Consider the following 112,435-nt stretch of genomic DNA (forward strand, 5'->3'; position numbering starts at 1 on the left):
ACAAAAGTTTTTAAATTCTGAGGTAGTCCAATTTATTTATTCTGTCACTTGTGCTTTTGGTGTTTTATCTAAGAAACCATTGCCCAACTCAAGGTCACGATTTACTCCTTTACCAAGATTTAGTCCTATGTTGTCTTCTGAGAGTTCTAGTTTCAGCTCTTACATTTAGGTCTTCTAAAAGTCTTACCTCTTTGGTAGTGCTTTCCCAGGGAAATATTTACAGCACCACCAAAAAACAAACAATTAAACTATTGTGTTTGAAACAAAATGTGCAATGTGTGCTCTTTAGCATTCTGATCTAGGCTGAGAACAATATTTGAAATGAGCCAGTGCTCTCTCTGTAGGACAAATAAATGCTTTCCTAAGTACGTCACTTTTGAATGGAGTGCAGTTTATGACCTATTTACTTATGAACCAGCCCAAACAGCTTGCCTCCATAGCGTGAGGGAAGGAAGAAAGACTCTATTGTGAGAATCAGAAAAAAAATCCAATCACTAATTTGGTCTAAACAAGGGAGCTTAGAGTTTTCTGTGGCTTTCAAAAACTACTTTCTCTTTGCTTGAGGAAGATGAATAAAAACTGTTTTTTAATGTCTTGTGACCTGGAAATATTTAATGTAAATATAATAGTCCTTTTATTTATGTTTTTACTCTAAAGCTGAGAAGGTGGCATGGCATAATAAAAACAACTACCATCTCAATATACTGTTTCAGGGGGTCCCCAATATTGCCCATTCATTTGGCGATTCACTAAAATGACTTACAGGACTCAGCATATAGTTGTATTCATGGCTTAGGTTTATCACAGCAAAGGGTACATGATAAAACCAGGAAGGAAAAAAGACAGGCGGATTCTGGCAAAATCCATGCATAGGCTTCATAGGCTTTCTCCCTCCCAGCCTGGAGGAGACACATGGAGTATGTTCCTTTCCCCAGCAGAAAAAATGCAGCCACATGTGTGCAATGCTTCTGCCTAGGGAAGGTCATGAGAGACTCAGCACCCAAGGTTTTGCCTTGGGGCTGGTCACACAGGCAGCTTCTGCCTAGTAACGACCAAAATCCCCAATTCCCAGGAGGAAATCAGGTGTTCGCCATAAACTACATTATTTGCACAAACAATCTATGTGACTTGATAGAGCAGCGTCTAGTGCTCAGTCTTTATCAGCTTGGGGAACTTCTGAGAAGCTGAGTTTCCTAAGGGCCAACCTTGCAAGAAGGCCTTTCTAAAGACAGCAGTCTTGGGCCTGCTATGTTAATTCTCTTCTACGCAGAGGCCATGGCACTCACTCATGCTCTAAATTTGAAGTGTACATAAGGAAACACTCAAATTTGGTGTCTAGTAATATTCTGAATTTGTCAACATTTCAGTGAGTTGAAATTTATCATATCTATGAATAAAAAAATAAGTGATATATATATACAACAGTAAATATTATATGGTGGTATGTTTAAGCTCCTAAAAGATTTTTTTTTTTTTTGAGGAAGATTAGCCCTGAGCTAACATCTGGTGCAAATCCTCCTTTTTTTGCTGAGGAAGACTGGCCCTGAGCTAACATCCATGCACATCTTCCTCTACTTTCTATGTGGGATGCCTACCACAGCATGGCTTGCCAAGCGGTGCCATGTCTGCACCCAGGATCCGAACCGGCAAACCCCGGGCCGCCAAAGCGGAATGTGTGAACTTAACTGCTGTGCCACCGGGCTGGCCAAACTCCTAAAAGATTTTTAAAGGACCTTATTATGCAAATAGATATTAACTGTAAATTAAACATATCTATTCATTGAAGCAGGACCTGCAGGATCTCAACTTGTACTACTCTTAGCCAGACATTTAAATTCCTATTCATACTTGAAAGTAGTAAGACATTAAATCTTGTCTACATGCAATAACATTAAGGAATAAGAGGAATACATTGAGTGTGCCCCAAAAGCCCAACCCTGGGCTAACTCTTGCTGGATTTGCTGGGGACAGAAGGTGTTCGAAGGGGAAAACAGTGACCAAACAGAGAGAGCATGAGTTTGGTCCCAACACAGTAAAAGTAAAATCACTCACCCAAAGCCAACGTCCCCTGTTTTACCAGGCTTGTTTTCTCTGATTACTCTCCTTCCTTCTCTAAAAAAGTTAATGTACACAAAAAATGTAAAACCACTACCAAGGTACATTATGTTCATGTTTTAGACAAATATCCTTGGGTGCTTCTTTGCATGAGACCAATGTACAGAATCACTATCTATCAGATAGTTAATCTGTATGTTATGATGAGGCTACCGTGTAATTACTCTGTTTTGTTTACTTGCTTTGTTTTCACATCTGATTGTAAACTGTATTTTTCCTCCCTGCCCACCATAACAGAATATCTAGACCATGCATTCAATGGGGGCTTAATAAATCTAAGGGGGAAAAGTCATAGAGATGGAGGCCTTTAGAGAGTACTAGCTCATCCTCCTCTGTTTTTAGATTTGGAAGTCAGAAACATGAGAACACACGCTCTCAGGGTGGTGGCAATCGAACAAATCTAATGCCTATGGGTACCCTCAAAGGCTCAATTGAAACCAATGATAACGTAATTTTGAACTTTAAAGAATTCACTCAGCACACACTTTACAATGTATATGTCAGTGCATTAGGTCAGCACTGTGAGAATACTAAGAAAGAAAATACTTGTCCTGCCTTCAGGGAGATTACAGTCTACTAAAGATCAGGTGTGAACTAAGAAGGGTACAACATGCTTGAGGCCATAAGAAATCTAGAAAGTGATCTAGGAGTTCAGAGAGAAAAGGTTTTCATATCTGGACACTCAGTTCTTCAGAAATGTAAAAGTAATGGTGAATTCAATAGGTGTGCAAACAAGTTAAAAAGGTTTTACAATGGTGCAAGCTTTTCCCTAAATTTCACATTCTGCCTGGAAATGAGTAACAAGAACAGAAGGTGTCCCAAGAGGAAAACAGTAATTACATAAAGAAGTCTTTCAGTAATAAGTTAAGCGTCTTTAGGTCAGCAGGACCACAAAGAGCCAGTAATACAAAGTGAAGAGTAGAAAACAATGCCATGTTTGCTTAATAGGATAGAGAAGAGGTGTGGAAAGCAGACACATTTGCCTCTCCACCCTCACCAACAGGAGGTAAGTAGGGTACATGAAGCAGGGAAGGCCCTGGGAGCGCTATGGCCACTTCCGGTTCTGAAGAGCCTTAGCAAAGCTAACAATACACTAAGTAGTATCTATTTTTCTTCGCAGAAGCAACATGACTTCCAATCCTGGGGGACATGCCCCCAATGGATCGCAGCCTCCCTCTTGAGCAATGTTGTAACTGAGGGTGGCATTCCTGATTAAGGATTCAGAAAATGCATCAGAGATGACCCACAAAATGCCATAGATACACCATAACCTTCTAAAACTTTAAAAAATGGGACGAAATGTATCATATTGCATTCATTACAGGAAGGGCCCCATTGGACACATGGAACCAAAGTTTACAAAGTAAATATGGGACTTTTAATATTAACTTCCTTTCTTTTCTCAGAATTCATTTTTAAATGTTTATTTTTATTTGTGTCAATGTTATAGGGCACAGGGTTTCAAGAGTCAAACATTTCCACTAACTCTGTTGCGAAAAACAGGAGTCCCACTGTCTCCCTCTCCCCATCCTTTCCTTGTGTGCTAATGTCAACTTAAAAACCCCTTTCCTCCCGTCTTCCTGGGGTTTCAGGAGAAAGTAATGTATCTGTTCAGACACAATCATTACTTGAAGGCCATTTTCTCATAATTTAGAAGAGATATGGAAGATAAATTAGATGGTTGATATTTAAAAGCTGATATTTTCCCTGTAGTGAACAAGGCATTTAAAATCATTCCTCCAACTACACTCAAATTTGGGGTCACTACCAAATCCCAGTATTGTGTCATCTAAGCATTTGAAGGACTCACTATGACTTCACTTTTGAGTGAGGGGAACAGTCTTTGGATCCTGTATTTTTCTCCACCTTTGCCTTTGACTCTTCCGTCCACCTGTCCTCTACACTCCCAAGACAGGCCAATGCTGAAGGGAGAGTCTTCCAAGGTGTGCCCGAGAGGACAGAGTTTATGGACTGACTGTGTGAACACTGAAAGCCTGAAGTCTGCTTCACGAGTTGGAGGTGGGCAGGGAGAAGAGTCACTTTCTTAGCTATTCTTCTGCCTTCCAGAGTCACAGCTAAAGTCCAGCAACAAAGCTCCAGAGTTGATTAAGATGATAAAGACCCCTAAATGTGAAATACAGGTGACTCACCCAGCACTGCTAACTCAACAAAATGTAGAATTGTGAAATTATGAAAACGAACTTTTTCTCCATCCAGAAATTTCTTTGGTTGTCATTTCATAAACATAAATAAGCCTGAACTTTGGTCATGTCTGGAGTTTGACCTAATGGTACCTGCAGAACTATGTGCTGGCTAATTATTGACTTGAAATGTGAACCTACCAGAAGGGAAACAAAACATCAGACAGGAGGTGTACTGGGTGAAAACCAAAACCTCAAGCAAGCTTCTTTCAACTGGTGGTAAACAAAACCATTATTTTAAATATTTACCTTTAATTGAAATTAAGCCTCGGATGAGTTTAGTCCCATAAATATCCTGCTGGTCCCTTTGACAGTGGTTTTTGCATTAGACTGCGTGGGTGCATTGAATTAAAAAGTGAAAACTTTTACACTCAGAGTAAATCACTGAGCTTATTTAATAAGCATGAAAACTGCTGGTCACAAAGAGAAGTGTTTTTCTAATAAGGCTTTCTCAAAGGATAAGTGCAAACTGCATTCATTAAGACAGAACAATGAGGAGAACATAATCTCTGTCTTTTTGCTAAATTCAAGGATTCTGAATTTTATCTTTAAACTAACAAAAGTCAGTAATACTTACTACATGGCCTAATTTTAACTGCCATTGTTTTGCTGTTTAACCATAAGCAAGTCACATTTTTCCATCTGTATATGTGAACACAGGTATTTTGCCTGTACTTTGAGTTTTCATTAGGTCCTTTGGGTATAATGTCATTGATGCAGCAGGGAAGTGCTTTGCATGACATGGGCCACTCCCGGGCTGGGAGCCAGCACTGCACTTAGAACAAAAGCTGCCAACGCAGTGGCCCAGGTACCTGCTACTCCACTGCCCAGGTGGGCGGTCCCTTAGCTAGGCCCAGTTCTTCTGTCTACTACTATTGTTTGGATTGACACAGGTGATAAGGTCGATGAAGGCATTCTTTAGTGCCCCTAGTCCCTTTTTCTTCCACTGAAGCAAAACTGCTTTTAAATCTTGATTTTTGACAAAGCAGCCTTTCTTAGAACTCCAACTACCACATTACCACAGAACAGACCACACCACATTTGTGTCTTCTGAGGAGCTTAAAGCATTCTGAATGGTAGAGAACATTCCCTCCAAAGTCCCTACAGTTATTCAAATAGAACTATGCTAATTAAGGTACAGATAAACTGGATTAAGATTCACAGCTTTATTATAAGGAGAAATGGTCATAAGAAACAGAATAAAAAGTGTAAAAGTAAGTAGAGTATTACCTCAGGACAGAGAAAAACAGAGGACAAACCTACTGATGTCAAGAATAAGCCAAGGTGGGCCGGCCCGGTGGCGCAGCAGTCAAGTTTGCACGTTCCACTTCTTGGCGGCCCGGGGTTCGCCGGTTCGGATCCCAGGTACGGACACAGCACTGCTTGGCAAAAGCCATGCTGTGGTATGCGTCCCATGTATCAAGTAGAGGAAGATGTGCATGGATGTTAGCTCAGGGCCAGTCTTCCTCAGCAAAAAGAGAAGGATTGGCAGTAGTTAGCTTGGGGTTAATCTTCCTCAAGAAAAAAAAAAGAATAAGCCAAGGAAGGAAAGATATAAAATAGCACTTTCAAAAGCATGAAGAGCTAGAAAAATGCAAGATATTATAATATGCACATTTTATATTCCCTACAGTTCAGAGTTCATGGAAGGCATGCAAAAAGTGTTAAATATAAAAAGAAAGCAGCACTGGATACAAAATGAAAAGATCATAGTATACTCATGTGCCACATAATGACATTTCATTCACCAACGGACTGCATATACAACGGTGGTCCCATAAGATTACTACGATACAGCCTCAGTGTGTAGTGGACTATACCATCTAGGTTTGTGTAAGTGCACTCTATGTTTGCACAACTACGAAATCACCTAAGGACGCATTTCTCAGAACATATCCCTGTCGTTAAGCCATGCATGATTGTACAAAGGGCAACTGAGTTACCCTGGTTAGGAGGTGATTCCTCTGCTGTCCTAAATATGAGCTAGATACTACTAGGAGCTGGCTCTGTGGCACTCACCTCCCCGTCGGAGGTGTTAAGAGGTTTTAAGGCAACATTTCAAAACTGACTAAAGGGTTAAAAATGAGAATACCTTACAGTTAGGAGGCACTCAAATACCTTTTGATTAATGATCTCCAGAGCATGCTGTGGTGTGGGCCATTTCTTCATCTTCTCTAGATCAAGCAAGCTCAAGAATGAGGAAACTTGTGGAATCTCTACTTTCTGGAGGTGATACAGGAAGCCAAGCCAATGGGAAAAGCCTGAAATAATAATAGAATATTTATAAGGAGATTATTATAATTTTGGCACAGCTTTAATATATTTGGATGATTGGTACAGTAACACAAAAGTATTCCAGCACAAAAGGAAATAAAAGACTTCTGGGTCACTAGGGATAAATTCGCTTCAGCTCATTTATGTGGTAACAATGCTGGCACCATTCCTACCATTTTGGCTCTACCAAGTGTATTTACCATGTGCATGTTCCATGTGTGTACTGCTTTCTTACCAACTGCCATCAATTCTTGAAGGTCAACAATTAGGAACTAAATTGACACTCCAAGAATACAAAGACAACTTTTAATTTCCAAATCTGATTGAAATTTGGAAATTCTCAATTCTCTTTCACATACTGTTCCCCTGCCATCCTTCCTGGCTGGCAGACAAGTCAAAACAGGCTCCTGCTGGTTCCACCAGCACGGAATACGGAGTTCAATGAGCTATGCATTCAGGAGCCACAAAGGTGAACATAAGGCCTATATACAGAGAACCAACACACACAACCGCATGCCACTCCTCCACTGGCAGAGGACAGAGACTACTTCATTATGCACCTCCCAGCGGCATTCAAGAACCGGATGATCTGTACAAGCTGGGAGACAACGGCATACAACAAGGGGTCATGGTCACTGTTTCTTTTGTATGTCTTCTAACCATGGTCAGGCAAACTATTACTTACAAGTTTTGCTCCTTGTGCTGGCTACTGAAGGAGCATCTCTCAGCTCCAGAGCCATTCTTTTTGACTCGACTCTGCTGTGGGACTTGGACTCTGCAGACTGCCAGCTGATACTGCCCTAAGAAGAGTTATAATGGTTTTCTTTACACCACACACACACACACACACATATACACCCAGAGACACATACCACACATACCCACACATGAGCACTAGCTACACTTAAACCATCACTCAATAATATCAGGAAAAAAGCACGACAACTTTTTTTTTAACTTGGAATTTTAATTATGTACATAAATAGCAACATGAGAACGAGGAGTTCTAAGGCTTGTACATGATCTCTAGGTGAAAGGATTTCAGATTAGTCCATTTGTAGTATGGCATCGCCCAAGATAACAAAGAGGCCTAGTATAGTTCTTCCCGGAGAAGAAAGCTGATTTACTACATTCAGCACTGACTCTCTGCCATTTTTCTGTAGAAATACTGGTTTACTGTATGGAGTTTCCAATGTTTACCTATAACTAAAAGAAAAAAAAAATAAGTAAACTGTGCCAGAAAAAAATCAAAACAACTCTACATTTTGGCATTTTGAAAAGTCTTTAGGTTTAAATAGAGGAACCACATCAAATATTTACATTACCATTATATGACCATGAGGATCATAATGAGCCAGAGAAAACTGTAATTATTCCCATTTTATAGATGGGTAAACTGAAAACCAGAAGTTCTGTGTTTCATCAATACTACATTCAGATTCTCAACTGGCTGTGTATCTGAGCATAATTAAACGGATGGATGAACACACAAAAAATAAATGCCTAAATGGCACAGCACACACCACATCTTTCCCCTTCTGAAAACCAAACAGCCACGTTTCCATCCATCTGCTGGAGGAGAACATGATTATATCATTGTCAGTCTGACGCATACCTTTCCTCACATCATCCCATTATTCTTTTCTGGAATGAAACACACGTCAATCCAAAGACACATCAAAGACACACCAAAGACAAACCGACTCTTCTCCAGATTGTTTTTTACCTAATATTTAATGAATCTACTTAGCAATTAGAGGTTGATAAATATTTTAAAGGCCAGTGACTACTTGCTTGATTTTTTTAATATAAAACCAAAAATTCTTAAATTAAACATATAAACCACTAGCTCACCTTTTCTATCTCAGTTTATTAATCAGTTATGGACTTCTCTAAGAAGTCAATAGATTTACTGCATCGTTAAAAACTATAAACTGGAAACAACCCATATTAATAAAGATTCAACAGATCATGGTAGTCTATGCTAGGAAATTATTAAGCAACTAGAGGAGGAATGAGACAGATGTATAAGTACCGACAGGGACAGATGTACACAATATATTAAGTGAAAAAAAGCAAGTTCACTCATTCATTCAACACAGGTAAACCTAGCACTCTCTATGAAGTATTCTTACCAAAAAACGGAACCTAAATCTAACTAAGACGTCAGATGCAACTATCAGTTTATGGGAAAAGCAGAGAAGAGAGGAACCAAGAGACAAACAGAACGACACTAAACGTGGGACTCAGCCACAGCCAGAACACGGGAAATTCTAAAGGACAAATAAGCCCAGTTTTTCAACAAATAAACGGCAAGGGAAAAATGAGGGAGAAGGAAGTATTACAGTTTAAATGGGACTTAAGAGACGTATCAGTCAAACACAACGGGCAGATCTTGTTTGGATCCTGATTCAAACAAACCAACTGTAAAAAGTTATTAATGAGACAATCAGGGAAATCTGCATACTGTCTGGATATAAGATGATATGAAGGAATTAGTGTTAATTTCTTTAGGTGTGATAATAAAATCACGAGATGTACCCTCATGGAGCTTTCAGTGTACTTGCAAAACAATACGAGGAATATGATCTCATTCTGTCAGAAAACCAAAAGCATGTACAGACACATATGTGTGTGGGGGAGTGTACCCCCCCCCAACACCACCCACATTTACATATAGAGAAAAAGTTTGGAATGATATACCAAACTATTAACAGAAATTACCTCTGGGGAAGTAACAGAGCACAAAACAAGCTTTAAAAATATTCATCTAAAAAAATTTCTTCACAACAAATATACATCAGTTTTGTAATAAAAAACTACATCTCCAATAAAGATCTAAAAGAAAGAAAGGATGAAATCAAGGTTGTATATACAGTAAGCTGAACTCTGGCCAAGAATATTTTTGAAAAATCAAATGCGTATTTATATAGTTTCCCTTTATTCCATGTCTCATTGTCCCTGTAGAGGAATATAACCATATTCAATGTAAAGTCTCTGGAAAACACGTGTGGCTTCCTGGCTGCTCATCCTCTTGTCCCTCTTCTAATAATACTTCCAGTGCACATCTGGCTCCACTCTCCAGAGATGCTGATTCTGGGTAGGGCCTAAGCCTCTGCCTTTTAACAAGCTCCCCAGGTAATTTTTTTGTACAATAAAATTTGAGAACTACTGACTTGGAGTTTCCACATGAAGGGCTGTAATGTGAAAGAGGATCTGGATTTGTTTTCTGTGACCCTTAAGGCAGGATTCGGACCATAACATAGGAGTTCTAAGGAAACATATTTTTGCTTAGTATAAGAAACAGCTTCCTAAAAAGGAGAACTCCCCAAAGATGGCTGCCCTGTGGGGTGAATTTCCTATTAGTGGAGTGAAAAGTGGGAACACACAGGGCTACAGGGGATTTATGCTTGAGGCTGGGGGTTGGGCCAGATGACCCCTCTCAAATTCTAAGACTTTCTGGGTCTCTAAAAATATGGAGACAGCTTGAGAAAGAAAAACCTCAAATCCACAGCTTTCAGGAATTTTAAATAGCAGCCATGATTCACAATAAATGTAACACTAATTTTTAAAAAAATTTTTATTATAAAAGAAAATTCATATTTATTGCAGAAAAATTTAAAATATAGAAAGTTATACATAAGAAAAAATATAAAAACCATCCTAAATCCTACTATCCCAAGATATACACTTAAATTTTTTGTTGTATTTCCTGGTCTTTATTCCCTCTAAAAATCTATCATACTACCCTTTGTTTTTCCACTTAACAATAACTGTGTACATGTTTCCAAGCAATTAAATATTACTGAAACATAATAAAACATTCCTCTTTATGGCTATACCATAATTAAGCTATTTTCCTGTAATTGAATATTTAGATTATTTCCAAATTCAATATAATTACAAGGAAATCACAAGTGCTATTATACAATTTTTAATATCTACATAAACTAATATTAATACAATGGTGTTTTGTACTTAGCAGGTACTCAATGAGTAAATATTGAACACATGAATGAAAATAAATGCTGAATTGAATTTAAGACCAGAAGAAATCACACTGATTTCCTGACTTCATCCATCATCCTAACTTTTTCTAGCCTCAGGTTATTCAATCTTTAAAGAACGAATAATTACATCTATGAATTCTCTGTGTCACTTATGATAATATCTCTATATACTCTTGAGCTTCTCTACAACAGTCATGCATTCAAAAATGTTTATAGAATGACAATTAGATGAATACAAGTGTGCTTACTATCATGAAGTGTTGTTTGAAAAAAAAATAAACCTAAGGAATAATGGCATTTTTCAACTGTTTGAAATAGTTTTGTAGACAAATACCAAGTGTCGAGTTCTAGGTTATGTAAAAAACCCAGGTACTTCTCAGGAACAAACACAACTGAATAAGTCATGGCCTTTAAGCCCAGAAATTAAAGATGGAAAGAAATATCATCCACACAGAGTTGAAACTGCTATAATTAATTTAATTAATTAAAGACAAGTCATTTCAGCTGGTGCTAACAAGGCTAAAAAAAAAAAAATAAATAACCACAGAGTTTTCTGGTTCTTTACCTGATTAAAACGGGCAGAGCATGAAGTATTCTACTTATTTCCGGGTGAATTCTTCACGTTTCCTGGCTTGTAAAACAAAAAGTAAGAATATTAATATAGTTTGAAAAGAAATAGTGAAACTTCTAAAGAAACAGTGGAACAGCTCAAAGTCCTCGTCTTTAGTATGTGGCTGAATACAAACATTAAATATTATTATAATGCAAAATGACCCATTTCTCAGTAAACTGAAGGAATTACTAGGGCTCCCTGAGGGCTCTGCTGTACAGTGATTTAGGCACAGAGAAGACCAGGAAATAAGGCCCCATTGATCTTTACTACACGGATTTGGCCAAACAGTTGATCCCATAAAAAATCAAATCAATAGTGAAAATATTTCATTATTACTTTATGCCGCTGTCATTGTTAAAGAAGAAAAATTACACCTTCCCGTAGGTGCTCCGCTCTGTGTACCATCCACCATAGGGGCCAAATCACAAAACATGTTTACTCTGAAAGAGGTTGTAATGGAACCACACTCATTCTGCCTGGCTGCCATCTGGGAACATATAATTAGGTCATGTCATCCATGAGAAGTGATGTAGGAAAGTTTCTAGTGGGAAAAGTTCATGTGTTAAATGTTTAAGGTCTTTCTTTCTTTCCTATATCTTTTTAAGACTTTAATTCTGAAAACACATTAGTAAGACCTGATGTATGTCAAGGATCTGAGTTCTCATGTGATGGCAATCTGAAAAACACCAGGCTGCAGTTGAGTGGGCAGTGGGGCTGTGATTCTGTGGTCTAGACTTGGTGAGGGCTCTCCTGGTGGCCTTCTCTCAGAGTTATCCATGGGTGAAGGAGGGGAGAGTGAGAAAGCAGAGCACGTGATTAACTCTGTAATTTCAGAGCATGCTTTCTAGGCAACTTCAGGCTTACCAGAGTGGTTGAGAACTGGTCTCTAAGCATGCTGATCATACATCCTGACTTGCCCAAGTTATACTAGTTTATACCCATTTTCCCAACATAAATAATAGTGCCTCCTTTCACTCTCAAAGAGTCCAAAGATAAACCAATTTACCCTGGTTTGGATGATAAATTATATGGTCCCCTATCTATAGATCACATCCACTTGATGATGTTCTGGGGAACAAGGCCATATGTATTACTGTGGATCATTATACAACACCCAGGTCTACTTGTTGCTCTGAACAGAGCCCTACAGGGATCAGCGCCTATGTGCCTTACTCTCTTCTTCCAGAGCCACTTTCACACACACACACAGCTCCAGAGGCCTTCCTGCTATTGATCTTCCAACTTGCCAAGTTCTTTCCTGGGAAGAGACCTTTGCAAAATGTATCCCTTGACCTAGAGCGGTCAATCCCAATTTTTGCCTGGCTAAATGCTATTCATCCTTTAGATGAAGGCTTTCCCAGGTCCCCTGCCCTTCGATTTCGATGAGAACATTTTATTCACATTCATAGCATCCATGCACTTCCTGATTTGCGTAATTCTTTCATTCATGTTTGAAACCTTCACTGATATATAAGCTTCAGGAGGGCACAATATCCCTAGGATCTTCTAGCATACAGTATTCAAACACTTGTTGAATAAACAAATGGAATGGGGTAGAACCGAGAGATCTGATGAGCATAAAAAAAAAAAAAGTTTGGGTATGTAATTAATGAAGAACAAGAAGAGATAAAAAGAGGCTTATGAAGGTAAGTGAAATAACCATGTCCAAGAACCAGGTCTGTCATAAAGACCATGTGGTTCTCTACCTAGTTAAATCTATTTTAGCTCTGAATTACCTTAACATAATGGTTGCCATGTACTTCTAGTGATATTCTTATATATTCTGCTATCTATACTTGCCAGCATCTCAATCTCAAAAATATAAGACGCTAAATTCATAAGCTTTTTTATCTTTTGGACATTAAGAAAATGAGCATATAAAAACATTCTTGTGGTTGAGGAAAACAACTCTGTTGCTAGGAAATTGTTGTTTGGTTACATATCACTCATAGTATAACAAAACATGACAGTCAAATATCTCACTAAAGAAATATTGAGCCCATCCACCCTATGACATATCAGATCTCTCTTGGCAGAGACCACCATGATCTCAGAAAAAACAACATTCTTCGAAAGGCAGTTTGTGATTTAGCACAAGACAGAAATTAATTTTTTTGCATTTTCAGACAGTTTTATTTAAAATATTTTATAACTCAACCATTCTCCTTATAATGTGATTTTAATACTGATTTTTGTTAGTTCTTTTAGTAATTAATAAGTTTTATTTAACTCAACATATCTAAGATAATATTATTTCAACATATAATTAATATAAAAATCAATCAATATAAAAATAAGATCGTTTACATTCTACCTATTTGTATCATGTCTTCTAAATTTGGCATGAACTTATACTTAGAGTACACCTCAATTCAGACTAACTACATTTCAAGTACTCCATAGCTAGTGGCTGCCATATTGGACTGCACAGAGCTAGAGGAATAAGCTAAAGAGGAATACAATGGTTGGTTTTACGTGTCAACTTGGCTAGGCTATAGTAGAAAATGTATTTTCTTACCATGTCCATGAACATGAATGACAATTTCTATTGGCAAAATTGAAACAGTTGTTTTAATCAAAACATTTATTTCTAATTATAATACACTGTCATGTGAAGGGGATTTCCAGCCAAACCTGTGAGGTATAGCAGCCACTGAAATGTCTGAGCCCCTTACCAGTGGAATTATTTTTATTGATTACTTAACTTCTTCAAAATGCAGTTTCCTCATTTGTAAAACAGGGCTAATAGTAGAACCTGTCTAAAAGACTCTTCATGAGCAGAGTTTAGCACCCAGGGCCAAGCTCACAGCAAGTGCTTAATAAACATTACTGACCTATCCTATGTGGTAGGCCACTTAACTTTGTTGATGAGGAAATAAAAGGTAAGGATAAATGACCTGTTAAAGACCCCAATGAAACACCCATTCACTGGATGTGGTAGGCAGAATAATGGCTCCCAAAAATGTCTGCATCCTAATCTTGGAACCTGTGACTGTGTTACCTTATAGGGCAAACGCGAACTAAGCTGACATTGGAATTAAGGTTGTTATTCAGCAGATCTTACAATAGGGAGATTATTTTGGATTATCTGGGTGAGCCCAATCAAATCACATGGGTTCCTATAGTCTACGAGGCAGGCAGAAGACAGGGTCACAGAAATGGGATGTGAAAAGGACTTGACCTGCCGTGGCTGGCTTAGAAGATGGAGGAAGAAGCGTGTGAGTGAAGGAACGCTGCAACATCTAGAAGCTGGGAACAGCCCTCAGCTAACAGCCAGCAAAACAGGCATTGGGCCTACAACTGTAAGGAACTGAATTCTGTCAGCAACCTGAATGAGCAGGGAACCGATTCTCCCCTGGAGCCTCCAGAAAGGAATGCTGCCCTGCTGATACCTTGATTTAGCAGCAGACTTCTGACCTATGGAGTCTAAGATAATAACTGTGCATTACTTTCAGCCAGTAAATTTATGGCCATTTCTTACAGCAGCAATAGGAAACTAAAACACTGATAGGAAGACTCATAACTAATGGTTATAAGACCAATGGCTCCATTTTCCACCAGAAAATGTTATCTTCTCAGGCAGAAACGAAAATGCACAGTGTCACATGACATCTCTCACGGCTATCATGTGCTAGAGTCTGTCCATTTTATGTGTTTCTCACACGTATAAACTCATTTAATCCTCAAGACAGCCCCATGAGGTACTATCCCCATTTCCCAGAGCAATTTCCCAAGGTTTCAAGGCTTATAATGAGGTGGGGGAGAGTCTGGTCCGCCCACTGTGGAGTCCACTCTCTTGGCCCCCAGGCCACACTGCATCCTGCCTGGTTCACCTTTTCTGATACAACAAGCGTATGCCTTTCGAAAAAGGAGATGATCCTTTGTTTTGGGTTTTTTTTTTTTTTCAGGATTTCTAACTTTTTATTTTGCTAAGTAATGATGCTTAAAAAAAAATCATTGCATAGTACCTTTATTTCTTAGAATTTTAAACAGCGAAAACTAGAAAGGGCACAAATTCAGAACAAATTTAGCTTTATGGAAAATACCACATTGTTCTTATTTTTATTTTATTGTGGTAAGAACACTTAACACGAGGTCTACCCTCCTGACCAACTTTTAAGTGCATGATACAGTATTGTTGACTACAGGGACGATGTTGCACAGCAGATCTCTAGAACTTATTCCTCTTATATAACTGACACTTTATACTCATTGAGTAACAACTCCCCATTGCCCCCGGCAACCACCATTCTACTCTCTGCTTTGGTGAGTTTGATTATTTTAGATACTTCCTATAAGTAGAATCATGCAGTGTTTCTCCTTCTGTGACTGGCTTATTTCAAAGATGATCATTTTTAAATCAAATAACTTACGGCTAAACCTGAGCGTGTTTAGAAAGCTGAGGAATTTAGAATGGGGAAGAGAAAGCAGGGCATATTTACTCAGGGTGGCGGCTGCTGCTTCCCTTTCATTTTCCTGCTGAGCCAGCAAGGGCCTGAACATAACTATTAAAAGCTCAGCTTCAGAAGTTCTGCTCAGTTTTCATGTTAGTAACAGGGTTATATTTCTTTATGCATTTTCCTGCCCTTTAAAGTATTATTAAGATTTCTCTTTTTAGTTATTGTTGGCCTTTAGCAGTCATTCTACAACTCTTTGATAGTAACTTGTTACATTTTTTAAAAACCTAGTAAAAACTATACATGACATTTACTGAGACACACTGCTGTGTTTGGCTAATTACAGGACAACTCCAAAAGAGCCATCTGTGACTCTGGGGCCTGACACCCACACTGATCTCCATCTGTGATACTCAGACCTTGGGCTGGGACTATTCTGAAAGGGTTTCAGATTAGCAATGGATAATCAATAAATAGTTTCATGCTTTTATTAAGCGCCTAGAATCAAAGAATGAAAGCCATATGGAGAAGATCGATAAATCTACTACATTAAGAACTTCTGACCTACCTCAACAAAGAAGAAATATCCTAAATAAACAATCTAACAGCGCATCTAAAGGAACTGGAAAAAGAAGAACAAACAAAGCCCAAAATCAGCAGAAGGAAGGAAATAATAAAAATCAGAGCAGAAATAAACAAAATAGAAACTAAAAAAACAACAGAAAAAATTAATGAAACCAACAGCTGGCTCTTTGAAAAGATAAACAAAATTGACAAACCTTTAGCTAGACTCACAAAGAAAAAAAGAGAGAAGGCTCAAATAAATAAAATCAGAAATGAAAGAGGAGAAATTACAATGGACACCTCAGAAATACAAAAGATAATAAGAAGACTATGAAAAGCTATACGCCAACAAATTGGATAATCTAGAAGAAATGGATAAATTCTTAAATCATAGAACCTTCCAAAACTTAATCAAGAAGTAGAGAATTTTGATAGACCAATCACCAGTAAGGAGATCGAAACAGTAATCAAAAACCTCCCAAAAAATAAAAGTCCAGGACCAGATGGCTTCCCTGGTGAATTCTACCAAACATTCAAAGAAGACTTACTACCTATACTTCTCAACCTGCTCCAAAAAATTGAAGAAGAGGGGAGGCTTCCTAACTCATTCTACGAAGCCAACATTATCCTGATACCAAAACCAGACAAGGACAACACACAAAAAAGAAAATTACAGGCCAATATCACTGATGAACATCAATGCAAAAATCCTCAACAAAATACTAGCAAATTGAATACAACAATACATTAGAAAGATCATACATCATGATCAAGTGGGTTTCATTCCAGGGATGCAGGGATGGTTCAACATCCACAAATCTATCAAAGTGATACACCACATTAACAAAATGAAGAATAAAAATCACAGGATCATCTCCATAGATGCAGAGAAAGCATCTGATAAGATACAGCATCCATTTATGATAAAAACTCTAAATAACATGGGTATAGAAGGAAAATACCTCAACATAATAAAGGCCATATATGACAAACCCACAGCAAATATCATTCTCAATGGAGAAAAACTGGAAGCTATCCCTCTAAGAACAGGAACCAGACAAGGATGCCCACTGTCACCACTCTTATTTAACATAGTATTGGAAGTCCTAGCCAGAGCAATCAGGCAAGAAAAAGAAATAAAAGGGATCCACATTGGAAAAGAAGAAGTGAAACTGTTACTCTTTGCAGATGACATGATTTTATATATAGAAAACCCTAAAGAATCCACTAAAAAACTTTTAGAAATAATAAAGGAATACAGTCAAGTTGTGGGATACAAAATCAACATACAAAAATCGGTTGCATTTCTATACACTAACAACGAAGCAGCAGAAAGAGAAATCAAGAATACAATCCCATTTACAATTACAACAAAAAGAATAAAATATCTAGGAGTAAATTTAACCAAAGAGGTAAAAGATCTGTACATCGAAAACTACAAAACATTGCTGAAAGAAATCAAAGATGACACAAAGAAATGGAAAAATATGCCATGCTCTTGGATTGGAAGAATTAACATCGTTAAAATGTCCATACTTCCTAAAGCAATCTATAGATTCAATGCAATCCCTATCAAGGGTCCAACAACATTTTTCACAGAAATAGAACAAAGAATCCTAAAATTTATATGGAACAACAAAAGACCCCGAATAGCCAAAGGATTCCTGAGAAAAAAGAACAAAGCTGGAGGTATCATACTCCCTGATTTCAAAATATACTGCAAAGCCACAGTAACCAAAACTGCATGGTACTGGCACAAAAACAGACACACACAGAGATGGAACAGAATCGAGAGCCCAGAAATAAACCCACACATTTATGGACAGCTAATATTTGACAAGAGAGCCAAGAGCATACAGTGGAGAAAGGAGAGTCTCTTCAATAATGGTGTTGGGAAAACTGGACAGCCACATGCAAAAGAATGAAAGTAGACCATTCCCTTACACCATGCACAAAAATCAACTCAAAATGGACTAAAGACTTGAATGTAAGACCTGAAACCATGAAACTTCTAGAAGAAAACACAGGCAGTACGCTCTTTGACATCGGTCTTAGCAGCATATTTTCAAGTACCATGTCTGACCGGGCAAAGGAAACAAAAGAAAAAATGAGCAAATGGGACTACATCAAACTAAAAAGCTTCTGCACAGCAAAGGAAACCATCAACAAAAAGAAAAGACAACCTAACAATTGGGAGAAGATATTTGCCAACCATATATCAGTTAAGGGGTTAATATCCAAAATGTACAAAGAACTCATATATCTCAACAACAGAAAAACCAACCCAATAAAAAAATGGTCAAAAGGGGCCGGCCCGGTGGTGCAGCGGTTAAGTGCACATGTTCCGCTTTGGCAGCCTGGGGTTCGCTGGTTCCGATCCTGGGTGTGGACATGGCACCACTTGTCAAGCCATGCCGTGGTAGGCGTCCCACATATAAAGTAGAGGAAGATGGGCACGGATGTTAGCTCAGGGCCATTCTTTCTCAGCGAAAGGAGAAAGATTGGCAGCAGTTAGCTCAGGGCTAATCTTCCTCAAAAAAAAAAAAGTCAGTAGTTTTGGATGGAGAGAGAGGACTGTGATTGGGGTGGGCTACATGGAGGGGTTTCTGGAGCGGCTCGTAAAGTTCTATTTTTTAGCCCTAGATGATGGTTACAAGGGTGATTCCCTTATAATACTTCACTCACCTATAAAAAAATTAATTAATTAAAAAAGTTGAAGGAAAGCACATTATTGGGGCAACCGGGGAAATCTGAATATGAACTGTATATTAGGTAATGTTTATGTAAATAATAAAATGTTAACTTTCTTGAGCATAACGGTACTGTGATTATATCAGCACATGTCCATGTTCTTTGGAAATATATGCTGAATTAGATATGGGTAGAAAGCCCAATAACACCTACAACTAATTCTCAAATGGTTCAGAAAAATAAAATACATGTGTGTGTGAGCACCTGTACATGTGTAAAAAGATGAACAAGGCAAACGCAGCAAAATGTTAATTGGTGAATCTAAGTGAAGGGTATATTCATTCTACTATTCCTGCAGCTGTTCTGTAGTTTTGAAATTTTTTCAAAATGAAAATTGGGGAATAACATAAAACCACATACACATACACACACACACCCCCACACACAATGAAAAACTGTTTTAAAGCCAACAGACTGGCAAAAAAATGGAAACAACCACTCTGGAAAACTAACTGGCATCATCTAGTAAAAGTGATATGCAGACCCTATGAACCAGGAATCTCAGACTAGAAAAACTCTTAATAAACCATGACACATGTACAAAAATGCTCACAGCTGGGTGTGAGCTAATCTACCATAACAACCATATATATATATCACTAATATACAGTAACAACAATATACTGAAAACCACCCAACCCACCATCAACATGAGTATTTTCCCACAAAGAAATATTCTATGGTAATGAAAATGAATAAACTGCAGCCATACATACCCCATAAATACAATGTTAAGGGAACAAAACAAGTTACAAAATAATACATATAGTAAGACTCCATATAGATAAACTCTATATATTTATTTATACATATTGATATATTTATATTATAAAGGCAAAAAACAGGCAAGCTCAACTACAATGGTCTAGAATATATTCATATGTGGTTAAACTAAAAGAAAAACAAGGGAATGAAAACACAAAATTCTGGATAGTGATTCCCTTTGGGTCTCAAGACAAAGGGGCTTACGGAGACCTCGGAAGGTATTGGTAATTTCCTATTTTTTTTTAAAGATTTTTTATTTTTCCTTTTTCTCCCCAAAGCCCCCTGGTACATAGTTGTATATTTCATTGTGGGTCCTTCTACTTGTGGTACGTGGGACGCTACCTCAGCGTGGTTTGATGAGCAGTGCCATGTCCACACCCAGGATTCGAACCAACGAAACACCGGGCCGCCTGCAGCGGAGCACGCGAACTTAACCAGTCGGCCACGGGGCCGGCCCCGGTAATTTCCTATTTTTAAAGGTGGACGGTTGATTGGTATATATGTGGTCATTATATTGTTGGATTTTAAACTGTGTGTGTGTATGAAATATGTTCTTTTATCTCAAAAAAAAACCCCAAACGCTAGACCACACTATGATGACAATATTTCTGGACACATCCATCTTTGCTTCACAGTTCTGACAGAGTTCATTTTTTTTTTGAGGAAGACCAGCCCTAAGCTAACATCTGCTGCCAATCCTCCTCTTTTTTGCTGAGGAAGACTGGCCCTGAGCTAAGATCCATGCCCATCTCCCTCTACTTTCTATGTGGGACACCTACCACAGCACGTCTTGCCAAGTGGTGCCATGTCCGCACCCGGGATCTGAACTGGTGAACCCCAGGGCGCCGAAGTGGAACGTGCACACTTAACCACCGCACCACCGGGCCAGCCCCAACAGAGTTTATTTTAGCTGAAGCACATAAATTCCTCTTAACTGACCAATGACAATGACAGAACTGAAAGACTACCTCATCCAAATTTTACTGGTAGAAGGCTCAGTGCAAACATTTAGAATTAATTCCTAAAAGGGAAAAGGGATGTGGCAGAGCAGAAAAATGCCACAGGCTTATTTAGGGTCTTTGAGAGTAATATAGCTCCATGGGAAATAACATGATTGAGAACTGAGCCATCATTCACACCACTTAAAATTTCAGGGCCCAGGGGCTGGCCCCATTGCTGAGTGGTTAAGTTTGTGCGCTCCGCTTCGGCGGCCCAGGGTTTCGCCGGTTCGGATCCTGGGTGCAGACATGGCACCGCTCATCAGGCCATGCTGAGGCGGCATCCCACATGCCACAACTAGAGGGACCCACAGCTAAAAATATACAACTATGTACCAGGGGGCTTTGGGGAGAAAAAGGTAAAATAAAATCTTTTTAAAAAAAAAATTCAGGGCCCAGTTGTAAACACAATGTCCACAAATTTCTGACTATTTACAACCAACCAAAACCATGTACATCTGTTACATCATTATAGTACAAACAATTTATGAATTAGATTGCACCTAACTGAGACTGGTAATTGAAGCCTGACTTGAAAATCAACTTCCAAACAAGCTAAGAAACAAACAAAAATCTCCTTCATGAAGTGTCCCCCAATTCCCTTTAAAGAGACAGCTCCTGGGCCCAAAAAGATTTCTGTTCCAGGGCAGCTTAAGTCTTTGTTCTCACTAACAAAACAAAAGCAAAAAAAAAATGCTGAAACCCAAAAAATCCAACAAGAAGGGGGTAGGAGAATCCATAAAAAAACAATGGCATTTCACTATCAAATAATTCCTGAAATCTAAGCATATCAGATCCTGAATTAATAGAGACTTCTGCTATTTTTCATTTAAAGTTTGTGCTAAATGTTTAAGTAGTCAACGTCGATTTTATTACCCTCTATTGAGAACAGACAGCTGTCAGGAAAATTATGCTTTGAGAGTAAACAAATGAAAGAACACTAAGTTCTCGATGACTGTGAAGAGGGCAAGGGCATAGAAGACCAGAGAAAGAAATACAGACCAACCATGAGCTAATTAGACATCTTTACTACTTCACTCCCCAAAGACTCACATATAAATTTGAGTAGCTTTAATATCTAATGTTTTCAAATTACCATAAAATGCTGGCCTGTTTAACTTGCATTCCAACCACAGTCCCGTTGCTTCTGCACTGAGCTGAACTCTCACAGGAGAGAAAGCTATTTCCGAGTGAGAGGCTCCGGGCGACCTCCCCACTGGCTTGGTGTGCAGGCGTCTGCCTGACACCACCGTGAGCACTCAGGGGCTCCCAGGGGACGCCCCCCGCCCCCGGCTTTCATGTGCATTGGTCTGCACTGACACCACAGTGAGCACTCAGCTGAGGCTGAGTTTCACTTTCCACATTTCTTTCTAGAGTTGTGTATAGTTTTCCTGACATTCTATTTCCTTTCCCATATAAAATTCAGTGTGGACTTAAGGAATTTTTTAAACAGGAAAGAAAGCTTCCAAAGAAAATGTCAGAGAAATGAAAATAAAACTATGAATGTTTATTCTTTAAAAGGGACTGCCAAAGGGCACTTGATATTAATATAGAATTTCCCACTCAAGAGCTAGTTTAAATAGGCTCGAGAGAAATTAATTCCTTTAGAAACCACCAGTAAAAAATTAAAGATTTCACTGAGAGATTATTTATGTAAATAATGAAGAGGGCTTATAATTTACTCTACACTGCTGCTTCCAAATTCTAGTTCAAAATTCTGGACTTTAATTTTGAAATAGTTATTTATATTTTTTAAAAGAGTATTCCGATTTGAGATGACAGGAGTCAAAATGAACTTCCTTCAATCTATGACGTAGAAGGTGTTACTATAAGAACGCTAATTCTTCCTCAGAGAGCTGTGCCTCTGAGTGCTTGGAGGCCTGATGTCCTGTTCTGTACTTACTCCTCCTTATCAGAGGAAAGAGAGAATGTTCCAGCAAACAGGGGCAGCATCTGGTCAGCTGAGTGGCTGTGAGAGGAGATGAAAGATGATACCACCTTACAATTACACAACCTCCTCCCTCTGTTGCTCATCCACTAATCAGCACGTGGCCTGTAGCTGGTGGCTGCTCCCTAACATGCCATGGCTCACGTCTTTAACTAGGCCAAGAAGGCTAGGGGATGAACAGGTACAGTACTGCTAAAGGAAAGATTGGAGCTTATGATAAGTGAACTAGCAAGAGAAGGAATCTTGGTTATTTGTCTTTTGCCTGGGAGCACAGTATGTTCCCTTTGAAGCCAGTTTTGAGAAAACTTTCAGATAATATGGTACCCTTTGAGCAAATTATAAATATAATACAGTGGAAATTATGGTCTAAGACTGCGGTGGAAGGCATTTTACGGTCACCACTTATTCAGCTCTGCTGATAACAACCAAATGCACAGAAGTTCTATTGCTCCTCCAACAAAGGCCACTAGAGAATCTGAGCTAAAGGTGAAACAAAAAACAGAAAAAGCAAGATCAAGCAACAGTTTTATCAAGAATTTTACAAAACCCTAGAGAAACTACATATTTAAACCAAAAGGAAGATAATGAAAAAGATCTTTCTTACCTTTTGAAAGTTCTCCTTCCACAAATCTTCTACGACTATGTATCCTCGTAAACCCCAGTCATATAATTTCTCCCCACTGACCTTGAAACAAAATATAAAAGATCCATTGCTATTCCATACATGACTGGTAAGGAAGAGAATTTTCCTTTTTCTTGTTTCCAAAAGAACTGTATTAAAGCATATGACAACTACAGACATCTTGGGACACACACATTAAAACTGTGCAACATGAGCAAATAAAAAGATAGTAAGAATGATAGAATAAGAAAAAACAGTTTGGTTGTGTATACTTATTGTTTAAAATAATTTGCCATAAATTACAGGTGCATATTTCAAACTTTCACAATTTCAGGGGAAAAAAATGTAGGAGATCATTGCTGATATGGGAAATTCCTGAAAATCAGACACAGAAAGAAGGCTTCCATCTAGCACATAACAGCCAAGCTGAAAACCAGTCATTCATTTTAGGGGCTTAGGTAAAAAATAGGTGAACCAATGAAGATGCTCTCAGTTTTCCCAGGTCCCCCAAAACATAAAGTCTTCGAGTTTCTACAGCGATTTTGTCTCCTGATCCAAAGTCCTTCCTACAACATCCCGAGAGGGAGGCCCCAGGGTGAGAGAATATTTTGGGGTCAGGGAGCTCACTAACTTAAACTACACTCGTCCACTTTTAGCTAGCTGGCTTTAATTGTTGGAAACATTTTTTTAAAGTATTGAGCTTTCTTTAAAGAATGCTTCCAGTAATTTGCATTTACTGGTTCTACTTACAACAAAGAATGTTGATTACTCTTCCACATGACAGTACTTCAAATTTCTGAAGGCAGTTATTATTCTTTTTAATTTTTTAATAATTTACTATGTAGAGCATTTTAGTTTATAAAGCACTTTCACATGAATTACCTGTATTTTATATAACAACCCAATATAAAGGAATATTCAGAAGCCAAGTGACTTATCTAAGGTCACAGTGCTAGTAAATCCAGTGGTCATTGCAACATGTTGGTTTCTTACAAGTTATATTCTTCCAGTTGTTCCAACTGCTCTTAAAATATGATATGATTCCTTGGACCCATCAGGAGACATATCAACCATTTACCATGTATATGGCACTATTCTCAGTGTTTTAAATTTCTGAGAGGAAAATAACATTCACCATCACTTTAAGGGTTTTCTTACAGTGCTGTTATCCAAACACTACTGAACAAAAACCAGAACGTAAGTGATTAAACGGCTTGTCCAAGGTCAGGGTATTCATTAAAAAAAAAATAGAAACTGTGAAATAGGAACTAAACGACACAAACAATATCAGAAAATCTCTTTCAATCACTAATGTTTTCTTTGTTTTACTGTGGAAAAATTACCATTTTAACCATTTTTAGGTGGCAGTAAGTACATTCACAATCTTCTGCAATCATGACCACTATCCATTTCCAGAACTTTTTCATCATCCCAAACAGATCACTAATGGTTTATATTTAGTGAAAATAAAGTTAGTTTTTTGCTCTGGGTTACTCTAGGTACAAAATAAGAGACAAACTCCTTCCTATTGACTTTAAAAATAAATTAGAATACAACTCAGGTTTGCATCCTATTATCTTGGTTGTGAAAACAAAAGATCTTTTGCAACACATGCTGCGACATATAAGATAAAAAAGACCTCTACTCAGGGGGTGGCCACATATGCTTCTCAATCAGCAGCCAAGCCCACCCTCCCCACCCTATCCATTTACTATTTAAACCATAACAGACTGAGATGATGTTTATTTTTAGCATCTTAGGACAGGCAGACGTGATTCACTATTCCTGAGCTGGGGCTGAAGCAGGCAGAGGAACATTAGCTGTCTGCCTCCAGGACTGCTATAAACAATGTCAAGCCCATGCTAGGAAGATCTTACTGGCATTTGCCACCAAATCCATTAATTTCCCACGGCTGGAGCCACCGGACTCCCACCTACCAATGCAGCACAATCCAGGAATCTAGACTCAATCCTGTCACGAGGACTCAAGGGAGCTCAGTGTCACTCAGTCTGGCTCAGAGCCCACAGAGCCCAATTCTGGTGATAGCATTACTGCTCCTTCTAGAACTGAGTCTCTATGTGATACGGCAGTTCTGGCAACTAGGTCCCTGTCTTCAAAAGCTTTCCAGGACCTCAAAAACAAGAGTCTGGCCAGTTTTAAAGGGACTCTATGTCTACTGTCCCACTAAGTCCAGACACCACTGCCCCGAGGGAATCTAGTCTCCATCAGCGGTTCTCAAACATCATGAGCACTAAAATCCCCTGGAGGGCTTGGTAAAACACAGACTGCTGGCCCTTAATCCTCAGAGTGTCTGAGTCAGTAGGTCTTGTGTTAAGGCCTGAGAATTTGCATTTCTAACAAGATCCCAGGTGATCCTGAGGCTGCTGGTCCAGGGACCACACTTTGAGAACTGCTGATCCAGATGTTAGGGATTGAATTGTGTCCCGCCCCCCAAATTCATATGCTGAAGCCCTAACCCACAATGTGACTGTATTTGGAGACAGGGCCTTTAAAGAGGTAATTAAGATTAAATGAGTTCATAAGGGTGGGGCTCTAATCCAAAACGACTGGTGTCATTATGAGGATGTGCTTGCACAGTGAAAAGGCCATGTGAGGACAGAGCGAGAAGGTAGCCATCTGCAAGCCAATGAGAGAGGCCTCAGGAGAAACCAAACCTGACACCTTCATCTTGGACTTCCAGCCTCCAGAACTGTGAAGAATAAATTTCTGTTGTGTAATAGAAACAGTCCATGTACACAGTCTGTGGTACTTTGTTATACAGCAGCTCAAGGAGACTAATACCTTAGCTTTACCCGTGTTGCCTGCAACTATGTTCTCCAACTTGCCAGGACGCCATCAAGCTGAGGCCTGAGGAGTAAGAAAGCAGCAGCCAACTGAGAGCCCCGAGAAGGGTGCTCCCAAGAGAGGTGACTGCACTTCTCAAAGTTCCCAGCAGGGAAAGCAAGGCTGGTGCCAGGACCAGGGAGAAGGCGTGAGGGCCACAGCACAACCTATGCCTGCAACTCCAAGGAGGAGAGACTGTGACCAGATCCGCCCAAACTGAGAATGATCCACAACTATCAGCTTTGGAATTTGAGTCTCTAGACTTCCACGTAAACATGCAAAAAAAGGCATTTTAAATTTTCTTTGACTAATATTCAAATGAGCATGAATTCTCTGAATACTGACATGATTGGAAGGAGGGCCAGAACTGAGGTCCATAGTGGAGAAAAATACTTACGTTTGTTGTAGTTCATCTATACACGCAAACAAATTTTAGTCTGGTGTTATAAAAACTGCAAGAAAAAATTAAGCAGTAAACTCATACATACATAAGCAAGAACAAGGGACATTCTAGTTTATTGGGTCTAACTTACCTGGACAAATACAATGGCTTGTTGTGGATAATAAAGAGAGGCAGCTAATCCCATGAAACCAGGTGGGTACACCAGCTTCTTTATTTTTGAACCTATTAAACAAAAGGTTGTGGACACCATCAGATGATTCATTATCTTCACCATCACAATTTCCCTTGTACATCTAACACTGAGTAAGACTTCTTTGCTCCTACATCGACAGAGAATGGGCTTAATAATATCATATGCACCAAAAAGGACCACCATATTTTCATAGCTTTAGTGAGATATAATTCACACAACTCATCCATTTAAAGTGTACAATTCAATGGCTTTTAGTATATTCATAGAGGTGTGCAACCATCACCACAATCAATTTTAGAACATTTTCATCACCCCAAAAAGAAACCCCACATCCATTAGCAGTTGCCCCTCAATTCCCCCATTATCCCCAGCCCTAGGAAACCCACCACTAATCTGCTTTCTATCTCTCTGGATTTGCCTACTCAGGACACTTCATATAAATGGAATTATATAATATGTGGTCCTTTGTGATTGGCTTCTTTCCTTAGCAAAATGCTTTCAAGAGAACCACCATTTCTAAGGGAGCTGAAAAAAAGATTGTTTTGAAAATAAAACCACACATTACCACACATTATTTTGGTTTCTAAGGTTTATGTTTTTAAGGTTATGTTTAGTAAACTTGCTTCCTATTTAAATACTGAACACAAGTATTCTTCTCTTCTCCTTTCTAATACTCCATAAAAATAACAGTAAAAGAATAAAATACAGAAAATAAACCCACAATGAAGAGAAAATGTGTAGAGGAGCTACTAGCAGGTAAGAATGTCAACCAATTTTCAGAAAATGGAGAGCGGCTGGAAGCAAGAGGACACACAACCTTTAAATCCTGGGGAGGGGCTGCAGCAGAGCAGGGAGCAGAATGTCCCCAGCAACCCAGAGATGGCAGGGACTGTGGAGGAGGATTAGGCCACCAGGGATAAGGACAGGGACAAATGCAAGTCCTGTGCATGGACTAGGTGATCCTCTCCTTCCTCCAAGCCATCTCCGGGCAAAACTGCCTGTGGCCAAGCAGTCTCTCCCGGCCAAATTTTAAAAAGGGGGGCAGGGTATCTCCAAAGAAATGCCAGGGATTTCTTGCTGAGAATCAACAGAGCTTGCGTGTGAGCGCGCACAGGTCAGTGCTCAAGAATACAGCCTTCCTCACGTAGGCACTGGGTGTAGGCACCTCCCATATAACGTCAGTTCCTGTCCAGCTCACCCTGAGGTAGAAGTTGCCTGCCAGCAAGCCCAGTCTGGGCACAAAAATTTCTTATTAGCATTTCAATCGCTTTGTTCTTAAACATGATTGGACAGCCAAGGATCACTAGTCGTTTAAAGAAAGCCTGAAACATAAAAGAGAAAGATCAAGACAAGCAAGAAGTAAAAAATGACCCCATAGGAAACAGAAGAACTTAAAAAGACAACTAAACCTGTTATTAAGTATCATTGAATCAATTCAAGACGCTACTACATTAAAAGAAAAAAAGAGTTCCATGAAGAAGGAATGTTCAGAGAACAAAAGAAAGAGTTCTTGGAAATGATCGAAGTAAAAAAATTCAAGAATTCAATAAAATAATCAAGAAAATATAAGAGACATATAGGGTCATCTTAAATGACTCAATCATTAATTAATATGAGTTCAGGAAGGAAAAAGTATGAGTAAATTTTCAAAGAAACACAAGATAGATTATCTTCCTCCAGCTGGAGGCTACAAGCCACCAAAATGCCCAACCAAGGAATGAAAGCATCCATATGTAGTTAGAGATTAAGATTAAGAGACAATCCTCAAAGCTTCTAGGGACAAAAAAATGAATCACTTCAGAAGGAACAAGCATTCAGCCTGGCTATTGACTCTCATATCTTTAACGCCAGATGTTAGAAGACATGACCTTCAAAGTTTTGATGGAAACAAATTCTACACCCAACCAAACTATCACTTGGTATGAAGGCAGAAAGCAATTTTCTGATTTGCAAGGACTTGGAAAGTTTACCTCCAACACAGACTTTTTTTGAAAGTGACTTAAGCATGTAGTTCAACAACAAGGCAGAGCAAACCTAGGAGAAGACTACATGGAACCCAGGAAAAGGGGGTCAAACCCAAGAGAGCATGGAACCACATCCCAAGACAACAGCAGTGCTGAGGCTCAGTTCAGACTGAGAGAGGATGTGGAGCCCCGGAAAAAGGGGCATCAATAGAAAAGAGAGCAGGATGCAGAACTGGGAGAAACCTGAGAACGAGGTTAAGAGAATTGGAAGAGGGTAAAACATGAGAATGCACGTGGACTTGACACGAGAAATAGTCTCCCCTGAGAGAGGCACAGGGTTTTTGACATGGGATGTGTATAGATGCTAGTGCAATGTACGTTACTAATACTTACACAGTCAGAATAATCTAAGTGCCGTTTATGATTTTAAACTTTAAACAGATAAATCCCCAAAGATGGAACCGGGGTTACAGAAGAGAATACAAATGTTACCAACCTAGACTATTAATAAATTAGGGTTTCTCTCCCTGTCTTATTGCCTTGACTGAAAGGATATAACTACTCTAGAAGAGAAAACCCTGTTACACTCCTGGGATCCCACCTGCACACCTGAAGCTCTAAGCAACTGGGCAGCTGACACACATGAGGACCAGGTGAAGAGCAGCAGAACTGCCAGCCAGGCATTTTTCACTCCTCTAGGGAAAGCTGATAAACAGCAGCTCTTGGGCCTCCAGGTTCCAGTGGTTCACACAATGAGCTGGGGGCCCCAGAACTTCAGGAAGGAAACACAACCCCCTGCCTCTGTCCCCATTTTCATGCCCACACCTCCGAAGAAGCCAGTGGTGTCGGCTGTAAGTTATCAGCACTGCCAGAGAGAAACACTGGCTGCCAGTGGTGGGGGAGCCACCAGAAGGCAATAATAGTGGGCAACAATCCCCCGCCACTCTGGAGTGGCCAGGCTGGGCCCACTTCCTCTGAATATCTATTCATTTCTCTTCCAAGAGAGGCGTCTCCTGTCACCACCAAAGTCATGGCCATCCTCATCAACTGAGGCAGCCTACCTTAGCAGATACACTCAAGAAACCCTACCATATGATTCAGCAATCCCTCTTTTGGGTATACACCCAAAGGAAGTGAAATCAGTATCTCAAAGAGCTATCTGCACTCCCACGTTCATTGCAGCATTAATCACAATAGCACAAATTAATCACAAAACACAGAAACAATCTAAGTGTCTGTCAATGGATGAAAGGATAAAGAAATTGTGCTATCTCTATACAATGGAATATTATCCGGCCCTAAAAAAGGAGACCCTTCCATTGCAACAACATGGATGAATCTGGAAGACATTTTGCTAAGTGAAATAAGCCAAACACAGAAAGAAAAAAAAACTGCACAATCTCACTGACACGTGGAATCTAAAAAAGTCAAACACCTAGAAGCAGAAAGTAGAATGGTGATTACCAGGGCTGGGGGAGATGGAGAAATGTTGGTCAAAGGGTGCAAACCTGCAGTTACGTAGGATGAATAAGTCTAGAGATCTAATGGATAGCATGGTGACTATAGTTAATGACATTGTACTGAATACTGGAAATTTACTAAGGGAGTAGACTTCAGGTACTCTCATCACACACCCAAAAAGGTTACTATATGAGAAGATAGGTTAATTAGCTTGACTGTAGTAACCATTTCACTATGTACATGTATATCAAAACATCATGTTGTACACTTTAAATATATACAATTTTTATTAAAAAAATAAAATTAAAAACGTTAGACTGAAAAGAAAGAAAAAAAAAGAAACCCTACCAGAAGGGACCTTCTGAGCCCATCCTGCTGCTGCCAGCATAGAGGACCACCTATCTGGAGGGGCCTGCGACCCATTCCAGCCACTCATAAACCTAGCTACCATCCCACTCATCTTGCTTAGTGACCCCTGTGACGCTGTTCACCTCAGGCCCTTCTACCCCATTACCTATGGGAAAAGACCTGTCGTTGAGCACGTGTACTTTTTTGAAACAGAATTAAGCTTTCAAATTAATACTACCAAGTCCTCCCAGGAAAAGGAAAAAGAGAGAGGAACAAATAAACAAGCAAACAAAAAGAAAGGAATAGGACCCGCAGCAGTGGGTGTCCTCATGCTGCTCTTCTGCTCAGGAGAGCACAGTCCCCAAACCTCCTCAGGATGGTCACCCCAGTGAATGTCCGGGGGATAAACACTCGACAGTGTAGGAACATACACAGGCACACGGGCACACGCAGGGAGTTTTCTGTAGGGCTGCAAGACTCCCTCATGTGCTGCAACCATGGAGGCCGGGGGAGGGGGGAGCTCATCTCACTCGATTCTACATTCCCAGCTCCCTAACAGTAGCCAAGATTCCAACCCCCTGGCCGTGGGATCTTCATAAATTCCAAACTATCTAAATAAGACAGGAATGCTTTTCTGGACAGCTTTGCAGAAACAAGGGTGGAAAAGTTGGTTCAACTATTTCGCAAGTTGATTGGTAAAAATGAACTCTAAATTTAATTTTCATTATTCTGTACAAGATGGGAGGAGGGCACAGGAACTAGGACAGGAGTTCATTCCACAGGCTGGGGGACTGGCACCAGTGCAGCATTTTGCCAGATTCTAAAATAATGGTTAAGGCACGCATAGAAAACATTTTTTAAATTGGAGGAATGGGACCAAATTAGTTTCTATAGTTATCTTTTATGGGGGTCTCATTACAGGGTTCATAAACTTTCTATTTTAGGAATTTTTGTAAAGTCTGAATTTTATAACAAACATTTATTTTACAATCAGTGAAACTTCAAGTAGTTCATAAAAAATTAATCTCATTATAGTGATATATTTTATCATCCTTTATTTCCTATAAATGTTTTGTAATCCAGTAGTGTAATGTAGCAATATTTTTAAGTTGACATTTGTTAGCTTTTAAGTGTTTTAAAAGTTTTGATATCATCACTGACTGAAGCTATGACACATCAAGAAATTAATAAAATCTTTATGAAATCACTGTTCTATTTACTGTGATTAATAGCCCGATCTTAATAGTAAAACATTAAGAAACAGTTTCTCAGGTGTGATAGACTTTGGTTAACAAAAGTTCACTCTGCACCAAAGAGCGACAGTAACTTGATCAAGTAAATGTGCCTATGAAGGATTATTTTATTGTTTTTGTTTTTGCTAAAGAAGATTCACCCTGAGCTAATATCTGTTGCCAATCTTTCTCTTTTTGTATGTGAGCTGCCATGACAGCATGGCCACTGACAGACAAGTGGTGTAGGTCCACGCCCAGGAACCGAACCTGAGCCACTGAAGCAGAGCACACCAAACTTAAACACTAGGTCACTGGGGCTGGCCACTAATTTCTTTTTTTAACCAAGAGTATACAATTTCGGGGCAGGCCTGGTGGTGTAGTGGTTAAGTTTGCGCACTCTGCTTCGGCAGCCTGGGGTCCGCAGGTTCGGATCCCAGGCGTGGACCTAGCGCCGCTCATCAAGTCACGCTGCGGCAGCATCTCACACAAAATAGAGGAAGATTGGCCCAGATGTTAGCTCAGGGCCAATCTTCCTCACCAAAACAAACAAACAAACAAAAAGAGTATACAATTTCTTTCATTTTATTTTTTTAAAATTTCTATATATGCTTAAAATCAAATATACTGGAGAAAACAAGCATATCAATTATATACTAAGAAGGGCATATTCAGGAACCAAGTCATTATTTGGAAAACATAAATGAAAAAAAAGAACCAAATATGTATCTTCTCTCTCCCTTATGAGCTGTTTAAGAAAAAAAACCCACAAAATTTCACCTACCTCTAGCCAAAAGGAGTCCAACAATGCCAGCAAAACCAATAACACCAAGTCTTGGAAAAAATCCAGGAGGTGCATTTTGGAGATATTCATAGCTGTCTACAATAGAATCAGATCGGGAAACAATTCCATAAATTGCTCATTGAAAAACAAAACAAAACAAATCTTACATATAACTCGTGTATATATAGTATCAAATGCTTTTCAAATAATGTATTTTTTGCTTTCTGCTAATACACTTCCTTTCAACACGTTCTTTTTATGTGATGTATAAACATGATTTACTATTCACATAGCAAGTATCCAATTTTCAAACACTTTTGGTCTGACAACCTACTGACAATAATGTTAGCTTACTTTCATATTCCTGAAGACAACAGGTCTAAATCAACTATTTGCAAGGGGAGAAATACAAATACAGGGATCTCTTTCTATCCAAATTTGTTATCCAAACACAGAAATAGAATCGATTTGCATAAACTTTTGGACAGATCTGTTGCTATCTGAAGCTTTGCTGCTTGCTCTGTGAAATTCAGGAACCAGACACATTAAACTCAGGGAAAATAGTCTCCTTTGCCATCTGAACTCATTATTCGAACTCAAGAACAGAATAATTTTGGCTAATAAAGGAAACTCGTAGTACAAGTATATATGGGAAATAATCATTGTTGATAGTGATAAGATAAACCAAAACAAATGCAACACGTGAGCCAGCTGCCATGCCTGAATACGCCTTACGACCTAATTGACACAATGCCTCCTCTCCACGGAGCCAATCCCATCAAATAAGAGCCAGTTGAAGTCTTACCTCCTCAAATAAGCCTTTCCTATGCTCACCAGCCCACACTTCTCTTCCTCCTCTAAAGTACCATCATATTCATTCTCTGTACCATCATTTGGCACCTAATCCTATAGCACCCTGTGTTTAATTATTCAGAGGTGTATTTTATGTCTCCTCAAGGAGAACATACACTCCTTGTATGGTGGAATGCTTAGACTTCTATGTTATTTTCCCTCAGTGGTAACAGTGGATGCTCATTCAACAGATAATTTATTAAAAACATTGCTAGGAGTTGATGGATACTGAACAAATTAACAAATGGATTTCAGTTAGATCATGACTTAAAAAGCCTTCATGCCTCTCTCTCAAGCCTATCTTCAGCACTCCCTATCTGCTTCCAGTTCCTGGCACATGCAACACTGAGTCACCCCTCCCAGCCTTGATCATGCTGCCCTCTCTGTGTGGAATGCCACCCAAGTCCCACTCCCACATTTTGGTGTGGCTAACTCTGTTCCTTCAAGATTCATTTCAGAATTCCTTCCCCAACTGCTCCCATCTCCCCAGTCCCTATTAAACTAGGCTCCTTCCGATATACTTTTGATAGTGGTCTGTGACTGTCTCTGTATTTGTGCTAGTATGAGTAATTTATTATATGCACTTCAGTGGTCATGACCACTGTCTTAATCAGCCTCGACTGTCAATGCCTGCCACATTGGTGACTTAACAAATGTACGCTGAACTGAACTAATTGAAATACTGAATAATTCTCTCTCCCAGATAACACCAGACACATGCCAGTTTTCTTTTTCCTGGGTTATTTGACAAATGTGGCAATCATTTTAAATACTATTATAGGGCTTGTGTTGTTAGCACTAATTCCTGTCTGGTCTTTTACTTATTTTGCCTTTAACCTAGTTTTTACTTTCCATCTTCTTGCCTGAGTCATTGAGGCAATTTTCTACTTCCCTTTATTTTTGCCTACAGCACAGTGTTCTCAATTCTAGAAATGCACACAGAGCAGTTGATAGAAGGACACTCAAATGGCCTTGGTGAGCTGAGCTGAAGTGGGTAATTCACAAAGAAATGGGAAAGAAATTATGCTATAAGATTGCCTGAAGCCGAAGCCCAGCTTCTGCTAATGTGTCTTGGCTGTGATCAATGGGAAATGGGACTGACTGTGTTGACAGACAACACCACAATTCATAAGGGAACGTTTCTTCTTAAGAGTGTTTGCAGTAACCACAAGTCCAAGAGAAGAAAAAAGCCTTATATTGTAAATAAGGCCTACTGCTATGAATCAATGGGACATGATAGGTGACAATGAAGAGACCTCCTCAGTCACACATGTACAGATAAAAGATGAGGAGTTCTTTAGTTTCCTCAGGTAAAAAATGAAGGCAATAAAGTACCTGTCAGAGTTGTTATGAGGAATACATAAATTAATATTTCTAAAGCACTTAGACTAGTACCTGGCACATAATAAGCACTAAATGTGTTTATTAAATTAATAAAATTAAGATATTACTTATTAACATACATGAATAATTTAACGAACTGGTAGGTTATTAATATGTCTGTCTTCAAATGAAAAATTTATTTATTTATCTCGTACTCTCAAGGGTATTAGCACATCAACATACTATGATGATTTTCGAAAAGAAATAAATTGTATTCACGTTTATTTTACTCCATCGTTGAAACAAACACTTGTAAAACTAAGACTGTGATTTGCCCAGATGGCCAATAAGGGGAATGAAATATGATCAATGTCTATTAATTTACCAGTTCCTGACTGAGATTAGTCAGAGTAGAGACTGTGAACCCAGTTTATGAGTGCATGTGATAAGTGGATGTGAAAAAACACACCCAGGACAATAAAAACCAAATGAAAAAAAATGTAAGAGGCTGGCCCAGTGGCGCAGCAGTTAAGTTCGCACGTTCTGCTTCTCGGCGGCCCAGGGTTTGCCGGTTCGCATCCCAGGTGTAGACATGGCACTGCTTGGCAAAAGCCATGCCGTGGTAGGCGTCCCACATAGAAAGCAGAGGAAGACGGTCACGGATGTTAGCTCAGGGCCAGTCTTCCTCAGCAAAAAGAGGAGGATTGGCAGCAGTTAGCTCAGGGCTAATCTTCCTCAAAAAAAAAACAAAAAACTAAGAACACTACTAATTATGCAATGAGGGCTTTCGTAGTCATATCAGCCCAGTTCCTTCCTGCCTCTAAACTTCTATAACATGTATTAATAGCTGTGCAAATGAGCTATCCTGATTCTGAACACCTACCAATGAGCTAGTGTGGGTTAGTGCGAGTTACAGATGGACAGTGCACTGGGAAATAGATTTAAAGAAAAAAAATCCACAGTGTATCTACACTTGCCAGGCCAACAAACCTAACGATCTTGAAGAGACTTACCTGAGTGTTTGGGGACACTAGTCCTCCAAAATCTGATGAAAACAATAAATTTTCTTTCCAGAAAAATCCACATAGCTCTAAAATTCTGCATATAATTTTAAGAATTCACATATCCCCTGGAGCCCATCCATGGAATTCCAGTTGAAGAGTCCAATGTTAATGAAGAAACTGATTATGCCTAATTAAAAATCAACTTACCTAACCCCCATTGAACCAAACTTTGCATCTTGGGCTTAGTTTGGGAATACGTTTCCTAAAAAGGTGAAAGAAAAATAATAAGTAAGATTTGCTGATAAGTAAAAATATATATTTGTGAGTAATTATCTGTCGTTACTGAATAATTATCATGTTATTAACACTTTTTGAACAAAGGGATATACTGTCTGTCTGGGGGGTTTTGTGTTCTTTTTTCTTTTGTAATTTCCCCTTCACCACAAATTGCTCAGCAGAATGGCCCATTATTGCCACAGGAAGCAAAGATTTCAAGTAGAATGGTTTCAACAACCCAGCCTTTTCATTCTTCCATTAAAATTGAAGAGAATGGACAAAAATCAATCCCCTTGATAATTAAAGTGGCCATCCCTTTCCTGTGAGATTAAATCTACCCTTCATATTAACTCTACTTCCTGATTTGCCAGGATCTGAAAACTGCCCATTTGAAGCAGGAATGACTAGCTTTAAGGGGACAAAGGAGTCTATATCCAAGTTTGGAGAGACCCTTACCCAATCCTGAAGCAGATGAAGTGTTAACGTTCTCTTAACAACAACAACAACAATAAAAGGTTTTGTACATGAATATCAGATGATCCTAAAGAAAACAAGGGGCCAACTAGAAGGTACCCACCTTTAAGAAGTCTATGGTGAAGATGGGAAAGGAGATATGTGGGAATCAGAAGGTATCAGAACCAGTTGCCACTTGGAAAAGGATTTGTTTTATTTAATTCAGTTCAAATCAGAACAACTTATCCTAATACTGTTAAATGGCCTTAAATAATAAATGCTGAATTTGGGGGAGGACATAAAAAACATAAAAAAACTGAGTATCACTTCATTAAAATCCATTATTGGTTTTTTCTGCCCATAAAAAAAAAACAAAAACTACAGATCAATGTCTAGAGTGACTGCTCACTTCTTTTGCTAGCACAATCTTTTTACTATGAAGAAAAATTAAATCAGTTCTTGAAGAAAGGGGCTAGAAACTGTTGGCCTGAAAAAGGAGCCAGCAATCAGAAATCATTCTATAGGAAAATAAAACCATCATAATCACGAAAAAGCTTTTTTATTTAGAAGTAGTGCAAATAAACATGTTGATAACTATTTTATTATCTAGAGAGGTATTTTGCTGCACTGAGTATCATGTACAAACAAAAAAGTTAAAAATAAAGAGCAACCTTAGGTTGAAAGGTAAAGAGATAAAGCACTTTTATGATTAAAAAAAAAAAAGAGAGAGCGAGCCAGCCCTGATGGCCTAATGGTTAACGTTTGGCGCGTTGTGCTTTGGCGGCCCAGGTTCAGTTCCCAGGCATGGAACCACCCCACTCATCTGTCAGTAGCCCCGCTGTGGCAGCAGCTCACATAGGAGAACTAGAAGAACTTACAACTAGAATATACAACTATGTACTGGGGCTTTGGGGAGGGGGAAAAAAAAAGAGGAAGATTGGCAACAGATGTTAGCTCAAGGCAAATCTTCCCAGGCAAAAAAAAAAGCGAGAACTAACAGTAGTCATGCCTACGTGACACAAAAATATTTGCACAAATTTGCTGCCCTTATCTTCACCATTAGCAGATGGTTTGAAAATCTTCTAGAACAAGAGAATACTGTCTAAGCATTTTACAACACATTATATATAAAGTCTTTAGTTATTTCATAACTCAATAATATGACTATGATATTTAAGTGTAATGACAATTTATACTGTTGATACAGTCTATGTTTCCTATATTCTTTCTAAATGATGAACAAAAGTTCAGCACTGCCATAGACAGTGGAAAAATTTTAAAACAAGTTCTGGATGAAAATTGAGTTTGTAAGTCTCAAGCAAAGTAAACCTAGACCATGTCACACATACCTACATACTTTTTACTAATTTGTACAAAATCAAGATCAGGCACAGCAAACAGATGTATGTAAATGAAAGCAGGTTGTAAACTTCAGTTTCAGATGTTAAAAATCGCAGAAATGTTTTCACAAACATAATGACAAACGCCTGATCTAAAACCTGAGCAGTGGCAGAAGCCAATCTGTATATGTAGTTCTTTAATCTTTGGGGCAAACAGTTCAGTACTCAAATATGCAATTTCACCCTTTTTTAGTTATCTACCCTCCTGTTAATAGCATTCAAAATGCTCTGTAACCATTCCCGTTTAAAGTAATATTGATTTGTAGATTCTCTGGGAGGAGAAAAACTTCGCAATTTTGATATAAATGTTTACATTGTATCCTTTTTCTTCTACTACAGTTCCAGCCCCATATCCTCCTCTCGTAGAAGATAATATTTTCATAGCTGTGACCAACAAGATAGATACCACCAGCCCTCCGCTCTCCAGTCAATGTGCCACACGCTGCCCAGTGGGAGGGACATTTTCTCTGCAGCTTTGACAACAGCTGCCACCAGGAAGCTAGGGCTCACTGCTCCCCCTCAGAGATGGCACTGATGAACACTTGTAAGTGGGGTACTCTTAAGTTGGGGTCCTTTATCGTGCCCTTTTCTAAGAAGATGCAGCCAGGGGCCAGCCCAGTGGCGCAGCAGTTAGGTGCGCACATTCCACTTCAGCGGCCCAGTGTTTGCCAGTCTGGATCCCAGGTGCAGACATGGCACCGCTTGGCACGCCATGCCGTGGTAGGCATCACACATATAAAGTAGAGGAAGATGGGCACAGATGTTAGCTCAAGGCCAGTCTTCCTCAGCAAAAAGAGGAGGATTGGCAGATGTTAGCTCAGGGCTAGTCTTCCTCAAAAAAAATAAATAAATAAAAATGAATAAATAAAAACATGCAGCCAATATAGACTTTTCACTATTGACTCTAAAAAGAAATGTGTTCACTCCATTTTCAGAACAGCTGTACCTGACACCAACTTGTATATGGCTTGCAATAATGTCGGAGATGTGAGATGCTTTCTTCAAGTTGGGTCCTTGGCTCCTCCACATATTTAGATTGACCTTCAGGAACAGAGTAGAGTGAAAGCTGCATACATTAAACAACAAAACAAAAAGAAATTGAAAAGTGTATACAGTAATGAGATAACCTAATCAATTATTAAATTTGTAAGCATCATATTTCTAATAATTCATGAACTGCAGTGACTCTAAGGGTTACGTGCACCCTGAACCTTGCTTCAGAGGATCTTTGCACCTTACTTATTTCCTGAATCAATAAGAACAAGGCCAAGAAGGCGGGGCTAAAGTGTCTGATCCTCCTCCCCTACTGGTAGCAGACAAAGCAGCACCTTCTCTCCATGTTATATACTGGTATTTGGTATTCCACCTTGGATTGACTTTGGAAAAAGGATCCTATTACTTTAAAGAGTGGGTGGGAGTCGGGGTGAAAGAAATATTTGAGAGTAATTGAAGAGCATTTTACTTAGTTCAAATGATCAGTCTGGTGCTAATCAAAGCAAGATAGCAAGTTTGTTCCCCACCCAGAGAAGAAAGTTTTCACAGCCACTACTGGCTCCTTCTTCATGCTCAAAAATGCCACTGTTCCCAGGCCTGAGAAGAAGAGAGTAAAGGGCAAGAGATAAGCTAATTAGCTTTATGCAAACACCATTCAAGTAACCCCACTCATTACTGAAGGTAGATCTTTATGTTACACTTTACTCAAAGTCAAAAGAAACCAAATATCCAAAATAATCAGTGGGGAGTACAGACAAAAAAGACTGTTAACAATGGAGAGATTTCTTGTTTTATTTATTTAGTATTTATTAAGCATCTACTTATGAGACTCTAATCTAGCCAAGAAGCCGAATGAGCTCAGGTCTTTAACTTCTGAAACAAGGAAAAATATGAATATTTTCTTGGCTTGCTAAGCAGCCTAGAATCAGGCAGATCACTCAGAAGCAAGTTGTGCTTACAATCTACTGGGCCATAGCAGATTCCTCACTGAAAATCTAGACAACATTCCTTAATTATGCCCTTAGCTAAGGACCATTAATTAAAGTTTATACGTTGAAAAAGCCATTGTCTAGTAGCTTCCCACAAAGAAAAACAAACCATAAGGAAATATATTTCCCTTTAAATATCTTCTAAATTGTCATATCTTTCCAATATACGATCTGTATACTTCCTCTAGTAACTAAATCAGAAGTTCAAAATATATCACAACATGAACAGCATGTTACCTCATTAACCTTCACCGAAGTTTTGTGAGGTGAGTCCTTTTTCGGTGAGGCGTAGACTTTGAAGGTGAGCAGACTCAGGCTGGCCGGCCCCAGGGACCGCTGAATTACCTGAAACACAGAAGCAATCTTAAACCCAAAGCTACAAACTGAATGTGCATAACGTGAGCACGTTTATAACCTCAGCCACTCTTGCCCTGAAAAGCTGATTGTGCTTTATGAGAAATAAATGTACTCCTGAAGTTTCATGGAAGTCAGAACCTAAAAAACATGTTCTCACAGACTTACAATTTCAGGTCATCTTTATCTTAATTTCCAAAAGACAGTAGTTCCTAAGTTTTCCTACTTAGCCTTTCACGTAAAATAAAAGATAACAGACACAGACACACATATACACGTGCTTTTAGAAATGAGAGAAAATGCTATGGAATGAATTTAAAATTATCAAATAGTCTCAGTCTTTTTCTCTCTCTCTCTTTCTCTCTCTCTCTCTCTCTCTCTCTCACACACACACACACACACACACACCCACCCCCAACAAGGGAAGGAGTTTTTAATGATCTCACCTAGTGATTCACCGAACAGAGTAAAAATTATTTCTGTTATTCTAATAATCAAACCCTCAGAAGCTCTCCCTTTCCATTCCCATCCAGAGCTGGTCTCCCCTGATCTCAGATCCCAAACTCAGTCTCTTTCTGAGCCTTGCTCTCCTTGACTGGGTCACTCATGCCCATGGCTTCAACACAAAGCCAGTGACTCTCAGATATGTAGCTCCAGCCCAGAGCTCTCTCCTGAGCTCCCGACTCACTTGTCTTGTTACTTCTGGACATTTCCACTTAGATGGGACACAAGCTCCCCAGACCAAGAATGTCCAAAACAAACTCATGAGGATTTTGTCTGTGCCTCCAAGTCCACACTAGGCCTGATGGGTGAATGTGTGCTATGGAATCAAGTCAGAAAGCTTTTTTGCAATAATAATCCCCTACATTTACACAGCACTTCACCATCTAGCATCTCTCCCCCAGACCTGCCCCTCTTCCCATGCTTCCTCTCTCAGGAACAGTGCCACCACCCAACAGACAACCCGATCAGAAACTCTGAGGTCATCTTCACCACTATCCCCCATGCTATTGCTCACTAAGTCCTTCTAATTCAGTCTATGAAATGATCTCAGTTCCCTTTCTCCTCCTTATCCCCTCCTGTATAATCTTCTCTTGGGCCCTCATTTCTTCCCTGGATTGTTTTAGCAGCATTCTTTGTTTTTCCTCTCCCCAAAGCCCCAGTATATAGCTGGACCCACTAGTTGTAGGTCATTCTAGTTCTTCTATGTGGGATGCCACCACAGCATGGCTTCATGAGCAGTGTATAGGTCCATGCCCAGGATCCGAATCGACAAACTCCAGGCCACCAAAGTGGAGCATGCCAACTTAACCACTCAGCCACGGGGCCAGCCCCATTTTAACAGCATTCTAACTGCCCACTTGGCCCTCTGATGACTCAACCATACTACAAAAGAATGATCTTTCTAAACTGCAAACCTGATTATCTTCTATCCTTGTTTGAGATCTTTTGGTATTCATTACCTAGGATTTTTATGTGGGCCAAACAAGGTCCATTAAGATCCGATCCCAATCACCTTCTCTAACCCCATCTCTCTGTCACTCCGCCTTCTCCCACAAAGCTGGAACTCCACATATTTCTCCCATGCTGTTTCCCAGCTTCAGGGGTTCATAAATGCTGATTCTTCTGCCTAGAATGCCCTATACTTGCTTTGTCTTTCTGTACAACTGCCTAAGAGCAGGGAGATTCATTGCTTTTCTTTTTTTTCTTATTTATCCATTTATGTCTAACAAGTTCTCCCTAACAGACTAGAAGCCCTCTCAGGATGGGGCTGTGTCTTACTCTGTATTCCTTCCTAGTGCCTGTGACTATGCCTAGCATATAAGAAATGCTCAATAAGTGTTTACTACCTGCATGAATGGACGGAAGAGAGGGGAAAAATAAATGAGTGATTGACTTGCTCTAACTACTTAGGATGATTTAGCATCACGGAAATCATATTACTGAGATTTGCAATGCCTGTAATGTGAAACACTAGGCTATTCTGTACTATTCACAAAACATATAATGCTAGATAAAACTTAACAAAAATGTCTGTTGGAATGGATGCCTGGAGTCACACACAAAAAGGAAATTCTCATATTTCAGGAGCAAACAAAGAGCTAGAAGCTATTTTTAAAAAGCGTGGTTATTACTTTAGTTTAAAAATAATTAATACACCCTGAAGTACTAAGTGTTCATCCTGGAAGGGCTTAATTTCAAGGCAACATTACTAAAATTTCTTTTGCTTCCAAGGTAAAAGCCAGCTACCGCTGACATCAGTTAATGTGGTTTGTGCCCACCATAATTATTAGGCAGCATCAGCAGCACTCTGATACAACCTAGAGAAATACAACCTCCCAGAAAACTACTACAACCTACATAAAAGGACTTTAATTTTTTGAAATTCACTATTTAAATTAATAAATCCATAGTTCTCCCCCATAGCTCTTTGAAGGAGGCCAGGCAATCTGAGGCTTGTGTCACCCAAGAATTCCGGCAGTTCCCAGGAGGAAGTCCCCTCCCTGCACCCCAGGAAAGGGCCTATTGGGCTGCTGGTATCTGGAGGTGTGAACTCAGTGCTTTCTGTCCGTCCATGACCTACAGACAACACAGCTTGAACTGGGAACTTTTCACTGACCCAGCTGGCCCACCGGACGCCCTTCCTCATTGGCAACAGCTGATGCCCCACCTCTTCCTCATGCCTCCATCCAGCACTGGAGCCTCAAGGCTCTGTGGGCTTCATATTGTCCCCTATTTTCATCCTTGTTTGATATATTGCCTTATGTTGACCTTTTAAATTCTTGATTCCTGCTTTCAATCCTTAATCCTATCTGCGTTTCACATATTTCATTTTTCATCTTATGGCCTTCTATCACTTTAATTCAGATTTCTACTTTTATGTTCTTGATCATTCTCACTCACTTTCATCTTTTATTTTCCATCTCAACTCATTTACTTTTTAAATTACCATTTTATTGGATTCTTGATTATCAATTTCTACTTTATTTTTCCCTCTTAGCTGTTTTTCCAGTTTTCATATTAGGCTCAGTCTGCCCCTTTATTGCCCAAGTTGTTTTCTTCTTCCTCTTCTGTTAGTTTCCCCCAAAGCCCACCCTCACTCCCATTCCACAGCAAGAACTGTGACCACAAGGGTGGCAGCACCCAAGAAAGCCTGCTCCTGCAGTTCCCCTTTCAGCTTCCTGCAGGCTCTCAACAAACTAAACAGAAAAAACAAACCTCCACCCAGGAGACTTGGAAGAGCCAGAGATTAACACCCGCCATGGCCACAATTCTCTCTGTAGAGAGCATGTGATTTACTTTAGGGTTTCTCAACCTCCACATTATTGACATTTGGGCTGGGTCAGTCTTTGATGGGAGGCGTCCTGTGCACTGCAGGAGGCTCAGCAGCATCCCTGGCCTCTACCCACTAGAAGCCAGTAGCACCCCCTCCCAGTTATGAGTTAAAAATGTCTCTAGACACTGCCAAAAGTCTCCCAGGGGGCATTTCCCCCCCATTGAGAAGTACTGATTTACTCGAATAAATATTATTTTCTGACATCTCTCACATCAAAACTTTAATAAAATCTGTATGTTTTAAAATCCATGGCCTCAGGACCGGCTCTGAGGCCGAGTGGTTAAGTTTGAGTGCTCTGCTTCAGCAGCCCAGGGTTTGCCGGTTCGGATCCTGGGCATGGACCTACACACCACTCATCAAGCCATGCTGTGGAGGCATCCCACACAGAATAACTAGAATGACTTACAACTAGGATATACAGCTATGTATTGGGGCTTTGGGGAGAAAAATAAGAGGAAGATTGGCAACAGATGTTAGCTCAGGATCAATCTTCCTCACTAAAAACACACCTTTAAAAAAAAATCCATGACCTCAAACCTAATACACAGTGATAGAAATCAGAACAGTTGAGGCCTAGGGGTGAAATGTGTGTGTGTGTGGGGGGGGGGGGGTGGACTTACTGAGAAGGGGCACAAGGGAACTTTCTTGGGTGATAGAAATGATCTGTACCTTGATTGAGGTGTGTGGGCTACAGAAGGTATGTACATTTGTCAAAACTCAAATTGTTTTAAGATCTGTGCAACCTAAAATTTGTACATCTCACTGTATGTAAACTATATCTCAAAAAGAAATTCATGCACACCTAAACTGTGCCAAGTTCATGCCAAAATATGGGTGGGAACTACAGACCAAAGGTCATTCCTAGGAAGGAGTCAGTCACACACCTGACCATGGTCAGGAACTAGGTGGTATTGACCTGTGCAATGGAAACCTTCAGGAGCAGGCTAGTAAAAAGGATTCACAGGCAGACAAGCCTGATGCTGATGCACTGCCCAACACCTTGGGTGGGTCACCTTCCTTTCTGGCATCAAAGGGGGCTCCTCTTGGCATTATGCTAAGTAAAATAAGTCAGACAGAGAAAGACAAATACCGTATGATCTCACTTATATGTGGAATCTTAAAAAAAAAAAAAAAAACCCCAAGCTCATAGATACAGAGAACAGGCTGGCTGTTGCCAGAGGCTGGGGGTGGGTGAAATGGGTGAAGAGGGTTAAAAGGTACAAATTTCCAGTTATAAAAGAAATAAGTCATAGGGATGTAGTGTGCAGCATGGTGACTATAATTAATAATACTGTATCGCATATTTGAAAGTTGCTAAGAGAATAAATCTTAAAAGCTCTCACCACAAGAAAAAAATTTTGTAACTAGGTATGGTGATGGATATTAACTAGACTTATTGTGGTCATTTTACAATATATACAAATATCAAATCATTATGTTGTACACCTGAAACTAATACAATGTCATATGTCAATTATACCTCAATTAAAAAGGGAGGGCTCCTCTTGGTGAGGGACTACCCCATTCCACTTTGGCCAGACCAGATGTTACCACAAATGGGGATTCTGGATGCTGGGCCTCTGCTGAGTGGCTATCATAATTTGTTAGGGTTCATACTGAGTATTCAGGCCAACCCACTCAATATCAGAATTTAAGAAGGGAAAGGCTGTTAAAATGGGCAGAGATCACCCCAGGTAAGTGTGAGGGTAAAAGAAGGGGCGAAGAAGAACCTTCCCGAATCTTTTGTCTCTGCAAGGAAGAAAATGAACACTAAAATGCAAGTTAGATGCCTCGAAGAAAGAATTAACCAACTTCCAGGGTCTGACATAATCTCTAAAGCTCTGGCTTTATCACCTTTTCTCCCATGGGCATTCCTGTTGGGTCGCCTGTGACACACAAACACAAAGGCATTCTCTCTCCAAAATGGATACTAACCCATTATGGTACAACCAGACTAAAAATACCTCCTGGGAAGTTAGATCTCCCCTGGACCTTTTCTGATGAGGGGCTACAACCTCTAGACTGCACATACCCATGACCTGAACATTCGCTGTCCCAAGTGATAGTCCTTGAGAATCCTTGTTTGCCAGGCTCACTTCCCACCCAGGGCAGACGGCTTGGCTCAGAAAGTAGGTACATATGCACCTTCCAAGAACAGGTTAGACATGAGTTTGGCTTGCTAGATCAAAGTCAAGCTCACTGCTTTAAGAGCTGCATCCTCAATGAGTGCTAAGCTACGGCTACTGACTAACTAGATCCAAAGGCTCTGTTGCTTTAGATGCAGCCTATCCTCTGGAGAGGACCCTCCAGTTACTAGATGCCTTTCCTGGAATTCAGCTAGCTGAAGGTCTCAAAGTAAGGACCCCAATGTGTTGGCTTGTCTGAGGTTTTCAAAATAGCTCTGAGGCCGGCCCCGTGGCCGAGAGGTTAAGTGAGTGCATTCCGCTTCGGTGGCCCAGGGTTTCACTGGTTCGGATCCTGGGCGTGGACATGGCACCACTCATCAGGCCATGCTGAGGTGGCATCCCACACGCCACAACTAGAAAGACTCACAACTAGAAAAAATATATACAACTATGTACTGGGGGAATTTGGGGAGAAAAAGCAGGAAAAAATAAAAGATTGTACTATGAAGTAGCATGTTTCTAGAAATTATTTTTAAAAAGTATTAGAAAAAAGAAAATAGCTCTAAGAGGGTTTTGAAAATAGTTTTAAGAGACCCATAGTCATAGGGAAAACTAAAATCTGGCTCAAAGGTGAGTTGGTGACTCTTAGCTTTGCAAACCTCAGGGAGAGTGTCATTGAGTTCTCTGGCTCATGTGGCTAATCCTTCTTTCTTTCTGTCTGATTTTATTCCCCAGCAAGATAGCTTATACTCTCCCTATCAAGGTATATTCTCCACCTTGGACCTTTGGACTCTCTCTGTCTTTCAACTTTTGTTTTACACAGTCCACAGGGGGCTTAATCATCAATGGAAACTGAGCATCAGGAGTGGCATTTGGTTGGATGGAGCCCTAACAAGAAGTGTTGTAAAGGGGTAGGCCACCACTGTCTTCAAGACTTTCACTTCTAATGCTCTCCACTGAAGCTCACCAAGGACTGATGAGAGCAAAACAAATCTGGCTAGGTAAGCAGGATTACACACGATATAACAATTAGAAAAGGTCAAATAGAATTTTATTTCAAAAACAAGTATTTATTGCATACCTACTCCATGTCAGGCACAGTGCTAAACAGGACACAGCGCTTAAGCAGACATGGTCCCTGCCCTTACAGAGTTCCCAGGAAGCTTATGAGTTTACTCAAAAAAGACTCAGGTCACAACTTGAAAAATTAATTTTTTTTAAAAGACTCAGGCATAAGATTGAGTTTAGCCCTCAGCTGCAGCAGTAAGGACAGATTCTTGCATCCAGTTAACCAAGATATGAATCTGGTGAGGTCACAAACACTCAGACTATAAATGGGTACCCAGGAGGCTAAACTGTCCCTGTTCTGCAAATAAAAGTACACTGTCCAGAACTCTGTAGCTCCAGGACCACTTTCTGACTGTGTCCTAGTAAAACTGCTCTAAAGACAAATAACCTCAAGCTAAATAAGCCACCCTTACAATTAGTCAAGGACACTGGTGAATGGTGGGACTCAAAACCCTGGCAACTTGCTTTCTTTTTCAACTCTAGGGAGAATCCAGTACACAGTCTCTCCCATTTTTAAGAGCGTGACCCTTTATCTCCCACAACTACAAACCTATTATCTTATTAGACCTTCCATTTAAAATATACACCAGTTTTCTTTTGGATAAAATGTAAGCCTTGCTTTGCAGGCCTGTGTACACAGGAGGTTTCAGAGTTACCTGGGGAGTTTTTTAGCAGTATAGATTCCAACGCCTTCACCAACGTTTAACTTAGTAAACGTTAACAGGGGCCCAAGAATCTATTCCCACAATCAGCCGACTTTAGAAAACCACTATTCCACAAGCAGATGCTTGGGGAACAGTTATTCAACTTAAGTTTGTATAAACACTCAAACGTACTGTCTACTTAGAGAAAGGAGGCAACTGCAAAACAAAAGGGGAGCGTTTATTTGGGGTCTTAGAATTGCAATTTTGGGAACACAGGTTCTGGCAGCAGTCAGAAAAGTGACCCCTGATGAGCAAAAATTAGGAGTTTTTCTTAGCAACAAGGAGAACCCAGAACATTCACCTCAGTTGTTTGTTAGGAAGGGTCAATTTATGTTAGAGTTCATTACCTTACTCAAGGACATCTTGTTGTTACCAGAAAAAGTATACTCTTGCACAGTCCTTCAGAAAGTCCTTTCTCAGCAAATAACTCCCTTTTGGCAAGTCAGCAAGGTCAGCATAGTTTCATAGTTTTAACAAGATGGAGTCCAGGGTACAAAATGGAGTCACTGTTGTCAACTCATTTCACAGTACTTACTTTTAAAAACATTTGAAAGAATGAAATGAAAATTGTCCTAAACATAAAAAGAAACAGTGACTGGCCACCCACGAGAGAAGTTACGGGATTTATTTACATTCAAATAAATCTTAAACAAAATACAACCAATACCCTCGACCCCTAATTCCATTTCTAACTACCACCCTATCCTTTCTATCTCCCTCTACTGACAAATTTATTTTAAAATAGACTATGGTTAGCAGGCAGAATAGTGGACACCCTTAGCAAGCTAGGGAGTGACTAGAAAGGCCATGAGGGCTTCTAGAGCACTAAATACCCTAGTATGCTCAGTTTACAAAAATTCACTTATGATCCATGCACTTTTCAGTATGTATATTTCAACACAAAGTTACAAAGATAGACTCTGCTTTCTCTACTTTAGTCTCTCCTCCCTTCACTACTTAAGGTTCCTAAAACCGTTCTTCCCAAGGCCACCAATGGCCTCCCAGTTACTAAACTTCAATGGACACCTGGTATCTTGGTTGCACCCTGAAACTGGTGACCACTCCACTGTCTCTTCCTTTGGTTTCCAAGATTCCAGGCCAGCTCCATTCTACGAGCTTTGGAGGGTGCTCTTTCACTCTCCTTCTGGGCCTCTTTTGTTCTACCCCTCTCTTCAAGGTTGACGAGTCAGAGAAGTCCTTAACCCTCTCCTCTTCTCACTCCAGAGCAATTTCATTTAAGTCTAAGTCTTTAACTCCCATCCTATATTATTGATTCCCCAATCAGTATTCCCCACCCTGGCCTTCTTAAGCCTCAGGGCTTATAGATCTAATTCTCCATGGACATCTCCATCAGGTTTTTCAATTGCTACCTCTTAATGAATTATCTTTCTCCAAAAATCTGTTTTCCTGAGTTTCCCTACCTCAATTAATGGCCCTATAAGCCACCCAGTCAAAGGACAACATCAAAGCAACTCTTTAATGAAACAATGAAAATAGACTTCAAAGACAATAAGATGTGGTCGCTGCCTCCGTAATCTAATAAGGTGGATGAACAATTACACTACCTGTGATAAGTATGCCAACAGACAAGGGACAGGAGTACCACAGAAAAAGGAAGAATGTGGTAACTGGAAAATTCTGGGAAACTGCAGAGAGAAGGCAGAATTAACCAGAAAGTTTATGCTTTTTTTTCTAGCAGTCACCTAACAGATTGATGTTAAGACTCAGTGTCACTAGGGACAGCCTCTGTAAAGAGCAGTAACAAAAGAAACCAAAGGTTTGGAACATGAGGATGATCTCTGACACAGTACAATCTCTTCAGCTACACCCATGAGTAGATAGGATCTCAATACAGAGCAAATACAGGCAGCCATAAACCATGGCAGCTACTTTAATAATATCAAAAACTTTCTCAATCAAGAAGTTCCCTTTTAGTGTCTACTCAAAATAACTTAGTATCAAAAACTGCATAAATAGGGGGCCGGCCTGGCAGTGAAGTGGTTAATTTTGCACACTCAGCTCCAGTGGCCTGGGGTTCACCAGTTTGGATCCTGGGCTCAGACCGCTTATCAAGCCATGCTGTGGCAGGTGTCCCACATATAAAATAGCAGAAGATGGGCACAGATGTTAGCTCAGGGCTAATCTTCCTCAAAAAAAACCTGTATAAATAAATCTAATGCTTTAATTATTGCATTTTAGCTATTACATAACTTAGCTGTCATATAATCTATACATTAAAATGTACAGCTGTTTCCAAAGTTATTGCATAATATCATTTTATATCTATCACTATGGAAAATAAATGCATTTGGAGACATTTTAAAAGTAAATGTCATTTAAAATTAGATATTCCCCTATACAGGAAATGAAGCACAATGATGTATTTTTTCTCCCAAATGTTACACTGGTTCTTTGGTCTTCAACCAATCTTTTCTGGAATAATTTCCATCTGAAAACATTTTTAAAACAAATTTTAACAACAAAATGCTTTTAATCTGATTTTTTTCAGTTGTATAAAAGGTAAAAATCTGAAATGGATTTTTTTAAAAAGGTCTATGAAAACTGACAATGCTTTTGAGGTTATTCTTGTTCTAAGAAACTAACACAAAACAAAAAATATAAGTGAAAGAATTTAGGGTAAAACAAAATGATGAAAAAAATCAACAATTTTGCCCACATCAGGCTACATTGCTGTCCCTCATAAAGTGTCATAAATTGAATTAAAAATAAAGAGAAACTAAATGAGTCCATATTCTTGAAACATCAAAAGAACATACCCAGAGCCGGCCCTGTGGCTGAGTGGTTAAGTTCGCACACTCCGCTGAGGCAGCCCAGGGTTCAGATCCTGGGCGCAGACATGGCACCACTCGTCAGGCCACGTTGAGGCGGCATCCCATATGCCACAACTAGAAGGACCTGCAACTAAGATATACAACTATGTACCAGGGGGAATTTGGGGAGATAAAGCAGAAAAAAAAAAAAAAAGATTGGCCACAGTTGTTAGCTCAGGTGCCAATCTTTAAAAAAAAAAAAAAAGAATATGCCCTCCCCCATAATGAGTATTGAGTACAGTACCTCTATTTTATACAGCAATCCTTTCTCATCTGGAGGGCCACATACCAAACTGGTAACACAGGATTTCTCTGAGAAAGGGGTAGAGGGAAGCAGACAATGGGAACCTGATAATTACTTTAACTGTACTGTTTTGACTTTTTACAAGGAAAAGGTATTTCAGTATTATCTATACAATTTTTTTAAATAGGTATTTTCTCATTTCACATCCCTTAGGATGGCCACTATCAAAAAAAACAGAAAATAAGGGGCTTGCCTGGTGGCATAGTGGTCAAGTTCGCACACTCCATTTCAGTTGCCCAGGGTTCGTGGGTTCAGAGCCCAGGCACAGACCTACACACCACTCATCAAGCCAAGCTGTGGCAGCACCCCACATACAAAATAGAGGAAGATTGGCACAGACGTTAGCTCAGGGCCAATCTTCCTCACAGAAAAAAAAACCCAGAAAATAACAAGTGTTGGCAAGGATATAAAGAAACTGGAACCCTCATGCACTGTTGGTGGGATTGTAAAATGGTATAACCACTAAGGAAAACAGTATGGAGGGTCCTCACAAAATTAAACTAGAACTACCATATGATCCAGCAATTCCACTTCTGGGTATATATCCAAAAGAATTGAAAGCAGGGTCTTGAGGATATATCTGCAAACCCATGTTCACAGCAGCATTATTCACAATAGCTAAAAGCTGGAAGCAACCTAAGTGTCCATGGACAGATGAATGGATAAACAAAATGTGGTATATACATACAATGTAATATTAGAACCTCAGGACATTATGCTAAGTGAAATAAGCCAATCACAAAAGACAAATACTGTATGATTTCATTTATATGAGGTATCTAAAGTACTCAAATTCATAGAAACAGAAAGTAGAATGGTGGTTACCAGAGGCTACGGGGAGGGGAAAAGGGGAGTTGTTATTTAATGAGTATAGAGTTTCAGTTTTGCAAGATGAAAAAGTTCTGGAGACCTTTTCCACATCAATGTGAATATATTTAACTCTACTGAACTGTACATTTAAAAATGGTTTGGATGGTAAATTTTGAGTTTTTCTACCACAATAAAAAAATATGGAACTACAAAAAAATGGTTAAGATGGTAAAAAAAAAATCAATGCCTCCACAAAAAAAGTATTTTCTCTTCAAAGTAGTAATGTTGATAGATCATACACTCAGTCAGAATTTATTGCAACTATTTATATAATAAAAAAATGGGACTTCATCAGACTAAAGAGCTTCTTCAAGGCAAGGGAAAACAGGATTGAAACAAAAAAACAACCCACTAATTGGGAAAAAATATTACAAGTTATTTATCCGACAAAGGGTTAATCTCCATAATATATAAAGAACTCACACAGCTCAACAACAAAAAATCAAACAACCCGATCAAAAAATGGGCAGGGGACATGAACAAACATTTCTCCAAAGAAGATATACAGATGGCCAATAGACACATGAAAAGATGCCCATCATCACTAATCATCAGGGAAATGCAAATCAAAACTACACTAAGATATCACCTTACACCTGTCAGAATGGTAAAACTATCCAAAACAAAAAGTGACAAATGTTGGAGAGTTTGTGGAGAAAAAGGAACCCTTACACACTGTTGGTGGGAATGCAAACTGGTGTGGCCACTGTGGAAAACAGTATGGAGATTTCTCAAAAAATTAAAAATAGAAATACCTTATGACCCAGCCATCCCACTACTGGGTATCTATCCAAAGAACTTGAAATCAGCAATTCCAAAAGTCCCATGCACCCCTATGTTCATCACAGCATTATTTACAATAGCCAAGACGTGGAAGTAACCTAAGTGCCCATCAGCTGATGATTGGATAAAGAAGATATGGTATATACATACATACAATAGAATACTATTCAGCCATAAAAAAGGATAAAATCATCCCATTCACAACAACATGGATGGACCTTGAGGGTATTATGTTAAGTGAAATAAGCCAGATAGAGAAAGACGAACTCTGTATGACTCCACTCACAGGTGGAAGTTAACATATAGACAAAGAGAACTGATTGGTGGTTACCAGGGGGAAGGGAGGGGTGGGGGGAGGGCACAAAGGGTGAAGTGGTACACCTACAACATGACTAACAATAACATACAACTGAAATTTCACAAGGTTGTAAACTAGCATAATCTTAATAAACAAACAAACAAACAAAAAACCAAACCAGCCATGGGGTGATGGTTTTTATAGCAGGATCATGAGAATAAAAAAAAAAAAGATTGGCACCTGAGCTAACAACTGTTGCCAATCTTTTTTTTTTTCTGCTTTCTCTCCCCAAATCCGCGCCCCGCGCCCCCCCCCCCCCCCCGCACATAGTTGTATATCTTAGTTGCAGGTCCTCCTGGTTGTGGCATGTGGGACGCTGCCTCAATGTGGCCTGAGAAGCAGTGCCATATCCGCGCCCAGGATCCGAACCAGTGAAACCCTGGCCGCCGCAGTGGAACATGTGAACTTAACCACTCGGCCACGGGGCCAGCCCCTATATAATAAATTAATAAAGGAAATTTACTTTCAATATATAATCATATGGCTTTCATTTGTAAATGCCTTCAGATCAAATTGTAAACCTATAAGAAAATCAGTCTCTTGGGCCAGCCTGGTGGTGCAGCAGTTAAGTGCGCATGTTCCGCTTCAGCGGCCCGGGGTTTGCTGGTTCAGATCCCGGGTGAAGACATGGCACCGCTTGACACGCCACGCTGTGGTAGGTGTCCCACATATAAAGTAGAGGAAGATGGGTACAGATGTTAGCTCAGGGCTAATAGTCCTCAAAATAATTAAGTAATTAATTAAATTAAATTTTAAAAAAAGAAAGAAAATCGGTCTCAATACATTTGAAATAAAAGTGAGAAAAGCAGATTAGAAAACAGTATTTCTTTAAAAAAGCGGGGGAGAGATTTGTGAGTTTTTTGAAAATGTCAAACTGAGGGTATATACAAGTATGCCCAGAAACGAGTCCGAAAAGACATTAACAGTGGTTATTCACAGGTGGTGGGATTAAGGGTGATTCTTTAGTATTATCTGTATTTCCTACAGATTTTACCATGAATACAGATTTGTTCTGTAATATACAAAGAACGAAAATGGCTGGCTCCTGAGTATATTCTAAACAATTTGCCACAAAGTATGAAGATAACCCCAAATGAAGAGGGGAAAAAAACGTTTTGATCAGTGACAATATTTTTCGAATAAATATATTGATCAGTGACAGCGAGTTTGGAAGAAATTTGAGAGGATAATTAAATCTACCCTCTCAAAACGACTGTTTTCCAGGAACTCATTTGGATGTATAAATTTAGGAGCACTTACACTTTAACAACAACAATAGAAACCACAATCATTTCAATCTGTTTCATAGTGAAGAGATTATGAAGTCAATATTTTAAGAGTTCAGATTTTAACCAACAAGAAAAACTGTCTTCCAACTACGACAAACAGAACTATTTTATGAGAAACTTTCAGTTCTGTAATTCTGTAATTCAATTACTGAAGTAATTGATCTCTCCTAGTTCTTTCTCATCCACTATAAACTGACTGTGATCTAAAAATGAGGCTGTTTTGAAGATAACATTATATTTTTCTCACAGAAAACCAAGTTCTATTTTATCTTTGGAGGGCACAATTCAGCACAAAATTAGGTGAGCAAAGCACAGAAAATATGTTTCATCTGCAATTGTCTCATTTCCTACTCTTGAAAAACAGTTACTGGATTTTGTTAAATTCATACAAAAAATTAATAAAGTTGCCTGATAAACAGGAAGGAAACCTCAGAGCCAACAAGTGAGATAATTGTCCCTCCAGGCAGGTTTTTGAGTCATCTGGTTGGGCTGTACCGGTTTCACAGACTTGGAACACAAATGACATATAATTTACCATATTTCAAATTTCTTTTTAACTTCCTCATTCAAACAGAAATTTACCACTGCTTGCCTGAAACTGCAAAATCTATACATATTTTTCTCTCTTGGAACAGGATCCTAAGAGCCATTCACTCTTTTCTGAGTTAAGGGAATGTAAGTAGGAAAAAAAATCACAGGGGAGCATTTACCTCAAGCCTAGATTTTCAGATGCTTCGCTATTTTCAAGCCACCAAAAAAAATCTACACTTTCTAAGAGAAAGAACTATTCTGTCAAAGTAACCTCTATCTAGAACCAGTTCCGTTTCCTAATAGACCCGTGTGTGCAGAGAGAAAGATGAGCTCACTGCTGACAGCTGCCTTCAGCCTCACCTCAGCTATTCACATCCTTTTTCTTCTTTAAGGAAAAGAAAACCACAAAACTCTTTTGAAAAAAAAATCATGTGCAAAGCTCAATTCAGCTGATGATAATCTGGATTCATACCAAAAATCTCTGTGAAAATAAGAACGAAAAACAAGAAAAGTCACTATTTGGCCGATACACAGCCACTTTTAACAGTGATCCCCAACGATGTGACTCCACAAACAGGTTCAGAGTCAATATTTGCCAAGTGAAGTAAGTCACCAACAGATGACTTCGGAAACTTATTGGAGTCCTCGTATCACTTTGTGCTTAGTCAGTCATTCATCAGTGTAACCCATGTCATAAGAGGGCACGTGAATCAGCACCTCTAATGGGAGGGGAGATTCATTTCAGCACGTACAAAAAAAACCAGGCTATTTCACAAGGACTGACGTTTGTGGGAGGAGGGAAAAAAGAAAAATGAGTCTGTATTATTTTCATACATCCTATTTGAAAAGAACGTTCACAGGAATGACTAGACATATCTGAAAAAAGAAACCAACCACACAAAGACGTCCTTAAGTTGAAGCCAGTGTGGGCTTTGAATAAAACACGCTGCATTACTTCAAAGAGTCAGAAAGAAGTAGGACGATAAAGGGTGACTGTATTTAAAGTGCCTTTAGAACAATATTCATTCAAAATATGACTGTACTATCTACCATGTATAAAGCTATTAGGAAAATGCAGCTTAATCTTCAAAGTTGTAGGTTCTCAGCATATTGAAAACTTTACAATCCTCATTCTCAATTCTTGCTTCTACAACTTTTAGTATAAAATAAACACAAGTTTAAAAACCCATTACATTAAGGAAGTGGCACTGTAGAAGTTTTCTAATAAGACTGGCATGAGGCCATGCAAAAATGAGGGAAAACTGAGCAAAAGTAAAAACTAAATAACTGGCAAATTCGAAAATATATCTTTAGACTGAGACTTTTTTCCCTGAAAATATCTACATGAAGTTTCATGTTGTATGAACTAACTGCAAAATTCCACTTAAGCATTATTGGGGAAAATCAACTGATACAAACTTTTAATTCCTTTATTTTAAAAATCTTTTGGAACTTTCTTGTCATATTATAAATAAGCCAAGTCTCAAGTTTTTGAAACAGATAGGTATCTTTGCTATAGCAATTTCTCATGCATCTAATTACTTCCAGTAATTTTAAATGTACCATACAAACGAATATCAAAGTTCATTACTTAGTCTCTAAGAAATTCCTGTCTAGCCTGGAAAGAACATGGGTGTGGGGCACATACACATATTGATTATAAATTAAACCTTTATATCATAAAATTCTACAAATATGCACAGGCCCCACGGGATAATAAACTCATTTATCATAAATGTCTAATGCATTATCTACTTTTCTCTTCCATTTTGTCTCTGTTCCCCATTCTGATTGTTTTTTTTTTTGCTGGGAAAGATTTGCCCTGAGCTAACATCTGTTGCCCATCTTCCTCTTTTTCTTTCCCCTCCCCAAAGCCCCAGTGCATAGTTGTATATTCTAGTTTTAAGTCCTTCTAGTTCTTCTATGTGAGCTGCCACCACAGCATGGCAACTGGCAGAGGAGTGGTGTGGTTCTGAGACCGGGGACTGAACCTGGGTTGCCAAAGCAGCGAGAGCACCGAACTTTAACCATTAGGCCATCAGGGCTGGCTCTGCTCCTCGTTCTTTTAAGATGTAATTCATCTACTTCTTCCCTCTCTTCTTGCAGTGTTAGCTGCACAGGAGAGGTCATTTGCATGTTAGAAGTAGATGGAAGAGCGTTACACGGTCCTGAGCAGAATTCAGTTCCAAATGAGAAGTGAATTTCTCCAAGTTTGATCTACGTTTTACAGTCCTAAGTCCACGGTGCTAACCTGCAACTCGAGATCACTTCGGTGGACAGATTGGTGGACAGAAGGGACTGAAAATACCTGACTCTGATACGGCGCTTTTGACATTTATCACATTTGAACCTCCTAACAATTCCGTGCGATATGGAGGGGCATATTAGGTGTCGCCACAGTACGGTGAGGAAGGGACTGCAAGAGATTAGGAAACCTCATTAAGATCACTCAGCCAGACACCAGAAACACTACAACGAGAACCCAAGCTTGTGCTTTCTGACTGCGTCCAGCAGTGCAGGGCAGTTTTTTCTTCTTCTTTGTGATCTACCACCCAACCTCTTTGAAGGGTAAGAAAGGAAAAAAATCCAATTAATTCTGCACGTAAATATGTATTTACGCGAGCAAAAATGTATTCACTATAATTCCTCAAGCAGAATTCTCTTGCAAATGCTTAAATTGTAAGGGGAAAAAAACTTTTCTTATCTTTCAAAATATGTGGCATTTAAAATAATATTCAAGTAAAATAAAGTTACAGTATTTCTTTTCCAATTTACAGATGATTTTCTTTTCCCATTTAGCATTTTAATTCTCCCCTCAGTTTGTCCTAGTAACATAATATTCATGGTAAGAAAATGAATTTCAGAAAGCAAGAAAGGCAATGAAGGCATTACATCAAGACCAAACACTCACAAAACTACGTGAGGTAGTAATAATGCCTTATAGCCAAGGATGTGGTCACCTCAGGCTCCTGTGAGCGGTGAGTACAGGTCATATCTCCACTCTTCAGGAAGGAACTGACGCAGACCAGCTTTCACTAGGCCACCTTCTCTCCCTCGAGGCATCTGATGATTTCCCCAAATCCAGCCCACAACTCTCTCATGAAAACTCCATGTTCTTGGCTTTCATGTCAACTGATTACCACCTCTTAATGTCCACAGATCTTTCAACAAGCCCAACTTGTTCAAAATCAAATTATCACTTCCCCCCAAACTAAACTTGGCCTTCCTTCACTTTTCCATCTCAACAAATAGTTCTAAGAGCTACTCAATTTTCAAAGCCAAAAGCCTGGGCAGCATGCTTCAAGGCTCCTTCTCCGTCCTCTGCCAAATGCAATCAGCTCTCAAGTTTGGAATGTAGAAATACTTTTGGAAAGCCCCCAGACTGTGCACCACTATAACACTACCACAGCAGCCTCCTACAGGACGCCAACTAAAAGTTGCTAACAGCTCACATTTATCAAACATTTACCTTGTACCAAACACTGTGCTAAGCTTTGAGCCTGAGTAACTTAACGCACACAACAATTTGAGGTTGGTGCTAGTCTTATCCTCCTTTTACAGATAACGACACAGCTACAGAGGACTTTAGTGCATATCTTGCCCACAGTAATACGGTGAAGCCCAAGGTCTTAACGTTGTATTTAACATTGTGCTAAACTCTCTTACTTCTGTGTCCTTACACTCACTTTTCTCCTCTCCTGGGAAGGTCCTTTCAACCTTGTCTGCCCACCTTCACAGGGCAGCGCAAGCATGTTCTCCTCTACAAAGTCTCCTGATGCCCCCTGCTGGTGCCCATTCCTCCAGGAATTCCTCTCAAGGTTGGCTATCTGCCGGACAGGCTAGATGCCTGGATTCCAACCCTAGAGATTCTGACGGCACTGGTCTGGGTGCAGCCTGGGCATTGAGACTTACAAAAGCTCCCCAGGTGATTCTAACGTGCAGTTAAGGTTGCGACCCACTGCTCTATATTTCCCCAATCCTTTTACATCAAAGTGCTTATCCCACTGCATCGGAACGGACTGTATGTCTGTGCCGCTAACTGCATTGTGAGCTCCTGAAACAGAAGTTTCATAGTCACCTGGGGGGCTTTTTCAAAACTACAGGTTCCTGTACCTCACTTAAAAACTAAATCAGAACCATGGGCAGGGCCCTGGAAATAGTTTCTTGAATAATTCTGATGTGCGGCCAAATTTAGGAACTCTCTCCTAGGTAAGAACTGGGGCTTTTCATTTGTACCTACCAGGGTACAGCACAGTGCCCAGGTCCATAGCTGAACTGTGCTAAACATTTGTGTAATGGATGAAATCTAGTAACAGGAATCTGGGGACTGGGTGTATATATTCAATATTCAAGCTTCCTGTGGCAGCACTGGGAAAAGCTGCTTCCTACAATAGAATGCAAATACTGGGCAGCTTTTCGAATGTGTTTTTTAATCCACCAGTGCCCCCTAGTGACGTGAAGATAGCCAGCTAAATTTAAACAATGGTTACAGGATAAATATTTTAACTGTATATGCACATAACTGGTCACACACACTGTACTTTTTCCACCACCAACTATACTATCAACAACTTCGCCCTCCAGTCCTAGCTGACCCAAGCTGACAAATCTCAAACCCAGATCAATCCTACCATCTGCTCTTCCCTACTCCCAGGCTGCGACCATGATAGACCTCCCGTCGCTGCTCTCAGCAGAGCCCTCAAAGCCTCTCACTTATCTTTTTGGTTCCTTGGTCAGCACCTCTTCCAACCTCACCATGTCATAAAATCACTCATCTCGAAAACACAAGAAACCATTCATCTACCAATTTGCCCCAGTTCTTGCTATTCGAAGTATGATGGAGGACTAGCAGCATCTCTATCACCCAGGAGAATGTTAAAAAAATGGAGAATCTGAGGCTCCATCTCAGACTTACTGAATCAGAATCTGCATTTTAACAAGAATCACACGCACATTTAAGTTGGAGAAGCACTGATTCTCAGTTACTAGACCTAACACTGCCATTTTAGGACAAATATTTTTCTAAGTAACTCTTTTGCTATCTTGAAATAAAATTCATCACCCACCTACACACATAAGTCCAAAAGAGAGACAAGTACACTGATTTGACGCTAACACAGTGGAAAACAAAAAGGAAAGATTTACAATAAGAACTATACTTCAGCATATAAATGTTCAACAAAACTAAATTAAAAATGTGAAGAACAACCCACTTTCCAAAACGCACCACAAGCGGGTGGTACCATCCAGTTGAGAACCACTGGTCTACAAACACTCCCACCCTTCTTTTGCTTCCATCTCACAAGAGGAAGGAAATCTCTCTCCTACTTTTTAAAGCTGAGATATTCTCTCTTATAAAAGCTCCCCCCTGGTCACAAACATTGCCAAATCTTGAATACTGGAACAACCACAAAACAACTCTAGAATCTTGACCCAACATGTCCCTCTAGTTACCATATTCTCTCTCTTCCCTTGACAGTTAAGCTTATCAATCCCACCGTTGTGTTCATTTACTCATCTCGCAGTCACCAACCCATATTAATTTAGCTCTCACTTCCATCAGTAAACCCACATGTATAAAGACCATGAAAGCTGTCTAAATTGCCCAAATAAACAAACACATCTCCAAAGTCATGTAATTCATCTTTCTGTAACGGACATTGTTGGTTGCACATCCAGTCTCCATTCCCCCATTATGTTCATGAATTCACTTCTCTCCCATGTGATTAAGATAAAGTGACCCCATCCCCAGCTGATCCTGTTTAGTCTAAGCCAATCAGAGCACGGTATTCCCCTGGCACAGGCTACTGGATCAGGGGCAGACATCTGACCTAAGTTGGTCCAATCAGACTGAAGGAAGAACATAATCCAAGCCTGGGAGTTTTGTCCTCTCTCTTGCTCTAGTGAATGGGAAACTGCATGTTACTGACAGTCATCTTGCAACCATAAGGGAAACAATCTTACTATGGAAAGCCAAGAAAAGAGACCAGCTCCATTGTTGCCCCACTGGAGTCCAACATTCCTCTGGACTTTGTGAGATAACTTTCCTTACTATTCAAGCAATTGGGTTTTCCCAGCTGAAAGCATCTTAACATAGCCTGTCCTCCATGCAGTTTCCCTCTCTTGATTTTCTAAACATCACTCTTTTATGCTCCTACTTCTACTTAGCAAAATTTACTTCTCAAACATCTCTGGTCTTCCCTCTTACCCCTGCCTATTCCTTACATTTTGTTGTCCACCAAGGTTTGTTGTGATCTTTTCTACTCAAACTACAAGTTTGAATAACTCCAGTTCACTGTATCTCCCCTTGACACAGGAGAACTGAGCTACTGGCCCTTCCTCCAACGGAGTACCATTGCTAATGTCTCCCGGCTCATCCACCTGAGGAACTGTGACTTGTCTTTCAGAACTAAATTTAAATGTCTCCTCTGTGAAGCCTCCACTAAGTCCCCAAGAGTTCCTTGCCTTTTTTGTGCCATAGACCTCTTTGGTGGCCTGGTGAGCCCTGTGGACCCCTTCTCAAAATAATACTTCTAATTGCATAAAATACCAATTACATTACAACAGTTGTAAAAATATTTTTAAAACTCGAAGTCTGATACAGTAATATGTGCTTATTAGCTCATTAAATAAAAAGATCTAACCGTGTCTTAGAACTACTGTAATTTTGAAGTAGTGATGAGCATAAATGGTATTCTGAGATCTGCAACAAGCATAATGTGATATGAAAATGTCCGTGACATGCATTGGTGCTCTGACTTCTACTGATGACAGGTACTGCTAATACTATTGTAGTTTGCTGCTGTAGTAGCTTATTAAATTAATCACTCCCAACGAACCACACCTCCTCATATCCATGCTTTTATGTAGTCCCCCACCATACTGACTCTGGGCTTGGCTATGTGATTTGTTTTGACATCAGCAAATGTGATGCAAGCAGATAAGCAGGCATTGGGACTGGTCCTCTTGGAACCCAGTAACCATGCGAGGAAACCCAAGTTAGGCACAATGAGGGGCACCAAGCTCCCAGACATGGGAGTTACGCCACCTTGTAGTCTAGCCACCAGTTAAATGCAGCCCTGGGGGGATGCCAACAGAACTGCCCAGCCAACTCATAGATGGTGAGAAATAATAAATCATTGTTGTTTTAAAGCACTGAGTTGCAATGGTTCATTATCCAGCAAGATAACTGAAATAGTTACTTACATTTATAACTGAAGGAAATGCTAAATTTCAGTTGCAGACTGGTGAAAACAAAGATTTTTTTTTTCTCCATCAGAGCTCAGGAACCCCCTGAATTCTATCTAGACACTCTGAGGGACTGAGAACCACAGGTTAAGAACCCCTAGTTAGGCAGAGGAGAGCCTGCTCTCTTTTTTACTAACACCATACATTGTTGATACCCATGTAAGCTGATCATAGCATATCCGTTGTTGTTTCAACCCTAAAACCGAGCTGAGCTCAGGTGTTCAACACAAATTTATCAAATGAATGCAAGTTGCTTATGGGATCTGTCATCCTGACTAAACTGTGAGCTGCCTGGAAACAAAATAAAATACTTAGACGGCACTTCTATGTGCCAGGGCCTCTTCCAAGTGCTTTACACATACTAACTTATTTATTCCTTATAACAACCCTAAAAGAAAGATGCTAGTCCCCCAATATCATCTATAGAAAAACAGGCACAGAGAGGTTAAGTGACTTGCCCAAGGTCACACAGCTAAAAAGTGGCGATGCCAAGATTGGAAGACAATCCATGTTCTGATTTTACAGACTGTATTAATGTGCCCAAAGCACATTGCAGGAGCTCAATAAAACTTTTAAATGAGTAGACCAATTTTGAAATTCCATTAGCATTATTTTATGGGTGCTATGCTTCTTGAAGACTCAATTTTGTAGACTAATTTCTGGTAGCTTGTGATTTGTTTTTCATAATAGAAAATTTTTTTTAAGTAGTAGAATAATGGCTTCGTGTTTAAACACAGATTTTCGTACAAAGTCTTCACTGTAAAAGTCGATTTCTTTCAAAGGACATGAGTTCATAAAAGTAAACAGGGTCGACTTGTCCATACTAAATAATGCTCACTGGTGGGGGGGCAAAGCTTCAGCTTCCCCCCTCACCCAGCCATTCCCAGGCCAGCCTCCCCCACATCCTGCAGCAGCTTCTCCAAAGCTGACCCTCCCCCATTCACACACCAGGTTCTGAAACCTGACCCTGCCAGGCAACGAAAGCCGAACCCTGCGGCCTCACCCTACCCACGAACCCAAGAGGGCACCAGCCGGGGTGGGGGGCGGGGTGGAGACTTTGGGGGGTACTTTAACTTTTCAAAGTGTTTTATTCACAAGAGCACGATCCAAAGAGCTCCCCCACCCATCCCGGGGCTTCACGCCTCCGCCCGGCAACTGCTTGCTCCCAGCGGACAAGTGAATGAACAGTGGGACTGGGACGCAGCCGGCTCGAAGGCGTGAAAAGCCTCGGGGTGAACCGGGCCTGACCCCCAGAGAGGCCCACGAGGGCTCTAGGAGGGCTCCGGGAGGCCGAGAGGGGGCGGTGACAGCGGTGACCCGGTTCCACGCTCTCACCTTGAACATGCTGCTGACAGCGGCGGTTCCGGCTGGGTCACCCCTGTCCCGGCCCCGCCCACTACAGAGAGGCGGATACGGCGGCCGGGTAGGGCCCTGATTCCTGCACCGCAGGCGGGCCGCGGTGCCGGTGACGGCTGGTCGTACAGCCAATTCGATCCTGCGAAAGCTTAGTTCGGAAGCCTGGGCTGGAAGCGGCGTCGCTGAGCGGCACAGCGCCGCGCCCCTGGCGAGAAAACGCAAGCCCCGCCCTACAGGAGGCTCCGCCCCTGCGCCGGCGGTTGCTAGGCGGCGGGAAAGCGGCAGCTCCGTGTGGGCGGCACGCGGGGGCGCGAGGAGGGAGGCGCCGGACGCTGCGCAGCGCTGGGAATCGGCTTTCGACGCGGCGATTGGGCGCCGGGCGGCGTTGGGCTGGGAATTCTGTGCGCTGGCGCCGCCGGGCGGGGGCGCTCGGTGGGCCTCGGGCGGCCTCGAAAGCCTCGCTACCGGAAGCCGCTGACCTCGGGGCCTGGATTTACCTCACGAAAGGTTTTCATATATATATATTTTTTTTTTTCTTTACTGTCGGCTGGACGTTTCTAAGGTTTTAAATTTAAACTAGTTTGTCACGTCCTTTAGCCTCGGAAGGCCCTGATTTTTTTCTCTTTAAAATAATTAGGCGTATGCCCCTCACTGAGAATTAAATGTTTGTCCCTTAATACTAGTAGAAATAAGTAATAATGACAATAATTAGCTTGTGAACAAGAATAGCGAGCACTAACCCAGCGTTTACTATGTGCCCAGCTCTTATCTAAGCTCCTTAAACATATTCATCTAATCTTTCCGACAACCCGAGTAGGTGGGTACGATTATTATTCCCAATCTAATAGAAGAGGAAACTGAGACACAGAGAAGTAATTTACAAGGCCACACAGAAGGAAAGTGGGAAGCCAGGATCCAAAACCAGCTAGTTTGCCTTTAAAGCCTGCGATCTTGCCTAAACAATGATGATAGTCTCTCATAATGGGAGTGTTTCATATTTCATTCTTTGTTTCACGTCCTAACCCCATAAAAAGTGTAAACCCATCCAGGCAGGCATCGGAAGATTTCGGGGGTTTGTGTGATGGCGTGTCACTGACCTCCAGCCAAGGACCACTAGGAACACATCTATAGTTGAACAAGTTGTGTTTATTTCTCATTGCTGCGAGGAGAACTCACACCTTGGGAAACAGTGGGGCATCTCAGTAAGAGGGTGTTACAAAGATTTATTATAGGATTTGGGCTTTTGTTGGGTGATTTGGGGGCGCATTCAAGGAAAGGGGGCTTTGCTCTGGATTGGGTGTTGTTAGGAAGCTGGGTAACGCCAAAGCCCAGCTGTGAGTGCCAGGCCAGCTCCCAGGTGTTAAGGGCTGCTTTTCTTTTTCTCATGAGAATTGTATATTCCAAGCCATCCCCATCCCTAAGGAGAAATATCGAGTAGACTCTGAAGGCTCTGCATTGGTAATGGAATGTCATATGTATATAAAAGTGTGAAGTATAGTGATAAATTAAGGCAGGAGTTCTTAATTCAAGGGGTGTGTGAGCTTGGATGGGGGAAAAAATTGCAGCTTTATTTTCATTAACCTCTAACTGAACTTTAGCATTTCTTTCAACTGTAGTGTAGGCAGAAACCACAGTAGTATCAGCAGTACCTGCGACTTTGTCGTCAATAGAAAGCACGGATATTTCCCTGTCACATTACAGTTATGGCAGATTTCTTGAAATTTCCTTTCTGCTCACTACCACTTCACAAGTACCGTAGTTATTAGAGCTCTCGTTTTACTTAGTGCATAAAGAAGACACGTTTCTGTGATTTTGTTTGTGAAAATATTTTGACAATGATTTCAATATAATTGGAGTCCTTCGTAATCCTATGTATTTTGTGTTAAGTATTTAAAAAAGTATAGTTCTTAGAAAGAGTCTGTCTGTAGGGGTCCATGGCACCAAAAGAAAAGATAAGGAGCCTCTGGTTTAGTAGAGGAGACTAAGCAGAGACTAAGAATTTGGGAGCCGCATCCAAATTGGAGTAACATGTCAAAGGATTGAAAGTCAGAGGTAGAATCAGATTAAGGACATACCCTCTCACTTTGCCAAGGAGGTTATTGAGCTACTGAGAGGTTAAGGGGCTTACCCAAAGTCTCACAGCTATTCCATGATAAAACCAAATGGAAAGTTTTTAGGCAAGCATGTAAAAACCCTCCACTCTGCTAGGCATTGGGGATTCCATACTTAGCAAGATGTCTCCTGTCCTCAGCAAGCTTGTTGCAGTGACAGCCAAGAAAACAAATATGATACAATAGGACAAGTACTGTAAAAGAAAAATGTATACAGTATTATGGGACCTTGGAGACAGGAGTGAGCAGGTCTGTAAAAAAGAGAAGGTGGAAAACTTCAGAGATGAGGCATCAGATAACTGGGGTCTTGAAGGATGAATTGATTTTTGCTAGTGGTAGAGAAGTCATTCCAGGTTGAGGAAATGGCATGATCAGCGGCACAGAGTTGTAAAACATTGAATGATTTTGGCAAGAAGTTCTTGTTCTCACAGAGCATGGAGAGGAATGCTGATGAAAGTTGGTATTTTGAGATTTGAAAGAGAGAATGGAGCTAGATTGTGAAAAGACTTGAATGCCATTCTAAGGAGTCTGGACCTCTTTTTGGAGGAAATGAGGTGTCCTTGAAAGATTTTAAGTTGGGGAGTGATAAGGTTGGATTATTGCTCTAAAAAGTTAATTTCGGCTGCAATGTGGAGAATGTAAACTGTAAGCAACATTAAGAGATCCACAATGCCTTCCTTTTTAAGGGATTCTGGAATTAACGCAACAATCAAATGGCACTTGAGTCTCGTCCGGTGTAATAATACAGGTTATGACCTCAAATGCTTAATTTATGTACTTTCAGAGTACTTCATTGTACGGAAAATGAATCGTTCCTCAAAGATGTCAGTTACTGGTGTTTCAAAATCAGGTAATCCACGTTCCGGAAAAGGCCGCAAAGTACATATGCCAAATGTTATAAAGACAAAGACAACACAACAGTAAGTAGCCATCTATCGTCTTGTATCATTATCCACAACCTGACAGCTTCCCAACGGTATCTACCTAGCAAACATCAAACACTTCTTGTTCTGTAAATTAGAGGTTTTTGTGTTTTAAAATTACTTTTGAATTGAATAATAATTATTATAATTATAGTATTTCATAATTTACAAAGCATGTTAACACACATCCCTTTGATCCTGACACAACCTGGTGAAGCAATCTTATTATTACATTTTATAAATGAGGAAGCAGCAACTGGAAGAAGGTAAGTGATTTGCAGAAGGTGAAACAGCTAATAAATGGCATCAGCTAGGATTCCAAGATTTGCTTCCATACTTCAGACCTTTTCTACTCAAACATCTTGTAGTCTGCATTTTACCAACCAACGAACGGTGACATTATACAGGAGTACCTACCTCTCTTTGCATATAGCCCTGTGAGGGGTAGTGACCAGGTGGGGTGATCTCAGAGAGGGAGAGCCCTACAGTCTGCCAGTGCTGGGACGTGATTTAAAGTTGAATAATTCTCTAACGCGACTGGGATAAACCTGGTTCAAGCAAAGATCAGAGAAAGGAGTTTCTTTTTCTAGGACGTGGTCATCTGCTCCTAGAAGAGAATTGGACCTACTGTAACTTTGACTATTCCACATTCTATTTTCATAGCACTTGAACTAGTTGGACAGTGTTTTTAAGAACTAACCATAATGGAATCATTTTAGGTCGTGGATGTTTTTAGAAAACAAGTTTGTCGCCTCACACTTTTTACTTATAATATATATGCCTTTTGATGATAAAGTTTCAGCCAGGACTGTTTTTTGATCTCAAGGGAAATATTATCAAATATTTCATATCCTCATTCTGACTAGATTCTGCAAATGACCAGTTCCAATTACCACATCCAAATGTTCCTCATTAGGTCAGTCTTAGGGTGGGGGATGGGGAGGTGCAGGAAGAGGAAGCATATTCAGAGTTCCCCAAGATTTTAGGAAAACAAAAAATATTTCATAAATCTCAGCCTCTTTTTTTTCCTCTCAGAATTAAAAAAAATATTTCAGCTCAAAAGATACAGAGAGCTTGGTTATCTCACATGGACAAAACAATATTTCAACTCCTAAAGCACACAATATGTGCAGCGGTATGTATTTTCCTTTTTGTTTTCTCTGACATTCAATTACTTGTTAAGCTAAAAGGTCTGTTAAGTAGAAATGGAATATATAACCTTTTTATCTCTCCTATTTGAATCTAATAATATCGCATGGGGTTCTGGGATTGCTTCTTTGGTTAGCCTTAAATGAATATTTCTGGATTTATGCTTAACATGGGTGACTAATTTCTTTTTCTGAAACCAATATGATATTTTTAAAAATTTGATTTCTTATTTGAAGATGTGAGAGAGTGATCTTCCAACAATAAAAATCTCTGAATTAAAAGTACCCTTACCTTCTACCCAGCAATTTCACTTCTAGAAATCCATTCTACAATATATGTACAATTTCATTGCAGTATTGTTTGTAACAACAAAGAGAGTAAACTACATAATGTCTATTGATAGGATGCTGGTTAAATAAGTGTTAGTGCTTTCATAGTGTTAAACCTTGCAGCCCTGCATGGGATTCTGCAGTATAAAGATAGCTAAGATAATTCGTTAGTGAAAAAGGCAAGTGCAGAATGGTATGAATAATATGGTCCTATCTGAGTAAAAAAAACACACAAAAAAGATGCATATGGCCCCACTCTCCAAAAAAACAACTCTGGCAACCTTGGCAGAGTATTAAGCCTTCCTTCATATAGTACCAATATTCTCCTAGTAAAATCACCCATGATTACAGTAGTCTATAATTAGCAATAATCATATTAAGGGAGTTTTAGCAGGTCTGAAAAAAATCACAAAGTTCGAGCAATGTGTACACTTCTTCACCATCTGACCAGCAGACCCATTTCTGATGTCGGTAAAGCTGAGTACCTCAGAGAAATCCCACCCAGGTAAACTCATGACATTTCGGATCCATTGTCTTCACTTATGGAATTTGTATTTAATTATCATAATACTGGTTTTGTCATAATTTTAGACTCTTTTAGTAACAGAAAAAAGGAAATTGATTCTTTTTTTCATGTGTTATCCTAACACTTCAAGTTACTACCTTACATTAATAATGCTGTGTCATTTCGAAAGCCCTTTGGCATATATTTTTATTTGATTGTCATAGGCATAAAGATTGGGCAGGGTCATCCTATGGGGGTGGGGAGTAGGGGCTTTAGAGTCAAACAGATTTAAGTTTGAATCCTCGCTTCCCCATTTACTACCTGTATGCCTTTGGATAAGTGTCAAACACTCCCAGAGCCTCAGCCTGCTCAGTAAAATGGGAATGATAATATTTGGGTAACATTGCTGAGTCGTAAGGATTAAATGAGGTTATGTTTATAAGGCACCTAACGTAGTATGTGTTATGTAAAAGGTGCTTAAAAGCTAGTAATATTATCATCCTCATTTTACATGATTCATTCAACATCAAACACTTGTTAAGCACCTACTGTGTTCCAGGCACTGTACTAGATGCTAGGAATACAGTGGTAAAGAAGAAAGACTTGCGCCTACCTTCATGTAGCTTATAGTCAAATAAGAGACACAGACGAGTTTATAGTTAATTACAATACATTGTGAAAAGTGTTATCATAGGGAAAGAACAGTGCCTGGGATCTCAAGGAGGGGCACATCCTCAAATTTGGAGGCTAAAAGGGTGAAGTAACTGACTCAAGGCTGCACAGATGATAAGTGGAGGAGCCAAGACTAGAACCCAGGTCTTCAGAACTCTAGGTCTGGTGTACTTTTCACATTACCATGCCATCTCTGTTATTTTCAGTAAATTGTGTCTGGGCAGGGTACCACTTTCCATTTATAGTATCATCGTCTGTTTCAGGAGCATTTTGTGTCATATGAAATACTGAAGAAAGTGAGCCCCTTAGAGGCTGAGCTTGTTAAAGATCCTAGCATGAAGTGTAAAGTTAGATTCAGGTAATGTTTCTATGATGATTTATTTCAAGCAGTACTTAGTTAATATGAAGAAATCTTAGAAATTTATTTTCTTAAGTCCTCATAACTTCTCAGGATATAATTACAAAGTAAATGTATTGTTCTTATTTACGTTTATTATGTGAAGAAACTGAGGCATGACTCTTGGGCCAAAATTTACTTGAAAGTGGCTCTCTTCTTCCATGATGTGTCTGGTCTGACATATGCTTGAGAATAGTTGTGAGCACACACACCACAATGTGCCTCTTTCATCCTGTGTAATCCGTTTCATTACCAGTTCATTCTATGCTCTGGCATAGCCTTTACCCTGAGTGCAAGAAACTATGTGAACCACCTTAAGTACAAGGGGAAGAAGTAACTGAGTCCCAAATCTGATGCCAAATGACTAATTTTTGGTCTTTATTTCAGATTTAGTGGTGAAACCTTTCCACCTTTCATTGTGTTTAAAATTTTTCTTCAAACTGAAGGCCATGGTTACAAGTATTTCAGTGGAAAAAATTTATTAAAGCCGTCAAGTGAGGTGATATTTCATGATGTACATTTTTTGTTAATTTAGCTTCTTAACATCTATGTAGTATCTGAATTGCATTCAAAGTATACAGACTAAGTTATTTCACCATTAAACAGCCCAGAAGGTGGCTAGTACTATTTTTAAGCACCATGTTTTAAAGTGTCTCCATGTATTAGCTAAAAAATATTTGGAATGAGTTACTTGTATAAGACCCTAGAAAATACCCATCAGTTTTCTTTGTATTAAAATTTTGATTTGTTAATAATGGACTAAAGTGGCTGATTGGTCAGGGCTTTTAAATTATGCAGAACATTTGATACAATTTTATTTATTTTAATGGCATTTTATCATTGTTTCTTTGATTCTGGTAGCATATTTAGAACAAGAGCGCTGGATTATTGGAAATGAACTTTTAAAATATTTATCCTTTTTTACATGAGTTCTCATACTTTTAAATATCATGAATATTTACCATAATTGTGTCTACAGCATAGGAATCACATGAGGATCTTGTGAAAATGCGTTTCTGATTCAGTAGATCTGGGGTGGGGCCTGAGATTCTGCATTTCTGACCAGCTCCCGGGTGCCACTGCTGCTGGTTCATGGACCACACTTTTATTAGCAAGGATCTACAGCATAGATTTTACTCTTTTGACCCTTATACAAATGACTATAATTGAGTAAAAAAAAAGTGCACATTCTCATATTTAGCTTTTTATAAACCATACATCAAAGATGATTTTCCTGTAGCCTTCTGGAAGTATTTTACATGAAAAGTATGGCCCATCTAAAATCAAAAGTAATGGCATGTATTCAGGATAGAAGACCACACAGACTGGCAGTTTCCGATCAGATCCAGCATGTGCAGCGTTTATTCTCTGAAGAATATTAGAAAAGGAAAAAAGATGGCTTTTCTCTGTGTTCTCAGGCAATATCAGAGAGAATTTAACTCCGTTTCAGAAATGTATCAAACGAACTGTGTGTTGTCATATGGAATATAGTGTTTCAGAAACATTATTTGTTCATTTATACAGAATGACTTCAAATGCAAAAGTAGATATTTATCCTACATTCAAGGGATAAATTCATGCCACATTTATCTACAGAACAGGCTTGTAGTTGTCCCTATAAAGTATCATCAATTGTTGCTTTTCTGAGCTTATGTAATGGGGCTTTTCCAGGAACTGAAATTCTCCCGGGTTCACTCCTGGAGGCCCCTGCAGTCCCCAAGCTGGCGCAAATGAGAACCTTAGAGGCTGTGACTGGAAAGCACTGTGTGTATATTAAAACTCATTAGAATGCTGTATAACAACTTAAATTTTTACTTAAATTGCAAAGTAACTATTGAGAAAAAAGGAAATAGCACGGAAATTTTTTTAAAAGTGAAAATATGCCTTTATGCCTTTCTTCTCTGTGCTGTAACTTTCACTCTCATGGGGTGATAACCGTGAATGGTTTGCTGTATATCTTTCATTTTTTCCCCATGAAAATACACACACAAATATATTTTTAAATTTTTTTGTTCTTATTATAAAAATGTGATCATACTATTCAGCTTGAGTTTTTTCACTAAACATTATAAGGGGTTTGAAATGATCAGAATGTACCCAGCTTGGAGAGAGCAGTTTAGGGTTCTTTTTTCCCTTTAGTTCAGCTTCAAAACGAACTCTGGTAACACTTGGATTCGTGGTTGATAGAAAACCTGTAGAAGTGGAATCTTTCTCACTATAAGTTTACCCAACTCCTTTGCTCTTTGAATGTAGAAATTGTGTCTTTAGCAAACTGATCCAACTTTTCTAAGTTTACTTATTTCTTAATATGAAAGAAAGAAGTCAGTTTTAGTCCATGCAGATGTTTAATCTGAGTTCACTTATGAAGGAGGGGAGTTTCACAGATTTTGTTGTTGTTGTTCCACCTTTCCCCTCATTCTTATTTCCATTTCTAGTTTCATTTCCTTATCATTTTCCAATGGCATCCCTCATATATTCACAAAAAAACAAAAAGCAAAAACACGTGAAAGAATGCAGAATAGCCTAAACAACTTTGGAGAAGAAGAACAAAGTTAGAAGATTTACATTATCTGACTTTAAGACTTAAAAAACTACAGTAATCCGAACAGTATAGTGATGGCATAAAGATAGACATGCAGATTAAGGAGATAGATTAGAGAATTCAGAAATAGACCCACACGTAGATGATCAATTGATTTCTATCAAAGGTGCCAAGGCAGTTCAAATGGTGCTAGAACAATTGGATAGCCATGTGTACAAAAAAGAGATACTGTTTCAGTTACCTACTTCGATGATCTATTTTCAGAGCAATGCTTATTTACAGAGGGTTGTCACTATAGTTAGTTCACCGACTATATTTAGAATATTCTAAAGCCTTGCTACTCAAAGTATGGTCTGCAGACTTGCAGCACTGGCATTGCCTGGAGCTTTGAGAAATGCAGACTCTCAGGCCCCATCCCAGACCCACGGAATCAGCATCTGTATTTTAACAAGATCCCCAGGCAATCCTACATACAATATAATTTGACAAGGACTGTCCTAAAGGTGCCCCCCCCCACCATGGCCTGGAATAGCTCTGGGTAACTGGCAATTCTTAAACATTAACTTCCAGCAACTGTTATTTTAAATTGGAGATCTCTGTTCTTTTCGAGGTTTGGGCATTTATGTAAAAAGGAAAAACATTATTATTAGTAATAGGGGCCCTTACTGAGCACTATCAAGTACAACGTTAAACATTTTATGTGCATTATCATTTAATTCTCATAAACTCTAGAATGTAAATTCTGTTATTATCTTCATTTTAAAAAGACTAAGTAATTTGCCTAAGGTCTCACAACTAGAAAGTGAAGGAACTGACATCAAGACCTGGTGAGCCTGCCTCCAGAGCCCATGCTCTTAACCACTCCTGAGTCAGGAAGCCCGCTAATGCATTCTCTTGTACAGCCCCCTGATAACTCGGGTGAGATACATGTTATTCTTCCTCTGTCTATGAGGAAGCTGGAACTTGGAGAGGCTTGTCAGGGACAGAACTGAGACTTAAACACTTCTCCATGTTTCTGCCATACTGTGCACATTTCGAAGTTGAAACCACACCAGCAGTTATGGTGGTTTTGTTAATTCTGAGCCCGTGTATAATTGTACTGTTCCAAACTAAGAAACTGTTCCATGCAGAGATACCAGTTATTACTACCTTTGTGAGTGAGAATTTCCAGCTGAGCACGGAAGTGACTTGAGATATTAGAGTAACTTGACAAGCCCAAGTATGGATGCAGGCCAGCAAGTAGCTGCAGGGCTGTGGGGTCTTCTGGGCCACAGTGATGCTGGGTATCAGGGGAAGTGTCAAATTTAGAGATGCCTCCCTCTTAACCTTTGAGTCACCCACTAAGAATGGAACCTGCCTCTTGAATTCTAGTCTGATTGGCTGCTCTCCTGGAATCCTTGCCTGGTTTTTGCCCTTCCCTTCCTCCTGGGGCTGGGCTGTTCTTTCCCATCCTGTTCTTCCCATTCCTATCCAGAAGAACTTTCCTGAATCTGACCATACACGGCAGATGTCTGAGAAAGAACATCTTGGACATTGGAGGGCAAACTTTTTTCAAACCCCTGTCACAAGTGGACAGCAAGCCTGCTGTGTGCTGCCAGGCGTGAGGTTTTCTTGGCTGGGAGACTGGGCGGGGCCTGACACAGCTGAGCCACACAGCTGAGGCACTGTACAAATAAGGAAACTGGGGCTTGGAGAGATTGTTGGTGGTGCTTAGTGGAGTAGAGTAGGAGAGGAACTGACCAGAAATACCTTTTCTAAGTAACTTGAGCTAAAGTAAAATATAGTTATATCTAAAGAAATTCTCAAAGCAGAAGTTCCATGGTTTCAGACCTGTTCAGTGTACAACTATTTGCTTTTACCTTTGGTGTCGCTGTGGGGATGGTTAATTAGAACCCACAGGAAATTAATTACAAGGCAGCATAATGGAGATACATGCCAATACTGCCTTTTCTTTAGATGCATAGTGTATAGAAAAATAAATGAAACGTAAAACAAAAATGATCTGCCTAAGGGAAGTTTCCATCACATTTTTAGTAAACTGTTTCTGTCCCGTCCATTTAGTGCATTAGAAATAAAACTACAGCCATCTAAATATTTTCTTTCATTTTCCGTATGTGTCTGTGTTCTAAGCTTTGAGTGAAAAATAAATAAATAAAAAGGAATATTGTGGATAACAAAAGTGAGAATTGGAATAGAGAATACATTAAGGCTCGCTGTTATATTGTGTGTTAAGTAAAAAGAACAGAGATTCCGAGTTTCGATCCTATCTCAACCACTTTATCTCTATGGCCTTATATCAGCATTATAACACAGAGTTCCCAGACTTTCACAGATATCACATTCTGAGATACAAAGCAAAAGAGAAATCCAAAAATATTTGAATTTTCATCTATGCCAGTCTCCCTTCATATAAGCATACCCTTTGTGGCCAGAAGCACAGATATGTAATATAAATACGTGTTAGAAGAGTCAGCACATACTTATGGGGGGTGGGAAGGAGGGTGGGGAGTACTTAAGTCTCTACTCACAGTCTATGTATAGCTCTTAGTACAAGGATAGGTATATGTGGAAGGGTATGGTGCAAATAGGGCCAGACAGGATTTGAGCCTCCTTGTTTTCTGTGATTCTTCTATCTCTGCCCTCTCAAGTGCTGTCCTTGAGTACAAAATGTTGACATTTGGGAGAGAGAAAAACCCCTTTGTTTGCTGCTCTTTGGCTCCTTAGAATGAAGTCTGAAGGAGAGGGAGGTCAAAGCAATCTGAAACATACATGTTTCCATTTGGGATGATGTATTAACTAACACATAAAAGAGAGCTGGCCCCAGGAATGCCTTTCATTGCAGTTCCTAGGGCAACCTATTTAATAACCAGCTAAGTTTTCTCTGCATTGACAGCACCAATGACGTTGTAGGTTTGTTTTGTTTTTTAAGGGAAAAGAATGTTTTTTAAGGGGGAAAAACAGATTTTTAAAAAAACTATAGTCCTCTGAGGATTGTAGACCCAGCTATTCCTCTAGCTACATTTTAAAACTATGTAGATATGGTTATGAAAAACAAATTTTAAGTGTTTTAAACATCCATATATAATTTTCTCTTTGTAAATATAGTCTTTTTATTGAATAGCAAGCCACTAGAAGGAACAATATTTGATATATTTTTCAGAAAAAATATATAAAGGGTGTGCTGATAATTATTGCTATTCTACAACTATTTTAAAAGTCTATTTTCTGTTCTCTTTATAGGCAGTGGTTGATGCTTGCAAAATAATGGGGAAAAAGAAATTTTATCATCAAATTATGGAAGATGAACATCTTTTCCAGAAGTTCAAAGTAACTGATGAAATAGATGTTGTTACTCTGAAAGATTACATGCAAGTAAGGAACTTAGATTTAGATGCTGAAAATAAACAAACAACAACAACAAAAGCCTTCTGACCTTATCCTCCAAGAAGAAAGAATCATATATTTTTTTATTATGTAAAATACAGTATACAATTTACCATTTTAAAGTGTACAATTCAGTGGCATTAAGTACATTCACAGTGCTATGCAAACATCACCACCATCTAGTTCCAGAACCTTTTTGTCACCTTTAAAAGGAAACCTCACATCCATTAAGCAGTCATTCCCCCTTCCTTCATCACTTCACCCACTTTCAACCACTAATCTGCTTTCTGTCTCTCTAAATTTGCCTATTCTAGATATTTCATATTAATGGAATCATATAATATGTGGCTTTTTGTGTCTGGAAAGTGATAGCTAAGGAATGTGAGGTTTCTTTTTGGGGTGATAGAAATGTTTTGGTATTAGATAGTGGTAATATATAGTATGAATTTACTAAGAACCACTGAATTGTACACTTTAAAATGGTTAAAATGGTGAATTTTATATTATGTGAATTTTATCTCAACAAAAAATCAAAACTAAATGCATGGTGCTAGGAGAATGCATGACGGGAATTTGATTTAATAAGGAAGGGTTCTGTTTTTGGTTGGATACTTTCTGCTATAAGTAACAGAATATTCCCAACCACAAGAGGCTTAAACAATAAATGACATTTATTGTCCCATGTAAGAAGTCCCCGGATAGATGGGTCCTGGGTTAGCTAATGCAGCAGCTCAAGGACATCAGAAGAAGGACATCTCTACATACAGTTCTCTTGGCTTCCTTTACATGGTAACAAGATGACTATCACATTCTCAACTACTTTCAAAGGCAGGAATAAGGGGACTCCTAGCATCTTTCTCTCTTTATTTCAAGAAGAAAAATCTTTCCCAGAAGCCCCAACAGACTTCCCCTTAGATCCCATTGGTCAGACCTGAATCACATGCACCCCTAAACCAATCACTGGTAAAGGGAAATGAGATCATTTCCCATGATTGACTTAGAACAATTATGGTTCATGTGCTGGGGCCCTCCTTCCTGGAGCATATTGCTGTTTCATACCTAACAAAAAAAATCTGGGCTCCATGAGCAAGGGAGAAGTGGGAAATGGTTGATGGGCAGGCAATCAACAATGTGTCACAGCCTCAGTCTGGGGCTGAGCAGGTGGTGCACCCCAGGCAAAGGCTCTGTGGCAGGAGGAGCTGCAGAGCCTGAAAGCAGATCTGTGGGGCTAGAGAAGAGAGAGCACAGAGGGTGTGGTATGCAGTCAGGCTGCAAGGCTGGTAAGAGGTCATCATTCAGGGCTTTCAACCATAGTAAAGTATCTTTTTTTTTTTCTTGATTCTGTGTGCAACGAAAAGCTGGTGCAGTGTTTCAAGAAAAGAGGTGATCCAATCTAAAAAAGATACATCTGGCTGCAATGTAGAGAATGAATTAGAGGACAGTAAGAGCCTTCTCCCAGTTTGGAGGTTCCTGCAGTATTTTAGGAGAGATGCTGGTATCTTGATTTAGGGCTGTGAGGCTGGAGATGCAAGAGATAATTAGAGAATAAAAGCAGTGGGCCTTGATGACAGGGAGGTAGGCTAAAGGAAGGTGTCCAACATGGCTTCTTGGTTTCTGGTTTGCATACCTGGTGAGACAGCAGTGCTAAATCAAGGAACTTAAAATAGATACCTGAATAATAATAATAGCAAATGCTGATGTAATACCAACTCCTTTTATTTTCATAACAGCCTTAAGAGGTAGGTACTATTTTTACCCCCATTTTACAAGTTCTAAAGAAACAAGGGATCCCAAAATTCTAGCTCATAATAATAATGTATGGCCTTAACTGCTCCTTCAGTTGCTTGAATGTGAAACATGAAATTAATGCAGTGCCTTAGAGACTCCCAATTGTGTTTTCTTTCTTTTAACCTTAACTTAGAAGATTAGGAAATTGATCTAGGAAATAAGTAGAGCTTGGGGATGCCAGCTATCTTTGCTGAGGACATGGGTCGCATACTTGCAGATTGTGACTATGCCAAGGATTGGTGTTATAGAAAGAAGTCCCCAGATAGACATTTTAGAAGAGAGAGAGAGATGAAGATTGCTGACATTTATTGAGCCCTTTGTGGACACAGCACTGTTTTTAGCTCTTTTGTATGCATATTATCTTCTTTTAATCTTCAAGTTTGTAAATTATGTGACTGTTTTAAAAAATGAGAAAAATGGAGTTTAATGAGATTTTTTAAAATTTGCCCAAGGTCACATAGCTATAAGTGCAGAGCAGATCATTGAAAGTTCTGAGATGTTTATCCATTTTACTACTCCACTCTTGGGAAATAAAATATACAGGCAGTCCTTACTTTGCACAGTAGTGCAGGGTCATAAAAATGACCATGCAAACTGAAATCATGCAAAGCAACCTTAATAATCAATGGAGAAAATTGTGATTGTTCCATGACCTTTAAAAAATCTTGTCAAGGGCCCGGCCCAGTGGCACAGTGGTTAAGTTCGCACGTTCCGCTTCGGCGGCCCAGGGTTCGCTGGTTCGGATCCCAGGTGTGGACACAGCACCGCTTGACAAGCCATGCTGTGGTAGGCGTCCCACATAGAAAGTAGAGGAAGATGGGTACAGATGTTAGCTCAGGGCCAGTCTTCCTCGGCAAAAAGAGGAGGGTTGGCAGCAGATGTTAGCTCAGGGCTAATCTTCCAAAAAAATCTTATCAAAACGTTAAAAACTCTCTTATTGCCCGTTATAAATATATAGGAAAATGGAAAAAAGCAAAACATTTATTTAGTACACTATAATTTAAAATATTAGAAACATTGAGAATTGAAGTATTTTATTTTTTTGTAAAAAATTTATCAACTGTGAATATACTAAAAACCATTGGATTGTACACTTTATATGGGTGAACTGTATGGAATGTGAATCTCAATAAAGCTGTTAAAAAAGCCAGTTCATCAAGAATAGTTTAAATAGTACTTGCCTTCTTCTCATATAACTTATAATATGGAGTGAGCATCTTCTCTATGCCTTGGCAAATTGTCATACTCCTTTCTAACTTTGGATCATCCACCAACATTTGATCTTTTGCATTTTAAATGTTGTGAAATATCTCAGAGTTCCTTTAATGTGAAGTGGGTTTTTTTTTTTGCCAGCGTCACTTCCCCTGGGACAGCTTCATCCTTTTCGTCACAGCCGCTTTCCTCATTTCTGTTGATAAGTTCGCCTTCACCAAGTTCCTCTAACTGCCTATCTGCAATCTCTTGAATGATGGCAGTGTCAACATCCCCACGGTCACCTTATTTCTTCTAAAACTCCATTTAGATTCTATTTGAATTTCACTTCCAGAATTACTACTTTTTGTTTCTTTGTTGGCCTATTCCCTCTCTTGATTATCCATTTTTGTAAAATGCCACATGGGTTTATCACTGGGAGACAAAGAGGCAACATAACTACGTACTCTGCTGTCCGTATGTGAATAGAGATCCACAGTGACCAATCACCAACACACTTTGAAAGAAGTGACAAGATTTGTCACTAATCACCATGCACATCTGTTATTTATGTAGTGGTCCATGGACTGAAGAGCTGGCAGCAGAGTTTGTACCTATGCAATTATTGAGGTATACTGTGGTAGCTGAAATTTGAAATGTGTTGTTGGAGGACTGGCTTATTTGATTAAATGGTGTTAATGGAAATTTCTGCATGCCTAAATGATACAAAGGGAGGACTGCCTGTATGTGTGGGTGAAGGTGTGGAGGTGGGTGTGGGTGTAAGTGTGGTATACCCTAAATGCCTAGCTGCTATTCCATTTCCTAGTATCGTAGCTCCTCCTGCCATATTCCTATCATAAATGAACATTTATAAGGTTGAATTGATTATATATTTCATTTTTAAATTCCTAATTTGATTTTTTGGGGGAAGATTTTATTTTCCCTTTTTCTCTCAAAGCCCCCTGGTACATAGTTGTGTATTTTTAGTTGTGGGTCCTTCTAGTTGTGGCATGTGGGATGCCACCTCAGCATGGCTTGATGAGCAGTGCCATGTCCACACCCAGGATTTGAACTGGTGAAACTCTGGGCCGCCGAGAAGCGGGGGGGGATTTGGGGAGATAAAGCAGAAAAAAAAAAGAAAAGTGGGATTTCTACAAATACTCCAAATGAAAATAGTGGAATTCACCATTTAGTACCGGAGATGAACTCATTATTTCTAAAAAGGTTTGTGCAAATGTCCTCTCAGCCCAAGCATGTCATGAGCAAGCACTAGCAGGTATGCAGATCACATAACTATTTTCGATTTTTAGGCTTATCCTGAGTTTAATTTATCTGAGTTATATCTGCCATTAAAATGTTTGTGCATTAAATAAATATTTAGTGATTGTGGTACTATGTGCATGATACTGTGTGACAAGGATCTTGCCTTCCAGATAGCTTAAACACTGAGTAGTCAGTAATAAGAGTCATAGAAGAGAGATGCTGATAAAGTTCAGAGATGGGATCAAGGAGTGCTTTTTGAATGAAGTGACATTTAAGTAGAACCTTGGGAAATGTGTCTCAAAACATTCTAGAGCACCCACAATCAGTCATTCTTAATTATGTTTTCCATATAGTATTCCAGTCTTCTGGATGAGACCCCTGCATCTTTTGGTGGCAGAAATAACTACTGGCGGAGATTAAACCTCAAAAACATTCCCAAGACAATGATAATATATGACATAGTTGATTATGCAGAGTCTGGAATAATCTCAAACCGTCTACGAAAAGAAATGAAGCATCTGTTAGAGAGACCACAAACAGAAGAGATGCGTCAGCACCAGCTACAGATTGTTTCTGAAATTAGGTAAAAGTGATCTTTCACCAGGGTTACAATACTAGAGGCATTTCTGAAAATATTCACATTCTGCCAAATAGCTCACTAAAGATAATAATAGGGCATATGGGGAAAATAGGGTTGGGGCAGATTACTCAAAACTTAGGCAACTTTGTAAACAGAGCACTAACAGAAAGGACAGTTGGTACCTGGGGAGATAACTTGTATCGCCAGACAGGCAGCTCAGGATGGCTGGAGGCCACCACAACAAATGTAAAAAATGTGCAACAATAGAGTGGAAATGCTAGCAACTCTTTAATTAGAGCAGGTAGTGGGCACCGAGACAGTGCAGATGGAAGTGGAGCCCTGGGCCAGTGTGTTTGCCTTTTAAGTGGACATGAGAGGCAATACGACCTGCCAAGAACCAAGAACCACCTAAGGCGAGGAGTAAGGTGGAGGACAGTATGGGTGGATTGTTGGACGGGGTGCCTCTCTGGAGAGAGAGCCCTGGGTGCAGGTGCTAATTTTTGTTTTCATAAGTACAAGCAAAAGGGTTCCTGTTGCCCATGCCGCACAGAGCTGAGGACTTTTTCTTGCTGAAGGTTATAATTCTACTCTTGCTATTCTGGCTTCCCTTGCCGAGGATAAATTGCGTGTAAATTACAGTGACATTATTCCCTTCTTTACCAATAGCATGTGAGCCAATTCACATTATAGAAACACATGTTGTAGCAAAATAGACTGTATTATGATCTGAAACAACATGGACAGAATGTGACTGCTTCAATTATTTTCCTTTTTTCTTTCTATTATCAAGTCTCACCTAGCCTATCTTATTTACAAATTAAGCTTTTTTTTCTCAAGAAAAAAAGATAATAAGACTGAAGAGGACCTATCGGTAGTCACTTTTCACATGGTCATATTTTGAAATGAAAAATACTCCTTTAGTACATGAGGAAGACACTGATGATCCACCGTCAAGCAAACATACTGGGTATTTTTTGAGAGTAAAGATGAGTGGTGCTGACCCACTGACATAATTTAGTCCATTTATTTTATGATCGAGGCTATACATTTGCCAGACAGATGGCCTGGTGTAGGGTGCAATCTGTCACCATGAAATAGATTTTCTCTAACTCATCTGTATAAGCACTGAATATAGAACTTAAACTGTTACCACCAAGGTCAAACGAATGATGTAATTTTCTCTGCCATCATGTATAACCCTAGGCTCCCTGCTATTTGGACTCATGCTACTATTTATCCAAGAATGAGTCACTTAAAAGCCAAATAAGTAGCCAAATTCTAAATCTATTGAAGAGGGAAAAGTACTTTTTTAAAGGCTTCTTTGAATTCAGCTTAGTTTGGGATCTCCCAGAAGCAAACCCTGAGGCAAGGATTTGAGTACGAGTAGTTTGTTTGGGAGGTGATTCCTGGAACCACTGATGAAAGGGGATGGAGAAGTGAAACAGGGAAAGGTAGGCAGCCATAACAGTGTGTGTTAATGGACAGGTTACTACTGTGGGTAACTGGAGCTTATTTCCTCCTGGAAATGTCTGAGCCAGTGTAGAACATGCAGCTCAAGTTATCCCGCAGGGGCAAGGGAGTTGGGATATTTATACATCAACACCCATCAGTCATTGGTTAAGTGTTGCTTAGGAGGGGAGATATTAATTCTTGAGACCTTCCCCACACATGGGCTCTTGTTTTCACAAGAACACTCTCAGGCTGAGTGAGGGCAATGCTGGCAGTTGTGATCCCAACATGGATAAAAACAGCTTGTTTTTTTCAGCCATTATGAAATTTAATACTTCTTTGGGTTAGTATATGGTATTAAAAAAAAAGATTTGGGGCTGGCCCAGTGGCATAGTAGTTAAGTTCTCATGCTCCACTTCAGTGGCCTGGGGTTCACAAGTTTGGATCCTGGGTGGAGATCTAGCACTGCTTGTCAAGCCGTGCTGTGGCAGCATCCCACACAAAATAGAGGAAGATAGCACAGATGTTAGCTCAGCGACAATCTTCCTTAAGCAGAAAGAGGAGGATTAGCAATGGATGTTAGCTCAGGGCCAGTCTTCCTCACACACACAAAAAAAGATTCAGGGGGCCGGCCCCATGGCCAAGTGGTTAAGTTTGTGCACTCCACTTTGGCAGCTCAGGGTTCACCAGTTCAGATCCTGGGCACAGACCTACACACTGCTCATCAAGCCATGCTGTGGCAGCATGGCACATAGAAGAACGAGAAGGACTTATAATTAGGATATACAACCATGTACTGGGGCTTTGGGGAGACAAAAAAAGAGGAAGATTGGCAACAGATGTTAGCTCAGGGCCAATCTTCCTCACCAAAAAGCACACCTTAAAAAAGAAAAGATTCTGGGGCCGGCCTAGTGGCCCAGCGGTTAAGTTCGCACGTTCTGCTTCGACGGCCCGGGTTTTGCCGGTTCGGATCCTGGTGCAGACATGGCACCGCTTGGCAAGCCATGCTGTGGTAGGCGTCCCACATAGAAAGTAGAGGAAGATGGGTACAGATGTTAGCTCAGGGCCAGTCTTCCTCAACAAAAAGAGGAGGATTGGCAGCAGTTAGCTCAGGGCTAATCTTCCTCAAAATAAATAAATAAATTAATTAAAAAAAAAAAACGATTCAAATGGCTACTACACAGTATTTTCCAAGAAAACTGATTTTAAATTGATGCCACATCTTATCATTTTTATCATCATTGCCATTAATGTCATCATCTCTACACCTTCTTAAGTGGCAGTAAAGAACTCTGCTATGTAACCCAAGCAGAAATGATAACTTTGGCCTAAAAACTTACGTGTAATATTGCTCCAAGTACTGAGGTCTTTGATTGATAGAGGATGCTTTAGTAAAATTTGGAACTTTCTTTACATTCAAATTTTACTTTGTGCAGTTTTTCTGTCTATAATACAAATATTTTCTAGGTGCCCTTCATCCTTCTCAAGTATTCAACCTTTGTATCGGCCCTACCAACAGCAAAGTCAAATTAGACATCTAGGTCGTCGATCCAAGCAAGCTAAAATGAAAGTTGAAAAAATGAGAAAAGCTTCTAAGATGGCTAAAGAAAAAAGTGCTTCTACGGGGACTGTAAGTTAACTTGTACTGAATTCATCATTTTGGCCAATATTCAAACTGTAAGGAATTCTACTTCTGTAAGTGGAATTTTCCTAATCTACAATAGTTCAATCAAGGCTGAAACACCTTTGGTATATACATTGAATAGTATAAAACTACATTCCTTTTGGTAACACATATTTAAAAAATTCTTAAGCAATGTGAGTAGCTATTCTGATAAATACCAGCTGTTTTGGCTCCGCGTTAGCATGAATTGGCAAAAAACCCTGTTGTCTGTATGTTGACACTGTTGATTCAGCACATCTCTAATGGTGCTTTTCTCAAAATGGAAGTCATTTCTTCCCCCCCCCCCCAAATATTGGCACCTGAGCTAACAACTGTTGCCAATCTTTTTTTTTTCTGCTTTTTCTCCCCAAATCCCACCAGTATATACTTTTATATGTTTTTAGTTGTGGGTCCTTCTAGTTGTTTCATGTAGGACACTGCTGCAACACGGCCTGATGAGTGGTGCCATGTCCGCGCCCTGGATCCCAACCGGCGAAACCCTGGGCTGCCGAAGTGGAGTGCATGAACTCAACCACTCGGCCACGGGGCCGGCCCCTGGAAGTCATTTCTATCTAAGCTTATTAAAAGCTGTATGCTGTGTAAAGTCTGCCTCAGTATACTCTTACATTGTAGGAATGTTTACAATGAACATGTATTACTTTGTAATTTTTAAAAGATCTGCTATAAATTTTTTTGAGATGAAGCTAAGTATAAACAGTCAAATGTAAAAACATAAAGTAATAAAAAGCAAATATAAAGCACTTTCCACTTTTATTTATAATTCTACCTAGGAACTGCAAATGGACACACCAGGTACAAAGCAACAAAAGACGATCATCTTCTCTACCCCATCTTTTGACATTGTGAAAATTAATGAAGTCATATCAGATGACAAATTGGAAAAAGAAGAAAAGGAATTATTTGCCTGGTGTCAAGACTTGTGTATTAATAATTCTCTATCATATTAATGCACAGCTAATTGACAGGAAACCAACTTATTTAACACTCTGCTTGTCTGTCTATAAATGATGAGTATGAGTATTAAAGGCAAACAAAATATAAACAAGCCCTCAGTATGCTCTCTTAACTAAATGTGTGACAGATTTTTAAGCCCTTTATGTGTTACTGTAGGTACAAATATTTTTACTGACAGAATTTTAGTCTGAATAAATTATTTCAACTAGTTGCCCTCGAACTAACCATATACAGTTTTCTTCAAGAAATGATGAGTAAATTAGTCCCTGGAACGTTTATTCAGTTTTGATTTTCCTTCATTTTAAAAATATCTGAACAGGCTGTGCTTAGCATAAATATTAGAATTCACAGAATAAAAGGCTGCTCTTGAGTCAGCCTCCAGTGTCTTGTTTTTAGTAGCATGTTGTTCTTACAGGACAGCTTGTGATTGACCTATTCTGAATTATAATAGAAACAATAATGAATTTGCTGCTACAGTAGGCATGACATAGCATAGCTAATCATTATTAAGCATTGTGAGCACCTGGGCAGAATGTTGCATCTGCTTTAATGTTGCACTTTGGATATTTGTCAAGTATAAAGACTGTTTTGAGTAATATTTATCAATTTCCTTTTGAATTGATAAATTCCCATTCCTGATATGGTGGAAATTATTGATATTTTTGTGATCCAGGCTATTAGAGTATATCAAACCTTCCCAGAGGCTGTGATAATTAAACAAAGTACATTATTATTGAACTTTAAAAATATGATTTTTTATTTTGTATAACGTTTAAAATGTGGAGGTTGATTGCTCATTTAACTCAGGCAAGGCGGCCTATAAATGGATCTCATCCTCTGCTAAAAGACTCTTTTAAGTGATAAAGAATATTGGAGTAAATGTGTATGATTCCCACTAGAATATGTTTAACATAAATGTGTACTCTTCAATATTAATATATCCTCACTTGATATCCAAAAACAGGCTGGATAGTCTCCTTGTTTTCAGAGCTTGTACTGGACACTGGTTGAATAGAAAACACATATTTGTCCTCATGAATCACGCATATTCTCATCCATTAAATTGGAAAGCAGTCCTTCATCCAATCAAATGCATATCAGATTCAGTTCATCCATATATGTGCAATAATAAAGGTAAGGAAGATTTCAGGTAACAAGATGAAGGAAAAGGACAAAGGAAGGACAGACTCTTTATGTTTAAGGGCACCCACGTCTCATATTTCATTAGCTATGACTTAATCCCATCGTAATGCCTAGCTACAAGGGAGGCTGGGAAATATGCTCTTGTTTTGGGCAGTTAGGTACCCAAGTAAACCTCTGTTATAAAAGAAAGAGATAATGGATATTAAAGCATAACTAGCATCAGCTGCCAGGCAGAGATCATGTCTTCTATTGATTCTTTTAATTTATATTAAACAATGTAACCACATCACAGAAAATCCTTTTAAAAGTAGAATTGGGGCTGGCCCGGTGGCACAGTGGTTAAGTTTGCATGTTCCACTTTGGTGGCCCAGGGTTCACCGGTTCGGATCCCAGGTGCAGACATGGCACTGCTTGGCAAGCCATGCTGTGGTAGGCATCCCACATAGAAAGTAGAGGAAGATGGGCACAGATGTTAGCTCATGGCCGGTCTTCCTCAGCAAAAAGAGGAGGGTTGGCAGCAGATGTTAGCTCAGGGCTAATCTTCCTTAAAAAAAAAAGTAGAATTACACATAATCTCATCATTATAATATAACAACTTTTCATTTGCTTCTATCTTTATAATCTGTCTAAATGCACACATATTTTCACATGGCTTTAATCATAAGTGACATATAGATTTAAAATTTTCACTTTAATGTTATATCTTAAACACAGTCCATTTAAAAAAATAATTTTTAATGGCCACATGATAGCCCAGTGGGTTAATGAGGCATAATTTACTTAACCATACCCGTATCATTGGATATTTCAGTGATTCTAATTTTTCACTATTGTAAGTAATTAACACTAGAGTGGACATCTTCATACACGGTCTTCTTTCTTTTGGTTATCTTTCTGTCATTTATTTTTTAACCTGATTGGCCTGCAATCAGAGAACATGATTTGTGTGGTGCTGATTCTGGGAAACTTGTTGAGACTGGCTTTATATAGCCAAATATATGGTCAGTTTTCATGTATGTTTCTTGTACTCTTAAGAAAAATGTGCATTCTCTGTAGTTGGATTCAAGATTCTATACATGTCCTTTTGATCAAGCTTGTTAATTGTATTGTTCGTATTTTCTGTATTCTACTAATTTTTGGTCATGTGACATCAATTACTGAGAAAGGTATATGTTATATCCTACTATGGTGGTGGACTTGTTAGTTTCTCTTGATAATTCTGTCAGTTTTTGCTGTATGTTATTTGAAGATATCATTGGGTACATATATAACTTCAGAATTAGTGTCTCTTCCTGGTGAATTGAATTTGTTATCATTATGTCATTACTATATTTATTCCTAATAGTGCATTTTTGCCTTGAAGGCTATTTGGTCCAGTAGGAACAGAGCCACTCTAACTTTTTTCTGGTTAGTGTCTGCCTGGCATATCCTTTCCCATCTTTTCTTCTTTTCAACCTTTTTATGTGTCAGAGACTGGGTAAATGCTCAGTCCTACATTTCCCTACTCTTTTTGCGGTTATGTTGAGACCACCAGAGGAATGTGGGCAGAAGTGATGTATGCCACTTCTAGGTTTGGCCCCTAAAATGTCATACATGGTCTTTGATGTGCTCTCTCCCCTGTTCACATGGCTCAAGGCAAACAACTCCAAGATGGTAGAACTAGGATTGAAGGATCCCGGATTCTTTTGTCATTGATTGAAGGAGCAACAGCCAGAGCAGCAGCCCGACCTGATGAACTGTGATGTGAGCAAGAAATAAAGTTTGTTGTGTTAAGCCCCAACAGTCATAGGGGTTGTTTGTTACAGCAGCTAACATTAATTATTCTGATATACCATGTCTTTGTGTTTTAGGTTTTCTCTAGGACACAGCAAATATCTGGAATGTTTAGTTTTGTTTTAATCCAATCTGAGGATATCTTTCTTTTGACTGGTGAGTTTAGACCATTTATACTTTGTTGTGATTTTAATTAATTGTTGATATATGGAATTATCTTTACCATTTTATTTTGTGCTGTCTGTCCTGCTTTTTCTATGTCTTTCCCCCCCTTTCCTGTTTTCTTTTAGATTTTTCTTTTGATTCCACATTTCCCCCTCTATTGTTTTGCAAGTTATACACTCTATTTCTATTCTTAGTGATTACTCTTAAATTTTAGCATGTGTACTTAAAGTCTAAATCAATATCTCCATCCCCCTCTCAAACTATCCAAGGGCCTTAAAATGCTAATCACCATCCTCTTGTCTTAAAAATTATTGTTATCCAATATTTTAGCACCATCTTGTTTTTAACCTCCAAATTAGACATTATTGTTGTTTTATGAATCTCAGACTTTCCTTCTGGGATTGTTTTTCTTTATCCTGATGTATACTCCTAAAAGCTCCTTTAATGAGCATCTTTTGGTGATAACTCTTTCAGTTTTTGGTTTTCTGAAAATGTCCTCATTTCACCCATATTCTTAAATACAAACTTTAAGTAGGTGTTAAATTCTGCCTTGCCAGTGGTTTTCTCTCAGCAATCTGAAGTCATTGTCCCACCGTTGCTGCTAGTCTAGTTGTTGTTCCTTTTAGCTTCTCTCTTTTCTCTCTGGCAGCTTTTAAGATTTTCTCTTTGTATTTTGTGCTCTTCAGGTATACTGAAGATGATTGACCTTCCCACATTGTCTCTCTTCTATCTCCATTTCGTTTCACCTTACTGTCCTTTGAGAGTCTGGCTTTATGCAGAGGTCTCAGTTCCAATTCCCTACCTTCCCTGAGCCCAAGATCCTGTCTCCACACATATGAGATCATTAAAACCCAAGACTTTAGGTTCCTGGGAGTCATGAATGTGCTTGTGGTCATCAGCCATTTCCCAGGCTGGTTTGTAGCTCCTTCTTTATTTTCACCCCTGAGGATTTTCCTTCTTACAAACTCAACTCTACCTTTTAAAAGATGGGTTTTTTTGTATTTTATCTAGGGTTTCTATGGTTTTTGCAGTGGGATGGTTTTTCAGAATACTTAGTCTACCATTTTCTCATAAATGAAAGTCCACATTGTCACTTCATTCTGTTGAATTATATCCTTAAATCTTCAGAGTGAGTGGTACTACTTACTGCACCAGAGATTTTAAACATTTTTATAGCTATTCATATGCATTATCACATTGCTTTCTGGCCGTTCTCCTTTTGAGTGGTGAGTACTGTACTGACATTTGCTTGTCCACTTCATGGAGGCAGAGTGGTATCATAGAGTAGGAATCAGCCACATCTGTTTCTCTCTCTCCCTACCCCATCTCTTTCTATCCCTCCACTATTCAGATGTACAGTCATGCACCACATAATAATGTTTCAGTCAAAGACAGACTGCATAAATGACAGTGGTCCCATAAGATCAGTGTCATATACCCTAGGTGTGTAGTAGGTTATACCATCTAGGTTTGTGTAAGTGCACTCTATGATGTTCACACAGCGATGAAATCGCCTAACAACACATTTCTCAGAACATATCCCCGTTGTTAAGCAAGGCATGACTGTATAGAGATTAGAGAAATTCTTTCCCTTAAAGGTTTTGTTGTGGTTTGAGATGCGACAGAATTAAGAAAGAAGGCACCAATGGAAGAGGAGATAATGAAGATACATGTAGAAGACCTTCTGGCTAAAAATGCTGACTTGAATATCTATCTTAATCTCTGCCCCCATCAAGCCCTTCTAAAATAACAGTAAAGAGATTTTTTTTAAGGCATGAACCTTCAATGATAAAGAGAGATCAGGGAAAACAGTAGCAAAATTTTGTCAGTTGGAAAACTTATGAGTGGTAGTTGATGTACCAGATCTGAGAAAACACTATCTTAAACTGGCCTTGCGGAAAGCTAAGAAGCAAACCAGCTTACACAGTGGGACCCCCGGAAGACTGAAGAATTGGCAACAGCAAACAGGTTATGTTTGGACGTGAGAGGCGAAGGGGAAGGAATTCACTTAAAATCTGTTTAAGAAGTAATTAGAACACCAAATCCCTTCCCACTGTTGTGGGTTGAATTGTGTCTCGTCCTGTCCTCCGGAAAAGATAGGTTGAAGTCCTAACCCCCAGTACTTCAGAAAGTGACTTTATTTGGAAATAGAGTTGTTACAGATGTAATCAGTTAAGATGAGATCATACTAGTGTAGGGTGGGCCCCTAATCCAATAGGACTGGTGTCTTTATAAAAAGACAGCCATGTAAAGACAGAATCAGTTCAAAGAATTGAAACAGTTGCCTCTAAGGATCAAAAACTGGGGGAAAGAGGAACAGGAGTCTAGTGGACTTTATAACGATCATTGTAGGGGCCAGCCCCATGGCGCAGTGGTTAAGTTCGCATATTCCGCTTCTCGGCGGCCTGGGGTTCGCCAGTTCGGATCCCGGGTGCGGACATGGTACCACTTGGCAAAAAGCCATGCTGTGGTAGGCGTCCCACGTATAAAGTAGAGGAAGATGGGCATGGATGTTAGCTCAGGGCCAGTCTTCCTCGGCAAAAAAAAAAAAGAGGAGGATTGGCAGTGGTTAGCTCAGGGCTAACCTTCCTCAAAAAAAAAAGCAATCATTGTAGAACTATTTGACTTTTAAAACTATGCAAGTATGTGTTTGATTTTAAAAACTAAATTTTTAAAAAATATAAGAAAGCAGGAGAATTGTTGGGATGCAGATAGGAGTGTGCTGGAGCAGCTCATACTTAGCTTGCTCAAGCTGGTTGTTAAATTTCCAGGAATTTTATGAGCCAGTTGTTAAATACAGACATTGTTAGAAATTAAATTGTATAAATTTACGATTAAGTAAACTATTATATTAAAAGCACAGTTAGTTACTCAAAATTCATCACTTCCTAATTATTTTACTACATTTTACTATTATCTATAATATTGATGTTATTTATATCTATTGTATCTGTCTGTAGAGATGCTATATTATGGTGTGCTACTGGACACTTCTCAACTCGGTCGTGATATCAAATTCGTAACTTGAAAATATATGTATTTCTTGTTGTTTATTTCTTAAACTTTTTATTTTTAAGTATAACACATCTATAGGAAACCATATAAAACAAATATACAATGGGCCGGTCCTGTAGTGGAATGGTTGGGTTCAGTGTGCTCTGTTTCAGTGGCCCAGGTTCGTGGGTTCAGATCCCGAGCATGGAACTACACCACTCATCAGCCATGCTGTGGTGGCAACCTACATGCAAAATAGAGGAAGATTGGCACAGATGTTAGCTCAGGGCGAATCTTCCTCAGCAAAACAAAAACAAAAACACAACATATACAGTTTAATGAATTATTATAAGGCAAGACACCTTTGTAACTACCATCCATGTCAGAAAAAGAACCATGGCTGACCACTCCAGAAGCCCTCCACCTGCTCCCCTTCTCCTAAGGATAACCATACTTTCTGACTTTTACGATAATCACTTCATTACTTTATAGTTTCATCACGTGAACATGTATCCATAAACACTATGGTTTAATTTCACCTATTACTTTTATATGGCTTTTACCTCTTTTTAGTCTGTAGGTTCCCCATTCACCTCTTTTTATTCCCCTTACAATTGGTTGGCAAAACTGGATCATTGATCTGTAGCATCTTCCAGGATATGGATTTTGCTGATTGAATTCCTATGGGGTAGCTTAACACATTCTTCTGCCCTCTGTATTTCCCATAAATTGCTAGGTGGATCTAGAGACTCATTTTTTATTATTAACAACAACAAAAGTACTAATTCAGCAAATTTATATTGAACATTTATTACATGCCTAAATGGGATGCTATAAAAATACGAAGTAATTTTTAAGGACTTTCATTAATTTCAGGCAACTGACAGAACCTTCTTGAGGTACAGTTTGTTATAGTTCACTCTATAGCGTTAGCTTGGTTGCCAACTCAGAAGGCATCTCCAAAAGTGTTAGGCCTTATGTGTGAAATATATATTAACTGACAAGGGGACTCCTGATAATAGCATAGAAATACTGCAGCAATGCCTTCCTGGAGAAATTATTCACTGCATAACCACTTGTACAGAAACCTGTTTTTCAAAGCCGGTTTTAACAATGGTGCATTTGCCAAGCACTACTGACAGTCACTGCAAATTTCATAGAAACAGTTTGTAGGAACTCAGCAATAAAAGATTCTTAAAAAGAGGAGGAGGAAATTTCATTACGTATTTCTAAATAATCAGAAGCTTAAGTTAAAAAAAGGACACCGAATAATAAGATTCTATAACTTGATGCTCTCTGTAACTTTTTCCTATGATGAATCAAGAATAGTTTCCCTAACTAATGCTAATTATTTCTAGAATAATATTGACAACTTGAAAAAATGTTGATTTGCTTAAAATCAAACGTCAAGGCTTCCTATTCATGGACAGTACTTGGCTAAATTATTTTAAATGTGGTTTAATTTAAAATACTTTCGTCGCGAGGCCAGCCCAGTGGTGCAGCAGTTAAGTGCGCATGTCTGGTTTGGCGGCCTGGGGTTGGGCAGTTCAGATCCCGGGTGCGGACATGGCACCGCTCATCAAGCTATGCTGTGGTAGGCGTCCCACATATAAAGTAGAGGAACGGGCCGGCCGGTGGCGCAGCGGTTAAGTTCGCACATTCCGCTTCTCAGCGGCCCGGGGTTTGCCGGTCGGATCCTGGGTGTGGACATGGCACCGCTTGGCACACCATGCTGTGGTAGGCGTCCCATAGAAAGTAGACGAAGATGGGCACGATGTTAGCTCAGGGCCAGGCTTCCTCAGCAAAAAGAGGAGGATTGGCAGCAGTTAGCTCAGGGCTAATCTTCCTCAAAAATAAATAAATAAATAAAGTAGAGGAAGATGGGCATGGATTTTAGCTCAGGGCTAGTCTCAGCAAAAAGAGGAGGATTGTCAGATGTTAGCTCAGGGCTGATCTTCCTCAAAAAAAAGAAAAGAAAATACTTTTGTGGCTTATTTTCATAGTACTAGTGAATGTTTTATGTTATATATATTATGTTTATAAAATTAATGAAGTTTTAGTAATGAGAACTTACTTCACCTCTACTATTAAATCTTTGCTTGGAAGTAGGTGAGATGCTCAGATTTGTGGACCAGAAAGATATGAAAAAATAAAGATTGCCCAAAAACCAAAAATTTTCAACCCTACTCTATAAATTTACAGTATTATATTCAGCTATGATTCATAGAAATGACATTAAGTTTAAAATATTCATGTGTATCATTTTTTAAAGTTCTCCAAGAGTAAGTCATTTCCTTCTGTATTTTTGGAAAAGTGAATATTCATTTCTCCCTGGTAATATTAAATTATGACAATCTTTGGCATTAAAATTAACCTGTCAAATTATATTCTCCAAAATTCTTCAACATTTGCAGAGATATGAGAAACTTATAAAAGTGAAAACATCAAGATATGATGGTTATGGACTAGACTAAAAAGATAATTACCAAAAATTATACCATTCCATCATGGAATATTAAGAAAGAATCAAACACAACCTGAGCTTATTTTGGATCAATAATTATTATGGGTTTCTATAAATAAAAAGCCTCCAGTGTTAAAAGATGTTGGATCAGCATTTCCGGAAATCTATGACTAATGCCATTATACTATCTGTCCTAGGGAGTTTTATTATGACATCATCTCTTGAGAAACTTTAAATATTAATCCATAGGTTATTCTCAGCATACGATCCATTACTTTTTTTCTCATTCAGAGTACTTTCTCATTTAGCACAAATAATTTAATGTAATTCCTTTAACATGCTAAAGAAAATAGGATCAGATGATAATATTCGGGTTTGCATTAATTTAAAGTGAATAAAAATGCTCTATGCAAAGACTGTGCATTGCCAGTCCCTTTTTGCCTTCACAGATTATTTCTGAAGGCACAGCATCAAAGGAATATTATTTTTGACAAGAATTTTAGTGTCGCCCTCAGGAATATAGTTTGAGTAATTTTGGAATAAATTAAATCATGATATTCATATTTTCCTTCTAAAATCATACAAATCTTTCTCTGGAAAGTAATTTCTCTCTCTGTCTCCAAAATGTGATTCCCTCCCCAGCTGTGGCAGGTGCTGTGGACGCGCTGCCCAAATACCCTCACCTTTACCACTTCAGTGCATGCAACCCTACTTCCAACCTACTAGCCCTCACCACATTTTTTTTATTCATAAAATTCTGTATTCATATTTAATGGCATCGTTAGGAAGACACTGCAATGTACTAATGGGAAACAACTTTTTAAATTTAAACCTGGGAAAATGTGATTTTGTAAATTGTCAGTATAGAGAGACAAAGAACCGCACACACAAAAAAACGAGTGGATTAAAGGACAAATGCAAAACCTGGAAAAGGAATAAATATTGGGACCAACAGGTAAAACTGTTGCTTTTGGTTTTGTTTTTTGGTAAGCAGAGTGACTTTGTTTGTTTAGGGTATTCTGCCACTGGAGCCCACTGCCACTGGTTTTTAAGCAGCAGGCGAGAAGTGCCAGGGAATTAATGCCCTTGAGGAGTGGTGCTCACTCAATGCCTGAAAGAAGTTGGTGGTTAAATATTCCAGCTCCTTCTGTCTTTGGTAGAATAACTGAGGTGTGTGTGTATTTTATACTGGTTCTCAGAGTTTCCCCAGCACAGTTAGGTTCCAGTCACCCACAGTGGTAACAGACTTAATAACATACTCTATTGGCTGCCTTGCCTTCCTTGTCTTACTTCCTTAGTAACTTCCTCATTCTCCTACTGAGGTTTTTGTTTGTTTCTTTTTGTACCTTCTAAATAAACTACTTGCACTCGAATCCTTGCCTCAGAGTCAGATTCTGGGGAAAACCAACCTGAGACTCACCAGCCCTTACTGCTTTGGTTCATTCTTTCCTCAACATTTGAATTTATTTGTCATTTCCTGGTTTTATAGTGCAATGAAGAGAGCAAATATCAACTTTGTTATGAAATGACTTTTCAGCTCCTTCTGAGCATGCTATCTTCTTTTTACTCTGTGTCATTTTAGAGCCAGCCCTGATGGCCTAGTGGTTAAAGTTTGGCGTGCTCCACTTTGGCAGCCCAGGTTCATTTCCCAGGCATGGAACCACACCACTTGTCTGTCAGTAGCCATGCTGTGGCAGCGGCTCACATAGAAGAACTAGAGGGACTTACAACTAGAGTATACAACTATGTACTGGGGCTTTGGGGAGAAAAAAAGAGAGAGGAAGATTGGCAGCAGATGTTAGCTCAGAGCGAATCTTTCCTAGCAAAAAAAAACCAATAATCATTTTAATTCCTTTGCTAATCCTCAAAGGTATAGAAATCTTCTATTGAATCTGGCTACCTGGAGAGAAAAAATGGGGTCTCTGGTGTCTCTCTAGTCAAATCAAGGTCTGGTCAGTACTTGGTGATTTCAGAAGTGTCTTGCAGCTTTAAAATTATATGAGTTTTAGCACTGATTCTGCATAAACTATTCCAGAATATTGAAGAGAAGGGAATACTTCCAAACTCATTTTGAGGACAATATAATACCAAAATCAGACAAAAGCAGTACAAAAAAGGAAAACTACAGAACAATATCACTCATGAACACAGAAATCCGCCAAAAAAAATTTAGCAAATTGAATCTAGTAATATATAAAAAGAAGTATACACCATGACCAAGTGGAGTTTATTCCAGGATGTAAGGTTCCATATTCAAAAATCAATCAGTGTAATCCATCCTATAAACATGCTAAAGTAGAATAATCACTTGTTAGTATAATTGATGCAGAAAAAGCATTTAACAAAATTAAACACTAATTTATAATAAACACTCTGAGCAAATTAGGAATATAGGAGAACTCTCAACTTGATAAAGAGCATCTAAAAAAAACTGTATAGCTAACATCATGCTTAATGGTAGAAGATTGAATGCTTTCCCCCTAAGATCAAGAACAAGGCAAAGACATCCACCTCACCACTCCTATTCAACATAGTACTAGGAGTCCTAGCCAGTGTAATAAAGCAAGAAAAGGAAATAAGATGCATTCAGATCAGAAAGAAAGAATGAAAACTATCCCTATTTGCAGATGGTGTGATTGTCTACATAGAAAATCCCAAGGAATCTATAAAAAAGCTTGTAGAACTAATGAGTTCAGCAAGGTTTCAGAGTACAAAATAAACACACAAAAATCAACCTATTCCTATACACTAGCAATAAACATGTGGAAATCAAATTAAAAACAATGCCATTCAAAATCACTACCAAAATAAAAACCTAGGTAGGAATCTAAAAAAACCTGTAAAGGATCTGTATACTGAAAATTTTAAATGTTGATGAAAGAAATGAAAGATTTAAATAAATAGACATATTATGTTCATGAATTGGCAGACAGTATAGTAAAGATAGCAATTCTCTCCGAATTCATATACGAGTTTAACACAATTCCTATCAAAATTCCAGCAAGGTTTTTTTCTTGTATATATAGACAAGCTTATTCCAAAAGTTATAAGGAAAGGCAAAGGAACTAGAATAGCTAAAACAGTTTTGAAAAAGAGAATAAAGTGGGAATAATCACTCTACCTGATGTTGATATACTTTATAGCTACAGTAATAAAGACAGTGTGATATTGGTGGAAGAATAGACACATAGATCAATAGAATAGAATAGAACCCAGAAATAGACCAAAACAAATATGCAAAATTGTTTTTTTTTTAATTTTTCCTGAGGAAGATTCACCTTGAGCTAACATCTGTTGCCAATCTTCCTCTTTTTGTATGTGAGCTGCTGCCACAGCGTGGCCACTGACAGACGGGTGGTGTAGATCTGCACCCAGGAACCAAACCTGGGCCACCGAAGCGGAGCGTGTTGAACTTAACCACTAGGCAACCAGGGCTGGCCCTCAAATTGATGTTTGACACACATGCAAAAGCAGTTCAATGGAGGAAGAATAATCTTTTCAACAAATGGTGCTTGAATAATTGGACATCCATAAGCAAAAAAAAAAAAAAAATTAAGCCTCACCTAGTGTTTCTCATATTTGGAGCTTGCCTCATTCTGATTAATTTTTCATATGCCATGATTATTGCATCCAGTTATCTTTTCGGAAAGGGACATGACTCCTTAAATGTCTAAAAATGTTTACCTTTGCACATGAAGGATAGCTGGAACAGGGGCTGAATTACAGAGTCGCATTCCTTTTCTGGCAGAACTCCATTTTTTCTATCATTTGGTTCCAGACTTGAAGCTCCATGCTAGTTAAATTAATAATACTTAATAACATTTGGGGGGGGTGGGCTAGCCCTGTGGCCGAGTGGTTAAGTTCGCGTGCTCAGCTTCAGAGGCCCAGGGTTTCGCAGGTTCAGACCCTGGGCGCGGACACGGCTCCATTCATCAGGCCGTGTTGAGGTGGCATCTGACATGCCACAACTAGAAGGATCCACAACTGAAATATACAAATATGTACTGGGGAGATTTGGGGAGAAAAAGCAAAAAAAAAAAAAGATTGGCAACAGTTGTTAGCTCAGGTGCCAATCTTTAGAAAAATAATAATATTTTGGTCAGATTGTGACGAGAGATCAACAATGATAATGGACGAGGCAGTATGATAGAATTTTTTAATTTAAATTTTGTTTTCTTATCTTTCATTTCCTTCCTGACTTTACTAAAACATTTCACATTTTAGCCAAATGTTGAAGTGCATTGACTGAAGAAGTTTAATTCTGCAAGTAAAAAGATGGAAAATTTTCTAAGGAGAAAAATAACTTAACCTTTTAATTCCTGTTTATCTGCTTCTGGTAACCAGTAAGTGGTGGGTGCCTAGTCAAGCATGACTATGGTTATAATTTTCACATAGAAAATTGAGTCGGGGAAAAATATTCTCAATACACAATACATAGATTTTAATTTTAAAAATTTCAATTGCTTTGTTGAGGTATAGTTGATATACAGTAAATTGCATATATTGAAAGGACAATGTGATAAGTTTTGACATATGTATACACCCATAAAACCATCACCACAATCAAAATAGTGAATATATCCTCCATCATCCCTGTAAGTTTCCTTGTGCCACTTTAGTCCCTCCCTTCTGTCTTTCCTAGCCCCCATCTCCAAGCAACCACTGATCTACTTTCTGTCAGTATAAATTAGTTTGCATTTTCTAGAGTTCTATATAAATGGAATCAAATAGCATGTGTTCTTATTTCGTCTGGCTTCTTTTACTCAACATAATTATTTTGAGATTTGTCCATATTGTTGCATGTATCAGTAGTTCCTCTGAGTAGTATTCCATTGTTTGGATAGACCACGATTTGTATATCCATGTTGGGTAGTTCACCTGTTGATGGACATTTGAGTTGTATCCAGTTTTGGGCTATTACAAATAAAACTACTTTGAACATTTATGTATGGTCTTTGTGTGGACGTAGGCTTTCATTTCTCTTTATATCATCAGTCTTTTTAATTTTAGCCATTCTGATAGGAATGAATTGGTATCTCACTATGGTTTAATATGCATTTCCTTAAGGACTAATGATATTTAATATCTTTTCATGTGCTTATTTGCCCTTCATATATCTTCTTTGGTGAAGTGTCTGGTCAGATCTTTTGCCCATTGGGTTATTTGTTTTTTTATTGTTGGATATTGAGAGTTCTTATATACTCTGTATACAAGTTCCTTGTCAGACTTATTCTTTGCGGAGATTTTCTCCCAGTCTGTGGCTTGTCTGTTCATTCTAGCAGAAGTTTCTTTTGAATAGTAGTTCTTAATTTTGATGGAATCTAATTTATCAGTTTGTTTTTTAACGGATTATGCTTTTGTTATCCTATCTAAGAAATCTCACCTAACCCAAGGTCACAAAGATTTTCTCCTTTGTTTTCTTCTGGAAGTTTTACACTTCTAGGTTTTACATTTAGGTATATGATCCATTTTGAATTAATTTTGGTATATGGTGTGAGTTCTTTTCTTTGCATGTGGCTATCCAATTTTTCCAGTACCATTTGTTGAAAAGGCTATTCTTTCTCCACTGCATTGCTTTTGCACCCTTGTAAAAAATAAGTTGTCCATATATTTATGGATTTATTTCTGAACTCTCTATTCTGTTCCATTGATCTATTTGTCATTTTTTCAAAAAAGCCTGCTTGGACTTTGGGATTGCACTGAATCTGTAGATCAATGTGGGAGAGAATTTATATTTTAATATTGAGTCTTCCAACCTATGAACTAGGGATATCTCTCCACTTATTTAGGTCTTATTTAATTTCTTTTGCAATATTTTGTAGTTTTCAGTATACAGATCTTTCATGTCTTTTTGCAGGTTTATCCCCAAGTATTTCATATTTTTATGCTATTATAAATAAAGTTGTTTTTCAAAATTTCAATTTCCAACTGTTTATTATGAATAGTAGAAATAAAATTGATGTTTGTATATTTTTTTTGTATCCTACTATCTTGCTAAACTCACTTATTAGTTCTAGTAGCTTTTTTGTAGATTCCATCAGATTTTCTACATAGATGATCATGTGCCAGACAATTTTACTCCCTTTTACCAATCTGGATGTCTTTTTAAAAAGCAGCTTAATTGAGATATAATTCACATACCATACAATTCACCCATTTAAAGTGTACAATTTGATGGTTATTAGTATATTCACAGAGCTGTGCAACCATCACTGCAATTAATTCTAGAACATTTTTGTACTCCAAAAGGAAATCTCATACCCATTGGCAGTCACTCTCCATTTACCCCATACCACCATCCCCATCTCCAGCCCTAGGCAACCACCTGTCTACTTTATGTCTTTATAGATTTGCCTATTCTGTGTATTTCATATAAATGGAGTCATGCAATATGTGGCATTTTGTGTCTTTCTTTCACTTAGCATAATGTTTTCAAGGTTCATCATGTTGTAGCATGTATCAGTACTTCCTTCCTTTTTTTCCCCAATTTTTTTTATTATGGTAAAATACACATAAAATAAATTTACCATCTGAACCATTTTGATGGTTCAGTACAGTTCAGTGATATTAGATAGCATTCATAATGTGCCACCATTACCACATTCATCTCCAGAATTCTTTTAATCTTGTAAAACTGAAACTCTACACCCATTAAACAATAACTCTGCATTCCTCCCCTCCCTTTAACCCCTGGCAACCACCATTCTATTTTCTGTCTCTAAGATTTTGACTACTCAAAGCATTTCATATAAGTGGAATCATACAGTGTTTGTCTTTTTGTGACTGGCTTATTTCACTTAGCATAGTGTCCTCAAGGTTCATCTGTGTTGTAGCATATGTCAGAATAATACTTCATTTCTTTTATTGCTGAATAATATTGCATTGTATGAATATACCACATTTTATTTATACATTCATCAGTTGATGGACATTTGGATAGTTTTCACTTTTTGGCTGTTGTGAATAATGCTGCTATGAATATTTGTGTACAATCTTTACTCCCTACCTCTGGAAACCCCTGATCTCTATTCTGTCTTTATAGTTTTGCTTTTTTCCAAATATCATATAAATGGAATCACACAGTGTGTAGCTTTTTGAGCCTAGCTTCTTTCACGTACATAATGCATTTGAGGTCCTTCCATGTTGTTGCATGCATCAGTAGTTCGTTGCTGTATCGTGCTGAATATTATTCTATTTTATTGACCTACCACAGTTTGTTTATCCACTCACTAGTTGAAGGACATCTGGGTTGTATCCAGTTTTTAACAATTATTGATAAAGTTACTGTACACATTTGCATGCAGGGTTTTATATAAACATATGTCTTCATTTCTCTTGGGTAGATATCTAGGAGTGAGAATGCTGAGTGGTAGGGCCAGTTGTATTCGTTTCCTATTGCTGCTGTAACAAATTACCACAAACTTATTGGTTTAAAACAGCACAAATTCATTCTCTTACAGTTGTGGAGGTCAGAAGTCCACAATGAGTCTTCAGTGGCTAAAATCAAGTGTCAGTAGGGCTGATTCCTCCTGGAGGCTCTGAGGGGAGAATCCTTTTCCTTGCCTTTTTCAGCTTCTAGTGGCCACTTGTATTCCTTCTTCAAGTAGAATACAGGAGGATGGATGAAGCCCCCTTCTTCCATCTTCAAAGCTCATCACTCTAATCTCTGCCTCCATCATCACATCACCTTCTCCTCTTACTCTGACTCCTTGTGTCTCATAGGGAGCATCGTGATAACATCAGGCCTACCCAATTAATCCAGGATAATCTCATCCCAATATCCTTAACTTAATCATGTCTGCAATTTATTCCTTTTACCATATAAAGTAACTTTCACAAATTCCAAGGATTCGGATGTGGGCATGTTTGGGAGGCCATTATTCAGCCTATGTATGTTTAACTTTCTAAATGTATGTTCAACTTTATAAGAAACTACTAAACTGTTTTCCAAAGTGCCCATAACATTTTGTATTCCCACTAGCAACACATGAGAGTTCTACTTACCCCACATCCTTGCTTTGAAGTTGGTATTATCAGTCCTTTTAATCTTACCCATTCTAGAGGGAGTGGAGTGGTATTTTATTATGATTTTAATCTGCATTTCCCTAATGACTAATGATGTCGAGCAGCTTTTCATGTGCTTTTTGTCATCCATATATCTTCTTTAGTGAAGTGTCTGTTCAAATATTTTGACCATTTTTTATTTGGGTTGTTTGTGTTCTTATTACTGAGTTTAAGAGTTCATTATGTATTCTGCTTACAATTCCTTTATCAGATATGTGTTTTGCAAATATTTTTCTCAGACTATGGTTTGTCTTTTTCCTTTTCTTAACAGTGTTTTTCAAAGAGCAGAATTTGGGTGAAGTCCAACTTATCAATTTCTTGTGGATTGTCCTTTTAGTGTCAGAGATAAGAAATCTTTGTCTAAGCCAGTCACAAAGATTTTCTTCTAAAAGTTTGAAGTTTTACATCTAGGTCTACGACCTATGCTTAGCTCGTTTGTATACATGGCGTAAGGTATACAGTGAGGTAGGTTGGTTGTTTGTTTTGCATGTGAGTGGTTCCAGCAGCATTTGTTGAAAAGATCATCTTTCTAAAAATTGCCTTTGCACCTTTGTCAAAAATCAATTCACCATATATGTGGGGTTTATTTCTGGACTCTCTGTTCTATTCCATGGATCTATGGGTCTTTTTGCCAATACCACACTGTCTTGATTACTCTAGCTTTATATCACATCTTGAAATCAGGCACTGTGAATCCTCCAGCTTTGTTCTTTTTTTTCAAAACTGTTTTGTCTATTCTATTTCCTTTGCTTTACCATATAAATTTTAGAGTCAGCTTGACAGTTTCTACAAAAAGTCTTTCTGGGATTTTCTTTGGGATTGCATGGAATCAATCAATTTGGGGAGAATTAACATTTTATTATCTATTACTGCACAAAAAATTAGCTAAAAATTAAACAGTCTACAACATCAAATAGTTATTGTCTCACAGATTCTGTGCGTCGGTAATCTGGGTGCAGCTTAGCTGGTTGCCTCTGCCTCAAGGCCTTTTACAAGGTTGCAATCAAGTTATCAGCCAGGGCTGAGTTGAAGGCTCAACTTGGGGAGGTTCTGCTTCTAAACTCACTCATGAGGCAAGATTCAGTTCCTTGTGGGCTGTTGGCTGGAAACCTCCCTCCGTTCCTTGACCTGTGGGCCTCTCTATAGAGCAGCTCACAACATGACAGCTAGCTTTCCTCAGAGCAAGAGAGTGAGAGAGTGCTCAAGACAAAAGCCAGACTCTTTGCAATCTAATCTAGGAAGCAAGTGATTTTTGCCGTATTCTATTCATTAGAAGCGCATGACTAGGTGTAGCCCACACTCAAGAGGAGGGGGTTATGCGAGGGCGTGAATACCCAAAGGCAGGGATCATTGGGGGCCATCTTAATGGCTACCTACCACAGACATCTCAACAATGAGTCTTCCAATTTATGAAGACAGTATATCCTTATGTATGTAGGTCTTCTTTGATTTCTTTCATTGAAGTTTTGTAATGTTCAGCGTACAGATCTTGCACATATTTTTTAAGAATCATACCTAAGGATTTCATGTTTCTGGTGCTCTTGTAAATAGTACTATTTTAAATTTTCAGTTTCCAATTGTTTATTGCTAGTATACAGAAATGGAATAGGTTTTTGCATACTGACCTCATGTCCTAGGACCTTAATAAACCCACTTGTTGGTTCTAGTAGTTTTTTGGTAGACTTTTTGAGTTTTTCTACATGGACAGATTATCAATAGAAACAGTTTTATTTCTTCTTTTCCAATATGTATACCCTTTATTTCTTTTTCTTGCCTTTTTTCACTGGCTAGGACTTCCAGTACAATATTGAATATTGCTTACTATTCCTTCTTATGTCCCAGATGTTCCTCTTAGAATCATTTTTATCCTTCTTCGATATTTTCTTTAAAAGTTATTTTAATGATATTTGTTTATGTCTGAAAATATCTTTATTTCATCCTCATTCATAAAAGTTTATTTGCTAGGTATAAAATTCTAGGGTGACAGTTATTTTTCTTGCCATTTCAAAGATACTATTTCATTCTCTTCTGACTACCATTATTGGAAAGTCTGCTTGTCTTTGGTATTCTGCAGTTTTATTACTATGTGTTTACGTGTGGATTTATTTTAATTATCCTGCTTGGTTTCTGCATCTGAAGATCGATGTCTTTCATCATTTCTGAAACCTTATCTCTTTGTATATTTTCCTCTATTATTGTTCTTCTCTCCTTCTGGAATGCCACTTGGAACATATATTGAACTTTCTTCATTCTCTATTTCTCTTAACCTCTAATATTTTCTGTCATTCTTTTTGTCTTATATTGGTAAATTATTTAGATCTATCGTCTTCCCACTTTTTTTTTTGAGGAAGATTAGCCCTGAGCTAACATCTGCTGCCAATCCTCTTTTTGTTGAGGAAGACTGGCCCTGAGCTAACATCCATGCCCATCTTCCTCTACTTTATATGTGGGACACCTGCCACAGCATGGTTTGACAAGTGGTGCAGAGGTCCACACCTGGGATCTGAACCAGCAAACCCCAGGCCACTGAAGCAGAATGTGCAAACTTAACTGCTGCGCCACTGGGCCAGCCCCTAGATCTGTCTTCTAATTCTCTAATTTTCTCTTTAGTTTTATCTGCTGTTTATAACATCCTTTGAATCTCTTTTTAAAATTATTACTTTTTTATTGTATAAACACCTATTTGATTTTCTTTCAAATCTACCCTAGTCAGTTTTGATGGTCTCTGTGTCCTTTATTCTGTCAACCTTATCTTTAATTCTTTAGACACAATAAGCATCATTATTTTATATTGGGTTTCTGAATATCCCACTATACAGTAGTTTTTTGTATGTGTGCCTGATTCTGAAGTTTGATGTTTATGCTCACCCTCATGGATTTAGTGATTTATTTATTATTCTGAATTTGTAACTTTATGATAATTCTTTGAATTCTTTGTAAATGTATTCCTCCAAAGAAAATTTTTTATTTTCTTCTAATAGTTTCCTATGGGCACTACCAAGGACCACTTTGATCTCTATTTTTGGCATAGGGTTTATTTTGGGCCACAGAGATTCAGGTTTAGGTGTGGCCCACACCCATGTGCATTTGCTTGTGCTTGGCTGTTCCCATGGAATTTACTTCCCTCAGTTCCATCTGCAGGATGGGCTTTTTCCAGTTAAACTTCTTGAGACTGTTGCCCTTTGGCTCTCCTGCCTCTATGTAAGGCTCTCCATCCTGACCTCTCACACTGCTTGGGCTCTAGGATTTGTCTCCTGTCCCCTACAGCAATGGTTCATTAAAACCTGCCTCTAGGCCATCAGGAATTAGCAGATACCACCAGAGTAAATATTATCTCTAGCCCTTGTGGATTTTTGCTTTCCTATCATTTTTGCCAACCCCTGCCCCCAGAATTCCCTTACTTTCCCACACTACTCTACATATTAAGACTTCTTCTTTTGGTGTTTAATGTCTTCTGAATTAGAAGGAGTTGCTCTAAACATCTAGTCCAGCATATTGTTGGAAACCCAAGTCCTGCTATTAAAATGTTAGTGTTTTCCTTCACAGAAATTTTTTCTATGCAGATATATAATCTGTATAATAAGAGAACACCATGCATACTGCTTTATAACTTGTTGTGTCATTTAGCAATATATTTTGGACATCTTTTTATGTGAATACATGTGTCAGTGGTGCTGTCGGTGGGGTTCCCCAGGAAATAGACTCTGAGGTAGAGATTTCAGTGCAGGAAGTTTATTAGGGAGTACTCTTAAGATCAACACCATCGGGGAAGGGGATAAAGTAGGATTAGGCAGAAAGAGAAGTTAGGCAATGGTGCAGTAGTCACAAGGGCTCCAGTTCTGGATCTGGGAGGGCCCTGCAGAGTTGTCTCAAATTAAAGAAAGAAGGCTGCACCTTTATACTCCTGTGGAGTTTCATATGGGTTGCCTCCTGAGAAGTGGATGTGACATTGAGCAAGGCAGCTAACTTCAACTGAGTGCACTTCCTGGAGATAGCTGGCAGATGAAGACTGTGAACCTGTAGCCCTCTCAGTATCTGGGAGTCCTGATGGGATCTGGGGAAGCACATCACAGTATCCACCCACAGTTAGGGACACTTTGGGCTCCAAATAACAGAAAATCCAACCAACTCTTGCTTAACAAATAGTTAATTTTTCTCACTTAATGTAAGGTCTGAGGTAGATGATGGCATCAAGAACATTTTTCTCAGGGTTGGCCCGATGGCGCAGCAGTTAAGTGCGCACGTTCCGCTTTGGTGGCCCGGGATTTGCCAGTTCGGATCCAGGGTGCGGACATGGCACTGCTTGGCAAGCCATGTTGTGGTAGGCATCCCACATAGAAAGTAGAGGAAGATGGGCACAGATGTTAGCTCAGGGCCAGTCTTCCTCAACAAAAAGAGGAGGATTGGCAGCAGTTAGCTCAGGGCCAGGCTTCCTCAAAAAAAAAAAAAGAACATTTTTCTCTTTTATTAGCAAAGCAAAAAACTTTCTCAAACCCCCAGTAGACTTCTTACATTTCATTGACTGGAACTGGGTCATGTGGCCACTCCTAGGTGCAAGGGAAGCTGGGAAAGTGGGAACAGGATTGTCATGATTTTGTGCCTGGAGCAGTGAATGTTGCTGCCCTGAATTGTATCCAGGTTCTGTTACTATTGAAGAAGAGGGGAAAGAATTTTAGACATGCAACTAATAGAGCCTGCCACAAAGAGACCTCTACAAAATTATTATTTTTTAATTTAATTTTTATTGATTTAATGATAGGTTACAATCTTGTGAAATTTCAGTTGTAAATTATTGTTTGTCAGTCATGTTGTAAGTGCACCCTTTCACCCTTTGTGCCTGCCCCCCACCCCACCTTTCCCCTGGTAGGCACTAATCTGTTCTCTTTGTCTGCATTTTTAAATTCCTCATATGAGTGGAGTCATACAGAGATTGTCCTTCTCTATCTGGCTTATTTCACTTAACATAATTCCCTCAAGGTCCATCCATGTTGTTGCAAATAGGATGATTTTGTTCTTTTTTACAGCTGAGTAGTATTCCATTATGTATATATACCACATCTTCTTTATCCAATCATCTGTTGATGGGCACTTAGGTTGCTTCCACGTCTTGGCTATTGTAAATAATGCTGCAACGAACATTGGGGTGCATGGGACTTTTGCAATTGCTCACTTCAAGCTCTTTGGATAGATACCCAGTAGTGGGATAGCTGGATCGTATGGTAGTTCTATTTTTAATTTTTTGAGGAATCTCCATACTGTTTTCCATAGTGGCTGCACCAGTTTGCATTCCCACCAGCAGTGTATGAGGGTTCCTTTTTCTCCACAACCTCTCCAACATTTGTTACTATTTGTTTTAGTTATTTCTGTCATTCTAATGGGTGTAAGTTGATAGTGTAGTTTTGATTTACATTTCCCTGATGATCAGCGATGATGAACATCTTTTCATGTGTCTATTGGCCATCTGTATATCTTCTTTGGAAAAATGTCTGTTCATGTCTCCTGCCCGTTTTTTGATTGGGTTGTTTGATTTTTTGTTGTTGAGTTGTATGAGTTCTTTATATATTATGGATATTAAGCCTTTGTCAGATGTATGACTTGCAAATATTTTTTCCCAGTTAGTGGGTTGTTTTTTGTTTCAATCCTGTTTTCCTTTGCCTTGAAGAAGCTCTTTAGTCTGATGAAGTCCCATTTGTTTATTCTTTCTATTGTTTCCCTTGTCTGAGAAGACATGGTGTCCGAAAAGATCCTTTTAATACTGATGTCAAAGAGTGTACTGCCTACATTTTCTTCTAGAAGCGTATGGTTTCAGGTCTCACCTTTAGGTCTTTGACCATTTTGAGTTTATTTTGGTGAATGGTGAAAAAGAATGGTCAATTTTGATTCTTTTACATGTGGCTTTCCAGTTTTCCCAGCACCATTTGTTGAAAAGACTTTCTTTTCTCCATTGTAGGCCCTCAGCTCCTTTGTCGAAGATAAGCTGTCCATAGATGTGTGGTTTTATTTCTGGGCTTTCAATTCTGTTCCATTGATCTATGCACCTGTTTTTGTACCAGTATCATGCTGTTTTGATTACTGTAGCTTTATAGTATGTTTTGAAATCAGGGATTGTGATGCCTCCAGCTTTGTTCTTTTTTCTCAGGATTGCTTTAGCAATTTGGGGTCTTTTGTTGGATATGGATATACATTACTGAAACAGTCCCCATATTCCTGGATGTTTTGATTGTTTCCAACATTTTGCTATTATCCACTGCGCTGCAATAAACAACCTTGCTTGCTCATATCCTCAATTATTTCCTCAGGATGAAATGCCAAATATGTAATTTCTGGACTGAGAGAATGTGCCTTTTTAAATATTTTAATACAGATTACCCAGATGTACCTGAGAAAGGTTCTACAAATTTATGTCTCCAGGAGCAGTGAATGAAGAGGCCTAGCTTCCCTAGATCCTTACTGATATTAACATTCTAATTAATTTTCATCAGCCTTATATTCTAAAAAAAGTACCTTGTTTTAATTTGCATTTCTGATTACTTTGTATTCATCATAATTATTCATTTTTTGAATTGTGATCCAGAAATAGGGTTTGTATGGTTTCAGCGTTTTGGAAATCACTGAGATGTACTTCATGTTTTGCAGCTGTGCTGTAAAGGTTAGTCACAGCAGGTCTGCAATTAACCTGAGCTGTTTGGTTAAATTAAAGCTCTTGCTTGACACCGACTCCTGGTCAAAGGGTCAAAGCATGAAATGTTGATGTATAGTGTGTCTATGTAACCATGAGTCCAAAGAGTTTCTGGGCAGTTTGACCTAGCTTGTCAGCATTGTTTATTAATAACAATGAGATTGAAGAGTTGCACCTGGTCTTGGTGTGATACTCCCCCGCCCCCGCCCCAGGGTTCTGCTGGTTCTGCAGCAGGGCTATGCCTAGGTGACTAGCAAAATATAAACAACCTCAGCAAAGACTTCGTTTTGGTCTCACTGGTTCTGAAGTGTTCTGTGCACACATCAGTGGTTCCGGATCCATAAGACATCTGGCCTGGCCCTTACAGAAAGAGGACAATAGGAGCCTGCACCTGGCCTCTCCAGACCCCTGCTGTGAGTCATATGCTGTGATGTATATTCTTCCATGCTCTTGCTCTAGTGTGTCCTTTCTCTGTAATAAACTGTAGATTTGTAAGCTTTGTCATTTTGGGTCCTGTGTTCTTCAGCAATTGAACCCGGTTTAAGTGTCACTGTCAGTGCATCTATATTTTCAATTTTTCTAAGTGTTCTGTGGGCACTAGGAAAAAAGGTGTGTCTAGTATACATGCTTCTTTCCAGAAAGCTATTGAATAAGACTTATTAATTGTATTATTAAGTGAGTCTCTATCCTTCATATTTTGGTTTTATACATTTTGTTTTGTTTTGTTTTTTGTTTTTTGGTTTTTTTTTTTGGAGGAAGATTAGCCCTCAACTAACTACTGCCAGTCCTCCTCTTTTTGCTGAGGAAGCCTGGCTCTGAGCTAACATCCGTGCCCATCTTCCTCTAGTTTATACGTGGGACGCCTACCACAGCATGGCTGCCAAGCAGTGCCATGTCCGCACCCGAGATCCGAACCAGCGAACCCCGGGCCGCTGAGAAGCGGAACGTGCGAACTTAACCACTGCGCCACCGGGCCGGCCCCTGGTTTTATACATTTCAATGCCATTTCATTCATTTTTTTCCTCTCAAATTCTACTAATTTAACTATTTTGATCTTTGGTTTCCCTTAATTTGTGTCTGTTTTGCGTATTTTTCCCATTTTCTTACATTGATCTTTTTGTGCCATTGTGTAATTCTTTTAAATAACATAGAATTGATTTTTAAAAATACAGTCTGGGAAATTTTGTTTTTAAATATGGGAGCAGCCACAACTAGAAGGACCCACAACTAAAAAATACACAACTATCTACCAGGGGACTTTGGGAGAAAAAGGAAAAATAAAATCTTAAATATGGGAGCAGATTCCGTTTATATTTATCATTATAACCAATACATTTAGTTTATTATGTTTCATCTTTTTCTATGCTATCTTTTAATGTTTCTTTTAGAACTAGTATGTATGACCTTGAAGCACTCTTTGGATCTGGGGAAGGACACATCCAAGGTGTTTTGATAGCAATAAAGCTATCAGAGACTACAAGGTCATACCGAAAGGACTCAGGAGCCAACTTAAAGTTCCCACTAGCTAGAGTTGGGATAATTTAAACATCAGTAAAGATAATTATAGTGCATTAAAACACATCAAATAAGTTTGAATCTGTGAGTTTGTATTATAAAAAAAAAACCTTATTGTTTTCCTTGAGAGGAGTTTATGGCACGAGCTGTATTTGGAAGATTGCTAAATAAAATATTCAAGCAGAACAACAATAAAAAAACATTCTGTGGCCTACATTTCTTAAATTATCAGAAATTTTTTAATGAAATGGTAATCTTTTAGTTCCTCCTGATTGAGCAAAATTGAGTTCATTTTTACTTTCCTCTCCCTTCTCTTTTTAAATAAAATCTTAGATTTAGATACAGAGTAATCATTTAGACTTCTAAAAACTAACTTTGTGGTTTTCATATAATTTTCTCATTTTTGAACTCTGGTTGTGTTTTTGATCTCTTGTTATGGCATGTATTTTTGTTAGATTCTTTTCAAGAAGTAGGCATCGATGATATGCTTTTGCACTCTGGCCTTCTGGAAGAGCAGTTCGCAGCATGGACTCAGAAGATGGGATTGTCTAGGCACCATCCTGGCTCTTCTGTAAGTTACCTAACTTCTCTGGGCCTCAGTTTTCTCATCTGTAAAATGAAGATAAGAAGAATTCCTGTCTTACAGGGTTGTTCATGGAGTGCGTGAGTCAATATGTATAAAGCACTTAGAAATGTCACACAGTTTTGTGTTTAATATTTGTTCGCTATTATCATGAAAGACAATTTGGCAGAGTGTACGAATTTTTGGTTACAATCTTTTTCTCTAAAAAGTCTAGCTGTTGCTCCATTTTCTTCTGAAAGCGGATGCTGCAGAGAAGTCTGAAACCAAAGTCACTTTGTGGCCTTACAGCATAGTGGTGAAGAGCTCTGCTCTGACTGCCTTGGTTTATATCCTGGCTCTTCAACCTCGACTAGATGTGTGACCTTGACCTCTCTAATCCATGCTGTCTCATCATCTGTAAGGTGGGGCAACTCATAGACCTCCCTGTCCTGGACCCTTTGCATTTGTTGGCCAAACCATCCTTGCTCTCTTTTGTATGTTTACTTTTTCTCACGCCAACCTTTTAATTCTGGCGGGACTTCTAATCAGAGTACCGGCGGCCCCTGGCCAATTATCTTACTCCATCCTCTTGGCCACTGTGATGGATCCCAGGGCGAGCACAGGCACAAAAACAACTGGAGCCCTTCTGTGGCGAAACCAGAAGAGAGACTCTCTCTTTCTTCCGCGGTTACTGAGCTAGGATAACGTGAGCCCTGAGCTGCCTGTGCTGCGTCTGGAGGAAGCCGGTCTGCTACCACGGGGAATGAAAGAGCTGAGGCAGCTGGAGAGCAAAGGCATCCCGACAGAATCGCTTGAGTTCCCGAATCCGGTCAACGGAAAGGCCAGCACCCCCACTTGATTGGAATGCCGTGAGGTCTAAAGGAGAGAATTCACGTCAAACACCAAGTAGCGTGCCGAACACCAGGTCAGCCCTCAACACGGGATGCTTTCTTTTCTCCTGTCTTACTGATTGCAGGGTTTTTTCCCCCTTGTCGTTAAAAATGGTTGCCAAATGTGTCTGTGTGTAGGTCGTGAATCTTCCCTGAAATGGGGTAAGTTCTTTCCGTCTGCAGATAGAGATCTTCTGAAGCTTAGGAAAATCTTTTTCTGAAATATCTTTCATTATTGCATCTCTTGGCTAGGAACAGCAAGTACCTGTGTGCTGGAGTCATTCTCCCTTCTCCCTATCTGTCATCTCTCTGGTCATTTTCTCTCTCCTCCACTTCTGAATGTTGAGTTCCTTGGGGCATGGACGTGGGTGGTGGCATTAATCCCAAGAGCGGTTGAGTCCCGTTCTTCTCCCAACACTCCTGGGCCACATAAGGCCCAGAGCAGGACTCTAAGCCACTGGCTGCCACAAGCCCAGCCCCTTTATGTGGGAAGGTTTCTGAGGCAATGGGTTTCTGCCCTTTCCCCGTCCCATTGTGTTTCTGGCAGCAGCGCTGGCAGGTACGCGCTCTACTGCGACTTCTCGGTCACAGACTCGTCGCAAAGCCCGCGGGGAGAGCAACAGCTCTGCAGGATCCCAGGAACCCCTGCTGCTCAGAACAGGGCGTCGGCCTCGCCTGGGAGCCTGTTGGAAATGCAGAGTCTCAGGCCCCATCCTGGACCCACCGCACCCGAAGGAACTTTTTCACAACATCCCAGGGTGGCGGGGCGGGTGGGGGTTGTGTGCACATTAACATTTGAGAAGCTCCGTTCCAGAGCGCAGGCTCAGTTTAACCTTTTTATTCATAATCCATTTTAAAAATTTGCCCGCGAAGTCATTCTTTACAGCAAAAGCTCCCCAGATCCTCACCAGACCAGATCATGTAACGCTCTGACTCTCTTTACTACCCACTTCACTTTCGTGTGCATTTTCCCCTTAGTATAATGGTATGACCATAAGGTGGGGGCTCCATTGCCAGGGCACCCAGGAGTCTTACATCCACATTCACACTTTAGTGAAACCTTAAGTGTACTTAATCTCTCTTGCTGTGTCGTCCCCTTGCCTCGCCTTTGCGAGAATTAGAAAAGTTGCCACAGTTGTGTCAGCAGCTTCTGTTTTGTTCTTCTCCTCATAAGAGCTCAGTGGTTTGAATGCTTTCTCCCGAGTTTGGAAACTTAACTCAGTTTGTTTCTACTCACTAACCTTGGTATATTTTCTTTCTCCAATATTGGATCAATATTACCCACCCAACAATAACGAAATATTAGTGGCTAACATTGGTTATTGCACACCATTGATATGGTTGATCTCATATTATTCTCACCCTAACTCCGTGAGGTGGGTTCGAATATTCCCATTTTGTGGATGAGGAAACTCAGTGGGAGTTGGGATCTTTCTCTTTCTCCTTCGGAGACTTACTATTCTCATGGCAAAATACTATTTATACTATGATGGGTACATAGAAGTTCAGTATACTATTTTGTCTACTTTTATTTATCTTTGAACATTTCTATCAGGAAAAGGTTCATAAAACAAAAGTGCTATCTGTGATAGCGGATGACTGCCCGCTGCATGGCTCCAGCTCCGGCCTCGGACCTCTCTTCTGAGCTCCCTCCAGATTCACATATCCAGTGACTGTTTTGCCCTCTTCACCCTTGAACAGCTCACGAGCATCTGAGAGCTAATGCGCTGAACCTGCACCCCCACTGTTCCCTCCCCGAAGCTCTCCGCTACCCATCTTTCCCACTGTAATTAACGCGTCAGCATATGCCCTGCACTCAGGATGGACCCAGGAATTGTTTGGGGCTGTCCCCTCTCCACTTCCTCCTATACCCAATCCACCACCAAGTTCTGCCAGTTGTTACCTCTAGAGCATGTCCTAACTCCATTCACTTCTCTGTCTGCAGTGTCAGCCACCACCATTGTCCAAATCATCATCACCCTTCACACTGCCCTGGCCCCCTCAGTGAGCTTCCCAGTTCTGTTCTTACCCGCTTCAGGGACCAGACAACTCTTTAAAACATAAATCACATCAGCCACCTACTTAGAACCCTTCAATGAATTCCCATGTCCCTTAGAATAAAATCCAGACTCCTCCCCCAGTCTTAGGTGGCCTTGTGTGTCTCGCTCTAATACCTCTTCCATCACATCTGGTGCCGCATTCCCCACCTTCCTCACCTCCGTCCTCTTTCAGTCTCTCTGCTGCCCCACGTGCTCTTATGCTGCAGGGCTACACACCCCTGCCCGCTCTCTATTTTTCGGTTTTCTCTTACTCATCATTTGTATCTCCAGCT

The 112,435-nt window shown here is 39.3% G+C and overlaps 2 protein-coding genes across 13 annotated transcripts; one reads left to right on the forward strand and one right to left on the reverse strand.

Annotated features, from left to right (window-relative positions):
- Positions 1 to 7,536: 7,536 nt before the first annotated feature.
- On the reverse strand, positions 7,537 to 63,297 carry APOO (apolipoprotein O). The gene is made up of 9 exons (XM_014728790.3): positions 62,913 to 63,297; positions 40,012 to 40,119; positions 38,739 to 38,858; positions 35,871 to 35,925; positions 32,485 to 32,580; positions 26,636 to 26,727; positions 23,241 to 23,321; positions 11,166 to 11,231; positions 7,537 to 7,796 (listed from the first exon to the last, which is right to left on the reverse strand). Exons 1-8 carry the CDS (start codon positions 62,919 to 62,921, stop codon positions 11,196 to 11,198), a joined length of 597 nt encoding a protein of 198 aa, XP_014584276.1. The 5' UTR covers positions 62,922 to 63,297; the 3' UTR covers positions 7,537 to 7,796; positions 11,166 to 11,195.
- On the forward strand, positions 63,269 to 109,613 carry CXHXorf58 (chromosome X CXorf58 homolog). 12 transcript variants are annotated; one of them, XM_070257688.1, is made up of 11 exons: positions 63,269 to 63,440; positions 65,829 to 65,964; positions 67,003 to 67,102; positions 68,868 to 68,980; positions 69,407 to 69,518; positions 74,802 to 74,933; positions 79,541 to 79,770; positions 82,684 to 82,846; positions 86,848 to 86,926; positions 109,107 to 109,222; positions 109,444 to 109,613. In XM_070257688.1, exons 2-11 carry the CDS (start codon positions 65,849 to 65,851, stop codon positions 109,468 to 109,470), a joined length of 1,188 nt encoding a protein of 395 aa, XP_070113789.1. In that variant the 5' UTR covers positions 63,269 to 63,440; positions 65,829 to 65,848; the 3' UTR covers positions 109,471 to 109,613. The 12 variants fall into 12 exon arrangements, with proteins under 12 accessions (XP_070113789.1, XP_070113784.1, XP_070113787.1 ...); XM_070257683.1 differs by having other exon boundaries at positions 109,107 to 109,460; XM_070257686.1 differs by having other exon boundaries at positions 68,886 to 68,980; positions 109,107 to 109,458.
- The last annotated feature ends 2,822 nt before the right edge of the window (positions 109,614 to 112,435 follow it).

Source organism: Equus caballus, chromosome X, assembly GCF_041296265.1.
Source record: "Equus caballus isolate H_3958 breed thoroughbred chromosome X, TB-T2T, whole genome shotgun sequence".
Lineage (NCBI taxonomy): Eukaryota > Metazoa > Chordata > Mammalia > Perissodactyla > Equidae > Equus > Equus caballus.

Excerpts from the sequence above, each read along its gene's own strand:
- APOO (XM_014728790.3), bottom strand. Across the intron at positions 35,926-38,738 it reads CATATACAAGTTGGTGTCAG|GAAACGTATTCCCAAACTAA; the intron begins GTACAGCTGTTC and ends TCACCTTTTTAG. Across the intron at positions 26,728-32,484 it reads TGGACTCCTTTTGGCTAGAG|GTTCAAAAATAAAGAAGCTG; the intron begins GTAGGTGAAATT and ends TTTGTTTAATAG.
- CXHXorf58 (XM_070257683.1), top strand. The coding sequence starts at position 65,849 with ATGAATCGTTCCTCAAAGATGTCAGTTACTGGTGTTTCAAAATCAGGT. Across the intron at positions 67,103-68,867 it reads AGCACACAATATGTGCAGCG|TATCATCGTCTGTTTCAGGA; the intron begins GTATGTATTTTC and ends TTCCATTTATAG. Across the intron at positions 86,927-109,106 it reads GGATATCTTTCTTTTGACTG|ATTCTTTTCAAGAAGTAGGC; the intron begins GTGAGTTTAGAC and ends TATTTTTGTTAG.